The 138,448-nt window shown below is 39.3% G+C and overlaps 1 protein-coding gene and 1 long non-coding RNA gene across 3 annotated transcripts; one reads left to right on the top strand and one right to left on the bottom strand.

The window, feature by feature from the left end:
- Positions 1 to 1,102: 1,102 nt before the first annotated feature.
- On the top strand, positions 1,103 to 114,717 carry CDH2 (cadherin 2). 2 transcript variants are annotated; one of them, XM_015855460.3, is made up of 16 exons: positions 1,103 to 1,361; positions 11,605 to 11,716; positions 76,873 to 77,099; positions 78,970 to 79,116; positions 79,732 to 79,887; positions 81,596 to 81,740; positions 82,792 to 82,964; positions 87,452 to 87,589; positions 87,963 to 88,148; positions 90,338 to 90,594; positions 91,998 to 92,140; positions 93,281 to 93,514; positions 93,831 to 94,064; positions 95,613 to 95,752; positions 106,506 to 106,670; positions 113,257 to 114,717. In XM_015855460.3, exons 1-16 carry the CDS (start codon positions 1,287 to 1,289, stop codon positions 113,461 to 113,463), a joined length of 2,739 nt encoding a protein of 912 aa, XP_015710946.1. In that variant the 5' UTR covers positions 1,103 to 1,286; the 3' UTR covers positions 113,464 to 114,717. The 2 variants fall into 2 exon arrangements, with proteins under 2 accessions (XP_015710946.1, XP_085393605.1); XM_085537479.1 differs by lacking the exon at positions 1,103 to 1,361 and adding an exon at positions 1,627 to 1,919.
- LOC146761785 (uncharacterized) lies at positions 37,348 to 45,339 on the bottom strand. The gene is made up of 2 exons (XR_014942595.1): positions 44,518 to 45,339; positions 37,348 to 38,043 (listed from the first exon to the last, which is right to left on the bottom strand). It is a non-coding gene; the product is annotated as an uncharacterized LOC146761785 (long non-coding RNA).
- Positions 114,718 to 138,448: the final 23,731 nt, after the last annotated feature.

The raw sequence follows: 138,448 nt of genomic DNA on the forward strand, positions 1-138,448 counted from the left end.
GCGTTCCTAGGAATGCCTACAAATCCTCCCCTTATTATGTCCCAGGATGGGAGCTGCGATGCATGGACACAAAACAACTTTGCTCAGTGACCTGTGGGCGAGGGAAGCTCCTTGCCAGCTCCGCCACTGACCCAGCACTGATGGTCGCTGCTGTGACTGGTCGCTCAGCAGCGCTCCCCGTTTCCCGTTAAGCACGCTGATATTTTTTGGACGCGCGGACCGCAGCGCCGGCCAAAGCCTTTGAAAAACATCGGCTGGTAAATTCGGCAGGTAGTTTGGAATAGGAAGGAAGAAGGAAGAAAGAGGAAAAGAGAGGGGAGGAGTAATAGAAATAATAAGCGACCTCCTCAGCAGCAGCACCGGAGCCAAACTTGGGACGCCAGCAGCGCCCCGCAACCCCAGGGAATGACACCCCTGGGTCCTCCCCCTCCGTCCCTCCCCCTTTCCCCCCCAAACAATCGCAGCGAGGCAAGTTAGGAGCGTTTCTGTAATTATTTTTCTCTTTGTTCCCGTATTGCTGGCGCTGCGGGGTGCCCCAGCCCCGTGCCCGCTCCCTGGAGCGAGGCGGGGCAGCTCCATTGGTCGTAGGGAGCGGCAGCGCCCGGCGCGCACACACGCACAGAGGCTGCTCGGTATTGTTATCATCGTGCTTCGGCGGAGGGTTCTGCGTGCAGGGGGAGGGGTGAAGGGAGGGAGGGAAGAAAGAGGCAGAGAGAAAGTGGAGACGGAGCATGCAGCAGGGCTGGGGCCGGGGCAGCGGCGGGGCCGGCACGCCCGGGGCGAGGCGCTGAGCTGAACGGAGCCGGGGAGCGGAGCGGGGAGGAGAGGGGCGGGCACGAGCCGGGCGTGGGGACGGCGCCGAGGACTGCCGAGCCGCCGCCGCACCGGCCTGGCAGCAGCAGCAGCAGCAGCTACTTCTTTCTTATCTCGCAGCCTTTTGTTCGCCCATCCTCCTCCTCCTCCTCCTCTTCCCTGCCCACCCTCTGCACCGCGGAGGGGGCTCGGCAGAGAGAAAAGCAGCCTGACCCGGAGCCGAGTTTCCCCCCCATCCTCCGCCTCTCTCCGTCTCTCTCTTCCCCCGCTGCATCGCTGCCCATGAGCTAGAGCGGCAGGCGGCAGCCAGCGCCGCGGCACCGGCTCGGGCAGGCGGGGACAGAGCGCAGCCCCGGGAGCCGCCGGCGCCCGATCCTCCCTCCGCTCCCGCCGCACCCCTCGCCCCTCTCCGGGGCTCCAGCCGCGCTCCAGGACCGCCGGGGGCCGCCCCGCCGCCGCCCCTCCTCGCCTCCATGTGCCGGATAGCGGGAACGCCGCCACGGATCCTGCCACCGCTGGCGCTGATGCTGCTGGCGGCCCTGCAGCAGGTAAGCACCGGCGGCGGCGGGCGGGGAGCGGGGCCGGGCTGCGGCTCTTTGTTCCCCTGCGGGCGGCGGTGCCCGGGGAGAAAGAAGCCGGCGGGAGGAGCGGCGGGGCGCGGGCGAGGCGGTGGTGCGCTGCCGGCCACCTGCTCGGGGCTGGGGGGGGGGAGAGCAGGTGCGGAGGGATGTGCGTGTGTGTATGGGGAGGGGCAGGGGGGTCCGGTCCTAGTTTTGTGGGCGGAAGAGGGGGTCTCTCGTATGGAGAGTGGGGGAGAAAGTAGCGGAACAGACACGGTGCGGTGTAAGGCACAGAGAGCCCCGCGTCCCTCCAGGGCAGGTGGGGCTTTGTAGCCCGGCCGGCCTCGCCGAGAGGGCACTGCGCTCCGCCGGCTCCGTGCCCGTTAATCCTTTCCCGGGAAGAATTTAATCACTCGCCGCCTCCGTGCGGGCGCCGCTCGCTCACCCACATTGCGTGTAACGGGAATTTCCAGCGGGACGAGACGGGGCTCCCGAAGTCTGTAATGTACGGCCGGAGCCCCTCCGCCCGGCCCGGGAGAGCTCGAGGTGCGGGGCAGCGCTCGGAGGGAAAGCGGGACCCGGGCCGGGGCAGGTGCCGGGCGGCAAGATGGATCCCGCAGAGAATGGATCCCGCTGGGCTGCCCTGAGCGCCGGGGGGACGCGGTAGGAGCGGGTGGTGGCCGCTGTCCCCCGGCTTTGTGCCGGCTGAGCCCAGCGCGGGGGGCGGAGAGGGCGGTAAATCTGAGGGACAGATGGCGCAGATCATCGCCTCTTAATGGTATTTACTGTCGGGGCATTTCTGGCGGGTTAGGGGAGAGGCCGGAGGCCGGGCCGGCGGCGGGGACAGGGCCCCGGGGCGCTGCGGCGGCCTCCGCCTCCCGCACGGGCCGTAGCCGGCGGCCCCTGTCCATGGTGAGCGGCTGGACAGGAGGACCCGCTTGACCCCCCCTGCGATCCTCGGGCGTCCCAGCCGCTCCCGGGGCTGCTGGCTGGAGGCAGGCAGCGAGGTGAGGCGGATTTCAGCTCCGGCCCTCAGAGGGCACAGGGCACGAGGCTGTCTGTCCGTCTATTGCGATGGAGGAGCGTCCTGTAGGGCTTGAGTGACTTCCATGATAGCAGCCACCCTGCTCAGAAACTTGTGATGTGCCACTTTAGCTTTGTTTTATGCTTGTTTTTTGCCAGTGTGGAACACAGACTCCCCAAAACAGTACGGACTGATTTTCAGTGCTGTTTATCGTGCACGCTTTCAGTTCTGTGCAGACTTCCCTTCTCAGTGACTCTTCAAAGCCCACGTTCTGTGCTGAGCCTTTATTCCATCTTTTTTCCTACCCGGGGCAGGTTGGAAATGAAGCGCGAGCTGTGAATTGGGGACAGGAGGGAGCCTCACTGCTTTCATGCATCACTCAGTGTCAGCGGCACGTTACGCTTGGGGAATCCAATTTCCCCCTTGTTTGGGTATCCATTAAATCAGGTTAGGACTGATTTTTAATAGTGTGTAACAAAATTGGAACTTGGGTATGAAATCAGATTTATAGACCTGGGTCTGTACAGCACGTTATTTATTTATTTTTTCCTTTCATGTGTACTGCAAAGAGCCCTCACGAACAGAATGCAGTGGGAACTTTTATTTCCTGCTTTGGTACCTGCTCCGTTTGCTTTGTACAAGGTTATCTGTTAAAGCTTCTTCTGCAGTGTTGAACCTTCCAGCTTTTTCCTGTCTCTTTGCAACACAAGAGCTCTCTGCCTTTATTGTCTGAAGTTATCGATCACTCATTTTTCATCAGTGATGTGGAAAAGCAGTCATGACGGAATGCTTGATCATAACTGGAAGCTTGTTTTAAGTCGGATCTGTGGGTTCTGTGTAACGTTCAAGAAAAAGGGCTTTAGATTTCTGGTGATGTATAATGCACATGGGATGCGAGAGAATGTAAACTGCACTTGATTTTGCTGATCAGCCAGTTCAGTGTGAGGCTGGGAGCACTGTGTAAAGAACCCAGGAGAGGGTAGGATAAAAGAAGCGGTATCTGCTTTTTTGCCCCAAAACATCGTCTGCTTCTGGAACAGGGATAACAACAAAACAGAAGCAGAGGAGGAGATGGTTTGAGTATTGGGTTAATGGGAATAAGACTGAGATGAGTTAAAAATGAACTAGAAAAGGGAATAGAAATGAAGTGCTGAAAAGGGGAATCATTTTTTCCTTAAGTACAAGGTGATGGGACCACTCCATGGGTGTTCTCCATTTCTGAATCAGGACAAATAATAATGCGATTATAGAGCCCTGCGTATGTACAAGTCTGGTTTGAATTCGAATTATGATGACAGGGGACATAAGTTATTACTCCCTGCAGGCAGTTTTGGTCTTATTCCAGGTCTTAGCAAATGTATCCAGGTGATAAAACTGCTGCCCTAAATGACATTCCTGTTAAGCTGCTTCAGCTGTGAATTCAGTGATTGAGTTTCTTGTCAACCAGACCAGTCTTACCTCCAGCACTGGTCTCTGGCAGATTGGGGTGAGACACATGAATGCAGTTTTGCGCAGGAGGAGCACTGGGATCTTTTATTCAGAATGTATCTCATAACACACGTGTCTGAGACATTTTTTTAACCAAACTATTTTCAGTAGGATAGTAGATACGTGATGGTATAAGAACTAAAATGAGTTTGAGGGCGTCTGTCTTAAACAAATCAGACTCGAACATCATTATTCCTTTGAAAGTGAACTGAATGTGTTTTGTAATGCATTTCATAAGCCCTGGAACAGAACACTTAGGTGAGTGGCTCAGCCTTTATGGATCTTTCTGTCCTGTTTTTGCTTCACTTTCAAAGAATCTGAGAAGTTAAATGTGGCAGGATGCTGCAGCAGAGAGCTCTCTGCTCCCTGTCTGTCTGGTCTAGGTGATAGTGGAGCCACTTGATACAGCCTCAAAATTCCAATACCTTCAGAATGGAAGGAAAAAAAAACACAAACATATTTTTGGAAATCCTTCTTAGGATATTAAATTGGATGCATTATTTTAAAACATACAATAATACAGAAAAAAGACTTTTTCTGTAAACTGCTTTTTCTGTCTTATAGGACAGATGTCGCTGAAGTAGGCAATGAATTTTTGGAATGGAAATCACTGGTTGACAAAACAGGAAATACTTTTGTTTTCTTGTTCTCTGAACAGGTATCGTAGCAAGCTCATAAATGTGTGATGCCAATGTAACAGAAGATACATGTTCTCTTGTACTGTCAATTGATGTTTTTCATTTTAATAAATGATGTGTGTTTTCTAGAAAGCCTTCTACTGCTCTCTTCCTTTGCATGTAGTACTGCTACATAAGCATGCAATTTAATGTGCTATAAAGAAAAGTCACTTAAATTTGTGGGGTTTGTTGCACCTGTTTTCAAATATCGCCCTGAGCTGTCATATATTTGAACTACATCTAGTTAAGAAAGTGTAATTCGAAAACTACCATCTATTGTCGTCTTCTGCTTCCAGAAGTTGGAGGAACTCCCAGAAACATCACTGGAAAAACCCTGACATGTCCTATCTTAATTATTTTCAGTGACACTTTTATGTCAGTAATTTCAATTATTGATGTTTTTAATAACTGAACGCATAAGAAAATTTGTTTTTTATAGTAGTATAACCAGTAAATTTTAGTCATATAATATTTAAAAATAGCCTGGGGAAGTTGTGAATCAGGTTATTTTTGCTCACTGCAGACTGTCTTGCGTAAGGGACTTCTTGTCATGTGGCAGCAAGCAGGAACTGTTGAATGGCTTTTCTTGCCTGAATGAGAGGATCATCTACTGGTTAAACTCCTAGTCTCTCACTGTTCTTTTTCTTTTCTGAATGCTTATTGTTTTATTTACAATAATTTGTTAAGTTTAAATAGCATGTGGTTGAGTAGTTCACCAGCTACCAGACATTTGGATAAGAATTTTATACTTTAAACAATATACATGTACAATACATCAATTTGCTCATCTAAGAATCTGAATCTCTAATGTATCATGGTGCTTTATATGTATTTATTTTTAAGCTTTTTTTGCTGTTGTTGTTACAAAGCATAAGAGAAGCCTATAGTGTCATAGTAGATGCACTTCATTTATCTACTACCTCATTCTTTCCAGTTGCATGTGAGGTGGAATGGGGCAAATCCCATAATGAACAATGAAAGTAAAATAAACACTGAGCGTCTTTTGCGGTAGAAATTACCATTTTTTATAGCAATTTTCCTCTCCGTTCACTGAAGTGATGCTTGTTGCTTGGTCACTGGTTGCCCATACCAAGCAAAAGTAAGTTTGTCTAGATCAGAGAATCATTTCAGTTAAGAAGGGACCCTTAAAGGTCAAGTAGTCCAACTCTGTTGCAGTGAGCAGAGGCATCTACAGCTATGTTAGGTTGTTGACTGTCCTGTCCAGCCTGACCTTGTACATCTCCAGAGATGGAATATCCACCATCTCTCTGGGCAGCCTTTTCCAGTGCTTCTCTGCAAGAGAACTTCAGGAAAATAGGTGGTGAGCATTAATTTGGGATGAGTTTGAGGAGGATCTGTGTCTTGCCAGAGAGCTTTTGTAGCTTATGGCTAATGGGAGAAGGTCCTTCCTCGTCTGAGTGGTGGGCTGTGTTCCAGCTCCCTTTCTTGTGGCAGCAGATCAGTGGATGACCTAATCTGCGTGATTCATAATTTGATTTGATCCTGCAGTTCTCACTGAAAGATCATGGGAGCTCTGTCTGAATAAAGAGGGGAAATTAGGCTTTCTATTTTTAAATGACTTATGAAAACAGATACAGCAGCTTCCAAGATGGAAGGTATATCACTGCCAAGTCTTTTCAACGGTTCACTTAAACTATTTGGTTTTAGTCAGTATTCATGTATTTAATTAAATATCATATATCCAAAAGGCGCGTTTATCCTCTCCTCTAGGCACTCCTTGACATATTTAAAAAATATATTTTTACCAACAGACTCGCCTAGGGACTCCTCCATTCCTTATAATTAGCACATAATTATCACCCAGCAGCTGAAGACATAGTTAAAATTTTGTGATCCCCCGAAAGAGTTCTTCCAGATAGGCCATGCAAGGCCTCCCCTGAAGGTCAGAAAAGCCCAGAGCTCTTCTGTTTGTATATCAGCAGCAGTTTTCACGGGCAAAGATGCTGAATGCAGACAACCTTTATCATCAAGTCAGAGTGAGGAAGAAATTGGGATAAGTAGTCAAATATAGGGCTGGTTTTAAATATTTATTTTTTGATTACAGAAATGTGACCTGGACGTATAAAAATTCCATTTAATTGTGGCATTTCAGTTGAAATTTTTAGTCTTTTTCTTTTTTTCTCTGATAGGAACTGTGGCTTGCTTGGAGAGCCATGTGTTAGAAGATGTGAGGCTCCGTGTTTTCCTTGATGGAACAAGAAAGTCCAAGCCAGATCAGAGCTTTGTGTTGTATCACATACGCCCATAAATGTCTCCATATTTAGAAAAGCAAATGAACAGCACTTGTTTCTCAGCTGAGCTTAACAGAGGAGGCTATGAGCATAGTTTGTGAGACTCTGGATTGCAAACAAACCAGTGGTAGTTTAAGGCAATTTGTTTGAGAACAAATGATAGTGTAGAAGTTGTAGATCCCCTTACTCTGTGAAGTATTTGAAAGCTTTGAGTATTGGTCTAAGAAGCTGCACTTTCTGGTTTGAAATTTGGTTCATGAAGTGAAGCACTAATGTGAGTTGAAGGTGCTGTAATGAGAACTGCTTCTGGTGCCGCTGAAATAGAGGTAACTGGATGACATCTGGGAGAATTTGGTCTGGCCCTGGCTTAAGGAACCTGCTGGCTTCCTGAACAGTCTGAGTGAAGGGCACTTTTATTTCTATCTGATTGCAGTCCACAGTTTTAAACAAACTCTACTTGACTGTATTTACTGGAGTACTGCTTGGCTCCCTTTAGTTGTGTGGAGGTATAAACTGCTGTGGCTCTTAGCAGTAAGTCAAAGATTAAGAGAGAAGCTTAACGTTTTCAAGTGTTGCATCTAAAGCATATTAGAGATGATCCTGCAGGATATCTTTCATGTTCCTGTTACTTTATGGTAGTGAGTAGAAGCTTGTCATAAAGTAAGATCCACCTTGTGCAGCATATCGCATTGTGCCAGATGATGTGTTTACCCAAAACTAAAAATGGTTAAAACAATCTCTGGAGTTATGTAAGTTGTGAATGAATGTTGGGTACAATTTTGGCCTTTAAATTAATGAGGAAACACCCAGTCTTTAAACACAGGCACAGATGTTTCTGTGATCTGTGCTTAAGTTTAATATTACTGTCACAATTGAAAATTAATGTTGCTTATTAACGAGGGAGAGCTCAAATACCCAGTTCCTGCTCTGTCGTATGTGTAATTATGTAAGACTTTGTTTTGAGCTTCACACAATAATGCCCTGCGAATTGGCTGGACTTGGCAATTAGCAGCTGTAATACATCCAATTATAAGCGTGTGGTATGGTATTTTCTCCAAGCATACCCCTCCATTTCTCGTTTTACGACAGTCTTATTTTCCTATAGGAATAAGCTATATTCAGCATAAAAGAAGGAAGTCTTTCAGAAACAAGTTCCCTCGCATTTTGTTACAATCAATATTAAGAAATCTAATGTTGTGGTACATACAAATGCAAACAGTGCAAAAGCAGAGACTTTGATATTTCAGATGAAAAGATACCGCTGAACTCCAGTGGTGTATGGCATATGCACAAGGAACAAGACCAACCCTGTTTGAAAGCAGTCTTTAAGAATCCAATTCGGCAAACATAGGATGCGTGTTGCGATATGAAATTGCTTCTACAGTCATGTGGTGAACTTGCATTTTTAAATAGGTGTTTCCTTACAGAACTGCATTTTAAATGTGACTGCGTCTTAGGAAGTATGGAAATTGGAGAGAGCTATTAGTCTAGAACCATCAATGTTAATGAAACAGTCCTGTCTGGTTTTATTCTTATTTCCATTTACAGTCTTTTCTCAAGTGTGAAGCCTACATTGTTGGATTAATGTTACTGGTGGTGTTTTAGAAAAACATCTAAATATGATTCCTCTACTTTAGATGGTCATGGAGGGTATTTAATCAAGTTAGGGTACAACTTTGAATCTAAGCCCCAAATTTCTAGTTGTGAAGCTAAAGTAACTGGAGGGGCAGGGTACAAAAACAGCAGGCTCAGCTGTTACATCAAAATGACCTGTTCTGTTAATTAATTCAATAATAAGTTTTGACAGAGGGCTTCAGAGGTATGTCATTTTGCTTCATGACTGCAGCGTGTCTTTCACATTTAGTCTGAAATGTGTAGTACCAAGTTTTATATGCATGACCTTAACAAGTTTGAGTAGGCCTTAGCGTCTGGTGATAACTGCATAATGTGATGAATGTTATTAAAAATGACTGAATTAGCTATAAGGAGAAGCAAAATAGTTTTACAGTGGTAACTATTTTGCTTTTGCAGAGTCTGCTAGTAATTTAGAGAAGGATTTTCCATGTGCTGATCTTGTTCAAAGTTTTGTAACTCTGTTAAGTACATTCTGTATGAGTACAAGCTGAGGTAATTGCTTTCCATCTTAAAAGATAGCTTTTCAGTAGCGTCCTTCTGTAGATGGATGTACAACTAATATTATCTTGTGTTCAAAATAGCCTTGAGAATTGTACTAATCACAATAAAATCCTGTAAATTACAGTAACGTGCCCCCATAATCTTTGCTAGCTTTCCCCTTTTGCCCTGGATAAGGGGATAAAAATATTCCAGCACTGTTTTTTGCTTCAAGTTAAAATGGTTTAAGTCTTGCAGTGCTTTCAGACTGAACTTGATGTGACCCTCTGTGTCTGAAGCTACAACTCCTACTTAATTCAAAATGCTTAACATAGGGTGATTAAGAAATGCTGGAAATTTAAATTCTCCTTTCCCTTGTGTTTTGATTCTCAAACAGTATTTACAAAGGACTGTTTTTGGAGAGCAGAGTACAGTCTTTTGTCTCCAGATAAAATTGATGGCTGCAAATGAAAGAACAAAGAAGGCTCTCTATTCATGTCCCCGCGTCTTTGTTTCAGTGGGCATTGTTTCAGTTTATAAGAGTTGTTTAGTACATACAGATTGTTGGGAAGGCTGAAAGATTCCCAGGCGCATCAGAGCGGACGTGTTACAGAATCCTGTTATCTCCTCAGCTGCCCACCCAGGACCTTTATTGTTTCAAGGATAACATGAAAGGTTATTATTGTTTTTTAATCACGTTTGCTTGGAGGTTATCTTCTACGCAATAGTTTAAACAAGTCTAAGTACTTTTCTTTCAAATTATTGAAACTTTATAAAGCCTGTGATTTGATTCTAAAGCCGAGGAAATTGGCAGCTGGAATCATAGTTATTTTTTTATTTTTACCATCTTTTTATCTTTTTTAAAAAAAAATCAACATTTGAGTGGGCTGTTGAGGCTTAGCTGCAGACCCAGGTTCCAGCTTTGCAGTTTGCATTGCCTCCTTCTCATTTAGACTTTGTTCCTTTTTATGATTACTTTTTTTCATTGTATTTCATCTTAAGGTCCCCATATTTAAAAAAAAATAAATAAAAAATACATAAAAAGAGTTAAGTCTCAGTGAAACCAGTGCCACAGCTTAACTGGGCTCTTGGTAATTAATATTTCTCTTGCTGGGTGCTTACTTAGACAGCTTACTAATTTGGAGGTAGGTAGCAAATTTTTGTTCTTGTTGCTGATGTGTTGAGCTGCTTAGAAAGGATTGGTAAGCATAAGTGCATCTGGCTGTGTTGCGAATCCCTCCTTGCATTAGCAATAAAATTACTCTAATAGGAGCTGGCATGCTGAGCATGGCCTTTGCATGTCAATGGAGAGCGAGCACTTCTACTGGGTCCTCTTGTGTGGTTCTTGTCACTGCTGTTCCACATCTGTAATGCTCTCATGGACTGCGACTACTGGTTCCGTAGCAGTATCAGCAGGGTGAAAGCCAGCACGTTTTTGGTGCTGTACTTTTGCTCGTCTTCAGTGCAGGTTCAGCTTGCTGCCTTTGCTCTTGAAGTGCCACCAGTGGGCTGTCCACTGACTGCATGCCAGCGCGTGCTGCCTGCTCGCGTTTGCCACCGTAGTGGTTTGGATGAGTGCTCCCTAACCTGCCTCTGTCAGAAAGGGATTTGGTTTACAGATGATAGGCAGTTAAAAGCGTGGAAGCTAATCTCAAAAACTGTGATTGCACTAAGAGACAGAGTGGTGACAGATAGCTGCGTGCTTGAAAAATTCCAGTGGAAAGTGCTGATAAACCTGTAGGCAGACTGTGGGTTATGGCTGCAATCCTCTTGCCAAGCTGAGCTGGACCAGGCACACAGCTGGAACATTTCTGTGCACAACCTCCAGACCTAGTGAAATTTCTCTTCAAACAGGTTGCACAGCCACTGTGCAGTATGGGAATGCTTCTCCTCTGTGCACGTAATGTGTGAGCACAGAGCTTCGGATATAATTGCCTGATGCCCCAAGTCAGTGCTCTGATCCTTGGGAATGTAGTAAACTGGAGTAGCACCATCATCTTCTTATCTATTCCTTCTTTTCTCCGTCTCTCTTTCCTGTTGGGCTTCTGTTACTAAATATGTACTGGTGAATGCTTACATGACTTCAAGTAGTTGCACTTGAGGGAAACCCATTTGAGAAAGTAGAAGAGAAAATCTGTTTAAAGAAAGACGTGATCAGTTGTAGGTAATGAAAGCAGCACAATTGTTCATGATATCAAAGTCCATATACTACTAATTCTGGGCGTTCATGTGGATAGGTCTTAACATAGTGTGTAGAAGCATATCAGATTTATCATGGTGTCTCTGTGTCTTTCCTCAAATATATCTGGCCATGAAGAAGAAGAAGAAGAAAAAAAAGCCATTTGTCTTTGTGTAACATTTATTTCCAGAGGAAGGAATGTTTTTGTTCCCCCTAAGTTTCCACTTCAGTCTCAAAGACTGGTTTAAGTTGAAATGTTCAGTTGTCAGAAGAATCAAGATTGTGTATTATTTAGATCTTACCAGACAAGTGGGACTTGTTCCTTCCATTCCAGTTATCAGAGAGATTAACCCTTTGCCCTCGGACTTCTAATTGCTGTCGTATAGAAACAAAGATGCTGTTTGTACAAGATAGCAGCAAAAAGGAATGTGTGCCAACTGGAATGTTTCTCTGGTGAATAAGGGTTGCGATATTACATAAATTTTGTCTTGCATTTCAGGCACCGATAAAAGCAACTTGCGAAGAAATGTTGTGCAAGATGGGATTTCCTGAAGACGTGCACAGTGCGGTCGTGTCAAGGAGTGTACATGGAGGACAGCCTCTGCTCAATGGTACTGCTTGAAAAGATGTTTTGATTTTTATTGCCTAGAATCTTAATCCTTAATCAGTCTTGAACACTTTCATTCTTAGGACGCAAGTTAAGGAAGGAGTATCAGCTCTCAAGTGATTAATTTTTCCTTCCTGTTTGGTTACTATTGTAGGACCTGGAAAATCAGTTGGTGTTAATGGTAGCACATGCACCTATGTTGATATAAATGCAATGTCTCAAGTTTTCCTGTGATTGACTGATAATTCCCTTTCCTAGAACAGTCTTCCCATTTATACTTCCTATTACAGCCCTTGAAATGGTTTGTCATCTGCCTGTAAGTTGAATCCATGTGTGAATGTTGAGAAGGTAAAGAAAGTTTCCCTTCTGCTTTCTGTCTTCCATGGAAGTACTGCAGTTAGCACCCAGTCTTTATGCACAAATCAACACGGGGGTAGTTCCCTTAGCATGGTGCTGTCCTTGGCAGCACTCTGACTGGGCTGGAAGTCATAGGATAATGGTCTCAGCCCTGCTTCTCCATATCTATTTGTTAGACGAGATGGGAAGCTGTGTGGAAGCATGCTTTTGGCTGTATGTAGAGAATTAAGTGATTATGTTCCTTAAGTACCTGCCAGAAATGGGAAAGAGGTCTCAAGCTTTTGCATACCTACAGGCAGTGTAGCTGGGGAGTGGATAGTTTAATTTAGGCAGCAGCACACGTTGCTTTTTCGTGGTGACCTGAGGAGAGGCACCTATGGAAAGCAAGACATAGGGCAGGGAATCACATTAAGGGCAGCTACCTGGGAGCCCTGGTCAGTGGCCATAGCTCTCAGTGCTCAGAGAGGAGCCTTGCCAGGCAGCACAGCACCATGCCAGTGCTATCTCTTGGATGGTGCACTGCTGCTTTGCCCTGGCACGTATCTGTGTCTGAGTGGCACCATGCCCAGACAAAGGCTAGCCAAGTCCCCAGCTAGCAGCAGGCTCTGCCAGTGTGAGCCCTTGCTTCTGTGTGGGTTGCACTGAAGTCAGTAGGTCTGCCCATGTGCCTGGGAGTCGTCTGGGTGGGGAATTGGGTTCACTGCCCTTCTTGTCTTCTCGTCTCTTAAGGGCTAGAGTAGCCGCCTGTGGAACACAGAGGCACCTGATGTGAGCCTTTACTGGATTTCCCAAGAAGCTAGGTTTCAAGTGTAGAACTTCATAGAAGAATAACATTTAACAAGTGCATTAATTTCACTGTTTTCCGAACTGCGAGCATCAGTGTTGCTTTTATTCAATCTAATTCTGAAACTGTGGAACTAAGAACTTAAGTCTTAGTATCAAATACGTCTTAATAGTTAATTTATTTTTTTTTCTCTTGCATATAAGTACAGTTATACAGATCAAGACTCTTGAATGAAAAGCATTGTAATTACTCTGAAAAACAAAGTGGAAGCTGTAGACTTGATACTGCATGCTGTGTGTACCAGTCTCTCTCCTTAATTATATTTTTGCAGACCTGTGTTGTGCTTTTGAGAAGTATAGTGAAACGTGAATGCAGGAAGAATTGAGGAATCAACCAGCTTTAGTGTGTTTCAGCTTTGGTTATTAAAGCATTTTGAGTTTGGTTTCAAGGAAATATATTTTACCACCACATACTTTTATTTTATTGAAGAATAGCATAGAAATTCATGCATTAAATTAAGCTTTCAGCTGACTGAGAAAATAATACAGAGGAAAGGAATTTCCCTCACTGCTCCACCGGTTTGGAGTTAATATACCGTTCTGCTGTAGAACATTGCAGTAGTCATCAACACTGAGAATTCCTTCCGTAGGTAATGTTGGAAACCTGGAGAAAGCGGTAGAAACAATAACAGAGCTTAGAAGGCAACTGCTTTCCAAAGGTGCTGTCTTGAAACTGTTGTTCAGTAATGGTTAGTTCTAATACTGCTGGTTTCATAAAATGAAAATGGCCTGAATTCTAAGAAATGCCCTGTCCCATGAAAGCTGTCTTCTGTCTTTGTAGAATCAGGACCCTTTCTGAAATCTCTCACTTTTTTTTTTCCCTCTACTGTCTGGGAACTACAGTAAATTGCCTTCTAATTCTGTCTCAGTATTGCTCATACAAATCTGATGATAATGACTGACCATCCCTAATTGTTTCTGAGTAAATAACGTACAGATGGAAAACTGACTTCCTTTTTCATTACTCATCCCGATCACACAGTACCTCCTGTTGCTTTTTGAAACTTTGAAGTGAGTGAGGCATAGTGTTGGTTTGTCCTTGAATGGTATTAAAATGCATAGCGTTTTAGGGAAGTGGGAATAGGAAGAAATGTACAGATCATACAGCGTGCTCTGTATCACATCAACTGGTTATGAAATGACCTGGAGGAGTTTGCTTTCCGCTACCATTTCCTCAGTTGAATTACTGCAATGGTTAATTCTTTTGAAAAATTCTGACATGCTTAAAAGCATATCATTTGCTGGTTACACATAAACATACAGTCCATCGTGGCATAGCTTTGACTTAAATTTAATTATACTGTCATTTTGAAATACTGTTGTTGTCAAAAGCCTATTTTCTGGTTATTGAACTAGATTCAGATGATGCTACAAGTTATGTATAGTTGCATGACATTTGCTTCTTAAGTATAACCATGGGCCTGATTCTGATCTCAGTGGCCTTATTCATATCTAACTGCATGATTATGCTGGTATGAATTCAGAAGTGACACATCTGTAACTATAGGTTTTCTATGTGATTTAGAATTGAAAGCTTTAATTTTCTTTGGGTTTTTGCATTGATACAACAAACATAGAGGCTTTATGATCCTCTCTGTCAGCTGCAGAATAATTTGAACTTTACTTGATGTTTTCTTGGCATGTTGTTTCTTAAAATATTGAACAAAAAAAAGAATGACAAGATGTTTAATATCTGTCATGTTTGTGTGCTTTTATCTTGCCCACTGGGGGGGATAAGCTTCTTCTAAGCCCTTCAATTTCCATCTCTCTCACCAAAATGTAAATAGAAGTAGAATCATCATATGACTTGCTGATCTATGCTTTTCACTTGCTACAGTAATCTGGGATATTTGATTATTAAGTATCCTTATAGGAAATGCTTAGGTTTGAGAGTATGGGGCAGTGTTCCACCACATGCTATGTGGTATTCTTTTTCTATTCCTGTATTCCAGTGGTGTCTCTTTGAGGAAGGGTCAGAGTTATTACATGGTGGGGAAAAAAAAATCTTTAATTGGTAATGACTTTCTCCATTTATTGGTGTGGATAGCATATATTAACTTCCACTGTTTGACCTTCTGTGCATTAGGACATATACTAAGTTGGTATCTCTGTATTCAGTTGTCACGATACGTGGAAAAACTGGTGGAGATATATTTTGAATAAGCATCAGATGCTTCAGTAGAATTACAGTGACTTCACTAGTGATCTGGGAGGAGCTCAGTACTGCCACATTTATTTTTGTCAAGGGAGGGGGGAGAAAAAGAAGAGTCTGTGAAAGAAAGTTAAAAGAAACTTCATGCACCAGAAAAAAAAGTGTTTATCTTACTGATAAAGCTGGGGAGTTATTTGGGCCTTCAGTTCTTCTCTAATTAAATGTATTTGTTAAGTATTTGAAGATTGAAATGTTCCAGTGTTGAATAAAATGATTTTTATACAAATAACTCAGCAGACTTCACCTAGTAGAAGATACCTAACTTGAATTTACAGATACAGTACTTCTTATTTGTTTCTATATCTAAAATATTATTTGTACTTGAAGTGTCATGCATAAAATTCAGTATTTGGAGAAGAAGAGGTTAAGTTGAAGAGGGAGTTCTGTTTAATATATGAAATGCCCTTGCTTGTGCTGGTTTTATCAGTCTTGTAGTTCATCCAGGAAAGAAATACTTTTGGCCACTTGATATGCATGTCCAACCTGTTTATCTAATCTCTATTCTATATCCTGCAAATTCTAAGATAGCAATAATGCATTTCTGCTAAAATTACCCACATAGGAAGGTTACTTGAACAGTTATTGCAGAAAAATATCTTAAACTTTCAGCTATTCAGTCTTAGAATTTAGTTTTGTTGTATTTTTTTTTTAATATTTTTTAATGCTGCACATATTTTAATACTGTCCTGTTACTAAATGCATGATATTTTTGTTCTCTGCTAAGCAAATTTGTTGCCTAGACATGATTCTTAAATGCACTGTTTAAGCACTGTGTAACTGTAAAATAATTCTAAGCTCTTGGAGTTGCACAGTGTGATAGAGGAAGAAAATATCTCAGTGTTGGTCATGGAGATAAGCAGTGATCATGGATGAGTAACACTGCTGCTGCTCCATAAGCTGAAGCAAGCTGACGAGGTTGCTTCCGCTTCCCTTCCTTTTTGAGGTTGGTACCAAGTGGTTGTGAAACCACAAATGGAATGGGGTTGGTCAGTTTATCTGGGGTAAAGCTCATGTTCCCTGTCCCTAGGTTTCTGCAGACAGCTCTTGTATGATTAAACGGAGCTGTGATATCCTTGCTGCTCAAGTATTGAAGCTCTAAGTAAATAACCTTTGTTTTGATGCTTTGATATCTGATGCCAGATTCTGATTTCAGCATTCCCTTTGACTTACTTTGTAGTTTACAACATCGAACGTAACTTGTTCTAAAACAATCCAGAAACACATTGCTGGAATGTGCCACTAGGGTGAGGAATTTCCCCCTTGTTGGCTTTATTTCTTTTCACACAGTTGGTTCCCCTCAGTATTAGGTGTGTCCCCACGTTCTGTCGCCTGAGGTGCCATTTGCAGGTACACCCCATGTACCTCTGTGAGCATAACTTGTTCTCTGATTTGGTGACTATGTAGCTGGAGATAGTAAGCGCTGCTCATGTTTGTTGGCTAATGGGAGGAGCCTGAGCATGGTGGATGGGGATGGTTCTTGAAAACTGTTTGTGGTGAGGGAGGACTGGAGGTTTTGGGGATGGAGAGCTGCTCTTTCAGCTTGCTGTAAAGTTGCATGATGTTAGAGATAAGTTCATTCTCCCAAATTACTCAACTCTCTATGGGACACATTGTTTTCCAAAGAGTCTGGTGGTTCACCAGTAATGATAAGGAAATCTGGAAGCTGGTCTTGCACTGGACAACTGATTTCTAGGTGACCAAAGCTGAGGAAAATCAATCCCAAGGTTAATGTCTAAGATTGTGTGGCATTTAAACGTAAGTAATGCTTTCTTCATTAAGTAGTGCAGGTAATGCATCTTCTGGCTATCCCAGATGCACTCAGCTTTTGGACTTCTTTTTGGTGTTGCTACTGAATCACTCAGTGAACAGCCACATGCTTCAAGTTATGCTTCTTTGTCTTAGCAGGAGTAGGGATGTTGTTTTTGGTTGGGTTGTTTTTTATTCTTTTAAGAAGCTTATGTTGAGAGTATTTGTTTTTCTGACCACTCGTGCTTAACATTTAGTAGGTTTGTTTTTTGTCCTCTTCCCATGTGAAGCAGAGTAAATTTCAGTGCCAGTTCTTGGTGATGCTTTGCCTGTTGACTTAGTTTATGTTACAGTTCTATTCTAGTTCTTACTCTCTTGCCTTTTAATCCTTTTTCTCTTTTCTCAAACAGCCTTCCTGTTTGTCCTTTTTTGCATTCTCTGCTTGTTTATCTACCAGCCTCTTAGCTTATTCTCAGACATTTGTCCCCTGAAAAACAGAGTTTGGTTTTATTAAAGCAAGAGGGTTTTGTTGTTGTTTTCTTTTAAGATTTGTGGTTTCCAACTCCCTTTCCCCCACTCCTCAGTTGAAAATGGAATATATCCTCGAGTATAAATAAAACATGTACTTAACTTAGTGAAGTGATATATACTCCCTTTTCCTTCTGTTTCTGTAAATTTCTATTTCTGATTTGTGATACTTGATCTTACTCACCAGCATTGAGCTACTAATTAATTAATGTTGATGTATGTTAAACTTTATGTATATAAAGAGAGAATAAACTGTGAAATTTGACAGTATTTTGGATGTGCATAGAGGACAAAAATGTAATTTCAAAAACAAGATTCCACAGTTCCCCAGTGGACACTAAAGCTGCTATGGAGTGTAGCATTTGGATCAGTTTGTATATCCAGTAGTCAGAATTTATTGCTTGAGTTCTAGAGAAGCCATTTTGAAAGAAACCTGCGAACACACTAATCAAAATGGTTTCTTTTTATGGAATATTTGAATTGGGGTGAAAGTGTTACATGCATTGTTTTTGAAACAAAGAAAAAACTGTAAATCAGCTATTGGGTCCACTTTTTTTTTCCAGAAGAGGGAACTTGATTTACTTCTATTCTCTACAAAATTCTGCTCATGTTTTCATTGTAGGTCCTTCCAAATATATCTCAATAAAGAGAAAAATACTCTTATGGAGAAATTACACAGATACTGAATGGTTGAGGTGTTTTGGAATGTGTAAATTACTATCTTGGTTAATTAGTCCAGCTCTGATAGCCATTTCTGTTTATGGTGCTTTTACTTGGAATGCAGTGAATTAATTACTACTTATTCTCTTTTCCTATATTCAGATGGTTACTTAAGATGACCTCAAATGCGATGTCCTTTCTCTGTGTAGAAACATGAGTTAAGAGGGCTGAGCCATCAGCTGCCTCAGTAAGGCTCTTGGCATGGCTCAACAGGGGATGGCAAAGTAGGTGTTAGTTTCTGCCTCAGAAGCTAAGTCTGGTTTTATCTGCTTTTTACACCATTTAACGTAGCCTTAGTACTGTTTTAAACTCTGCCATCTGGCCTTGATTCCCAGAGGGGCATTATTTTCCCTGGAATCACTGTAGTTGGAGCTTTCTCCAAGGCTGACCCATGCTCTAGGGGAGTGGAATGGCAGATACAAAGCTCTGCAAAGGGGCCCTCCAGAGCAAACAAAGCTGCCCTTAAGGATGACTAATTGATTCAGTAGTAGGAGACGAGTTTTATCATCACCTGGCAACAGTGGCATTAAGAATTCTATAAAGAGAGGGATCAGTATATGGAACACATGGAGCAAAACCTTGGGTGAGGCTGCCTGTGTTGGCATGATAAGATACACATGGTATACGTAATTATTCTTTCAAGTTCCCACTTTAAGATCTTCTGTTCACTAGTCATCTAGACAAAATTACTGGAGCGTCTTATTGAACTGATATTATGGAAAATATCCTTAATTGCAGAACATACTGCCATACTAAGTAGAAAAAAATTCCAGTAGTATTTAAACATTTGGTAACTACATTAAATCAAATGCTGCTGTGTTGAAGACTGTTATGTCAATCGACAAATTCAAATACATTTTGAACTGCTCTTCTGCTGGTTGAATGCAGTGAGCTGGGCTCATTATTTTTGATTGAATGTGTCATGGTCTGGCACCTAATGTGAGTGTATTTGTTAACCTGGAAACAGTAACTCTTAGAAAAACTCTCTTCCAAACTTTCAGGACATGTCCTAAGCATCAGTCAGCCCCACTGAGCTGAAGCTATAGGAGGGATAGAAAACAGTGCAAGAAACAGCAGCAGGTTGTGGAGAGAAGAAAAAGGGCTGGAGTTGCTATTATCTTCTTATTAAGCTGTAGGAGGAGGAACTGGCCTTTAATGCTCATTAGAGCCTTTCAGTTCAACATGATGCAGCTGGTTTTGCATTATTCTCTGTATGCACAATCTGGGTGACTTTTCCCTCAAAAAGCGAGGAGCAGGATATTGAGAAATGAGTAAGGTTAAACTCTGGAGGGGAAGAGAGAATGAGGCAGAAGAAAAGAGTCTTTTGAAGACAAACTGATCTTGCAGCCAGGACATGAACTCCACTAAAGAAACACTCATAGCCACACACGTGTACTTTCTTCCAGAGACAGCTCTGGGTTTTGAGGTATTGATATCCATCGCTGCCTATAGAGCAGCCTGGAAAAGCATTGCTACTTGCTTGTTACAGGTGAGTTGGTACCAGTAATAGTGGTGGTCTGTTTCGTTGTTTCTCACTATAGTTGTGCAGTTTAAATACATGCAGAAATACAGCTTTTGCTGAGAGGCTGAACTAGGAATGCAGCTTTCTCCCCTTGGGTTGGGAGTAGTTTGTATCCATGTGATTGTTGGGATGAGTGCAAGCTGACCTGACACAAAACTATTCCAGGCCTTTATGATGTGTTGGGTTCTAAATTTTGGACATAACAGCACCAGGCAACCCTACAGGCTTGGGGAGGAATGGCTGGAAAGCTGCCCGATGGAAAGCAGTGTGCCCAGGTGGCCAAGAAGGCCAATGGCTTGTATCAGGAACAGTGTGGTAAGCAGGAATAGGGGAATCCTCCTGCCCTGGTACTCAGCATTTGTGAGGCCTCACTTTGAGTACTTTGTTAAGTAAGTTACTGAGGGCACCTCAGTACAGAAAGGACATTGTAGTGCTGGAGCAGGTCTGGAGAAGGACAACAAGGCTTATGAAGGGCATGGAGAACATGCTCTGTGAGGAGAGACTGAAGGAGCTGGGGCTGTTTAGTGTGGGGAAAAGGAGGCTGAGGGGAGTCTCATTATTGCTTTCTTCCAGTGTCTGAAAGTGCTTACAGTGAGAGCAGGGTCGGTCTCTTCTCAGTGCTGACAGGTGACAGGACAAGGGGAAATGGCCTCAAGTTGCATCAGGGGAGGTTTAGGTTTTATATTGGGAAACATCTCTTTACAGAAAGGGTTGTTAAGCACTGGAATTGGCTCCCCCAGGGAGGTTGTTGAGGTGGTTTTAAACACATCCCTGAATGTGTTTAAAAAAGTTGTTTGGATGTGGTGCTCAGGGACATGATTTAGTGGAGTGTTGTTAGGGTAGTATGGTTAGGTTGTGGTTGGACTTGATCTTTAAGATCCTTTCCAACCTGAGTGATTGTATGATTTTGTGATGTAATTCTGTAATTCCCCCAGGGATTTATTACATGGCTGATGTTGAGTTTGGACACGATAGAAGCAATATTGGACCGTAAGAATGGTGTATGGATTCATAAGCACTCTTCTAGTCTTCCTGCAGAGGGAAATCCCGGGAACAGCTGTTGGTGTTACTTTACAGTTTTCTGGCCATCAAACCCGTTCCTTCTCTGTTCCAAGTGTCTGGTAAGCAACATATTCCAAGCAGCCAAAAGTTAGAAGGTATGAGTGGTGCCCCAGCTGGCCAGCATAGGCACAGGCTGCCATTCCTTCTCTCAATCTCATAACAGTGCAATTAAACCAAGCTGTGGATTTCCTGTGGAGATATCCTTCTGTGTCTGAAAATTCATCAGCAGTTGCAAAGTAGGCAGAAGTAGCAGTGACACTGCACATATTTCCTTTTAGCCTTTTCCAGCATCTATGTTTCTTATTCAGATTTGCATTGCTTGGCACCAGCATGGAGAGGGGAGATGAGAAAGGAGATAAGTTAGTGAGAAAAACTGTCAGCTGAGGGTAATGGAAGAAAAGGAGGTCACAGCTGAATGAGGCTCCACAGCACTGGAGTCTCTGTTAGTGGAAGGTCGTTGCGTTGTATGTTTTTTTTTTTTTTGCTTTTTTCCCTGCAGTGTAACTGAGACCTTTCTTCTGCTGTTTTACTCCAGGGTTGGGCAGCACCCTGATGCCTGCCCTGGCAGCAGCTGTCCCATGGCAGCGCTGCTGCTGGTAGTCTCTGAGAACAGGGCACCAAAGTTGAGTTCTTCCTGCTTCCTTTAACCATCTATGAGGCTTTGGTAGATTTGTGAGCAGTGTTGGAAATTACAGCTTGCCTACAGGAGCAAGTTCTTTTTTGTGTACTGAGTTCTTTCTAGAAGTAGGTTCTGTTTGTTTTTGAAAGTTAATGGCACATAGCTCCCAGGTTGTAGAGAAGAATTATTTGAGCCCCTCTGTGAGTTCCAGTTTACAATTCCCTTAAATAGGAAAGTTACGAATCCCTAAAAGCATAATTTGTAACATAAAAGCTATCAAAATAGCAGTGCAATCTGTTAAAGTGTTTAAAAAATTGATTCTCTGCAGTTTAAAACGTGAAATAAATGTACACTAATTGTTTTGAATGGAGATGAAGATGGTGTTTGAAACCGGTCTTTATAGGAATTAGTTAGATAGCTCTGCAGTTAATGGCGGAGCACTATTTTTCTGTAACTGGCTTTGCGATGTTCTCTAATTAGCTTGCAAATTGATATTCAAATATAAGTAAACCTGCAATCAAAGACAAGCAAAACATCTATGTAAATAGACTTTTGGTTTCTGTGTTTAGCATACCTGTATGAAAAACGTGTGTGCGTGGAGAGTAAGCGCTTGGTTGTCTTTTGGCAGGGGGCTTTATTAATGGTGGCTCACTGGTTGTATTAGGTCAGTGTTTTGATTCAAGCATATGAAAAAAGAGGGGAAAAAAAACCTTCTACAAGTGAATGACTTTTAAACATTTGTAGCGGTTAATGAGTACTGAACATTTTGGGGAGTTTTTTGGTCTTTATTTCTTTTGGGTTGTGTCATCTAGCTTTGCAAATAGGATTTGATGCATAGCTGAGGTCAGTGGGAATTATTCTGACCTTCCTGGATTTGGATTCTGCTTACACTCATTAATATAATAATTGCTGTGCAGTACACTCATTTATGTTTTAACACTTAAGTCTTGTGACAGAAACCGGATGCGTAAAATGTTACTGGTGTTTGTGTCCTGGGGCTTTCTGCTGTGTAGAGAATGCAGGCTCTTAAACTGAACATTTGTCTACATGCCTGGCTTAAAGTAGTTAGTAAATTTGTTTCCTATGGAGAACAGCCATACAGCAAAATCTGTTCATAGGAACCGTTGTTGGGAATAGAAAATAAAGGTCACATTTAAAATGTGTGCTTCAATATTTTTTATAATTCATGAAAGATTGTCACTGACGTGCTGATAATTGCCTGGGTGCCCTCTGTTTTTGTATTGTTTGTTGATCAGGTGAAAGTACGACCGCATCACCTCCACATACTCCGTACATCCTGTCCATACTATTTACTATTTAGCACTGGCTTTTGTACTACCCTTTGTTTGGAACAGATTTCTCTAAACCTCATTCAAATCACGATTCATTCATTAAAACTAATTGTTTTTGTTGCTTAGAATCGGTTTTCAGTGCTGGCCGTAGTTTGTGTTCTTCCCAAGAAGGAAAAAACAAACAAACCTTGTGTTAATTGTTTTCTTTAAAGCAGCTGGTACACTTTTTATACCATAAAAATAACTCCTAATTCAGCCTGTGTTTTCTTTTCACATAACCACACTATTTTACTACGCTTTAGTGCATGTATGTGCTCTTATCAAAAGTCCATTAATTCATCTCTTGGAGGATGGCTAATGGGGAGCGCTTGTCCTTTCTAGGTCACCAGGTCAGATGCAGCCTGTCGTCTATGCCCAGCATCCTCTAATAGCTTGTCTGTAGGCTCTGCAGACATTGCATTGGTTGGTTTGGTTTCTTCTGCAGGAGTTTACCCTAAAAAAGTACTTAATACGTAAGAGTAGAAAAATCACTGAATTAATGGAAAATGTGTGTAGGGAGCATTTATGCAGATGAAAGTAGCAGGAGGTCATTGATGTAGCAATGTTATAAGTCTAGAAGAGCAATGAAATGGAGTGCTTAGATGCAGAGTTAAGTTATGGTAGGAGCTGAGACAGCTTGAAGCAGAACGTGCATCAACTGTTTTTAGGCCTGAAAGTAGTTTTGTACCCCTGGAATTGTTTCAGCATGTTTCCCAAGTCTATATTGCATTGAAATTAAAAACAAAAGAAAACCTTCTTCTTAATCTTGCATGTCACTGGCTGCACTTTGAATGCATTAAGTCTCATTTAATTCAAATCTTGTCATTGACAATGAAATAGTTGACTGTGGTACATGCCACTATTTAGAAAGATGGGTCACTTCATGCTCAGAGAAAGGTAACTCCTTATTGGTTGTAGAAGTGCAAAAGATCTTTTAGTTCTTCCTCCTCTCTTTTTTTTTTGGCAACAAAGATTCCATAACTTACAGAGCAACAAAACCCAAAACAAAAAATTAACACTAAAATATAAAATTTTGCTAGCCTTTAAAGGGTTCATAATTTAAAAGCAGCAAAGACTGGTGGAAATACAGGTGTTCCTGTCCATCAGACCTATTTTGCAAGAGCTGTTCTGTTGTGTGCTCCCTGCAGAGCTTCCTGTGGCTGCTGTGGTCTGTCTGCAGGGGGTTGAAGGTTTGCTTCGGGCAATGGCAGTCTGTGTAGCTGTGGTTTTTATATTCCAGCTGATCTTAAATTAAAAGTGCATTCCTCTTAAATAAGTGATCTGACACAAATCTGCTTCTCAATTTCTGAAGCCACTTTCATAACACAGCTCATCAATAATGGACTGAGTAAGTAAGCTCTAAATGTTTGTGTTCCTTGCATGGACTGTAAACTTCTACTCGTTAACCTTTTTGTAGGGCAGTCAAAGAGTTCAGAAATAGCTGTTTTTTTAAGCCCATGTGCTATCTGCTGAAAGGCTGATGTGTAGGTGCTGTATGAGAGTGTTCTCCTTGGGTTTTTGATCAGGAAGAGAACTGTGTTGCTGGGGATGGTCAAATCTGTCACTCAGTAAAGGACAGGCAAGTGGTTTTGGATTGTTTCATAACGTACCTGCTTAGTTCAGATAAAATTATCAGGGGATCAGTGCTCATTTATACACGGTCTCTTTTAGAACATTTTATAATCAGTGCACATGCAGATGAATGTGGTATTTTTCATCTTTTGAATTTTTGTTTCTACAGAGTGTTTGAAATAGTTTTTCTTCAGTGCAGGAAGTAAAGCCATTAAAGTTTAGCTTGTAAAATGTTTTTTTTTTTTTGCTGCAGGCTGTAGAATTGCATGATTGGGTTGCTCAGGTGTCTTAAGCCCTTTCTGATAAATACTGCAGGTTCCTAGCAATAGTGTGGTTTATGAAACACACTGAAAGACTTAAAGGATGCTGGCATGTGGGCTTACTGAAAAAGACCAAGAAGATAGGAGACCAATTTAGGAGATTGATTGCTCCAAGCTCCCTTACAGTAGAAGTATAATTTCCCCCAAATTAGAGTACATAAGAATTGCAGAAAAGCAGTTGAGAAATCGCGAAGTGTATCTTGCTAGTGAGAGACAAACATGAAATAGATGTGGAGAAACATAATGTGCTTGTGCATCATTCTCTGCGATCCGAATGCACCAAGAAGTTTGGTGCAGAGCTACTTACATGGCTGTGGGTGAGGTGGCTAAATTAAATCTTGGTCTGGTTTGGGGCTGTAAGAGATAACAGGACCGAGGGTTGTGTGGCCTGGGAGGGAGAAGGGGAAAAATGATCTGTGGTGATAAGGGGTTGAATGGTAGCACTTTTCTGATGCGAGTCTCACTTTAGACAAACTTGACAATCCTACCCTCCTTCCATGGTGACAGTGGAACCCTATTAGACTTCTTATATCCAAGGCTGAAGTTACGGTGACCTAAGGGTTAAAAAATAAAAATAGTTGCCACTGAAAACAGTGGTCTCACGCTTCTTCAGCCTTAAAATGAGGTCCTAATGCCTCTCTTGCATGGGATACAGCAGTTGTGCATCCTCAGCTTGGGTCAATGCAGATCAGGCAGGCAATTTGCCTGAAGCAGTACAACTAGTATTCCATTGGATAGGCCAGATGGATTGTTTGTCCTGTGGCTATTCTGCAGTGATTTGGGTGGGAAGGAGGTGGGTTCCTGGACTGCCGGACCACCTCCTCTGTAATTGTAATGCCAAGAACACATCCTAACAGCATCTACTTCCCTCCTCTGTTGGTCTTCATCCTACATCTCTGACTGGCTAACAGTAATGCTTTGCTGTCATCTTAGGTGCAATAGATCTGCAAAACCAGAACGGCTTATTTGATCATCTAGTATGCAAATAGGATGACCTTTCTGCTGTGATTACTTTTTTTTTAATGAATATATAAATCATGGATATTTCGCCATTAAATGAAGCCCTTCTGTGAAATATGAGAATGATGTGCAGCGTTTTAATCTTTCTTCAGTCTGTCCTTTCTCATTCTCGCTGCTGGGTCAATCCAGTAGCAACCCCTTAAACAAGTGGCAGTCTGTTCAGACCAAGAGTTCCATAAGTCTTAGCACTAACACACAAAACGGAGTGAAGTGAGCGAGGCTGACTGCTGTAGCTGGGAGCCCCTTCTGTACGTATCCATCTTGAGCTGCTTCTTCAGCCACCCCCACTCATGTAAAACATGACAGCCTGCCTGGGCTGCTCTGGGGGCTTTCCTTTGTGTCAGGAGCTTTGAAGCAGGCTCTGTTGGAGCCTTCTGCAGCCGCTGAAGGTGCCGCTGTCTCCTGCAGCGTGCTGGCTCTGCTGGAGGCTGCTGTCCTGCAGTGTGAATGATCACAAGCTGCGTGCCCTGCTTCAGCCTCAGTGGGTCAGAGCCTGGTTTGAAATAGCAGTAAAGCTGTGCTGAAGCCAAGACAACGGAATATGAACTAGAATGGCTGAGACAAAATTAGATATCTTTTGTCAGGTCTCACAAGGCATAGTTGTCAGCATGGGGGGAAGACAGGTGGCTGAGGATGTGGCTTTTCTGCCTTTCCCCCTCACTCCGTTTGTTCATAGGGGTATTTTAAGGCAAGCCTTGGGAGTGGTCTCCAGCTGTTTTCTGCAGTGAGTTCTGTGGGTGGCAGGGGTTAGTGCTCTTAAAGCACACAATGGTCAGGACTGAAGTTGAGGGCTTATTGCAAGTGTTTCTACTGTAGCAAGTGGGGTTAAAAAAAGACAACACATACTCTGGAATAATCAGTTTTGATAAAGTTGGAATTGAAAACAACAGAAATGCTTCCATTTAAGCTGAAGACCGTGGCTTGTTTTCAACGTTTTTTAAGTGTTCATTTCGTATTATTTGCTCCTAAGGTCTTTATGTAGCACAGTCTGTTTCTCATCTCAAATTAGTGGTCAGCATAAAAGTAATGTGTCAAAACTGGTGGGATGTGCAAATATAATATAAGATGGGGAAAAGTAGTTGCAGAGTTTCTGACAATGCTTGAAATTCAAGGCAAATGTGATGAGTAGTTTAAAATCAGTGTCAAACTTAGAAGTTTCTGGTATCTAGGTTCTTCCTTTGGTTCTTCCTTTTTCAGAATATCTCAACTGTTGAAAATTGTAGATTCTCCTCTCGGTCTTACGTACTTGGAAAGGCATGCAGGTTATTTTTAAGTTGCATGACTTTTATAGTGAATGTCAGTCGTACTGGTTTCCTGATCAGAGATAAATAGGAATAAAGATGCCTCTGGAGATTAGTAATTAATGCACTGTTCTCTATGGTAATGACCAAACCCTATCTGATGGCATAGGTGTGTTTCTTCAGATAAAGATTTTATGATAGCTGGTTTTATTTAATCTGAACTCGCTCTCAGGAGCTAACCGCTTGCTTTTTCTTATGCCTTGAATGATTTCTCTGTGTGGGTTTTCACTTAATGAAAGCTGGAAGTTAAATTAGGAAAAAATTGTCCTACGAAAATACAATGTAAACTATATAATGTGAGCATCAGAAGTTACATTAGCATTTTGTGCTGATTTCTGTGGAGTTTTTCGTTTGCCCTTGACTTCTAATGAGACTATTAGCTACAAGCGGTATCAGTGCCCTTGGGCAGATCCTGATTCTGAAACTAAAAGCTGACAGCTGTGGCCGGAGGGGGTTGTTCAATGCAATACAGTGTGGCTTTGCCAATAATTTTAATTCCCTAAACAGACTTTAAAAAAAAAGAAAAAAAGAAAGAAAGAAAAAGTGGGGATGGGTAGAGCGCAAGGAACAATTTAAATGCTGAGACCTAAAATTAATGAAAGTAGCATTGTTTTGTTAATTCATTTTCTTTGCAATAGAAATATTTTGTGCTTTGATTTTGAGAACACAGAGAAAATACACCTGCAATATTTAGACAACAGTATTACTGAATAACTTCCTTGTCTGAATTCGGTGACTGCCTGCCCTGCACACGTGAATACTTTTAGTGGACAAAACCTGTGAAGAAGACTGCAGTGGTGGAAAAATAGAGCTGTTTGTAACAGAGTTTTGTTATGCTTGTAACGTAAGGATCCTGTACAAAGAACTGAACCTGACTATTCAAGATGACAGAAAAAATAAAGGTTACAATTTAAAAGAAATATTCAGTGTTGACATCCTCGAGTTTGTGTACCTGTTAAGTGGAGCTCAGTAAGTAGTTCACCGCAGTGCTATTGCTGGTATTCTTGGAGAGGAAGGAAGAAACAGTGAGGAAAACCAGACCTGGGAGGAGAAGTCTCAGTTATTTGCTGGCCTTCACAGTGGATCTTTCCTTTATTCCAAGTGACAAGTTGGGAACTTCTTTGCAAGGCAAAATACAGGAATTTGCCATTTCCTTTGTGCTCATTGGTACTAGTTAGGACCGATAGTGACACATTTAGTTTTTTTTCATGTTTCTGTCAAGCTGCAATAGATCTGGAAACAAGGGAGGTCTTTTTTTTTCCTCAAATGACAACCGCAGTGCCTCAGTGGTAATTAAGTTATATAGGCTTAGCTTTCATTAGGTGTATTGCTTTGGTTTATCTCCCACGTGTTCTTAAAGCAACAGCAAATAGCAAAATTGAGTCAGTTGCAGTCAGAACAGAACTTGCAATCGGAGCTTAAAATGATTTTATTTTGTGGAAATATGTAGTTAACACTGGAAATGAATCATTCAATGCATATGGTTTTTTTTTTCCTTCTCTAATGCTAGGGTAATGCACTGTGTTTCCAGGACTTCCTTCTTCAGAGTGTTACCCAAAGAACAGCCAGATCTGTTGCAGTGTGAATCAAAGTGCCAGTGTTGCTTCAACCTTACATGTGCACTTAAAATTAGAGCTAATGAGAAGGATGAGCATCTCTTCAGACAGATATCAGCAGTTACTCTGATTAAACTTTAGTTTGGTATTGTTGCAGGTTACAAACTGGCATCACTGTGCTTGAAATCTTTATTCCTGTGGAAGCATCATCCTAAAGTAGTCAAACAGTGTGTTGTTTCTAGCTTAAGACAAGCATTATCATACAGTCCCTTTGTAACAGAAGAGTGACGGTGTTGATTGTGGCTTCACCGCTCCTTTACTTGTACGATGAAGCTGCGGCTCTTGACAGAGCAGAGCACAGTGGGAGCCGATCCACTGCAGGAGGAATATAAAACCATAGGGAATGCTACTCTACTCTCAGGTAATCCCTTTCTTTCCCAGAAAGACTGTGTTGTTGTTGCTCTTGAGAGCAAGAGCCTGCGTCTTTGTACGTGTCAGGAGTTTTAAAGAGCTGGAGGTGGTTGGGAGGCAGAGAACTTGCTGTGTTTGCTGTAGGACAGGTGAGCTGGAGAATGGCAGCTGCCAGAAGGTCTGTTGTTCAGCCACTCTGCTCTCTGGAAAGTGCTTCCTTGACAGCTTTCTTGGTGTCCCCCCAAAAGGAGGGCCACAAACTGTCTTTTTTATGCCCGTCTTCTTCATTGCTTCCTGCATAGCACTGTTGGCAGCTCACTGAGCCTAGAAATAATCAGCGGGTTTTATAGGACACATAGGCACTACCACTGTCCTTTTCAGAGGTCATTTGACTATCAAGATGTATGTCATTCATAACTGTGTTTCAAAAAAAGAAATCCCTTGTGCAAGTATTCATATTTTTTCCCCTCTGTCACACAGGTCCAGGACAGCTGTTAATGCTGTGTGTCTCTATACCTGGGTGTGGGCTTGAATTGCTCACTACCTCATTTCTAAAGCAGTACTGTTTTGTACTTGGGAACACGTTTAAAACTGTATGACATTGACCTGGAAGGGAAGAGCAACTTTGAAACACTCAGAAGAGCAGGATTTCTGGTGTTGGAATGACTGGTTTAAAAAATGCAGAGCATTGTTCAGTTTTAGAGCACAGAGCAGTTGTGCTCTGAAAACATCCTATTAAAAATGTTGAGAGGCTGATGGACATTTCAGTAAAGCAAAAAAAGAGTAATCTACAGCATGTGAAAGGCTTTAATTTAAAAACAAGAAAGATCAGCCTTGTTTTTTTCTTAGCCTGCTGTACAGGCTAGTCTGTCTTTTTTTTTTCTAAGCCACCCTTCAGTGAACAGCCCAATATATAAGAACAATTTCTGGACACTTTGCCTTCTCGTCCTCCATAGTGCAGTTAAAAGAATATTATCATGCACACAGGGGATTGCCACATGGATAAAAATATATCACTCAAACACAGTAGGTGTAAGGCTAGTTGGAAGTCAATTTAGTTGCCTTTACAGAAGTACAGTATTTTCTGCTAACTTGTTCTACCTTTTTATTGTACTACGTAGCTTAGTGCTTGTATTGCTGGTCAGGGTAGCTTTTGCCTTATCACTGGTTCTGTATCATATTGGTTTTCTGTTTTATCAGCACTGCGCTACTGCAGCTATAACTGAGGAATAAGATGTGGAAGAAATGTAGGGTCACACTTGAAAACAAACAAATGAGACTAAAACCTCTTGGTTCCATGAAACTGAATTTGTTTCTTCCCCTTTCCTGTTGTAGCATTAGGCAAGCGATGTTGTGGCAGCACTGCCATCTCATTTTACTGGGACTCTGGTAGGCTAATCTAGAAGTGGTGCATTTAAAGAGGAAGGTTCTGAGGTCAGGCAGCTCTGAGCAGTTTTACTAGTTTGGTCTTCCTGCTTGGTGACATGAGTGGGACTGGAGGGAGAGGCACAGTGGCAGTTGTGTGCCTGAGAAGGAAGGGTGGGGGGGACAATGAGCAGCTGGATTTTCTGTGGCATAGCGTGCCACCCTTACTACTAGGCAAGGCTAATCTCTAGCTAAGGAGCTTAGACCCGTGCTCCACCCTTGCATGGGGAACAGAGGCACTGTTGCAGTCTCCAAAGTGTTGGGTGACTTGAAATGCATGGCTGAGATGTGCGTTTAAAAAAGAAAAAAATAAAGGCAAAGTGTCAAAGAAGATAATCTTCCTATTTAAGAAAGGGTCTGGCTATAGAATAAACTCCCAGATACTATCTTTAATAGAATAGCCTTTAGAGGTGGGGGAAAAAAAAAACCCTTTTCAAAGATAGAGACTGCTTCACCTATTGCAGCATAGGGAGACAATGTAAGAAATCTTAATATAAAATCTTCTTATGTTCAGTTGAAACGGTCTTTTATAAAGAAAAAGAAGTGAGAAAAATGGGGAAAGGCCCCTCACCTCATCAGAGACTCAGAGTTGAACTTCTCATAGAACATAGATTTCAGTAACTGCTGACCTTTCACTTTTGGTATTTTAGCATGAAGATAGCTGAGGACTCCCTGCCCTCCCCCCAGTTTTTTAGCCTTTGTTAATCTATTGCTCAGCTTTGGAGAAGAAAGGTTTTTTGTTGCCGTCAGTTAGTGTCTGCAAGTAAGAGAAATCAAGTTATTCTGCTATTTAAACTTCATCCATTCTTTATTTTCTCAATGGCTTAAAAATAATGGGGCAAAATTCAGAGTGAGAAGAGAACAAGCACATGCTTCACAATTCCCTTTAAATGCTACAGGTACCAGGGCTGTTTAAGGAAAATTGGCACAAAACATTTATGCCCATGAATTAATGGCTGTTATCTCCAGCCATCGCTCCAATGTCGGATGTGGTAGAAGCTGCTCACGCATGTGCAGCATTTCCAGCCGCACTGAGGTCAGTCTCTGAATGTGCCTTTGTGCATTTTGTTCGCCGCAGGGAGTTCTTCAGGGCAGGATCACAGACAGCCTCTAGGATGATAACAGCACAGAGTGGCTGTGGCTTATTTTAGTCCAGTGACTTTGTATCTGTTCGCAGAGCAGAGATAGGAAATAAAAGGGGCTGTGTGCAACAGGGAGCCTGTAGTGGGTGTGATTTAGGAAGTTATCTGCAGGTGACAAGGTCTTCAATAAACATCAATGTGCAGGTATCAGTGGCCTTTTCTCTGTTATTAGTTGGTAGCCTTTACTGTTTCATGCATTAAATACAGATGGAATGTAGAAGAGAAATTTTTGGTCAAAAGTGAAGCAAAAATTAAAACACCAATGGAAACAATACAAATATAAATGCTGAATATTTTCCTAACAGTGAGTACTGACTTTTGTCTTGTATGTCTATAGCACCTTTTATATCTAGAAATGTGAGAATTAGTGTCCAATCCTGCCATACTGGGTGGAGAGTTCACTTGTTTCTCTGCTGGCACAGTCTATTTTGCACATCGAGGTTACAGATGAAGCATGCTGACTTGGAGGGGATGGACTATCAAGTTACTTCTTGTAACAGCTTTACAATATGAAATTCTGCAGAACTGTGTATTCTCTGCTGAGAGAAGGCTTGAATCCTCGGTTTTCCAGTTAGTCCCTGAACCATTGGCAAGTGTGTTTGAGGGATCTGATACAGAATTAATACATGAGAGAACGTGTGTGCCATTATATTAAGTCAAGATTGTCTTCTGACATCTTAAGCTCCCTAAGAGTGAAGAGACTTTGTTAGAGTACTTGTCAACTGAAGTCTGAAGAGGGATGAGGCCAGGAACAAAGCTGAGAGGAAGATGTCAGGAGTTTAAATGTTTTTTTTCTGTGTGTGTGTTTTTCCAGGCAAAATTTTGTGGCGACGTCTGGGGCTTTTTTGTTGTTGTTTTTTCTTCTTACTGTTGTTATTTGCAAAGCACTCTGCTAATGAAAAACTCTGTATAGCGCAGGCTGTAATTACTGTTATCCGTGGTCTAACCATTGCACAGTATGCATATTTTTTGATGTCTGTAATTTTCTGACAGGATGGTGCTGGTGAAATGCCACATAAATTCCATCCCATCCTTTTTGCTAGTTAGCTGAATTGTCTTTAAAAAGCTGGGTTTTTTTTGCTTTGTGACAAAGTTTGGAAGACTTTTTCTAGGGTTTTCTGCATGTAATAACTAATGATTATATTACGAGAATAGTCTCAGACTTGTTTGAAAGAACTTCTTTTTTTCTCCACTATTCACTTTGACCTCATGTATTCTTCTTCAGAGCGGTTGCATGTAGGCTAATTGACCTTTTTGATGTAAGTTTGTGCCATGTAAGTGTACTCCCAAGTTAATTGAAGACTTCCAAGTAGATTTTTCTTGTACTCCCACTATATTCCGTACTCCCTAAAAGCAAGATTCAACCCTGCATGTTTTCCTTCTGCTTTCCTAAATACAGACCCCAACATTGTTTTCACCATTCTTGATCTCCTTCACAACTCCCATATCTCCCCCAGCCTGCTAAACCAGAAGAGCCTTACCTTTTCAGTGCATGCCTGAGGATCCACATGCACCATTACTTCAGCATTACAGGAGTTCTGCTTTCCTATGAGAGTGGGTGACCTTAGCAGCTGGCAACCTCATTGTGCATATGCTTAAGCTGTAGCATATCCAGATGGTGGAAAGCTAAAGCTGCCATCCGCTGCTAGCATACACCAAAAAATGTTGCAGGTATGTGTAGGTATTGCTAGTCCTGTTAGCTCTAACTAGATCATACTGCAAATATTTTTTTTTTCTTGTATAGCTATTTTCCTGTACGAGATAGCCCTGTGCAATGACTGGTGTTGAGAGCTGAGACTTAACAGGCCCACCTACAGGATGTGTTCTCAGAACATCTCATAAGGCTACTGAATTCGCACTGTAAAGTGAGAACTGGCTTTTATTCTTTTTGAAAAGGCCCAAGTTAAATGATAAGTTAAATAGTAGTACTGTTTGTGACAGAAGGTGGAGTGCATTCTTGAGAGTGTAATAAAGAGGGCAGAAGTATGGAGGTTACACAACAGAAGCAGAAATAGATCTGAAAGAATGGTGAGAAAAATTATGCTGTAGTTGCCTGTTGCTCTCATGGGATGTGGTGCAAGACCAAAGTTAACTTATTCTGTCATAAAACCCATAATCTGTCAAATTACTTAAATGTTTGTGGTTTTACTGTATAGTAAGCTTTTCCACAAGGTGCTGTACTCAGAAGGCTGTGTTCATTCTCAAAGCAAGATTACAGGGTAGGAAGAGGTATTGTCGGTGCAAAAATAAAAGGGGAGTGAAGATCCCTCCCTGACTTTCTTGGTAGCAGAGTACGGCTAACTAGACTTTGAAGTCAGCCAACATTTTAACTTAGTGAATTGCTGAGGGAAGAAAGTGTTCCTGGTGGTTTTGCTACAGAGATTTCAGAGATGACCAGGATATTACAGGGTTTGCTTGGGTGCATTTTAATCAGAACAAACTCAGTTGGGCTTATTGTGTCTCTGCTAGTTGGCTCGCTCTCCCATGTTTTTGAGGGATGGGTGGAAGGGGTGGTAAGAGCCACTCTGCAGAATTGCAGTGACTTCCTTCTCTCTGCACACAAGAAAGTAACAACGTTGTTTTGGTCATTCCTATTCTTGGTGTGGTTGGTTCTTTTCTGTAATTAAAAACACTGGTGCGCTGAAAAGCCTAGGTGGTATCAGCTGGAAGGCCAAATATATCATCTTTGAGTGCAGATCGTGTCATTTGAAGCGTAGCTCCTGTATCCAGAAGCACTTTGTGACCTCTTTACTCATTTTTTTTTTAATCCCCCGGTTTCCAAATTTTGAGGAGGAGAACAATGACATTCGCTCCCCGAGCTGTTAACAAGAGCACATAAAAGCATTGTATAAATGTAGCTTTAAAAGAAATAGGGCAAGGCCCGTGGAGGAAGAAGTCAGTTGAATGGAACTAGTGCCAGCTCAGACGGGATTTTTGAGAGCATAACAAAGTAATTTGATCCTTTAGAAACAGCTACTGGAAATTCAGAGAGAAGGGAGAGGCTGGTGGGGGTTGTTCTTTGGAAAGCTTTTGTAGCACAGACAAATAAGGTACCTTTTTTGAGTAAAAATTGAAGTGCAGAGAAGTGCTTCAGGCTGCAAGCACCTTTGCCTTCAGAACACACTTGGTACTTGTATTTTTTTTTAGTAACCTTGTGTTTGGCTTTGATGCCAGAGAGGCCTCTGGTGCCAGCTGGGCCGGGTCTGGCATGAGGCAACTAATCTAGGCCTGGCCAGCCCCACGCACCCATCATGGCAGTTCCTGTGCCTGCTCTCAGTGCAGCTGGGCATGCTTAGCTGGGTGCTGTTGGCTTGTCTTTCAGCGGCTGCTAAAAGAAATCCACCAGCTTAGATAGCAGTTGGAAGGAAAAGCTGATGAGGGCGTATGTTAAGAATGAGTAAGTGTCCAGGAGTTTACACTTACTGATGTTTCGAGTGGCTGGTAGCTTACAGTAGTTTATTTTTATTCTGCAGAGGAATCTTCTGGTAAAATGCCAAGCCTAAAGTATTAAAAAAAAGAAGAAGAAGAAGAAGAAGAAGAAAAAAAAGTCTGTTTATCTTTCTACCATTTGTCATACTCAGTGAACATCCAGATTTTTAATTAACAGGCTTGCAAGCCTCCCCCATATTTCTCACTTTTCCAATCTCCCTGGTCTCCCCCAACAGTAGCTGGGTTATTCTTTTGTTAGTCTAGCAAAATGAAACACGAAGATTGTTGAATAGTTTCAATTAAAAACTCTAGATAATTAGCTTTAATTTGTGGCAGAATAATATCTGTACTGTAAACAAGCAGTTATTTGGAGATAAATCTTGTTGGTAGCTACCGGAAGGATACTAAAGGAACAGCAGTCTTTTAAATCCCGAAGTGGGAGGGTTTTCTTCTGGTAGACAACAAAGTGCCAGCTACAGAAGATCTTAATTGTTAGTCTCCCTCTCCTTTCTGGTTGGCAAGCTGGCTGATTTAAAGTGTGTGAAGAAAGCTTTTGTTTATCCTTTCCAGGAAAACATTCCTCAAGAATGAAGCATTTGCAAATACCCTCATTTTTCCTTGGTGCAAGTGGGCTAAAGAGGCAAGGAATAGGCTGTGTGTAGTTTTAGTATCAAAACTGTATGTGTAATTATCCATCTCAGTGTTAAAGATTTACAAACAAACATGATTTCTAGTACAGTAAAAGATCACATTATTAAACTGAATTTCCTTATATTTTTGTGAAGCATACAAAGTGATCCAAATTCAACATTCTTGTTGGGTTTCTTTTCTATTTTTTTTATTATTATTTTCTTTTAACACGTATATTGTTAGTTCTAAGGGAGCTTGTATGCACAAGGTTATTCATGAGTGGTTTTTGGTTTTTAATTGATGTTTCATTTGGATTCTGTGCCTGTTGTTTGGATACTGAACCATGCTTCCCCATCATCTCTATCAATTATTTTGGCATATATTAAAACTTCTTGGTTTCAATAAGGTTTTGAGATGCTGATCATTTTAAGGCAGTAGCTTAGTATTCCAGGAAGGAGGTAGCCAACATGTTGTGGTATGTGATACTAAAATTATTTTTTCACTCCAGCTTTGAAAGAGCAAACTTGGCATACGTAATGTTAGATGAGGAAAGCATGGCTCTTTGACCAAAAACCTTCTACCTTCTCTTCCTTTTTCCATTCTAGCTCAGGTGACCTCATTTCTGATGGCGTTCAGAGTTTGGTAAGGTAATTCTAAGTAGCTAAAATGTGCAGATTTGTGTAATGACTCTCCCATACTTCAGAAATGACTGCATAAATTATATAGGAGGTTTGTCCAGAAAGATATTTAAAAATACTGAGCATCAGTAATTGGGGTTTGTGGATAGAATTCACTGCATACAGATGGCCCACTTAAGACGTCACAACTTTAGCCAAAGGTATGTTTGTGTGATGTGGGAGGGTAAAAGGATGAAATATCATCTCACACAGTGTAAAAGGACAAACTATAAGCAAGCATCTTACTTTGCAGTCTATCCAGAATTTGGGTATCAGATAACTTTGGGAGCATTTCCTTCTGTTATTTTTGTTTGTTTTGGAGGCACGGCTAATAGAAGGAAGAGCAAGAGCGTGGTTTGGGCTTTAAAACTTGATTATTTAAGGGGGCAGGAGACAAACTAAGGAGTAGGCGTCTCAGGACAGTCTGATTGCTATTCCACAAACAGGACGAAATCTAATTGCTATCTGGTGTGTGGAGCCAAGGGACACTATATTGAATAAAGCTTTAAAATTGGACTCTGAGAAGGGAAATGTAAATTCTGTGAACTGCACATAAGTTACAGAGAAATATGGGGAGGAAGAGGCAAGCTGGCAACAGGGCTGCAGTAGGAGCCCGTTGGGGTGAGTGGCACCCAGTTGTAAAAGCAGCAGGCAAAAAATGATCACCTTGCATTGTTAAAATAAAATTGGCCTTAGGTCTTTGAATAAGTGTCACATAAATTTGAGATTATTGAGGGGTTTATAGTTGCATTTACTGCTATTAACAGATAACTATCTCGTTTAAAGGAAAGTAATGATGCTTTACTGATTCTAAGAGGTGATTCCTGTGAGCAGCAAACATCAGAGGTCACTGTTGCAAGAAAACTCTGGGGTATTCTGGCAAACTATTACAAATTAAGAGACTATATCCTTTACCCAAAGAGTGAAGTTTTAAATACTGCTTAAAAATATGGAGGAAAATCTTATACAAGGTATTTCAATGGCATTTTGGTATTGTAGCATTTTATAGAATGGAACTCATTCTGGAAATTCAGTAGCAAGCAGCATTCTCTTCTCATGTGAAAATGTGTGCATTCTGGAGAGAGTGTAAAAGTGGCATTGCATTTTTCAATGTATTTTTTGTCAGTGAGATTTACATCAAATGTGCTTACATTACAACTCTGATTGTGTTTCCTCTAATTGCTAGTCTTGCATTCTCACTCTGGAACTGCATAAGGTTCAACTGCATTTTATTTTATCTTCTTGAGTATTAAAAAAAAATCTGTGGATTCAGCAAAGCTTTAGTTCTGACAAGTTTGTCTATCAGTGTTAATACATCCATACTGTTCACTGGTAGGCCATATAAATTAGTGAAGTCGCTTTCTCCTGGCACATGATCGCCACTCTCTAAAAACAGTTTTACTTGTCCTCTTGGAAGTGTGTTGACTTCTTGTGTTAGGATCACACTTTATAATCTCTGTTCAGGAAAGTGTTTTTTCCTTTTCTGCATATTTGAGCATCTCCATCCCTGAGTTATATTTGGATTTTTGGTTTTCTTGGGTTGTTGGTCTTGTTTATTTGTTTTCCTAAACTACTGATCATTGCTACATACATGTGATAGATTTATTTTTGCATCTCCGTCTCTGATTCAGTAAATTTGAGAACCACAGACCCTTTAGAAGTCTAGATGCAACTTTTATAATTTTCACTCCTCTTGGATGCCATGTTGGCAACCTTGAATCTTGGCAGGTATCCTCCTTGATCCAATGGAGTCATTCATGGACTTTACTAAGTTATGATGCAGCCAAAAAGCTTTTTTCTCATATAATAGTTGCTCAAAACCAGTAGAATTAGAAAACCCTTTTCCTTGATTGCTTGAGAAAGATTCTCTGTAGATTTTGCTTTGCCATTTCCATGTGTGGCTTTTATCTGAAAAAAAAAAAGACAAAAGAACACCTTGGTTTAGTATCACTGCTTATTTGTTTGGCCAGTGATAGTACTGCCTCTAAATCCGTGTCTTACAATTCCTGCCATACCAGCAAAGCCCATGTGGGAAAACAACAGAATTGCAAAGAAGAAAACAAATTCTGCAGGTGAATAACATAGACTGGCTACTGTCACGTTGCTTGCAAAGAGACAAATGATAGTTGATTTTTTTCTTTTCCCCCCCTCTATTTTAGCTATTTCTGTGCAATAGCTTTTTTTATTATCTTTATTTTTAAGCAGGACTGCGTGAAGTAAGTGATTCATATTGAATGCTTTCCTTGATACTCTGCATCCTTATCTAACCAGCCTGGTACTTTCTTTGTACCCTTCTGAGTTATGTTGCTTTACAGAATCCCTCTTCTTCCCTATTCTGTGTCCTTAAAATACTTTGCAGATTGTTATCATGACTCCCTCATTTGTTGCTTAGCCAAAACACACAGTATGCTTAGCTCTTTAATCTTCCAGCGTGAATTGCTCTTGCCAGGCTCCTCCTTATTTGCTTAACTTTCTTTGGTTTGTTTTTATTTTTCTCTTTTTTAGACTTGGAGGAACAAAGGCTCTGAAGGACAAGTAAGAGAAGATAATAGTGTAGCTGTAGCTTTTATCAGTTGTTACGCTGTCTTTAAGCTTCCTGGTTGATGGGGTCACAAACACCGTATGCCACAGTCCTTTTCTCTTATAGGTCATTAGAGAAGGAAAGACATCACAAGTATTATTGCATTGACTTATTGTCAGCATCAAGTAAAAAGATGTAATGAATGCAAGAGTTTTTTTGGTTGAGGGGAAAATGGTTTAAGGAAGCATAGCATCCCGGCAACATTCCAATTACGAGACCCTTAAGGTTTGTAGTCCTTCATAGCTTAATTTCCTTGACCTGCTAATTTGCAGTCACCTTATATATTAAAATTGTGCTTTTTAAGCAAAGGTCAAGGAACAGTTGTCAGGAAGGACTTGTTATGAATGTAAATGATAACAGCTCTTCTTCTAGCAAGAACAAGTGTAATTCTTTTTTTCTTTAGCAAGATACAGGAAAAAGTATGGCTTATTGCCAGACTTTTTATGTCAAACAATTAAAATTGTTTAGGAAAGTTAGGTACCTGAAACAGGATCAGAAAGCAGATCAGTCTGGGGAATTGTTCCGCCTGGCAGCTGTCTGTAAGACAACCCTGCAAGCAAGAATGATCTTTTCTTTCCTCAAAATAATGTATGCTTTTCCAGATTTAACAGCAGCCTTTTAAGAAATATGTGTTTGAGTTTCATTGCCCCACTGGGTGAAAATGAACACCAGTGAGGAAAGAATGATTCCCAGAATTGTCCTAGTTTCAGACTGAACAAATAAAGGATCATTAACTTCCAGAAGTGTTATCTAATAGGTGAAATCCCTCAATCTCCAATTGTTTTTGACATAGCAGACTTTTTGGAAACGTCTTATGTCAAAGTAAAGCATCAAATATCATAGGATTTAAAATGTATTGGGAATGACTTCCTTGCTTGTAATAGAGTGCCAGCTTGCTTTTAATGAAGATAGCTATTTAATTACTGTGTTTTCAGTCTGTTTGTGGATCTTGATCTACTGAAGATACATTGAGTAGTTCTGTTAATACATCTGAACTTGCTAGATTTGGGATCATAGAATCTTATGATATTCCAAGTTTGCTGGAACTCACAAGGATCATAGAGGCCAACTCCTAAGTGCATAGGGTGTATATGTCCATTGGATACTTCAGGCATTCACAGGAAGAAAAAACACTTCCAAAAAGTACATGCTTCTGTTATAATCTAGCTCTTTTTTAATGTGCTGCCAACAGATGAATCTTCCTGTCTTTTCCCCACTGGAAACTCAAGTTTGGAAATAGTCGCCATCCAGGATACTTTTCATGAATTTTAGTTTCCTTCCTGAAATTACTGCACTTTTCTGAATATTGTTTCCTTTTTTTTTTTTTTTTTTTTTTTTTATCTTGAAAGATATGTTTGTGAATATACAATCATTGACAGGTGGGTGCATAAGTGAGTGATATACTTTATAAGCCTTTTGGCAATATGATTTTCAGTGTTGCGTTTATTATGGGTCTCCTGATGTTTTTTAGTGTAGACCACCAAATACCACAGTCTTACCTGAAATACTTTCCCCTATGCTTAGGAAAAACTCCTGGGGGAATCAAATGCTTGGATACTTAATTAGTATTGAAATAATTCTTGCAGTTCAACAAAAACTATTCAGGGTAGCAAAGAATTGTTAGAAAGCACATGCATTTTCTTTGCATGGAAAGAATTTCATATACAGCTCATTTGCCAAGTTTTGGTTTCCTACAGCTTGATTATTTTCTTCTGGAAGTCATCAACATTTTATTGACTACCACATGTAGAACAGAATGATCCCTTACAGCAAGAAGCTGACTGGTTAGATTCGAAATTATTTCAGCCATATATTTTGGCTATTGTATGATTGTGTATGTTCATACCCAAAGGACTTGATTCTTCGGGGAGTAATTTATCTACTAAGATAAAAAAGCTAGAGAAATCCCGACAAGTTCAGTACCACATAAAATCACTTTCTCTGAAAGTTTGTGGTTAAACTTAACTTCAGTTAAGAGTACAGTTTTTCTTTGTTCTTTACTAGAAAAGGTGGTGTCCTGCATAGGGAACTGAAGAATGAAGGTAAAAACCCAACAGATTTTTCTTTGCATTTCAGAGACCAAATTCTTCCGTATCTAACCGGTCTACTTATCATCAAGAGGAATTCACTTCACCTGTTTCCCTTAAAAACCACTTTTAGCAAAATAATTTTGTAAATATTTGTTTATGTTCTGCTCTTGTTTTCATGGTGGTGGAGGTCCCGCTTAATTTTGGCCAAATCTTTTGCATATGAAATAAGCGTCAGACAGGGCCATTCTTTGTACAGGGTATATTCTCAGCCTTGGTTGTAGCACGCAGCATTAAGCCGTGACTTCAGCACGTACTGATGCTGTGTAACTCTAGGTAGCATGAGGAATTTCATCTATTGTGATGAAACTATGGGACACGTTGTTTGTGACCCAGGAATTAAGCTGTGATCCGCAGTGCTGTGAAAATGTTATTCAGTGGAGTCCTGTACTCGTGGATAAATGTGTCCTGGAATGTGAATTCTGCTGAGTTGAATAATACATTGCCTTTCTCAAGACCCATTTCACATCTCTCTGTTCACATAATTATTCATAAATAAAAAGAGAGTAAAAAGGCAGCCTTTCAATTCACCATTTCCCATGGTGCTGAAATAGTGTATTTTTAAATGCCTTCATATAGTGTATTTCAGACTTTTTCCAGTTATAAGTTGGAGCCCTTTTTGAATTAGAGAAAGTTGGTTGGCTCAGTGGTTGTCACTGAGACCTTAATAAAAGCCGGAGAGGAGGACCTTTAAAGTCATTTTGAGTTTAATATTGGCAGAGGGTCTGAGTTTTTCTTTTTAATATAACTGTGATTGCTCAACTACTTTTGACCAGTTTAACGATCCTTTAACTGAGAGGTAATGCTCTCAAGTTGGATCTGATATCCAGCTATGTGTGTTGCTCTTTCTATGACTGTATATTACTCTTTATATGACTTTATAAGGAGCTGCAAGGTATTCTCTGGCTGTTTGTAGGAGGAGCATGTGTTTCCTCATTCCCAGGAATGGGAAAACTGTGTCAGTCATGCAGTTTTACTCTCCAGCCCATCTGCATATTTTCTAGTGAAACTGAATTACGTGAAGATGAACTTCCAGTACTACAAGATGAAAAACAAAACAAAAAAATAACAAAAAAGACAGCCTTTTGTCAAATATTTTAAAGTAATCTACTCAAAGTGACTTTGTTTCATGAGAGAAGCCTTATAAAAGCAAATGCTAGAATTGCAATGTAGACTTGCATCTGGTCATGTCAGGTAGGTGGGAAACCACAGGGATTTTCCACTGCAAGCCCTGACCTCCTGTAATGCTCTGAGAATAGTGAAGCACACTTCTTGCACTGGTATGAAATTTAGATTGTGCAAGTTTGACATCAGTATGACTGCGCTGGTGCATGAACACAAACCAAAAGGAATAGAGTGTCATTAAATGGGCTCCACATAGACAGGGTCCAAACCTAGTTCTTGTCAGTCAGACTTTTGTGTCTGTTTTGGTCCCTGCTTGCTGGTCGCTATGACCAGAGTATGGGAATAGGAACAGTGCAAATGGAGAATAGGCTTTCTAGCAAGGTGGAGCCGATAACAGAGAATTAGGGATCTACTGATTGGAAGTCAGGAAAAGGGGATTCTCACTGGGGAATACATTAACAAAACCAGGCAATGTGTGTACATCAGCCTGCACACAAGTATATTAACCACACTGTGGTGGTCTTTATTCTTGTCTAGAAATCACATTTCCTGCACGTTTGCTGGCTTGGTTTGACAGGCTGTTAAATGGATGGCTGAATTGCCATATAAATTAAATAATTTGAGACTTAAATTGTAGAAATGAATCCTGTCTTGGAGTCTTTGTCTAGCGTTAAAATTTCATTGAGCGCCATTGCTGAGTTTTAGGAGTAAATTCTTATCACACCCACTTAAACTTTAATCTGCATGTGGAAGCAAGCTTTCACGTTGGGTATTTGTAGTGGAAGAGAAGGCAAGAAGCTTTTAGGGCTAAAACAGCATGTGGTAGTGAGGTATTTTGAGCTTTGCACAGCGGCATAATCGGTTGATACATTGTCAGTCAGACATGGTTTTCTTGGTAATGAAGTTTCTTTGTGCAAACTGTGTTAAACAAATTGTTAAAATAGAGGAGTAGAAAATAATGCAAGTAGAATGAGTGCTACGGAAACCAAATTGGTTATTATTGAAGTCCCTTGCAAATATTGAAGTAGAAAATTAGGTATAGCTGTATTTGTTCTTTCAGGGAAAGATTCAGGAAATTGGTGAGGCACCTTTCATTGTGCTCTGTGTGTAGAAACACTTTGTATTCTGGTTTAAAAATCTCTCTTCTAGGGAACCACTGCATGAGCTTTGGAGAAAACGCAGTACGTATCAGTCTGAACCTTCTGCCATCAGCAAACAATATGGTCTCAGCAGCAGATTGCTGGTTCTGTGCTTTAGCTGTGTGCTTGTTCAGATTACTGAGGGAAAAAATGATTATGGAAATAAGTTTTTTTTTTTGTTTTTTTGTTTCTTTTTGTTTTTATGTTTAGTGTATGTTTTTATTAGTAATTGCCCTTGTTTTTTCTATCTGGCCCGTACTCCTCCAGTGAAAATGCATTTTACATGCAACTGATAATAATCAACCTTTGAAAATCCATTTGACTCAGTTCAGAGGAACAAAACTGGACTGATTGTCATGATGCATGGATCTTGATTTGTCTTTTTTCCTATTAACAAAATATATGGGCAGAAATGAAAGCTAAATCTCTTCGGTTGCTGTGCTTGCATTTAAAGAGAATACAGTAATTTTACTAAGTATTTTCACGTTTGATTAACTGATTCTTTAAATGAGTACTTTTTCTTTTGAAAGCAATTCCACTTATGATGTCATTTAATTACCAGTATTGTTTTCAAATGAAGATAAGTTTTAATATAGTGTGATGTACTTGTTTTCTTTATAAGATAAATTTCATTGAAAACTACGTTTAATAAGTCACTATCATAGAAGACTAGAATAGTGCGTTAACAAAATAAATGCTTGACAAAAATGATTTTTAAATATAACATTGTTTTTTCTTTACACATAATTGTAACATTGAAAGTGCTCTTAGTGTAATTAAACTCTAATTACAAATGCTTTTAAGTGTTGAAAACAGTAACTTTTTATAGTGCAATTAAAGTATTTTTTACCAAGCAGCTAGAATATTAGCTTAATGTGAATGAATTATTTTGACCCACGTGGGTGAAAATAATGCTCTGTAGGTTTTAATTTAATGCATTCAGTGTGCTGTTACAAAACAAGCTCAAAGTTTATAAGCTGAATTATATTGCATTTGTGATATAAAAACTGTTGCTGAGAAGTTGGACTAGATGATCTTTAGGAGTCCCTTCCTACTCAGAAGATTCTGTAGTTCTAAGGTAATCCATATATATATCTATACATGTATACATACATAGATATATATATATATATATTGCAAACTATAATCTCAGAGTGCTTCTAAACTAACAGAATTATTAATTATTTTAGTCTGAGGCTTTATTTTGCTGTCAAAAATTCATACTTTCAGTGAACTACCAATAAAAACGAGTAGGTGGTTATGTAACTATTTATGTGTCATTTGACATCAGGCACGATACTTTAACATTAACAAAGGTGCTCTACTTAAAATTAGTTTGGGGAAGAAAATAAGATTTGTAAAATAAATGTTCTGAGTAATGCACAGAATTGCTATAATGCCAAACAAATAAAGATATAGTTCTTGGTCTTTAATGTAATCTGTAGCTCACCAAACAGTCTTCTCATAGAGAGGGCCTGTATTTGTAGCTTTCCTTAAGTTCCAATTGGGAAGCCCAAGCTCACAGTGCAGCACAGGGAACTCTTCTTTGGTGCATCTATATGCAGTGCAGGTGGGAGGTTCTCTTTGGCTGGTTGCGTTCCAGAGCTCTGTGGAAGAATCAAGCTCTGCAAGGCTCTGACTTGCTCATCCTGCTGAGGCTGTTTTTTACCTTCCTTCTTACAGTAACATATTAGTATGGATGTGATATATACCTCTTTGCGATTGCCCGTGTAACTGAAAACGGTGATAGAAATATGATAGGCCAGGTTCTGGTTCTGAACGATCTTTCCGGGTGATTGGTCAATATCTTTGAACGTTTGATGTATTCCTTTTTTATTATTGTAGTTAGATTCACTGGGTCAGCAGGTTTTCTCTTTCCTTGAGTGAGCAGCACAGTTCCTTTCCTTTTGTGCACGCCTTTGTTCCCGCTTCAGTTCATTTGATAGCCTCGACTTACCTCATTACGTCTTGGTCGCTCGTCTTGGATCGGTAGAAGAACCGCTTTGTCACGCTTTTCTTGACACAGATGTGCAGCCCTTTGTGTCCTTCCCTTCTAACTTCCATCTCGCCTTTCGTCTCTCTTGCTGCAAATTGATTGTTCATGAGGAGCCCTGTCAGACACGGTGCCATTTCAGAGCTGGGGGAGAAAACCCACAGAGAGCCTCGATGGATGTGTGAGTCAGCCTGCCTGCCTCAACATGGCTGCTCAGCTACAATGCTAAAGCTGACGGCGAGACCCTTTGTGTTAACCATCTTAAGGCTTTCCCAGTGTGAACAACCTCCGGCCCTCTGACTGTATGCAAAGCAAGGGGGCCTGAATAAGAGCATTGTGCTACAGGAACTTAACGTGGAGCAAGACTAGAAGCCCAGTTTTGCTGGTTATTTTGGAAATTCAGCATTCAAACCATGCCTGAAAGAAAGAAGCTCATTATGACTCAGTTCCGTTAATTAGACGTAAATTACTGTCTTTAGTGCCCCAGCACAAAAGAAGGTAACAGGAGTTCTGCAGGACCAGAGGATGCAGAAATTCTAATGAGCTGAGAGCATGGGTGAGGAAGGGTGGGGGCACAAGGCCCCATTGAGCCCCTCTGTGCACACTGCAGTGTGCATGTGCAAGAAATGCAGTCAGAGTAATTCCTTTTTAACCTCCGATAGTTACGTGTTGCTAGTAATGTGTTTGGTGCAACTGCTTGTGAATGGTGTGGTGAACAGAGGTAGTCTGTTCAGTAATGATTTTTATCTGGAACAGGAAACTTGAAACAGTCTTTCTTTAAAAAAAATAAGAGATCAGCCTCAAATTTTTTGAAGGTCAGAGGAATAACAAAGTACTACCCAACTTCTCGTGGTCGTGGGATTGCCAATTGTCAAGTCTTTGTCGTGTATATGGATAAAATACGCCTTTTACTTATCATCCAGCTTATGTTATCCTTAATGTTCTGTTTTAGAAGCATAAATGTAAAAGCATTAAAGAAATAAATGAGTGTGCCTGTATCTCCGTTCAAGAATGGGTAATAATTCCAGTTTAAGCTAATGATGCTTGTAGTAAATGCTGTTATTTTTTTCCATTGCTTGCAAAATTAATCATGTATAAGATGTATGACTTAAAAGATGCTTAATCCACTAAAAAGGATTTAAAAAAAAACAAAAAACATTTTGCTGTTCTGCTTGTTGACTGCTCCAAGAAAAAGGCTTTTTTCCCCCCATACTTTAAACGTAGAAGCGTTTCTTGTCTGCTTTAATAACGGGTAACAATAGCCACAGTCTTTCTTCTTCACCAGGATTTTGTCGAATGGTAACTCTAACAAGCCTCTGTCTTGTGCAGTAAACAGACTTTGTAGCTTTGTCCCAGTCTTATGCCGAATTTAGAAGTAACGTGTTAGTGTAATCTCTGAATGATCAAAGGCAGGGCATTAGAATAGTTATTTTTGAGAGACTGAAAGAAATAAGAGCATTTAAAGTAGCTTCTGATTTGTTTTTGGATGTTTGTCAGGGATGGTTGTAGAGTAATAATACCAAATAATGGGCAGATTTGCCTACAGAAGATGGATGTGATGAATTTTTTGTTAGTTGCTGTGCTGTTGTCTTCTTGACCTTTCACTTGAGTGCTCTCCAGGACCAAACAGTTATATATTTATTTAATTAATTTTTGTGCCTTCCATGCAGTTTCTCTAAGAACAGTTTAATGTTCTAAGATAGGAAAGCGATTATGTAACGAGGCTGGATGTCTATAGAGGAAATGAGTATTTGTGGTCTCGCCACCCCACTTTCAGATTTAGTCTGTTGAGCAAAAAGCCTCTGAATTATGAATGAAGAAGCAGAAGAGCAAGTTGCTCAGTGCCATCGAAAAGCCAGCATAGTGAGGGGAGGTTAGAGTGGGGCTGAAAATTGTAGATGTTTTTTCTTGGAAGGATGGGGGAGAAAAAGAGAAGGAAAGAAAGAAGGTCTAAAAACATGTAATGAAACTGTGACATTTAGCAATTGACAGCTAATCTAATGCACTATACATTTAAAGAAGAAAAAACAACCTTGCAGTTTTGCATTTCGATTATCATTGTTGGAAATGCAGAAAACACAAGTGTTGTATAGAGGCTGTTATTAAAGCAAAAGTATCATCTGTTCAACTCATAAGTGGGTTTATTTTTAATTGCTGCTCATTTTCTAACCCTTGACTGTACCTAAAGTACAACCTGAAATAGACAGGAATTGTTCCACAAATTTTCATACTCAAGAGGCAAATTGTACCCATAGGCACACACTTGTCTGTAGGCATGTTCGCTACTGGAAGTGTTAAGGCTTACTCTGAACAGCTGTCTTGTATTTTGTTGTTGAAGATCTGTAAAACCTTAACTTGTTCTGAAGTGTTCTAAAAAATGCAAACAAAGTGATTTCTTTGAACAGAGTGAATTATTTTGCTCCTGTCTCAAACTATTTGGGCTTGTAAATCCCATTTTAGCCCTGTCAGTTACTTCAACAAGTTGATAGGGAAGCACTGCATTCTTGTAGCAGGTCTTCTATCAGGACACTCGTCCATGCAAGTGGATGGGCATAACTGAAACTCATTTCTGAATGCAGAAGGAATTGTGAGTATTTGGTTTACTAACACTCTTTGTTTGTTTAGTGTTTCATATATCCAGATAGCAATAATGTTTTGTACAGTTACAAAGTGCAAGTTTCCCTCACTGCAATGTTGCCAAATGAGATTCATGTTATAGATGATACTAATGTGTTTCCTAATGATTATGGAACGCAAAATTCCACGTGGTTTTTACCTGGTCAGTCTATTTACCATGCAGGTTATTCAGTGAAATGCTTTTTAAGTAAGACCTCTTAAAAACTAAATAAGTCATCTGAGAAGCAAATTTTTGAGCAGACCTAGGAGCCTTACTGTAAATGCTCATGTCCCTCAGGTAACACCTTCTGCATGATCTGATTTATTAACTAGCCTTGTGTTTTATGTGCTTCAGTTAGTAGCCTCTTGCTTATTCCAGTACCTGGCGTTTCTCTCCCTGCTAATCGGTGGAAGAATGACTTTTGAAGAGTTTGAGTCAAAGGTATTAAAAATTTGATGAGGGCAGTCATGGAAGGACTCAGAAATGCATGTTTTCTTTCATAATCTTTATACACAAGGAGCAAGGAAGCATCTCTCATATAACTTGAATGGACCTCCTTCCAAGCAGTAGATCTTCCACAGTTAGCAATTTGTTAGGAGCAAGTATGTGATCTCTTCTGCCAGCTTGTCCAAAGGGCTCAGCTTCCAGCTCCCTTATATATATATTTTTTTCCTTCTTCCCCTCCTTTCTGCCTCTGTGTATTTCTTGCCTCAAATTCCAGATATTTTCAAAGGGAACAGAGCCTAGAGAAAGAACTGTCTTTCTCTAACACTGGCTTGAAATATATGCAGGAGATTCTAGGAGTATCACATAGTGTGTCTGTATTAGCCAGTGTTAAATGTTACTACTTCTTTAAACCTTGATAGGTCCTGGTTGGGAAATGCCACATTTTGGTTTACTGTTTGGGCATTGTGAGACAAATGCCATGCTTTCTGTAGCTTCTGTGGGTACTTTTGATCTTACAAATGTTGAGGGAAGAAATCTGGAGGTTCAGAAAACTAGAAGAAAGTTTATTGCATCATTTTTGTATCATCCATGATTACTTGATATATTTTAGTTTTATAGGCTATGCAAAGAGGAAGAAAAGGTAAAGGAGTCAGCCATCTGCATTTGTGCTAAGCTCTACAGATTTGAGCACTGGTTTGTGGGGTGCTTTCATGTGAGGGGGGGCAGGAACAGGTGGCAGAAGGTACTGCCATCTGTTGAGAGTGAGGCAGGGAGCACAATTTAAATTGCAGGGCAGTATTCCTAGATATGCAGTGCTGCTAAATACATCACAGGCTAAGTGCAAACAGAACTAGTAAGGTGTATTTTTATCCGACTCATTACTCAAGAATTGCTTTGTGAGCTCACTTCCCCAGCATTAGTTCCTTCCTGCCTCTGACTGACACATCTTCAAATATATTAGGCCTTATGCCCTTGTTTTGCAGTCTCCGCTATTATTTCTATTGCTGTTTCATACTTAGCTCATCACAGTGTTCTTCAATGGCCTATTAAAGCTTCCCTCCAGATTCTTCCTGCTCAGTTGGGTACCGTTCAACAATTTATGGGAAGCTTTTTGTTTGTGACTGTCAACTGCAACACAAACCAGAGAAGTCATTTCTTCTTGTCAAGTGGCAATGCTAATCGCGACCCACATTGGGAGTATCATTGAGGCTATTTTGGATCTGATGATAGGAGTCTTTGCCAGGTCAGCTGGTACCCATTCAAGGTCAGGAACCGTGTATGAGTCCCTGAGGGGCAAGTACATAGAATTCTAGTTATAGTTCACTGGAAGGGTTATATCAGATCAGAGACTTATGAAAGAACCATCACCCTTAGACGCTAATTCTAATCTAGACTATTTACCTGTAGGCAGTCTCAACCTCAGAACTGTAAACAGAATTTTCAGTAATTTTCCCCTCTGGATATCTGTATGCATAAACTGCTTCTGATCTGTACTGACTCACTCTCTCCTTGTCAGAAATTCTGCCTAAAAACAGGCTCTTGTTTTAGACCATGTAACCTTATTTAGAGTACAAATCTGTTTCAATGCAAGGTTATCATTTTATATATATGCATATATGTATATATGTGTGTGTGTGTGTGTATATATATATATATATATATATATATATATATATCCTTTTTGTTGTTGTTTTTGGATTTTTTTTCCCTCACTGTCTGTTCTGTGAGTGTGAAAATACTTAGATTGATTAGGTGATTTTAAAGACATATGTATAGCATTAGCAGGCAGTGGTTTTTCCTTGTGGCTTGAACTGGTTTCTTTTATCAGCAGGAACCAATGTATTCATTTGGTGGATCACAGTGAAGTACATGTAGGGCACATTGAAACCGTGAAACTACTCTCTTAAGGCAATTTGGCAAGTCTGTTTTTGTTCAGTGCAAGCTCTCCAAATATATTAGAGATGTGATGTTAGCTGGGGAATGAGTCCCCCAAATGTACATCCAGAACTGCTTGATCTTTGATATTAGTTTGCTGTTAGTTTGTGTTGTAGCCCATGGCAAATCTTTTGACTTTGGTTGTCTTTCCTTAGCTGCAAAGTAAGAATACTTGCCCACCTGAGGATAATATAATGTAGATTTTAAATCAGCCCAGAAAAGAGTTTTTGTGACCCAAAACTTGTGTCATTTTTGAAACTATGCAAGTTAGCCTAATGCAAGACGATACATCTTCGTATAAAACTTGTCCTTTATTGCTAGGCATCTGGTGTCAGTCATCTGGGCTTCTGCAGACTTTCTAGAGGAGGGAGAGTTATTTTTATATGGCACTATCTCCAGCTTGCCTTAACCCTTAAGGAAAGCAATTTATCTTTCGTTTGAGTACAGAAAGTGGCCAGATGATCAGGCATTTGGGCTCACTACAGTTGGTTGACATGAATTCCACCATCTTCAGTTAGTCATTGTCATTTATAAGGTGTTCATATTTATTTTTAAAATCGAATAGAAAATAGGTGATAGATAAGCTGGATACTTCCTGGAAACCTGAGGAAGCAAGCCTTTAACATTAATGCTACAAAACTGACAGTGTCCCCATATGAAAAATTTAAATATCCAGCTGTCCTAGGGCTGTTGTAAATACACTTGCTGTCCTAAGGCATTGATAAGTATCAATATGTATTAAATATTGTGGATGTACAGAGAAAGCATGTATATATGTAGAATGCAAGTATCCTAAGATATAGGATAACCTGTTGTTTAACATTCTGAGTACATTCTACATTTTTTCTTAGTCTTCAGATACCATCAGTCTCAATCTTATTAAATGTAACCTGTTATTCTGAAATTGTGTGGTAATAATAGTACTTCTAAATGCATTCCACACATACTCTTAGGTATCTAGTACTTACCTTTGGATAAAGGCCAAAGAATTTTTTTGTGTGTGTGGAAGCAGGTTATTATGAAGATTAATTTGCTGTTGGACCTTCATTAAGTTCTGCTCTCAAAATGGAAATTTTGCTTTTAATATCAATTACAGCAGCAATCTTTTGGAAACAAGTCTTTTTTTTTAACTGTGTTATTAGTAAACTTTGACAGAGAATTTCACATGGAATTTGACAGCTGTGGAATAAAGGTTGTAATAGCCCGTATATTTTGAAGCCTTATGCCCTCAAGTTGCACCAGGGCAAGTTTAGGTTACGTAAGAACTTCTTTACGAAAAGGGTAGTTAGGTACTGGATTAGGCTTCCCAGGGAGGTGGTTGAATCGCCATCCCTGGTTGTGTTTAAGAGCCGTTTGTATGTGGTACTCAGGGATATGATTTAGTGGAGGGTTTTTAGAGTTAGGGTACTGGTTAGGCTGCAGTTGGACTTGATGATCTTCAAGGTCTTTTCCAACCTGGGTAATTCTATGATTCTGTGGTAAGCCTTAAATCTGATATGTTTTTGAAAATAAGATTCACGTCCATCACGAAGATGAATGACTCTCCTCTGAGAGCTGATGTGATTCTGTTTAACAACTTCACCGGCAACCAAATCTCTTCTGTATGTAATGTACCTACCTGTGTCTTTAAGGATAGGGAACTTGTCAGGTTTGATATTATGAATTAAAGAGAGGAACATTTAATTGCTAATCTGGAGTTTATTTGACATTACTGAGTTTGAGCAACAGTTTGTCCCAACTCCGATGAGATACACTCCTGTGATTTAGAACTAAGTGATACTTAGACTGCTGATGGTAGAACTAGCATTCCTGTTGCTTCTGCTTAGCAAACTGTTACACATGCAGTCATAGTGTCTGTACTATGTGTCTGCATATCTAGGAGTATTGTAAGCCATGATAGCCAATTTGCTTTTCTCCTGTCATTCATATCTTCTGTATGCTAGAACTTTACGTCTCTATTACCTCCTGTGCAACGAGTCAGCAAGTGTCAGTGGGAGCAGAGCAGAGCTGACAGTATATAATTCTAGTGAACTTTGCTCTGTTCCCATGGCACAATCCAGCAGCAGGAACATGGGCTCATTTTGCATTATTTTGTTGTTGTTGTTCTTTGTTTCTATCTGCACAGTAAAAGAGGGATTACTGGAGAAAGTGGGGGAGGATTGCAATATGCAGAATGTAAAAGGGAGAGGAAAATTAGCTTGAGAAAACAATGTTCAAATATGGTATTAAGAACCTGTTCTGATAGTTTATAAGTGATTTGTTTTTGATCCGGATAAATTTAATAGACACTATGGTTACAAATACCTTTGTACAAATAACCAAAAGATTTTATCGTACTAGTTTATATGCAGGAGCAACATCGATGTCAATACCTGCTACAGCAGTAGAAGTGATTCAAGCAAGCAGGAGGTGTAAAGCTGCAATATTTCAGCTGCTGTACAAATACAGAGATAGGTATCTCGGACTGCATTTCCACAATGAATTTATTTATGACCAGTTCAAAAAATAGTAGTAATACTGTGCACTTTTACCAGGGATGTATTAATACAAAAACAATTTTTCTGTTTCAGGCTTTGCCTTCCAGTCAATCTGGCAAGTCATACAAATGATTACCTCATGGTGATTTACATTAACTGGAACTGCAACATTTGCTTTTTGTTTGCATGGTGTATTGTGTACATTCACATTACAAACACATCATTCTTTAATGATCTTCTGTTGTTCTTGTGGTTCTGGCTTTGACTGCTGAGGATGAAGATTTGGAAAATTAAAACTGACCTAGATGTGGAATTGTATCCACAAAACATGCAGTGCATAATGTTGATGTCTAAGGAACTGAATTCACATAAAACAATAGTGGAAGCAAGTGGCATCTGCTGTGAAGAACAAGAAAAACCCATTTTACTTACTGTAACTGAGGTTTCAATGTGTTAGTTTGTAAATCTTCCTTCTAGGCATCAGTTCTTATTTTTTACTTTTTTCCTGGTAAAAATTTACAGGAATCATGTAGAGATTTATTATCTAGCTGCTTTTAAATGTACATTTTCTCTTGTGAGAAAAAGAAGGGAGGAAAGTTCTTTGCTGTTTATGGATTGTTGCAGGAGGACTTAGTAGGTGGGTCACTAATAACTTTGACAGTTGGTAGTCAGTGTACAGCAGCTACAGGGAGCATGTAGCTTTACAAAAGACCTGGGAAACTGAGCTGAATGTTCATAAAACACGGTAGGTTTTCATTTGGGGCAGTGGGGAATGCTCTTTGAAAGTAAGCAACATCTAACTTGTTTCCTAGCTTTGCCATGGTGAAACAGTTTTAGTAGACATCTGGTATGGCTTGGGTAAAATGAAACATTTCAGCTGTCAGCAAATATTTGTTATCTCTTTAACTCACCTGACTGTAAAGAGATGTGGCATAAGATCTTAATTACAGTTGTTCCAAAAAGTGGGAGTAGAACTTCAGAACTTTTGTAGGAGTTAATGGCTTTGTGTGTGGTTTGGAAGGTTTTGGATTGGAATCTATGCAAAGATTAAAGGGCTTTCATTACCATGGATTCCAAGGACTGCTCTGAAAATGTCTGCCATTTAAGTCTGTTGTCCCACGATATCAGAGGTGGATGTTGGTGGTATGACAGTAGACAGTAGCCTTACCAGTATTCCAGTACATGTTGTTATCATGTGACAGATGGCAGCAGTGGGGCAGTGTGACAGAATGGCATCTGACAGGGAAGTGTGTGTGAAGTAAAGGTGTGTCATTGAATTCCTCCATGTGGAAAAAATGGCACCCACTAATACTACTGGTGCTTGCTGAATGTTTATGGAGACCAACCAGTGGATATGAGCACAGTGAGGTAGGGGGTGACGCATTTCAGCAACGGCAACAGCAGATCACCTTCACTGGAGCAGGTTTTTACTAGCACTGCAAGCATGCTTTTGTTAATTGCTGGCAAAAATGCTTACTAAATTGTGACTATATTGAAAAACAGTGAGATTTTGCTCTTTCAAATAGCGTTGTACCCATTTTGTTTTCTTTGTACCTGCCTATATACCTCTTTGTACATGTTTTTGTTTGTATGGAAGTAAATAGGAGGCACTACTTTCAGAGCAACCTCTGTATGTTGTAATGTTGTGTAATTGTTTTAGCAGATGTCCATAGTCTTGATGTATAAAAACATCTCTACCCAAATTTTGAGCAACATTTGAGAGCATCCTCCAAAAGCACGAGGTAGGCTGTGAATAGGCATGAAACCTGGAAAGTGATTTTTGATGAAGAAGTATGGAAGTACCTAGCTTGTTAATTCTTTGATGCCCTTCTAACGCAATTGATAGACAAAATTGATGCAATTGCTGTCTTCGTTAATCTTGTAAATAAATGAAGGATATTTCACAAAATAGAATTCATTGAAAAAAATACTTTTGTAGTACATTCTACCTCATGAACCATCATCAGTATTTACTCCTGTGCTTTCCAAGCTTGGTCTTTACCATTGGGTTCAATATCAAAATGGTAATCACACACTTGGGCTATTTATTTACTTTAAACTTTACAGCAGGAATTACAGTATCATTAAATTAAGATTATCATTAAATTCTCCCATTTCCATTTCCATTTTAGAGGACTTGTTCCCCTAATCATTTTGGATAGTTTGTTTTTTTATTTTTACAGCGTTGCCCATAAATCCTACAGAATTGTACTGCTGTGCATGCTTCAGGTACCCAAGGTAGATACACCAAGGAGTAGATCATCTGTACTTGCCATGTATTGATTTACTTATCATCAAAGAAACTGTAAATGATGCATCAAAGACGTGTTTTCGTCCCAGTCTGGCAAACTAACAGAATCTTCAGATTTGTATTTGCACTGTTGAATTCTTGTAAGGCAGTAGTGGCGGATTTGCATTATATGTGATAAGTGTACATAGTACACATCTCTTTCAACTTCTAGTTGATTGACAGGTCTAAGGCTGCACATCAGAAAGAATGACCAAGCACTGGTCTTCAGAATGCTGCAGTCATAAGTGTTCAGTTCAGATTCCTAGGATTTTTGTCTTGTACCTAAGAAAAAGCTGTGATACTGTTTGTTTCAAGTGCAGACGCACAAAAAGGAACTTGTCAGCCTCAATCCGTTAAGTAAACTTGATGCATACTTGTAAAGGGATAGAGCCAATATGGGCAGCAGCATGTCCTATTTATGGTATGCTTTTGCAAGAAGACACTGCTGAAGAATACTGAAGATCTAACAGACAAGCCTGCACTACAGATGGAGTCCTGGAAGGGTCACAGCCACTCAGTGTTACGGGTGGTATCTGAGGTTCGCTTCACACGAGAACACAGAATTTGTGAACTTACTTTAATTAACCTCGCTATAACCACCAACTCTGAAAATTCCATGACATTTGACTTGGTTTGTTCCTGCCTAAGACACTCAGTGCCTGAAATGAGATTCCAGAATCTGTGTTTTGGTGTCTATAATATCATTGTGTTTTTATCAGTCTCAAATGCACGGTTGCTGTCAGCAGTTCAGAAATAAAATGTACTGATTCACATTTAGTGGTAAGACAAATGGAACAAAATTGAGAGATGATCTTAATGCTCTGTGTGACTGTGGCAGGTGTTACTCAGAAACCACCACCAACAGCTGGTCTCGTCAAGTTTGAATGTCTTCTGCATCTTTTGACCCAGGTTTTCTTCTACTGCCAGTCATCACTGTGAGAGAGTAGCAATCAGCTACTATGGTAGTATAGTTCTACTTAAACATATTTAGAGGTAAGGCATGATGTTAGTTGTACTGATTATTCCAATATTCTCCTGTCTATCCATTTTATGACCTTCTGTGACAAAGTAGGAAGGAATTAAACACTTAAGTTTGTGTAGGCTTTTCCATTCCCTACTTTCCGGCTGGCTATCCAGGCAAAGGAGAGGAACTGTATGAAAGGAGGGTATGATATGGAAAATTATCAATTTGCCTGTGTTCATCTCACCTCCTCCTGTCCTACTCAGTTCAGTCAGAACTAGATGTTGATATATCACACAATTTTTGTTGCGCTCACAATTTGAAAATGGGCATGTAGAAGTCAGCAGCCCATGAAATCAGGATATTTATAAACAACTATATATACAACCTGTGGCAGAGTGAGAGTGTCTTATCGGGTTTTTTTTGGTATGAAAAAGATGAAACATTTATGCACTCTTTGGAAATAATTGCCAGTATTACATTGCCATACAAGAGGTTTAGATGTGAAGACAAAGCCAGAGTCCTTGCATTGTGTGTGTGTTTGGGTATGTGCTTTCAGGTTCTCCAGCTAGACCTGGACATTAGTGTAAATTAATCCAAGGAAGGATGAGTGCATGTGACAGTGTGTATCTACAGCCACTAGTAACTGTTGTTGTCATGGCATCCTCTGATGTGGCTCTGAATTACATCAATGAAGAGTACTGCAAATTGAAAAGATCCTCATGCTTGATGCACATATTATATACAGTGCAGAAGAGGCCTGTTCAGGCTGAGTGCTGCTCCCCGATAATAGCCTTCCTTAGCTGAAGTGGACAAAAACGACAAACTTGTCTTACTTTCTTGCAAAGCCAGGATCTGTGAGCTCAGATGGGAAGGCAGGGAGTTACAGGAGTAACTTGTAATTGGAATAGGAAAGATTGGCTGTTGAGTCCATCATCTCTTTAAAAAGAAGGCTTTTGCTGAAATTTCTTCATGAATATCAATGACAGTGAGATAGAAGCTTTTTTTCCTGAGCTACTGCCTAAATGCCACTAGCTGTTCCTTTGCTAGTTGCTGGAAACTCTGTGGCTGTGTATCTCAAAAGTATATTTCTGTCTCTCTATCTGTAGTTTGGAAGGCATCTTTCAGCAAACCACTTGGTTAATTGGAAATAATCCCCAGCGTGGCTCCCGGGCCCTTGCACGAGCTGGGAGACACTGCCTGCTTTATTTCTCTCTCTGGGTCACAGACTGCTTCTGTAAGAGTTCACTTGGCAGCTCTTCGAGCTTTCCATAATTATTTTAAAAGCAGACCTACTGCTCTGCAGTTACTGATCATCAGATTCATAAAAGAATAATTGCAGCTTAATGTCCCCCCCCCAATACCTCCCTTTCTAAGTGTCTGCTGTCACAAAAAGCTCACATGCGGCTCATGAAGTTATAGCCCCCTTTATTATCAAACCACTTGGCATCTGCTGAAGATGGTTTGGTGTGGAAGGGCTTAATTCTGGTGCAGAGCTATGCCTTGCTTGAAGATGAGTAGGCTGCTGTGCCAGGCAACCAGCACAGCTTTCGGCCCCACTGAGCAGTGGGGTTTGCCAGCATTTTTCGCATACCCATCCCAGGGAGGCCCTCCTCCATAAACTCTACATAAAAGAGAGCAGACTAAAAGCCTTAGAAAGTGCATCCAGCTTTTTGTTTTCTTTGTCATCGGCGCAGTGTGTTCTGGTGTCTCCAAGACAACCGTGTCTAAAAGGCTGACTGCATCTTTTGCTGTAACTCCAGACCACGCTTGCAGAGACAGACTCTGAAGGCCAGTCTGCAGCCGTTTGTTATCTGTGTGTTTCTGGGTAGTACGTACTTTACCTGCATGCCTGGGTTTTAGTCTTACTGCTGGAATTGAGCTCTGATTTATCAGTTTGAAAGGTATTATTTTGGGTTGTCCCAGCTCATCTCTCTGAATAGTGCAGCGAACACTTGGGGTGTTCCCAGTAACACTGGCAACAATGCAGGCTTTCTTTGCTTTTCAGGCCCATTCTGCATCTGACAATAGTGCCTTCCTGCCACTGAATAAAGATGTGCTGAGTCTCCTGTTCTGCTTGCTTCTTGTTGCCCCAGTGTGTAATGTATTTTCACATAAGGATTGTTAGTTAAAAATTTAAGTACAGATGGTCAAAATAGTTCTTGAGTTTTCAAATTTCTGTGTAGCTGTCAGTTTGCAAAGGAAAAGCATTTGTGGTACGTATTCTCTGAGCAGCAATGTAATCCTTTTACAGTGCTCTGCTGACCCAGAATTGTGGCCTCTATAGCCCTTTTTGTGTAAGATATTTTTCTGCCACTAGCTTAGGAAAAAAAAAAATAGCAATGAAAAAGCCTTTTCAGTGTCTGCAAGTTGTCTCCTGTTAGGTTAGGGTCTTTGGGAATTACAGGTGCTCATTTTCCTTACAATTATCTAGGATGGGTCCCTGGTAGTTAAAGGGAAGGGTAGATAAAAATATCTGATAATTTCTGTTTTACAGGTTTAACATAGTCACTTAGCTACAATAGCCAAGAACAGCATCCCATCCCTCGAAGTAGTTAGATGGATATCTGTAGGAGTTAAGCAACTGTTTTTCCTACTTCCAGTTTCAGATATGAGATCCATTTGCTGAGATGAAATGGAAGAGAAATAAATTTCTCTTACAGAAAATTTCAGCCTCAGTGGCTGCAGATTGTTCTGTTGGCAACCCCTATGTACTGCAAAAATACACAGATAAATCAAGATTTCCCATCATATAAATAAATACAATATGTTGGGAAGTCTTATTTTGGCATATATAAATATGTTGGGAAATCTTAATTACTGATCTTTTGTCAATTTTGCTTGTTTTATCTACGTGCTTTCAAATCCATCTCATATCCTGAAGATGCTGCATCAGTTAGCTTTTGTTATAGACCATTAATTTTGGAATCCAGCATTTTAAAGATTCATTGACTTCTGTAAGAATTGTTTTGGTGTAATTGAAAGGTAAGTAAGGACTTGCTTAGGGACTGTGGAACTGTAAAAAAGAAAGGACTGACAGTAAGTTGGTATTACTGGAACTGGAGTTTGCAGCAAAGTGGGAGTAATCTGCGATATGTGTGACCATGGCCATAACAACTTGGTAGACACATGTCCCATGTCCCCATGAATGACTGCTGAGACCCAGTTGTGTATTCCCTTGGCAGTCTCTGTTTAGAAACACTTCCTCTGGTTTTCTGCTGACTGCACCAGGTCACCAGGTCTATGCAAAGCAGCCTGATTGTGGGGCAAGTGGATTCAGTAACAGGGGTAGGGCAGTGGAAGGTGCTTAATGCTTTTTCTTTTCTGTTAGTGATGAAAGTTCAGGAACAGCCACTATTTAGTGAAAAAATTCTAGCAGTATAAGGTTGTTGAATCTCCTTTTCATTTCCCTAGAATGTAGTCTTGTAGTTCTCATGCATACCAAACTCCTCCAAATCAATACAAGTGTATAGTACAGATAGGTTTCTGGTATCTACTTGTTTCCCTTCAGCGCTTTCTTTGCAAATACTGTAACTTTGCTCAAGAAAAGCTGGCTGCTGTTTGCTGATGTTTTATTCATTTATTATGTATCGATTTGAGATGCCTGTCCTGTCCTGAAGTGTATTTGTTCAACATTCAAATGAAATCACAAATGAAAATTCATACATTTATTTTTTTCTGCTTGCAATCTCTTAATGTTTTTTTCTTGTGTTACTTAAGCAAGGATAGATAATTTCAAGAATACTTCACTATTTTTTTTTTATAATGAACTCCAGTAGAAGCCATCCAGTAGGTTACATAACAGGCAAGATTGAGTTGATTGGAATTACTCCATTAAGCTATGGCTGGTTGGTTCCATTAGAACAGTCTTTTTAGGCCTTGTCCACATTCACCCAAATATTGTGGCTGCCCAGTTTTAGTTGTATAGTTGCACAATAAATCATTTGTCTGGTGTGTGTAATGTTTTCGGTGAATTGGCTGATAGGAGCACTGAGTTACTTAACGATGAAGACCTTGAAACTATAATTAGTTGTAATCTACTGTGATCAAAACCTAAAAGACACAACAAATATTTTTTCAGAGTCACTGTTGGTAGTTGCATTTAATAGTCACAATTTATAATCTGTTTAATTAATTAATTACTTGTGTTCCAAGTTAAATGAGCACTTTTTGTTTTGAAAGGCTGACTGTTCTTCTCTGTAAATGGATCAGTATTAACCAAAGTCACCTTCTTATTCTTCAAAGACTGTAATATTTTAGAGCTGACTTTAGTTTCAGCAATTTTAACAAAAATTGTACTTTTACCCAAGTAAGAGTTGGAGATAAAATGAATGCTCAAGGTTATTACTGAAATTCCCTGTTGTCCCCAGCTGTGTTGTAATTTCTCATTTTGCATATGATAACATATAAATAAATTCGGAAAACTCTGTTTTTCTGTTGCTGCTGTTGTTAATGCCTGCTAGTGGGTACTCTCACTTCTGCCATGCTGTAAATAAGATTCTTTTTCAGCAGTTTATAGCTTCCTTCCTTCAGGTTCCCATGCAAATTTTTAGCCTCAGAGATTTGCTAACCAGGCATCTATATGGTGTTATGGTTTTCTATGAAGATTAGGGTAAAAGTCTTGTTCAAACAGTAAACCCCTGCAAAAGCAGCTTGCTAGGCAGTGTTGGAGGGATTTGTTTCCCTACTATTTGTTAGGGGTTTTTTCGGTCTGGCATGCTTAATGCTGTTTCTGGATGGGTTACGTGAAACGTGGAGAGGGAGAGAGAAAATCTTAAGTGTGCCACACATATCATAGCACTTGCCAAACTTGATAAGGGAGCAGCCCCAAAGGCCTTGTCTGATTTCCCCAGACACCAGTCAAGTACAAATGCTTTTATAGCTCTCACTGCCCAAGGCAAACTGGAAAGAATTACCGCTCCTCCCAGTCCAAAGCCACTTGCACGCTAAACAAAATAGTGGCTAAACAATTTGCTACCCTTGATATTTTGCTGACCTGCCTGACCCCTTGTCTCACCGATCCTGCAGCAGCTCACTGCAAGACTCATGTTTGAAATATCCCTGTGTCTCTTCGCGTTATCTTCTGGAGCTCTGTTGTTTGTGTCAAAGCGCAGCCTCCTCCTGCTCTGGGGAAACGCTGAGGTCGCTGCTTGTGCCTGGGAAATAGAGGTCTGTGAGGATCACAGGAAAAGTGGGCATTAGTTGTCATTGAGGCTCAGCTCTTGCTCACAGGAGGGAGCTCAGCCTGGTAGAGACAGTCACTGGGGCAGCTCCCATGCTTCCTTCTGCACAAGTTGGAAAAGACATCTTTACTGTGATCAGGAAGGGATGTTCCTAGAGGTCAAGCAGTATTAATATGGGCAACAAGAGATGTCATGTCCAGTTTTCCTTCACTGGATAGTTTCTATTTACTTTAGATCACATTCTCTGGGAGGTTCATTTGAAGATACTGATAGTGTTTTCTCCTCCTTTGGTGAATTTAGCATCAATGGAAAAGATAGGAAATAGATCATTATTACATGCTCACTGTTTATTAGGAGGTGAAAAATGTAGGCTTGGCTATTGATCGAGTAAATATAATGAAGAACTGTTGCAGGAGACATAAAAACACCTTTTTAAAACCATGGTAAATGTAGTTTTGGATGGCAGCAGTATTTTATAGTCTTGCATTAAGCAGTACTGAAACTGTGCTTAGTTTCAGTAAGCTGGTCCTCTGTTTCAGAGTTGTACATTTGTTGACAAGGCCTTGTGAATGTATTTCAGACTCGGATGAAAAAAGTACAGAACAAGGGCTTCTTTCTTACAGGAACAGCAACAACAAAAAAGGCACATCTCAGCCTTCTCCAGTTCATGACCAAAAAAAAGCAGGAAATGCAATTAGTATTTATTTATTTATTTATTTATTTCAAAACTACTACATTATTATTGAAAAGACATTTATTGAAAGAGAAATCTTTCGATTTTCATCTAGAGAAGGGACATGGCTTTCTCTCTGTTAAAAGTTGTTTTCTCTTCAGGTCAATGAGTATTACAGGCTGTACTGTGCTTTTGGCCTGATGAAGCTATAGAGAGACAGTATTGCTGTTTGACAGGAGAGGAAGCATGTTTATAATTCACATTTCCCCTCCCTCCCCCCCCCCCCCCCTTTTTAAGTAGGAAGACAAAGTACTTTAAGTGGTGACTGGTTTTCAGGACAATTGTTTTTGAGAGTAACTTGTTTTTTCCTTTTTCCTCATTCATTCTAAATTACTCAGTTTTACTTTTCATTTTTTCTTACCAAATTTTGCTGATTTTATCCATACGTGGGGAGAAGAATCCAACCAAGATGCACTGGATAAATAGTTGTGTCAAGAGAGATGTGCCTGTAGATCATTCTAGGTTTATTCATCTCAGGTGGATGGAGGACATCACTAAAAATGTTCCCTTTCCTATATCGGCACTCATAATCCAACGTGAATTACTTAGTTATGTTATTGGAAGTGGTGAGGTACTGCTGGTGAGGAAGACTCAGCTGAAGAGCAGTAGAAAGAAGTGCTGTGTCCCTTCTTATTTCCTAAAATACCTAAAATGCAGTAAACCACCTTGGGTGAGGAACATTCATTTCCTAAGGCATCCATCACTTCTTCTCTGCCTCCTAGCACCAAGATTTTGGTTAGACCATCTGAATCTGCTACCTTTGGAGCTGAGATTTTTTTTTTTATTCTTTCCCTGAAGTCTGGGAGGAAAAAATAAACATCTCACTGGCACCTAAGAGACAGGGACCTACGTGGCAGTAGTATTGCCCTAAGCAGCATGAAGACACTTAATGGAAAACACTGCTTGGAGACATCTGGGTAGGAGACGTGAAGGCAGAGAGTCAGGTTCTATCATATGTAGAAGGCAGCTTTAGAAAAGGTATCGTAGAGACAGGGCATGTTAAAGAAAGGGAAATAACACTAAAGCAGCGTAGCATACTTAACAAAAGAACAGAAATCTATCAAATATGAAGGGAAGCAAAAGGAAAAGCAAAACTACACAGCTGTATATAAGACAGTTGAATATGATTTGTAGATGGATTGAATGCAGTTACTGATTTTTATCCTGAGGGCTTTTTGAGTGCCACGGATAAAACACAATTGCATGAGTAAAATATCAGATGTGTCAAGTTACTCTCTTTCCTTGTCTACAAAGAGAAAGTTAAATTGCAGTATTGAAAACATCAAGCAACAAAGGAGTTAAAGCATGCTTGCTTGGAGATTACTGGTAGAAGGCTTTGGAAATTTATTAGTATTGTTTATAATGAGTCAGATGTTAACAGTGGCAGTTTAAGGTGGTGTTTGCGCACTTTAAAAAAGAAAAAAGAATGTTATATTGAACTTAATCAAACTGTTATTTCTATGAAATGGTTGCCATGTTGATGTGCGTGTGAGCCAAAATACTATAAATTCAACCCAAATGCTTTTCTCCATACCCAAGTTACTCTATAATTCATTGGTGGTGTTATTTATATGTTCCTTGGTGATTTGTCTGACGTACAACAGAAGTAATTATGAACCTGTAGAGACCTTCACATTAATATTATTAGTTTATGACATCATAGTCTGTTGTATTTTGTAACATCTTTAAGTTATATACAGAATTACAAAGATTACTGAAAAATGGATGTGATTTCTAAATAGAGTTCAATTTTCAATGGATCTTTGCTTTCCCTTGGCAGCATATCAAAGCAAAGTAATAACGTCTTGGTGCCAGTATTTTAAAATGTAGCTCAGATGTTTTATGTAAGGTCATATCTGTTCAGTTTCACGTGCTGCTTTCTCCTGCTGCCAGAGAGGCTGCTTTTAGTTTTTAGAAACCCCTTTCTCATGAGGGAAGGTGAGCTTTAGATACCATAATGTGAGCCCTGAGAAGTAAATGGAAATAATGCATTCCTCTTTTACTTGTCAGCATTGCCCAAATTAATGAGCATTATTCAAACTCAGAGTTCCCAGCTCAGGTGGCTGCTTGTATAGAAGGTATGTCTTGCTTATCTTCCTGATTACCTTGTTGAAGTGTTACACACCAGCCAGGTGGACTGAAAATAAACCACTGGTCTGAAAATAAACCAGAGGCACCGCACCACATATTCTTGGTAGCACATTACAGACAACTGCTACATGTGTCTGCAGGCCTTCTGTCCTCCTTGGTTGCATCATACTGAGGACAACTGCTTTCACCTTCCAAAATTTTTCTGTATGAAGTGAGGTAGGGTGATGTGGATTTGGATCCATTTCCACAAAATACATATTTTGATACAAAGTAGATAATGCCTACATTGAAGTTACCCAAAGTGAGTAGTTCTCTTTTGGTTTGGCTTCCAGGGTAGGGCTTTTTTTTGTTTGTTTGCTTGCTTTTTACCTGTATAGAACAAAGCCCTAAGGCAGAGTGAAACATATCCAAGCAGTGCTGCAGTCTTTGCCTGTGAGATCTAGACTGGCCAGACCTGCGCACTGATGTCTCTTTATTGCCTCAAACATATGTGGGGAGGAATGGGTGTTTTTCAGCTGCCATTGATGAGAATCAGGCTCTCAACACCTGATGACAGGTTGCTATTTCACGCTCTACAGTTCTGTTTCAACAGAAATTCAGTATGTTGTCTCGCTGAATGACTTTGTCTTCTCCCAGTAGGTGAAACTATTTCATTTATGGACCAAAAGCATTTTCATATGCATATAAAGGCACATCTTGGTTATAGTGTCTGAGATTCACTGGAGAGGAACAGCGCTTCATGCACCAGGAAAAAAAAAAACAACAAATTTTGCCATGAGTAAGTGTAGTCATCATTTAGATAAATCATGAATATGCTTATATTAGCTAACACAATGCAGCCTCTTGGTAATCATTGTACAAGATGTTCCAAATAATGCCTATTCTAAGGAAAAATAACTGCAGCAGAGAGAAGTTGCTCATCAGTGGTCATTACTGTAGAGCACACCGGGCAGTATTTTCCTAAGTACATAGTCACCGTTGCATGGCTCTTTTTATTCCATTTGTGAACTGGCATTGTTTTGGAGGAGAGGAAGTAGAGAGATGTTGTTTGCATGAATGAATACCACAGGTGCCTTTTCTGGGAATTCAAACACTTGAGGAAAATTAAGTGAAATACAGATGGCAGTTGAAATAATCATTGAAATGTTTACAATAATGGGACTTTTCCACTCAGATTCCTTTTCAAACAGAATATTTCATATTCTGGTAAGCAAAATGAGGCATGTCTTCCCATCAGTAAGGACACTTGGTTTCTGCAAGCAAAATTAGTTTCGTTTTTATGACACATAGATTTTGCAATTCAACACTGAATGAATGTTTCCATCATCCAGGTGCATGGACTGCTTTGATTAATATACATATCTGAAATTATTTCTGTTTTCATCTAGTACCAAGGACTGCCAGTCAAAGATCAGTCCCATTATACTGATCACTGTAGGGATTATCCCTGGGGACTTTGCATTCTAGGCATTTGGAGGGTGATGCTGCATAATCTGTACTAAGAAACTTAGGATGTCATGACTAATAATTGAAAAATCAAGGCTGCACAGATAACAATACCTCACTGCTTCTCAGCAAAACAGTCTTGACTCAGGCAGTAATAGGTTAATTGCCACATCCAGAAATGAATTCTAATGACTCCCTTCAGGAACCGTTATCACACGGAGGATTTTCATTGTGATATTTATAACATTAATCTTTGGTCTCAAAGCTCATGTAACTATTCACCCAGCAAAAGGGTTCAGAAAGGTAATATCCTGCTCCAGTCCTTAGGCCTTTCTAAAAGTAGCTTTTTAGTTCTAGTTCAATCAGTCAAGCCCCTGCCATTTTCAGGCATTATTCCAATCTAACACAATTTGAATGTCAAGTATCTTGTGTTTTGCACTCACAGGGCCCACAGGAAAGTCTAGACACAAAAAATTGCTGCATTTATCATAGGAAGCATATCTTCAAATATATCAGAACGTCTGTTCGTTTTCTTTTCTGTTCTTCTGTGTCTGGACTGAAATGATTGTTAAGCGAGAGGCTGTTCAACCAGGTCTGCATTAGCCTGTTCCCCAAGAAGGCTCTTACCTGGAATAAATTGTATAAATTTGGAACAGGATCCTAAAATATGTCTTAATTTTTCTTGGCTGTATTGGAAGTTGCTTCTTGAATGAAGCCTCTCTGTATCCCTCTCATTTGTCTGCTTTTTCTATCAGAGGATTCTGGTTGTGTATGGTTGTTGTTTTTTTTCCCTGGATTATCCCAGGTACCATGTTGTGCTTCTGTCAAGCTTGCGTGCATTCGGAGAAGAAAACAGTTTTTATTTGTGCTTTTTTCCTAGCATAACTCCATTTTTATTCCTGTCAATTTTGTTACTGTCAATTTGAATTTAAGTGGATTATTTGAAGCTTGTAATTTTGTAATCCTTAGAACTCTGTATGCAAAGAATGGTGTTATTGAAAGCATGTAGCTGCACTTGAATTTTGACTTTGTGTCAGCTGTACACAAGTGATCTTACGTTAGTCATTTTAAAGCTTCCACTGTGTAGATATGAAGTGAAAATGCTACTTCTGGCCACAAACAGTATTTCTCTAATTGACTTAGAGCCAGACGAGCTTTCCATTAAATGTTAATTTGAAAAGAGACTCAAATCTGAGGTCTTGAGTATGTGGCTCTTATCCTAAGAAATCAGATTTCTTTACCTTTACCTTTTGGTCAGTTGAGATTCAGTAACGTTGCAGTGATGCCTTACCTCATTGAGGATCTGGTCTAGGTGATCAATCAAGAAGATAAAAGTAATTTAGCACTTCATTCACTGCATTCCAGTCACTGAAGAATATTCCTGCACCAGATTATGTTGTTTTTTTCTCTGATTGTTGTACTTATTTTCGTTTAAGAGGAGGGAAAAAAAAAGTGAAAGTATATACTAATTACTCATTGCTGCTGTGCATAGGGCTGAATGAAACTATAAGGATTCATATTGAACGTTTGAGGTAAACTTCCTTGGTCTGCAGTGTTCAGAGATTTCCTGCATCTTTTCAATTCTAATTGCTGATACTAGTGCTTCTTTTGTTGTTTTTGTTTTGTTTTAAGATATTTAAATACATTTTTGCAGGTAGGGAGAGTGTGATGTGCATTCAAAGGACAATGCTGCATGCATTCAGGGAGGTACCATAGCCAGCTCCTGGAAGCACTTCCAAGTGTATGCAGTTAGGCATTTTCTTGTCAGTTCTCTAGGTATTTTCTCTCTTGAAAGATAAACCAGTCATTTTAACACTACCTTTGCCATCTGAAGACTTGAAAACTCTATGTAGAGGGAGAGGACACCTATTTACATGTGACTTCCACACACGTGTGCACTGCTTTCTGAAAAGAGAGTCACGTTCCCCTTGTTCTTTGTCTTCTACTTTGTTACAGGAAGCTATTCTGCGGCCTGTGTGTGCTAACTGTACCGCTCACCAGATACTTTGTTGATTTTTACAGTCAGATAGCTGTGTTTATTATTAGTAGTAATAATAATAAATCCCCAGGTCTGACTAGGTAACATTAAGCTGCAGTGGCAACTAGTTTTCTCCCTGAGGCCTACTGGACATGATTCAGTGATAGTATAATCCCTGGGATTTGTGATTTTTATTGCTATCTGAAACATCAGTATGTTAGCAGACTGCTAGGCTGTCTCTGCCTTTCTTCCATCCCATTTGGTAACTGTTCAGTTTCCTGCCCTTTTTTTGTTGTTGCAGCAAAGTATTGAAGCAAGTAGGATGCTTTCAAACCATTATGTCCTTGCTAAAGTAGTAGGTAGCCATGTATTATCAAGGAGTCTCAGAATGGCTGAGGCTGACACGGTCCTCTGGGTCCATCTGTAACACCCCCTGCTTCAGCAGGGACACCCAGAGCAGGCCAGGCCCACCTCCAGCTGGCTCTGAGGACAGTGGTGTGTTGTGCTCAGGTGCTCTCCCAGCACTTCTCCATAGAGGGTTCTCCATGGTCCCCACTGGGAAAGCACACAGCCAGAAGAACAAAATATGTCTTTGAGGAAGGATATGGTACTCAGGGCTTCCACTGCAGCTTGAAGATGACTAAGGATCTCTAAATATCATTAAAAATGTTTGCAGCTTTGGAAAGTTAGACCATAATATTCCAAAAGTAGCAACTTGGGAGTGCCAAGTGACAACAGAGCATTGACTGAGTAGACAGAAAGGGAGGAGATGAGAGAAAGGGCAGCTGAAGAGCAGCTTCAGGGAAAACTATCCTACCTTCCACTTGTTGCTTCTCATAGCCCAGTGCATCTGAGAAGTGCATCCATGTAACTTGTGTCTGCCCCTGTGTGCCCTGAGCCACCTGCAAAGAACTGTAAAGTGTGCAGTGAGTGATAGCCAGGGTCTGTGTCAGAGTACCAAATAGTAAATGCCTCCACGTCTTTTTCTAGGAATGTTTTTTGCATTGGAAATGGGAGCACTCTCTGGATCACTGCCGTTTGGTCAGAGCTGAGAATTTTTGTTTGTAGTAATTCTTTGCAAATACAATATTCATTGCTGCTAAGGCAGCCCAGTAATTAAAGGGGAAAAGATTAATTTGATTTTACTTCTTTTCACAGTAGTAGTGAAAAATACCCTAACTGTGATATATGCATAGTTCTCCCTTGTTGGCTTTTAAACCCCTATTAAGTGTGGGGGCTTAAGACAGCTATGAAAACTGCTGACCGGTTGAATGGATGAAACAGATCATCAGCTCGTTTGAAATCATGCGCCTGTTTGATACATCAGCATGTCCTGGTTCTCTGTGAAACCCAGAGCCTGCATTTTTATTTAGTTTATCTTTTTTTAAGGCAGCCCTCGAGTGATGGGCTCTTTCTGCCCTCAGTGTGCTGGAAGGCTGGGCTGCCAGCCTGAAATGAGTAAAGCTTCAGCACCTGTGCACCTCCATGGGGAGCACAGCTGAATGAGGGGGCAGGAAAAAGGAGAGCATCAGGGAACAAAGTAATGATAAGAAAGTGAGTTTCGGAATTCAAGAAAACAACAAGAGACGGGAGGAGGAGGAGTGAAAGAGACAGAAAGAAAGTGAAATTTGAAGCCTAGGAAGAGTTTTGTCCAGGAGCAGCTGGCAAAAAGGACTTTTAAAAGTATCTCTGCTTATTGCTAAAAAGGAGAAAGAAAAAAGTAAAATCTTTTTCTGTGTTTTCTGAAGACAAACTAAAAGTAATGCTGCTTACCTGGTTTTTACTAGATATTTAATATTTAAGTCATTACTGTAGCAATAAAACTGCCCTGTAATTGCTACGCCATAATTGCAGGTATTTATTTCTTACGTTGCTTAAGGTCATATAAAAATGAATAGAAATAAAAATAGGTTTGTGCTAAGTGCCTGAATTTTGAAGCTGTTTTCTTCTAGCTATCTCTAAAGACAGTACTTTCCCTTTAGTCTCCCAGTCTGGCTGTTCAGGAAATATTTTTTAATTACCAAATTGGATTTTAGAAGTTATAGTCAGTTGATGCATTATGGGTATAAGAGATTAGTCTTTAATCCTTCTTTTTATTACTGTGTAGAATGGTATACTTGGGGAAGTATTAAAGGTGCACTGCATACTCCAGAGTACAGGAATGACATTTATTACCAAGTTCTCTTTCAGCTGGAATCCTTTAGGAAGAAGCTGGCGCAGAACTCTGCAGGGGCCCTACAGGCTCGTCTATAGCAAAACTGCATTAAGTAATACAGAGTGTAGGGAAAGAGAAAGAAACCTTTTTGTGCTTTAAAACAAAAGCAGTTGTCGAAGCAGAAGTACTTCCCCTCCCCAAAGATGCTTATCCTCTTTTTCTGCTTTTTTGTTTCCCTCCTAAAATGAGGACAAAAGGGGTGTCAAAACGCAGATGATCTTTGTGTCAGTGAGTGGTAGAGGCAAGAACTGAAAAGAGTCAGTGAATTAGATATAATTTGGACTCTGTTTGAAATACCGGCTCTGTGTTTTGCTGATGGCTGGTATTCCTGTTCTGAAAAGCTTGCGGAGGCATTTCTATGGAATAGAAAGAACATTATCCCTATTTTCATTCTGGTATGCCTGTTACAACTTCGTTCTGTAAACAAAGGATTATGGGAACTGGAAACTGGCTGACATTTTGTTAAAGAGCCGTGCAGGCCTTTCACTGCAAGTGTAAGAATTGGGCAGTTTTGTGACAGCTACCTGTGAAAGAAAATACTTCAAAACCAGACTCTAGTGTTTGAGTTGGTTGGGTTAATGAGGAAGCAGGCCTCTGATGTAGTACTGAGTGTGCTTGAACATTTCCCATTTGCACCTTGCAATGCAAGACTTGCAAAAATAATATTAATAATGCCCTCACAATGCAATTATACAAATCAAGAATGAAAAATAGTGCTGCAGAAATAGGGTTTCCAGAAATCCACCATTGTGTAGACTACCAGATTGCTTTGAAAGTAAATTACTTTAGGAAATATGCATATTCTTCAGTCTAGAAGTACTAGCCTGGGGAGTGGAGCAGGGGAGGGAATTGCCCTGAAAGAACATGTGCTGCAGTGACCAGCACAAATTATTTTTACCAATATATTGTACAGCATCTTGTATAACTTCTCATGCAGCTTTACAGCTTTTCTGCAGTACATGGCTTACTATAAGCACCTTAATGCCATGTATTATGTATACTATATTTATATAACATTATATATATTTATTAGCATATATTATATCCTATAACTTAAAACAAAGTCATTTATTAATAGTAAGCTTTACCTCATGCCTGCCACAGATCACTCTTCTGGAACTGCTTGCAGTTAATGAAATAAGTGTACTGTATGAATTAAACCACAACTCTTGCAAATCGTTTTTCCTTTTAATTATTGTTTTCCTAACTGAATAGGCAGGTGATTAAGCAAACAGTATAACATGAAAATGTGGAAAGTTAAGCTACTAAGAGTCATATCATGAAACATTTAAAGTTGGTAAATTAATTTATTTCCAGTTTCATTTCAGTTGAAACTTCTCACTGTTTGTTTTCTTTCCCTTTTGCAAGTTTCCTAGCAAGGCTTCTACTTGGCACCAGGTTGAAAAGCTTGTGAAGTCAAGTGAAAATAGGAATTAGAAGCATATAGCCCAAATATGGCCCTTAATAAGCAGCAAAACTTTATGTCCTGTCTTCCACAGAAGCAGACTTCTGCTCACTGTGGGTAAAGGTGGCAGAGCATAGTCAGTGTTCAGCACAGAAGTAGAGACTTTCAGAAGCAATTACTGAATTAACAGACTTGCTCTCAAAAAAGTGGTAAGCAGCTGCCTCTTGGCAGGCATGCTTTCTTTGGAAATGTCACAGGCTGGTTACCCCAAAAAGGGGCTCAAAACAAGTCACTCCTTGAGATTTTTCTGGATGATAAGGAGAATAGGATGAAGTACTGTGCATGACTGTAAAGGGACAAAGGAAAAGGGGATTAGAAAACAGACTGGAAGAACATATTAGGAACAGTGCTAGTGAATTGAAGTACCTCTGAGGGATATAATGACAAATTCAATTATAATTCAGTTAGGAAAATGCCGTTGTCTAAAATAACATGATTATATTCCATATTTATTTTGCATCAGTAGCTTCTGTATCTAATTTTCTCAGCTTACAGGTAAAGTCAAGACATTTTGCTGATGGCTACAGACCACGCATGTGTCAAAAAATCAAAAATAATATTTTTAAGCCGAGTTCATGAATGAATAATAATTAGACTTACTTTTGAAGTGCTATCATTGATGGAAGAAGCAAGTTGGCAAGTAGTTCAATTCTTTGCCATTGTAATGGTCCACCAAGATACATTAAAAAAAAAAAACCAAAAAAAAAAACCAAAAAAAAATCTTCTCTGGCTTTATATATACTTGAAGGTTATCTATAATTGTAGTAAAGAGCGTCTCATGGGCATTTCAGATGCCACTTTGGCAAACCATAAACTGAAATATGAGCATCTGCACTCTCTAAGTAGGACTAATAGATCACCTTACAGGTACAGAAGTAGCCAATCTGAATAAATGACTAATTTATGGAGTTGTAATTAAAAATATATGTATATATTTTTACTGTAGTTTTCTTTGATTTCTGTCCTTTCAGAAATGAGAAGGCTTATTAAATAGCCTTCTTGAAGAAGGTAATATGTTAAGCTTGCAGCTGGCTTGATACTTCAAGCAGAATGTTTCTGTACAGTTTTTCATACAGTCAAAAGTGGCATGTATAGCTGTTTTTTCCCCCATTTTATGATGCATACTTTTAACTGTGTTGTTTGAGCACGTTATGAGCACTTAAAATTTATTACAGTTTTCATTATGTCCTCTAAGTAAGCCTTAGTCTTGATGTTGATGACAAGTAATGTTGTTCCAGTATATTATCCAAATGAGATACGTTATTTTTTTGTTGTTGCTTGTATGCATCTGAATCTTATCCAGAAGTGTATTAGATACTTCCAAAGTACAAAAATTCAAATGGCAGACTCAACACAGCTGTCTTGGGATTAATACAAGTAAGAAATGTCTGTATTTGTAGACTGTATGTGAATGTTTTCATGAAAAACTGATGCTAGTAATAACCCATTATATCAGACTGTATTCGGTCCTTGGGTCAAATAATTTTGCTGGTTTTTGCCTAAGATGAGCGGAGAAGAAGGGAATTGCTGAAAGTGTGTAAACCAGTGTGAGTAGCTAAAGAAAGAGTCCTTTCTGAGAGAATAGAAACCTAGGTAATTTAAAGACGACTAATAAAGTACATGAAGTTAGACATGTTTTAACAGATGCCATGAATCATTCATCCCATTAGACAGGAGTAAAAGTGGTGTAACTCTGGCACTTTAAATGAATTTGCATGTTTAGTTCTCAAGACTCTGTATGCTACAAATTTAAGCATTTATTTTAATTGCTTCCATGCAAAAGAGTGTTGACTTGAGGGCTTGTTTTAACACCACAGTGTTGTACATGTTCCTTTAATAATGTTATGGTGACAGGTTCTCTCTCTCTCTATTTTTTTTTAATAATAGAATACTTTTTGTTTTGTACTGGAAATGTTTCCCAGAGTAGTAGGAAACTAATGAAGTAGTAAAAGATATTTGATTACTGTTTGTATTGCAAATAAGGTGACTGTTCTATAGTATATGTGTTTAACCTTTTTTAAAAATTAAAAGGGATCCATATGATTGATTTGTCAACAGAATGGAACTTTTGGAAAACATATCTCTTTTCATATCTCCTGTGAGGAAAGGTTGAGGGAACTGGGCTTGTTTAGCTTGGAGAAGAGAAGGCTCCAGGGAGACCTCATTGCGGCCTTCCAGTACTTACAGGAAGTGTATAAACAGGAAGGAGAACAGCTGTTTATGAGGGTGGATAGTGATAGGACAAAGGCAAATGGTTTCAAACTGAGACAGGGGAGGTTTAGGTTAGATATTAAGAGGAAGTTTTTCACACAGAGGGTGGTGACTCACTGGAACAGGTTGCCCAAGGAGGCTGTGGATGCCCCATCCCTGCAGGCATTCAAGGCCAGGCTGGATGTGGCTCTGGGCAGCCTGGTCTGGTGGTTGGCAACCCTGCACACAGCAGGGGGGTTTAAACTAGATGATCATTGTGGTCCTTTTCAACCCAGGCGATTCTATGTTTCACTGTGGTTGTTAGAACATGATTGGAGTAAATAGTGGTGTTACTCTCATTGAAAAAAGTCCCTGTAGCATTTTGGCAAGAAATCACACCATCCTTAGATTAAAAACCTACGGTCAGCAGTTCCTCTTTGTTCATACCGATTGAATATTGAAAAATGAAGGAGAGGGTTCTAAATCGAATTTAAGAATGATAGCCATACAGTTGTGGAGAGAGTTGCTGCTGTACAACTTGTACTCTGTCAAGGTAATTCAATTATGGATGGTTATAGTTGAGTATAATTTGTTAATGTGTTCCTTGCAAAGGGAGACTAATTCTAACAAAGCACTGACGATTTTATAAATTTTTATAAAGATGCTGTAAAAGGAAAGGGATTTTCTCAGAATCTTACGATATGCATAAAACATTGAATGTATTACATTCCTCTGTGTTGGGAAATAAGTTTTTATAAAATGTCATGATATCTTAGTTTTTCAGATTGTAATGACTGTAACATTCCTTTTAAATTTCCCCCTTTTAAAACTGGTAATGATCAAAGTTTGGATTAATATTAATTTTCTTTTGCACTTGGTAGTTTTTAGAAATGAGTCTTGGGAAGAGCCAGGGGTGAATCGGTCCGTCTTTGGCTTTTTCGGTCAAGGCACTCCTTTGAAGAGCAGGTTCAGAGAGAGCAGTCATAGCTGAGATTAGAGTTCAGCAAAGGCACAGAGCTATGGGTTATATTGCTCGCTCTTCTGTTTTTGTGTTTCGTTTGTCCCCTCTTCCGCCTTCTGTCTCTTAATATGGACTGTTTGTAACTGCAAATTTTGTAAACAGAAATTAAAATTGGAGGAGGCCAAGCTTTCTCCATCTATGCATGGGATGTTGGTGGTCTGTGCCTCTGAACCCATATACAAGCAGTGTGGTTCAGATCTCTAGTCTCAGCCTGAATTAGTGCAATTAACTTCTTAAACATGGGGTGTGGTGACTTGTGAGTAAACTCTTCTTGGACATCTCTTTTTTTTTGCAGATAACAATATAGAATATACAGTTCCTAAGGGTCATCTATCATAGAATCATAGAACGACTTGGGTTATAGGGGACCTCAAGGATTGTTAAGGTCTAGTTCCCCTGCTGTGGACAGAATTGCCAGCTGCTATATCTAGCACTATATCAGGCTGTCTAGGGCCCCATCCAGCCTGGCCTTGAACACCTCCAGGGATGGGGTACCCCTAGTCTTTCTAGGCAGCCTGTTCCAGCACCTCACAACCCTCTCAGTGAAAAACCCCCTGACACATCTCACCTAAATCTCCCCACCTTTAGTTTAAAACCATTCTCCCTTGTCCTGTCACTATTTACCCATGTAGAAAGTTGATTTCCACCGTGCTTATAATCTCCTTGAAATCTTGGAAGCTGCAGTGAGGTCTCCCTGGAGCTTTCTCTTCTCCAGGCTGAACAAGCCCAACTCCTTCAGCCCGTCTTCATAGGAGAGGTGCCCAAGCCCTCTGATCTTCTTTGTGGATTTCCTCTGGACCCACTCCAGAGCTTTCCTGCATTGGGGGTTGCAGAGTGAAGGGCAGTTCCCTCTCTTTCCCTTCTGGCAACTCCTCTTCTTATACAGCCCCGCACACTTGTTGGGGTTTTGGGCTGCAAGCTCACTCTGCTGACACATTTAGTCATAGTTACAGGCTTAGGGCTGCAATAATGATTTTTGGGTACTGGTATGTGTGCTTTAACTAGTGGTTTTATACCTTTGGTTTTGAGTTGTGCATTTTTTTCATTGGCTGGTGCATTTCCACAGACCGTCATGGTGAACTATCTAAAGTCATGACGCTCAGCATTGAAAAGAATGGAATATTCCTGTGATGAGTAACATCTGTGAACTGCATTTTCTGCCTATGAATATTGTCCTCCAACTCGAGCTACAAGCCAGAGGCTCTGTTATGTTTTCCAGGTCTTAGACAGAGGCCGAGTATTTATTAGAATTGCAGTGAAGCGGTCCCACTGCTCATGAAGGCCTGAGGCAGCATGTACAGTGAGCTGCATGAGGAGCCCTAGTGATGAGACCACAGCCTTCATCCAGGGAGATGTGTTCTTCCTGCCTTCCGTGCTTTGTGCTGGGTCTGGTATTCTCCCTCGGATGACACTGGCATTTCCCAAAGGAAGTCTTTCAGCCACATGAGCCATCTGGAAAGGGCACAACCCAACAAGCTTAGTACTGGAAATATTGATGCTTTATCATTTATTTTGAGGAGTGCTGTACTTCATCTCACTTTTATGCATGATAAACCCTTTTAAAGAAGTATTTTGTAAAGTCTTTACTGTCAGGAGAGGGCAAGTGGGAGATTCCAGATAATTGAAAGGGTGAAGTAAAGAAACAAATTTTGAATGTCATCTGAACATCATCTTGGTCCTTGAAGTTTAAATGGGAAAATATATGATTCTTCTTCTCCGTACCTTCCTGTAACCAGTGCATTACAGAAGACAACATATGATGCATGACATTTACTAGTGATTTTTCTTGAGAGAGACCTTTAGGTTTTGAAGCTAAATAGTTTGTGCATGGTTTAGCACAATATAAAACAGTCCAATAACTGAAATGAGGCATAAAGCCTCATTTTATCTTCATCTTCACTATGTGCGTTTCAACACAACCTTCATAATGATGTTTTGAACTTCTGTTGCCTGTACAATCAAAATATTTCACAATTCTTTGGAAGCATTAAAGAGTGATCTTTGGTTTTAAAATCACGCTTTGATTTCTTACCTACTGTTATTTGTGGTAACCCAGAAGATAAGTGGTAGTGAAAGCAATTGGGGAAAGAAAGCAGCAACCTGTTTTGTGCATTTCCCATCTGTACCTTACACAATTGTTTTTACCAAGTTCTTGTTCCAATGAGCATAATTGAGATGGCACAAAATGAATCGAGGCTGAGGGAGAATTAGATGAAAACGGGTTATACTCCTAAGTGGATATGTGGATGCATGCAGTATGTGAAGCAGCTTTAAATAGATATAATACATTATATATAATTATATATATATATATATATATATCATATGTATATAATTGAGTTTTTAACTTCTATTTCTCTATCCAGTAAGTACTTACTCCTAATTCTGTCTTATAGGTGAGGAGTGGGAGAGGAAAATTAAGCCCAGAGCTCATAAGTGACATACTAGAGATAATACAGCTGAACCATGGATTGAGGAAGGCATAGGAGTTAAATTCATAACTGACTTCAGGGTTTTTGATTTACCATCAATAGCAGAGAGGGCATTGTAAGCATAGTTGTGTTCGTGATTATGGTTGTAGCATAGTTAAATTCATTGGGTGTTTCTGAGTGTATTATGATTTTGATTTAACTGGATATTGAAGCCTGAGTTGCAAAGCCCTACAGATATTCCTGTTGTTTTTTTTTTCTTAATGCATTTGATATCACATAGTTTTCAAACTGACTGCTTTTAATTTTTTGTTCTTTATTTTGTCTTTTATAGTGAGGTTTCAAAGCTGCGATGAAAACAGAAAAATATACTTCGGAAGCAGTGAGCCAGAAGATTTTAGAGTAGGTGAAGATGGCGTGGTATACGCAGAGAGAAGCTTTCAACTTTCAGCAGAGCCCACAGAGTTTGTAGTGTCTGCTCAAGACAAGGAAACTCAGGAAGAATGGCAAATGAAGGTGAAGCTAACCCCTGAACCAGCATTCACAGGGGCCTCAGAAAAGGTAAAACAATAACTATAAATGCTGTATGTATCTCTCCAGAAACAAGCTTAAAAGTATGTCTTTGATTCTGGCTGTCATGCATCTCTCCATGGTATTTTACTAAATGGGCAAATAAGTACTGCATGAGTAATTGTAAAGCTGGAGCCTTAGAAAGAGCTTCTCTATTGTTATTCTGTAGCTTTACTACAGCGTGCAAAAGGCATGTCTGTTTAAGTATGTAGGATTCATTTATGTTTGAGCTTTTTTGTTTGTATAGTTTGAGATTTATACCTGAATTTAAGTCGGACATGGTCATTTCTTTATTTTAAATTGCTTGAAACTATTGCGGTATTTATTCAAGCAGTTAAATATAACCACAAAATAAACAAATCTGTGCTAGTATGCATCACTCAAGTTTATTAGATGGGAGCTGTAGTTTTGCAGCAGTAGTAGGAAAGCATTTCTGGCAGGGAATATTGGCTTTGTCTTGTCCCTTCGTAATCAAATTGGAGGCTGTAAATTATTCATGATGCCAACTGTACTTGGTAAGGCAGATAGTCTCCCTCTGCTGGAAGCTGCCGTAGGATAAATCATGTACTGTGCTGTAACAGAAATCACACCTAGCAATATATAAATAACATAACATATTTACTTTAGGAAGTCAGTGTTAGTTCTGCTCTGTTTGCCTGTATTATTACTTGCTGCTTGATGTTTCTTATAAGCTGATTAATTTACAAATGAGGAACAAAATTTATTCCTGGATTAATAAACCTGTTATGGATATGCATTAAAGATTTAAGCATAATTTCAAAATGGATGGTGTGATTATGCAAGATATTTTTGCTGAGAACACTTTGGAAATCAAAGCTCTGTAGCTTTCAGGGTGTTATTTTTTGTAGGGTTATTGTTGGGTTTTATTTTATTTTATTTTTTTTGTCTGTTTGCTGATTGCTTTTAAACCTTCTAAGGCACATTTTTAAACAAGGAGATATTGTTTTGTCTAAAAAAAGTCTGTGAAAGGGCATACATTTAGATATGCAACAGCATGCCCTGTTCCTTCCACAGATGCAGTTCAGGCATCCTTAACATCAGTAGAATATAGAGTAGTGGAACCTTGCCTTCACTTGGGCATCTGTTTTTAGTCTGTGACACATTTGATTAGATTAATGACTAAGGGAAGGGATGGGGAGAGGAGGGAGATTTTTCTCTTAAAGGATTTTGAAAATGTTTTTGTCTCACTGTCTCCACCCTTAAGCAAGGCAGCTTGGCTGTGTGTGTGCTGGAGTCCAAAGGCTGAAATGACTGCAGCTATAGAAGGGAATAGGAAAAGAATGTTGACACCCAGCAGAGATTAATGCCCAACGTGTAAAGTGGGTCATCTACAGCATCCATCATGGCTGACATAGGTTTAAAATAATTACAGCATTAATTCGATGGGATTTAATAGGGTCATAAATATTTGAGACATTCCTTACCAGTATGTATTAAACTTCTCTTGGAACTCAAATTATATTTTAGAACACCCAGATCTAAATTTAATGTACAGTAACACGTTACCTGGACTGAAGTTCCAGCTAATGAGAAATACATAAAGGCATGCTATTAAATTCTGCAAAATATTAACTACTTTCCTGAAAGTGGAGGATAGTTTACACAGTAGTGCTATGTTATAAATGGCTTATGATTTCATTTCTGCTCTGACATGAATAAGGAGGAAAGAAAAGGAGTTTTTCTTGTACAGTTGTAAATAACATTTGGCTATTTTCGTACTCATCTGTTAATGCAAATAACACATTGGAGAGACAGCCTCTCAGTCAATTATGTAATTGTATCCAAAGTATTCTATAATGTCTCCTAACACATGCTTAATTTTATCATGTACCTGGGAAAGGACCAAAAGAAAATTGAAGACATCATATTTCCATGGCAACAATATAAGGACAGCAGCCATCTGAAGAGACAGAAGAGAGACTGGGTTATCCCTCCAATCAACCTACCAGAAAATTCCAGAGGACCTTTTCCTCAAGAATTAGTTCGGGTAAGGAAGTTAATAGAAATATGATTTCATTGTCGCTTAAAGTGTTCTTGGAGATGCTTCGTGTGAACAATGTTTTCTTTGCGATCCATATGTTCATAGAAGTCTTTTGGGTTGATTGCTATTTATTCTTAAATTGTTGATTTATTTTGAAGTTGTCCCCATGCTCTTGTACTGGCGGAAGGTGATTTTGTTTCTGGTGGTAAGTACTGTGACAACTTCCTCCACATTAAGGAGGATCTCTGCAGGTTCAGAATGCTCCAGTTAACCTACAGAAGAGTTCTCCACTGGGAGAACATACACAGGTTTTTTACAGGAGGAGGAGTGTACCAGGAGGCAGGAGGAAAAGGGGTGCGATAGGGGGAAGTATGCTGGCTCCTCTGCAGGACTCTGTAATGTAGTGCCAAGAGACCAGTGCAGGAGACCTTCCATCCGTGATCATGATTGTGATGGGAAGTAATCAGGGATAGTTTTATATTCCTCGAATTTTATTAACTTGCTTTATGACAAGTAAAAGAGTGTGACTGAAAACCTCAGTCTTTATACTAACCATCTCAGCAGCAGTTGCATCTACTGGTTGCATTTAGCTAATGTAAACATTTTCTTTTTGACACACAGATTAGGTCTGATCGTGATAAAAGCCTTTCATTACGGTACAGTGTGACTGGCCCAGGAGCTGACCAACCTCCAACAGGAATCTTCATCATCAACCCCATCTCAGGACAGCTGTCTGTGACAAAGCCTTTAGATCGAGAGCAGATTGCTTCTTTTCATGTAAGAGTTTAATTTACCATAAATCAGATTATCAAATTGAAGATTAACATCTGCTTCAAACATGACTTGAGCAGCCGGCATTTAGTTTTCTATGAGATATGATTTGAAGAGTCTGTAGCAGATTTATATTTATTGTACTTACTGAGGCTAACTCTTACTATGCCTAAGCAGCTTAAATGCATTAACAGACATAAACAGTGATTAAATGTATTTACATAAAGTAATTTTAAAAGATTGAAATATGGATACTCTACTTTATATTTCAAATGCAGGCCATTGATCACAGTCTCCACTGTTGTATATTTTTCAAAAGTTTACTTTTAATTCAACTTAAATTAGGACAAGACTGCTATTAGAACTGCAGCAGCTGTGATTTGAGAAATGGATGGAAAGAATAACTTATCAATTTTCATTCTCGGGGCAAATCTAAGCATTTTAATGGAATTTTAAATCAGTCTGCCAGCTTATAAAAATGATATTCTTTGCTCTAAAGAAATTGACAGAGTAGACCATTGGTTCCAGTTTTAGTCCAAAAGAAAGCTTTGAAGGAAGGAGGGAGACCCAACTTTGGCATAGAATTGTCTCTGCTGTTGAAAGACCAGGTTGAAATTTTTACTACACTCACTCAGCTCTTAGAGAGAGCTTCCAGCATGCTGCTGATGAAAACACTCCTTGTCTGGCTCTCTTGGAATCTATTTGAGTGCTACTCCTGAATGGGAGGACATGGCAGATGGCATTTGTGTGTGGAACCTGGCTCTTGCAAGGGCAAATGGTTCCAGCATCTATGAGATTTTACTGAAAATTTGGCAATTCAAGATTTACTGACTTAGGAATTTACATATATATGAGCCATTTCCAGAGTAGTGAGTTAATCATGGCTGCTTGCTCTTTTCTAGTAGGTTTGCAGCCAGTAGATAGATACATAATGGGCTTTAGTAGGATGGGGTTATTTTTTGCATAGCAATTGCTAGGTTATGGCCTAGATACATAGATTTATATTTTCAAAAACTACCATGTTTCCCCATTTTTGTTTCTGTCCAATTTAAATTTATTTAGGTATGCTCAAGTGTCAAAGGTAGTCACTCAGACTTTTTTGACAACTGGGACATTAAATATAACAGTTTCAGTTTCAAAGATACTTGGTCTGTAAACTTAAGCTTAATTTTAGCCCAGCATTTTGTTGTGTTTGCTGACAGTGATTTATCACGAACTTTGCCTTGGTTACCTTCATCGTGTAACACATACATGTTCTCTACACTTTTTGTATGCATTCATGTCTATTCAGTATCCATAATATCAGCTAAGAGTGTTTAAAAGTGATGCCAGCATTTATTCCCTTTGAATTCTTAATGAGGTCTATCTTTTTAAATTTTTCATCCCTTTAATATAAATATGCATGCTTTTAGAGGCTGATTTCTAATGATCATTATTAAAAAGAGAATTAGATTTGACAGCTGGCATTGGTATTAATCAAAATTAATATGATTCAAATGAATTTTCAACTAGTCAAAGTAGTATTTAACTTCTGAGTAGTGTAGATACCAGCTATCAATCTGAAAACTTAAACCATCAGCATGGGGGAGCAGTGGAAGCTGACAGACTACACTGAGCTAAATATGTCTGACCTGAATCTTTGTGTCACCATTATTAGTATCTGTTCATGTCTCCGTGTTTTACAAATTCTAATATTTTATTATAATTTTTGTAGCTGAGAGCACATGCAGTGGATGTTAATGGAAACCAGGTGGAAAATCCTATTGATATTGTGATTAACGTCATTGATATGAATGATAACAGGCCTGAGTTCTTGCATCAGGTTTGGAATGGAACAGTCCCTGAAGGATCAAAGCCAGGTAAGACGTGGCTTTCTGAGTGGAGAGGGGGGTGGAGGAAGGAGAAGGTTACACAACTGCGTTCTGAATAGACAGTGAAGGGGTGTATCTTCACACCTTCTAACATTTTCAAAAGTGTCTAATAAATGTAATGAGTGAAATCTCAGATACTGTCTTACTCTTTCACCTCATTTTTAACTCTCTTTTTAGCATGTCAAAGAAGGTAAACTATGACATATATGAGCTAAAACAGAGAAGGATTTAAGATTACTATTTTTGAAAATCCTATTTAAAATGTCACAGTTCTTCCAGTTAGGTTCATAATAGCAGTTGCCGTTCATTTACTTGACAACTGAGGATGTAAGAGACATCACACACACCAGCAGATTCAGTTCCAGCTCTGATTCTCAGAGGCTTGGAAACTGGGATTTGAAATCAAACACTTGCGTTTGAAATCTTGAGAAAACTCTAAATGTTGTTTTCATCTCATTAAAAGTCTAATCAGCTTGTGTTTACATTTGCACTATGGCTGAGCTGGCTTCCTTAATTTGTCCATAGTGCAAAATGAAATTTTAAAAAGGCTAGCATAAGAAATAGATTTTCTCACTTTGCAGTGTTGACTTGGCATTTAAGATGGAAAGAACGTGCATCTCAAAGACCTTTGAAAAAGTATTACTTACATTCATTTTCAATCACTATCACTATGTGCACCAATTCTGAAAATCAAGTATATTTTCTTTGGCCTAATTAATAATATTTTTATCTAAACATTGGGAAACTATGTTGTTACAGAAATGTTATTTATGGCAGAGCTGTAGGTTTTCACTGTTTATGGAGCTTCTTCAATTCTAAGCAAACCCGATATTTTATAAACAGAAAGTATTTTTATCTCCTGTTTTGTATTTTAATTACTGTGTTGGTGAATCTTGGGTTTAATCGGTTTGTTTTAAGTAAGAGAAGGAATGTGTAGAGTTTACCAAAAGAAATATATACTTTGACCGTTGCTTGTAAGTGATCTTGGGTAAGCTGAGTAAACTGTTTATATAACATCAATTATTTATCCTGCTGCTAGGAACCTATGTGATGACTGTTACTGCCATTGATGCTGATGATCCCAATGCACAGAATGGGATGCTGAGATACAGAATCTTGTCACAGGCACCAAGCAGTCCCTCTCCCAATATGTTTACAATCAACAATGAGACTGGTGACATTATTACCGTAGCAGCTGGACTTGACAGAGAGGTATGGCAGATCTTAGTTCTGTAGACTGGTTGTGATGAGTGTTGCGAAAAAGCACAATTTTTGTGAGTAATTGCAAGTATTTCACCCCTTTCCCACTCTTTTTTCCTTTCATCACGCTGTTGACACTGGTCATTATTCTAGACCCAGAGTATACAAAGTTAAAGAAAGAGAAAATGATTACATGGATGAAAATTAACCTCAGACAATTTCTGTGTGCTTTTAAGGAATGGGTACACTCTAAATCAGGGTGATGCAGACAAGGCTTCAGGTGCTCAACCTGAGTGCTGAAATGGAAGACTTTCCTCAGCTCCATCCCTCTTGCTGAATTCTGTAAGCAGAGAGTGGATGGAAAATAGGATTGGCTTTGTGTTTTATTAATCTTGGAAGCTCAGGAGAGGAACTTCTATCCTCCCTCCTCTTCTTCCTTGCTCTTCACAGAGAGGTGGTAAATATTTTAAATCTCCTAGATGCTGTATTGCTAAATTGCAGTAATGCCCTGATCTGAACTTTGCTGATTAAAATAAACCAGGAAAAGCATGACTGATTGTAAAATTTGAATTGTACATGTCTCTAAGAAATAAAGAAGTCTGTTCTGGAAACAGTATGGAGAAAGATAGGTCTTAAAAGTCTGATCACGTATTTGGGAACTTAAGAAAAAAATTTAATTGTCAGCAAGTAGCTACCTGCCACATCTTAGACAAATGCCATTCTGGAGGGCTCTGTGTTGAGCCCTCCACTGCAGAGTGAAGGTGCCAAGTCCTTAACTACATTTTTGAACCACCTCAAACTACACAAGAGGCGACTGTTATTTAATAAAGAAACTATAAAATCCAACCAGATTTTAATTGAGCACATCTTTGGTTCTCAGTTTTGTTTTACTAACCTGATTTTAGCGTATTGAATCTGAAGTATTTTTTTTTTAATTGAATGTGAAGTTCAGCTTTTAGCTGTTTGCTGATACTTATTCAAAAATGGAGACCAAAAGGGTGCTCTTGATTGGCTATTAATATTCTACTGCACTTGGCAGTTTGAAAGTGGCTATCAGAAGTTTTGTAAAGCTAGACAAACAAACAGATACTGTTTTTTTATGAGGCTGGAATTAAGGAAAGGAAAACCCTGAACTTTATAGTATTGCAGTGCTAAAAGAAAGATGGGTGACTCTGCGGTTGTTTTTAAAATTCCCTGGTCATCTTTGACAGGTAAACTTTTTACCTTTTGACAGGTAAACACATAGTGGTAACTCAGAATTTTATTGCTTTATGACTAGCCTCACTGTGATTTAGCTCAGAAGAAACCAGCATTCTTTGCAGCTTAGACACTTACATTAATATTGGAAGAAGACTTGTCATTTGCTGTCAGTTTTCCCAATGGATCACTGTACTGATACCCAAATGCATATTTATAAACATTTATTGCACATGCTGAATATTAATGATTAATTTTAAAGCATTGAAATATTGAATTAGACTAATATGAGATAAATTGCTTTCCTTCCCAAGCTATTGCTTTGCTTCCTTCGTTTCCTGAGTTTCATGAGAGTCAATTTAATTAAAACAACCAGGATTCTCAGAAGCCAGATTTGAATCAAGCAGGGCTTCTGATAGTGCTCTGGGGAATGCTGTGTTGTACTCGGACTTCACTGCAGAGGTGGTATCCATGAGCCTCCTCTGGGCTACTGCTCTTCTGTTTTCTCTGAGTCTTGACACCCTTTGTGAAATTCTAATTGGGCTCACTAAATACTGAGTACAGTTTTAAACCTTTATGTGAGCAGAAGTGATGAAGGCATTAAAAAAAAAAAAAAAAGAAAAAAAATGTGGTCCCCCTGATAGCATTCCTAATAGAATAGTTCAGTTGAAAGGGACCTTGAAAAATCAGGTAGTCCAACTGTCTGAACTCTCCAAGGCTAACCAAAAGTGGCAGCATATTAACTTTGAATAACCTGCTGGTATTTTAGGTTAAATACACACAATGCATTGTCCACATGAACGTGCACAGGAAGGGAGAATTGCTTAAGTACTCAGCTGAAGGCATAAGGAATCCTTCACTCGTTTCCCAGAAGATGCTTTTTCATGAGCTCCAGCTGTTCTCGTTTCTTCCATTGTTGCTGTGGAAGAATCTGCTTCAGCATTAAAACATCTGCCTTTCTGCTGCTGGTGGTACAGAAGTCAGGCAGGATAGTTAAATTTACACACAGGCATTCCTATCTCACGTGAGGTTAATTCAGTGAAGTGCTCTTTTTTATTTGACCTGTGTCGAAGTGGAAAGATTTGACCTGATGAGGTCTGTGTTCTTTCTTGAAGCTGCCAGTACATTTTCAGATGTGTTGCTGCAAAGTTTCTGTGCTGGCTGCTGACACATGCTGAACAGCTTACTCCTGGCTGCTTCTCAACTCCCAGTAAAACAAGAAGAGCAACCTCCCCGATTTATCCCGTGCTTGTAAAAGTTGTGAGCATGCTGATTTTCCTGAAGTTTCATTCCCCAGCACTTGATTTTACGTATTGAGTGCTGGAAAAGGGTAGGAGGATAGACAGGAAAAGAACTCACATAACTGCTGACTTTAGGGGCATTTTGAGGAGAATTTCCCATGTGCTTCTTCTGTTGGAATTAAATAAAAAGATTGTGTGAAAGTTGAGTCTCCGTGTAATAATAATGGAGTTTCCTTAATGAAATTTGCTGCTTGGGATCAATGCGCTAAGACCCAGATGAATCTGAAGCACCTGCCGTTTCAATAACTCAGAATCATCTGACTGCAAGATTTACTTCAATACTGCTCTAGATTTTATTGCTTCACTATAAGTAAAGTATATTTTTTCCTGGATGAAAGCACTAAAAGTATTTCTTTTATTCCCTTCTGACTGTTTCTTATGTTGGTGTCGTGAATGAAACCTTTAGGATGTTTTTTTAAAACTTATGAAGGTCACTTTGCAAGTGTATTTTCCAAAGCAGAATGTGTATACATATGTGTGTGTTATTGAATGTATATTTATTACGTTCCTCTGTAAATAAGGTTAGTATTGCTTTTGTTTAAAAAAGACCCATGGGATGCTTATGCAATAATACACAGTGTCTTGTAGGAGTTCCTTTGTGAAAGAGGACATCAGCATAAATTATCTTCAATGTCAGATAAAGATGATTAAGTTTCTGTTTAAAACTTTATATTCTATAGCTTGTATTTGCGGAATAGAAGTGTGCGTGTCCATTGCATCTTTGACAGCAACGTATTGCCAAAAAAAAGATATCATCAGTGTCATTGTCCTTACTCATTTTTGTGTCAATAATTCTATTTCCTAAGCTATTTACATGAGAAATAATTTGTCATAAAGCTCAGTTTTTAAGTAATAGGCAAATTTATGTTACCAAGCGGAAAATTGATGCTTTTTAAAAGTATTTTTATTTTGCTAGAAAGATTTAGGCTGTGTTGGCAAACTATTAATGAAATTAATGTTTCAAAGTAACTGCAACTTATGTTCAGGTTTTCTTTGTGAAAGAACTAAATTTATGATGATAGCACCTAGCTTGCTCTCTCTGAACTAAATTTGAAACAGAAAAGCAATAAAGTATACACAGCATTTTCATTTCATAGTAGAAACTATGGATGAGTTAAAAGCAACTTCCAAGCACCGTTGTGTCAGAGTTTCTAATTTTATTTCTTTATTCTTATTTTTAACTACAACCTTGTCAACTGCGTGTTACGAAGCCAACCAGTCAGAGGCCAGCTCCCAGCAGGGCATTTCTTTTACAAAGAAAAGAGGCTGTGCTTGGGAACACTGGCCTCCCTCCAGGCCTGCCGGAGAGCGTGGCTCCCTGGCTCACAGAATCCAATTAACACCGTGCAAGGGAGGAGGCAGCAGCCATCTTCTCTTGAATGTTTAACATTTATGGAAGTAGTCCGCTGGGTAGCTCCCTCCCCCTTCTTCCTGCTGCCCCAACTGGTCTCAGTTAGCCCTGACACCTTTTGTTTCCATAGCAATGGGAAGAAGTTGCAGCTATCCTTGTATACTTAGGCCTGGCTAAGACAAATCCTTTGCCATTATGGTGGCTTGGCCAATGGATGTAGTTTGGCTCAGTCCTCCCAAATGCTTTTGAGGACTTAACTGTGTTGTGGTGTAAACTGTACAGTGTTGTTTCTTCTTTGTTTTTTTCTTATTTAAAAAAAAAAAAAAAGAAAGAAAAAAACCCCGTTTGTAAACCTGCGATAGTAGCATTAGCTGCCTGAAGTATTTTGAATTTTGAACATAGGAAGCAGGCAGTCTGTGGTTATCTCGGTGTTAATTGAAAAGTCAAGTGGTGGTTCAACAGAGTTGAATGCAACCTGGTGCGTTATTTCTGTGGTACAAACTTTGCTTCTGTCATTTGAAATGATGCTAACTAGAATAAACAGTACGATGAGCTCAATGCTTAGCGACGTGTAATTTTGGAAACACCTGCTGTCCTACAGTGATGTTAGTTTTGTCTAAAACTTATGTTGATGTCATTTTGTGTTTTAGAAAGTACAACAATATACATTAATAATTCAAGCTACGGACATGGAAGGAAACCCAACATATGGTCTTTCAAACACAGCAACTGCTGTCATCACTGTGACAGATGTCAATGACAATCCTCCAGAGTTCACTGCTATGACTGTAAGTACAGGGTAGGACTAATGGAAGGATATGCATATTTATAACTATTCCCCACTTTTCTCCTCATGCTCACAGATGGTAAATGTTTATTACTTATTAAATAGCTTATCGGCAGGTAGGACTTAAATACATGCAGAATATAATATATACCTTAGGTATGGTATTCTTCTTAGACCCAAAGCAAAAGTTGATTAGGGAATCAAACCATTCGTTTTCTCGTTGGTCTCAGGTGAGCGTTGTTAGATAAGTTATCAAGGCTCCAGTGATGTGAGAGATGCTCCAATGCCAGGCAAAGTGGATGCCAGCCTGTGGAGTACAGTACAACTCTTGCGTGCTTTTGCCAGTATGGTGAAAGTCTTTGTTTTTTTTACAGTTCTACGGTGAAGTACCAGAAAACAGAGTGGATGTTATAGTAGCTAACCTAACAGTAACAGATAAAGATCAGCCACACACGCCTGCGTGGAATGCGAGGTACCAAATGACGGGGGGAGACCCAACAGGCCAATTTACTATCCTGACCGATCCAAATAGCAATGATGGGTTGGTAACTGTTGTCAAGGTAAGAGATGCCTGCAATTCAGTGAATTAAAGAGAGATGGAATAAGTGGGAGAACACTGAGAATAAATGTGAACTCCTGAGGCCAGCACAAGTCTTGAAAGTAAAATGAATGTGCACTGTCTGTCTTGTGGAAGTAAGCTATTCATCTTCTGGAATGTTTCTTGCTTATGCTCTAAGTGGTATTCTAAGTGATCAATTTTAAAAAGCAGGTAAGATAGTTGAAAATGACAGATTTTGAAGCTTTATTTACCAAAATATAGGAATTAGTCTGGGAAAAAGTGTTTGCTTAGCATTCATTGCTAGTCTCGTGGAACAGCTTCCTACCTCCTGGCATCCATTAGTAGTAATGCTTGTTGTCTGCTGGTATTATGTCAACATGTTCCCGTTAAGGAACAGGTACAATTTAAACAGTCAAGTCACAATCAGAGAGGAAAAAGTGATGGGTGGGAGGCTACTTCTACAAGAGACTTTTAAAGACTGGCTATTTTTAAAACCTCATTTAAATACCTTTTATGGAATAACCTGTCTATCTTCATTCCGTAGCCAACACTGCTCTGTGTTGAGGGTTGACTTACTTAAAGTGATAATAACAGTGTGATTCTATAATTAAGCCTGACAAGCAGTAGCCACCTTTCCTCATGACTCTCTGATAAGTGTAACATCTCTGAGCTGGCCTGTTACTGCTTTTGGCCCATCCACTTATAAAATCAAGTGTAAGATGCCAGTGTTCCCATTTGGAAATTAAAACATTCATTTTCTTTTCTAATTCCTTTCCCTTTTTTAATCATCTCAGTATCTAGGTGAGAAAAAGATAGCACTCTAGCTGTACAAAACTTCACACTAGGGTAGTGGTTTTTTGTGGCTTTTTTTTTTTTTCAACACTCTCTCTGTTCTATAACTGTACTTTCCCAGAGGTACCAATTGTTATATTACAGTCTTCAAGCAAGAATTACATGTCTGTGCTTTGTAATTAGATACATGCGTATCTTTCTCAGATCTAGAAATAGCATAAAACTAGAAACCTCTGGAAAAGTGAATCTGAAAAATTACTTAGATTAAACTAAAGTGACAAAAGAGAAGCAACCCTGAGCATCCAAGTCTATAATGTGTTTGACATAGCTTTGCTCACTGAGAGTTTGTTAAAAATAAATTTCTATCCCCTCTATTGCTGGTGTCTCAGTGCTTTGCCATGTTTGACCTGGTTTAACAACAAAATAGCAGCATGGGGGAGCTTCATTTGGAAAAAGAACTTGTTTCTACAATTGAAAGGGAATGATGGGTCTGTTCAGAAGGGGGTCAGATGTATCATCTGAAATCAGAAGCTCTCAAACAGCATAGAAAAATCAACTTAAAGTGGTGAATTGCAGTTCTGCAGTCTGACCAGCAGCTTCTGGAACCACCCAGACACAGGGTTGTTTGCAGTGCATTGAATTGATCCGTCAACTTGTAATGAAGATTGGGTTGTCTCTGGAGTGACTTCACGCTGTCAGGAGCCAGTTGCATTAGAAAGTCTAGAGTTAGTGCAGGCAAGTCAGTGCATAGCACTAGTGAAAACCTAGTGAATCTAGTGAAAAGCCATGTGCAGCACAACAAAGGAACTCTAGCTTTAGACTGTCTCCACTCCTACTTAAACAGTGAGGAAGTCCCCGTACTGTAGGGGATCTGAACTCTGAGAATGGGAGCAGTAAGGATACCAGCAGTGGGGTTAGCGGGGATTGCAGAGTCTTTCTAGTAAAATACAAGGACATAGGAATTCATGATTTAGGGGGGCAGGTATGGTTGTGATCTTGTTTATAGGACACCTGCCTTTCTGTGTTATGGTAGTGAAAGACTACACTGGAAAGCTCCTCTCTGGGCTCATCTGCTTAAATGAGTGCCACAAAGCTGGGACTCTTTGTGTCATCTTCTGATGAAACTATTGTTAAGTAATGGCAGTACTCAAGCAAGTTAAATAAAAGAAATGTTGAGGTTTCAAGCTGTTCTAACCTTACAAGTGCTACTGCTGATGAGCAAAACCCTAACCCAGCAATGTGTTGATGTATTACGTTGTTTATGTTCATTTTCAGCTTTTTCCTCCTTTTTAGAAAACCAGTATAAGTATTGCTTTGAAAATGTGCTTTAAAGTAAAAATGTTTTTCATGTTGAACACTGTTATGAGTAAATGTTAACATTTCCCTCTCTTTTCCCAGCCCATCGACTTTGAGACCAACAGGATGTTTGTACTTACTGTAGCTGCGGAAAATCAAGTGCCTTTGGCTAAGGGGATTCAGCATCCTCCTCAGTCAACAGCAACCGTGTCCATTACAGTCATTGATGTGAATGAGAGTCCATATTTTGTTCCAAACCCCAAGCTTGTACGTCAAGAAGAAGGGCTACTTGCTGGTAGCATGTTGACGACTTTCACTGCTCGGGACCCAGATCGTTACATGCAACAAACCTCTCTAAGGTCTATATAAGCATTTTACAGTTACTTAACAATTACAATGAAGTGTCTATTTTTTAGAGCATGTGAGGAGCATAGAGACTGTGAAGTAATTCTATTTACTGCAACATGTAGCTATAGCAGTACCTTCTGTAGCTCTTTCGCAGCACTGTCTACATGGATTTTCCGTTGTGGAGAAAAAATAACCTGACTAGTGTTCATAGGTCTGTAAATAGTATCAAATTCTAATGCTACGTTAATAAAGATAGAGTGAAGATATGCACCTGTGTTAAAGTATATTTGGCATCCCAGTGAGTTCAGACAGAACAGTCACATGCTTGTATGAACTAAGGCTTTTGCAATTTAAATTAACTAGCGGTTTTGATGCTGTATCAAAACCACATTAGATTGTGAACCAAATCTTAAGGAGTTTTAGTCTTATTTGTTCACCAACAATTTGCAGTACTGTTGTCGCCTATCTGTAAATTCTTATGCTGATAGCTATGACTGTAATTTGTTCGCAGTTCATTTGAAGTCTAAAAGATGTTCTAGATTAGAAAAGTTGGAAGTATGAGGTTAAATCATGGAAATTTAAGCATACTTGCACATGTCGCATTCAGAAAGTGATCAGTAACTACAAAACTAAGGCTAAATGATTAGCCTTGGGTCTCTTTCTGAATTTAGCCAACAGCTTTTTTAGTTTGGAAACTCCAAGAGAGCTTCCAAGGTTTTTAAAATGTTATTTTGAAATTTATTTATTTTAAACTGCTTAATGTTGGTTAGCAGTAACTGGTAGGATGCTTTTTTCTGAACGTAAGCATTGTGGACGTGATGATATGACTCTCAGGATATATATATTTTTAACAGGTTAAGATAGCATTCACTTGATCAGTGTCAAAGATAGACTTGAAAGATTTGATAGATTGAAGGATGGTTTTGAAAGATGGTATTTTTTTAAGTGAATGTGAGAAACATTAATTAAAACCAGTGCCTCTTTAGAAAATTAAGTTTGAGTGATACTGAAAGCATGAGAATAATTTATTGCTGTTAACAGTTCTTTGTACATTGTTACTTCTCTCCGTCTTTCCTACTTTCAAAACTGTGATAACGTAAAAGTTAGTATCATCAATGCTGTAGGTATAGAACAGGCAAGAGGGATCCTTAGTGAAGTGTTTTGAGTCTGAAGTACTATGTAGTTTATGGTAACTGGCATGGCAGGGCACTTCAGAACAGTCCTGTGTTGAGATTCTTGAATGTGTCTTCATGAATTTTAATGACAAAGCTTAACAAATAGAAATATAGTAAAATGTTGGCTCTGAATTTTAAAAAAAAATGTGTTCAGAATACAAATTCAAGTATCTATGTTACCTTTAAGGTCAGTATTTATGTTGGCAAATAACTAACGAATCTTGTGTTAAAATACACAGGTACTCAAAACTTTCAGATCCTGCAAATTGGCTAAAAATTGACCCTGTTAATGGACAAATAACAACTACAGCTGTTTTGGACAGAGAATCGATATATGTTCAAAACAATATGTATAATGCAACTTTTCTTGCCTCTGATAATGGTATGTACCAACATTGTATATTTTTTCAAGACGCTTTCTTCTGTGCAATTCTATTTTACTGGGGCAGAAAACAAGATATGCTTAGAATATACCCAATTAGAAGCCTGTATTAGTATCAGGCTTCATATAGTTTCCAGCTACTTGTGACTGAAAAAGTATGCACAAGACTACATGAGACTGAGTTGGATTTGCAGCAAGAGTAGCTGATGACTTTGTAGGGAGTAGCTTGTTGAAGAGGGTCATGGATTGTATTTTTCCATGTTCCGAATGCAGTACTGCAGTGGGAAAAGTGTTTTTTTCTTTGGCAGTTTGTTAATGAAGATCTCTGCTCAGAAATTAGCCCTGTGAGAGTGGCTAGGATGCTGTGCTGTTTATAGTCAGTATTGGAAAGATGGACAGGTGTATTTACTAGTATTCTTACATTAGAGGGGAAAGCTGAGGCTGTTTACTTTGGAGAGAAGACAAATGGTAAAATTATGCAAACTGGCACAGTAGTATAACAGAGCTAGGTCAGCTATTTCTATCCTTTTGGCCCTGTTCTGGAGAGTAAAATTAAATGGAATTGGAAGGAGGTTTTATTGGGTACAGCAGGAAGAACTATTGCTAATTATACTGAGAAATTCAGTGCTACATGTTCTCATAAATGTGTGACTTTAACAAGGTTTAAGGAAGCATCACACGTTCAATATAGATAACAAAAATCTCTGGAAGTATGAATCCACATGCTGAAAGTAAGTATTAGAAAGAATTTAAATATCATGCATTGGATGAAGGATGATAGTAACTCTTCCAAGTTCATAAAGAAATTCTCCATCAAATTCTGCACATTTTTCTCTAAGGCGTTTGATATGGACTTCTCTGAAAACGGAACACAGCTATTTGTTTAAATAAAGTGATGGAGTCCCCCTAACCTATGAATCAGCAGTTGTGTTGAATTTTGCTGGGTAGGACAGTTATTCAAAAGGCAGACTACCTGATTATGTGTGTGTTTGCAGGAACACTGACAGCGTTAGGCTAGCTTGATGTTTTTGATACCAAAACGTGTAAATGGTAATTGGAAAGTGTTGTTACAATTTCATTTTAAGTAATTTTACAACTGTAAACAGGTATTAACCTGGTTCTTTTCCTTCTTTCTCCAAGGAATTCCTCCAATGAGTGGAACTGGCACACTTCAGATATACTTGCTGGACATCAATGATAATGCTCCCCAAGTGAACCCAAAAGAAGCCACCACTTGTGAAACACTGCAGCCTAATGCCATTAACATCACTGCTGTAGACCCTGACATTGATCCAAATGCGGGCCCATTTGCCTTTGAGCTGCCTGATTCACCTCCTAGTATTAAGAGGAACTGGACCATTGTTCGAATTAGTGGTAATTAACATTACAGAAATTTAAATTGTGCTAAAGGAACTATTGCATATTCTTTTCTGTCTTCTGCTATGGTGTTATCTCATAATACGTACTGATCTGCTTAACATGAGTAGGAAATAACCTTGGCACCATTTCCCCAGAGAAAAATAAATTTTAAGGAAGTTTACACTAAGGAAGTGTATCGTTCTGAATGCCATGCACTTAATGGGTCTAATACCCAATTATACAATATGCAGAGCCAATTTGGCCCTTTGTTTTTTTAAAACAACATGAGCAATACACTGCCTTGTAACAAGTGCCTTGTTTTCACCCACAGGTGATCATGCCCAGCTCTCTTTAAGGATCAGGTTCCTGGAGGCTGGTATCTATGATGTGCCCATAGTAATTACAGATTCTGGAAATCCACATGCATCTAGCACTTCTGTGCTGAAAGTGAAAGTCTGCCAGTGTGACATAAATGGGGACTGTACTGATGTTGACCGGATTGTTGGTGCAGGACTGGGCACTGGTGCCATCATTGCAATTCTGCTTTGTATCATCATCTTGCTCAGTAAGTAGATGGATCTCTCAATCCTGACTCTTCTACTCTTGTATTATAACTGTCATTTTATGTTTCAGTCTCATGTACCTTGACAAAGACCAGGAAAGGGTTAAAGACTCAAAAATAAACTGAACAATTATGAAAACTTCCGGATGGATTTTAGGAAGGAATTTATGAGAAAGATCATAATTAGCACTTGCATGAATACTTGGCAGTCAAGTTCACAGTCCCCACACTGAGCTTAGGAAGGAGGTTTTCCATTTGTGCCCAAGGGCATATGTTATGTTACATCAATGAGTGACCAAGATGATGAGATTAGCTCTCAGACGTTTGGTCTGTGGTCCTATTAGTACTGTGTAATTTGGCACCATCCACAGTAGGTTACACAGCCTCTGAGGAATGCTCTGGTGTTACTGCTATTGTGTGTCAGATTAATGTAAGTAGGCTATTTTATGATTTTGGAAAGTAATGTATCACTGCACTTCATATAAGGCCTGACAAGCTGGCAGCCATGCAGGAAAAAGAGATGTGTATTTGTTCAAGTACTACATAAAGCTGTGCCAGTATTTTATTTTTGTGTTGAGTGCATTCAGTAAGGGAAATGACTAAACGTCATGACTAAGTATCTGTCCAGTGTAGTAAATTAGATGCCAGCTCTCCTACACACTATGGTTAACTGATTTCTGATTGTGGTAGAACAGGAGAAAAAGATTGACCTGTTTAGAGTATACTGTGCACTAGTCCAGAACATAGAAAATGATGGAAAGGAATTGTGGGGGTGGAGTGTGTGAGGGAGAGTCTCTGAGCCAGGCAAAGCCAATGGCAGAACACAAGCACAGCACAATGATTTTCTTGGTACAAAGCACTCTTAAAATGTCAAATATTGGTTTGACAGACACTTAATGAAACTGCTACATTTTATAAGGTATTCTTTGCATTTTTTTAAGGTATTGTTTATATTTTTACATTTGAGACACAACTATCTTCATGGAAAGAAGAGTCAATGTAATTAGATATTCACCTAGTATATTGGAAAATCATGTATTTATTTGGTTTTCTTTCTTATTTTGTTTTCTTTGTCATTCTGCTTTCTTTAACAGCTTTAGATTGTAAACAATCAGTAAAACAGAAAAATGATTGGTAGTGAATGATTAAAAATGTATGCCGCTGTGTAAAGTGCCATATGTTTTTTGGTTGTCATAGGGGAAAATGCAGGTAGTATAACTTAGAATTCTTATTACTACTGGAAGGATTTCTTTCCATCTGAATTCAGTGATTCACGATACTTGTTTTTTCCTACTTTATGACAAGTTTATTTTGTAGATACAGATTTGTGACTTAAGAAAGTAATGTGTGATTGATTTCTAAATCAAGTTGCTTATAGTATCCTAAGTTTAAACTTCTTCAGCTTAAGCTACCTTCTTTTAAATTTGAACGTAGATTACTGAAATGTCTCATCCAGAACAAAAGTTAACAGTAGTATTGTGGTTTGAATTTGCACAATTTTCCATGCTTTAGAATCAAGATGCATGTTTGTCTTCTCTTTTTGCCATGTAGTTTTAGTTTTGATGTTCGTGGTATGGATGAAGCGCCGTGATAAGGAGCGTCAGGCCAAGCAGCTCTTAATTGATCCTGAAGATGATGTAAGGGACAACATTCTGAAATACGATGAAGAAGGTGGTGGAGAAGAAGATCAGGTGAGAAATTATGAATACTTTTTATGTACGGGCTCATAATTCGCCCTGAACTTCATTTTGTTTCTATTGACAGATCGTAATAAGTAGCTAATTTGTGCATAACACACTGAAGACAGTGAGTACTATTTTTAAAACCTGGAAAAAGAAATTGCCATCTCCGGTTGCTTTTGCAGTTACAGAGACAGAAATTTTCTGCCTCTTGGCTGCAAAGCCAATAGCATGCTGACTTGCACCATTAAAAATTCGTGGTATTCTTGCCATATTCCAACCAAGGCAGTTATATTTAAATAAATCCCTCTCACTGTTATCTGTAAACCTTCCACTCCTTGTCTGGGATCCTGTTGTATGGTATCGCTAGTACAGAGTGGCTAATACAGACTGTTCCAATTACAACCCTTGTTTAGTGGTAGGTGAATGCTTTTTTGGATGTACAGTAATGTGGGCTATTGACAGATTGGCCTCTACTGGGATTTCAGCTTGGAAAGTATTTATGTTTCAAGTAGCTGTCAGGGCACATCTGTGTTTATTCAGATACCTTTCTAGGCAGGTGCCATATGCATTTACTCTCACATCACCTCTGGTTGAACCACTGTTGATATGTCAGAGGACTAGGAGTGATGTGTATATGCTAAGAATAGCTACTTTTTCCCTCTTTCTCTTCCCCCCCAACCTCTCTCAAAGTTATTGAATTTCTAAGCAGCATGGTTTCCTTCCTTCAGAGGAGGTTTGTTAAGTGCTTTAATGAGCATGACAAACAGTAGACTAATGCACATTATTACTGGTAGAAGTGAGTGTAATAATTATGAAGGGAACAGTGCATATAATATAGCCTGAGACATTTTCCGGTAAAAAGCCTTGAAAAATCAAGTATAATTTTTCCACACATCCCCAGTCATGTTCATCTGGCACTTGAGTTATCTGAAAAGTGTCTCCCTTCACTAGTACAGACACCTGTGGCTTCCCTTTGCTGTTCTGTTGGTTTGTCTGAATTTTTTGTTATCCTTAGTAACTTCCAGGCTTCCTGCATTTCCCCAGGTCCTGTTCCTACTGCCTGGGTTTTCTGCATAACTTTGTTTTTAAGCAGTTTGCAAAGGAAACTTCAGCTTATGCAGTTCTGGAAAAATCATTTATGTTAATAAATTGAAGGCAACCCTTTGAGACTACATATATTCCAGTTGATTGTACAGACTGAGTACAAGAACTGTATCCTGCTTGTGCGTGTTATTGCACAGAAGATAACAAGAAAAGTCTGTCCTATGAGGACTAATTTTCCAGTTCGTGTATCCCCAGCTCTTGTCCACCCATCATTCCCCAGAGATCTGCTTGGCAATTTTTTTGTTGTTTCGGTTTTAATTATTGATGACACAGTCCTCAGGATAGAGTCAGTAAAGTTTTCAGCCTTAATATTGTTAGCTAGAAAATTGTAGGTGATACTATTAGAGTGTTGGGAGAGGTTGTGCCTGCAGATCAAAAACCTGAAGTTTTGTAGTAACAGCATAGGAAAGAGTAAAATAATCATTTGAAAAGAGTGCTGAAGTCTTTCCTCTGTCCATTGTACACGGTGCTCCTCAGCAGGGAATGTGCTGTTTTTATCAGAGAGATAGTCAGGGGAGCGCAGCAGGACGTAACGTTTTGTGAACACAGTTAAAGATTAGCAGGATGTAAACCATCCAGAAACTCAGCCTTTCACCACCTATGAATGAGTGTAGTGCAGTGAGTGAAAGGAGGAACTGTCGGTGCAGTAGTAAATTGGTAAGAAATGGGAATGAGGATCAGTTCTTCTTACAGCGAGTCGAGGAAGCACCAAGATACAGGGAAGTTCAAGAGCTTCATTAAAAAAAAAGAAAGATTTTTAGCCCCGAAAATTCTGCTTTCTTTCTTAAGGTACATTTTGAGGACATGGTTGGAAATTAATTATTATAATTACCAGCCATGTTGTTGTGGTACACTGGTCACTCTCTTGATCCCTTGAGCAGTGGACTGTGACGTCTGCAGATTTATATCTTTATACACTTCAGACATACCAAATGTCACAGAAAGGATAAGTAAAAGCTCCCACAAAATGTAACAAGCTTTTATAACCACTTCTGTAGTCAGTTTTAGTTAATTGTAAAGACAGGAAAAAAGGGGAATAGCTTCTTCCACAGCTCCAAAATCAGGAATTTGATCATGTGTCTGAACAGAGATTACAAACTTTTGTGTTGGCACCTAATTTTCTATCTACATCAGATGGTTGCAATAACTTCTGTCTTGCTTTTCATGGAAATTCCTCAAAAACTCGTTTTCAGAATGATGCCTCATAAGGCCACTGTTCTGTTAAAATCAGGAAAAAATGTTTAATTTCAGCCTTGGATCTGCAAATCATAAAGGGAAATATTCTGTGTCGATATTAATGTTTGTTGCTGCCTTATCCTGAACAAGATCAGCGCCAATTGACCAAGCATCCTAGGTGAAAGATGGTGTCAAAAAAAGGCTCACGAACACAGAGCCATTGAAGCCTGGATGCCTCTCATGCAGAAAAAGAAAGGGGAATGCTCAAAGCTTCTCACGAGTTTCAGTGAAAGCATAAAATATTTTAAGAGTTCAAGTATTTTCATAGTCTTTACCTTTTAAAATTCCTTTTCCTATTAATAACAAGTGAATTATTTACACCTTTTTAAAATCATCTGCTCTTCTGAATGAATACTTGAAGATTTGCATAGTGTGGCCTCATCATCATCTTGTTTATGCAGATATTTAGGTGACCAGAAGATTTGGTTGGTAACATAAACATAAGTGATAAGATTCTTTGGATCCTAAACCAAACTACTTTCAGATTTCTGGTTTGTTCTTGGAAGGTCGTTTATTTATTTACAAGGTGGATTTTTTTGTTTGTTTGCTTATTTTAAGTGCTATTCAGTTAGGTTTCCAAGCTGTCACAGTAAAGCATGCTCAGCATGTTGCTTTCAAATTCTTTGTCCATGCAATCAGAGTAATGTATCCAGTAACAAATTTGATTAGTTCCAAATTCCAGCTCCTTCATCTAAGACGTAGCTGCTGTCAAACACGAAAGCGGAATTACTGCTTGGTCGTCTTTTGTGTTTGTGTGTGTTCTCCCCCTTCCCAAACTAGAATTTGGAATTAATTGTGATGTGAAGATTGTCGTCAAAGAGCAGTTTATTGTGTCTCCTGTTAATCCACTCTGAGGCCTTCTTGACCTGCTTTGCTCACTGGCAGACTGAATGGTTGTAAAGAAAATTGAGGTTGTGGAATGATTCGTCGTCTTTCTCTAGCCTGGAATGATCTACACGCAATTGTGTGATCTTCACAGTGGAGAAATAATGCATTTAATTCCCTAAGCCAGAAAAGCTCTATATCTGTCAGTCATAACTGATGTCAGCCTGCTCCCACTGCAGAGCGTTGTCAACACGAGAAGTGTTCTGGCCTTTTTTCACCTGAAATTCTGTTTTTTGGAAATAGAGTTTAAAACCCAGCTCTGAAAGCTCTACAGTACTTGTATTGTCCAGGCAGGAATGTTTTCTCTATTCTTTTTCTTTTTATTTTCTTCTTTCTCCCCACTGTTCTGGCTGCTGAAGTGAGTGTTAAGAGAGAAAAGAGATGCTCCAGGTAGAAAGTCTGTTATTCTTCCCACGATTTCATTTAATATTTTCTAGTTCTAACATTTTGGCTACCTGTTTGAGCCACACAATGAGTTACTTTGGGTCGCCACCATCCCACAGGAGTTAGTGGGACTGTTGGGAAGAGGATTTTGGTTTTTGTTCCCTCTGAATGTTTAACCCAGCTATTTGCAGCAGGGGCATTATGGTTTGCCCTATTCTCAAATAAATCTTACCATGTATACGGACAAATATTGAAGCTGGGAGCAACGGTCTTGGTTAATAATGAACTGCCGCATGAGATGGAGCTCATAGTTGTTAGCAAGTGGGAGGTGTGAGAGATGAAGGACTGGCATAGTCCTGGTGGCATGATGTGTACTCAGCTTGTACCACTGTTGTCAATTCTAAATGCAAAAACCTTATGTTGGCTGAGTGTTAAAGCACTTAGCACGTCTGCCACATAGTTTGCATGTATGGCAGATCACAACCCATAAACATCACTAATGCGCTCTACCACGTGTCTCAAGCCATTTATGTGATTTACATTGAGGCAGTGGGTGCTCAGCTGGGATTCTTGCTGCATACATCAGCTTGATAACAGTGATACGTATTGTTTACTATTTAATTGTTTTTTCATGAGTCTTCTAAAGTACATTACAGAAGATGCTCCTCACGTCTCCTTCCTGAATTTTAATAGTGCATAGTTATGCAAGTGGTCTTGTTGAAGCAAATTAGACCAGCAAGTGGTACATCTTAAAACTATTTATTTTCAGCTGTCCTGAATGTATTTTACCCTGACTGTCACACTCGAAGGCAATAGCTTCTAAAGCAGTGATTTTGCTACCATTGGAACTATTTTTCTTACTAAGAACTCTGATTGTTCCTTCCTAAATCGCTGTTCCTTACAGTCTGTTCAGACGTTAGTTGATAGTTTGCTTTTTCTCCTGTTTTACTACACGCTAATATAGAGAAATAAAATAGCAATTATTTTATAGATGATAAAAACATAATAGTCTAATTTTAGGTGTGAATGGATCTAAATTCTAAACAGGAGTTTCTCATTTGTGAAAAAGGATAGCTTTTTATTCCAGCATTTGTGTATCATTGATAAAAATGTATTGAGTAATTGTTTGTATTTTAATAGTTTGTTTCTTTTTCTTAATGCCATAACTTCCTGGATATTGGTGTCTTAAGATTACATCAGTTTTATATGCTGAATCTTACCGTAAGCTCTGTTATAAAAACATTTTTGAGCTACTTTATCAACAGTATAAATCCATATGATTATATTTTACCATCCTGAACGTTCAGATCATTTACTCTCACTTCTTATCCTTTATTCTGTATTGCATTTAAGACTGTAGAATATTTCATTTAAAAACTTAAACGATAATGAATAAAATAACTGCTGTTAAGGTATCCCTAGGCATCTGTAACATTATAAGCAGGAGGAAGTTATTTTTTGAATAGTGATTGCTTACTTAGACCTTGTTTTTTGAGTGAGTGACTCATGCAGTGCTCCTGTGGAGGAATTATTATCATTCTTAGGTGAATCTTTATCTCATCATGGAAAAGTAATGTTTCCATAATTCCATTACAGAATCGTTTTGTATTTTATTTTATCCTGTCTAGAACCTACGTCAGTGTTACTGTGTTTTATCTGCAGCTGGAGTTTAACTTGCACCTTTTTATTTAAAAAGATAAGTGAGCTTCTTAGTTGTCTTAAAAATGATTGACTTGGATTGCTCCAGATTTATCTACAATAAAAACAAAAGGGAAAAGGAATATGGTAAAAAGTAATCAAAAATGAATCACAAATAAAGACCAACTGTTAGTGCAGACACTGTAACTAGGCTCCCACCTGCAATCTGCATCTAGTCAGACCCACGTGGTTTTCCTTTTTGGGACTCCTATCATTTCAGCAAATGAATGATTTAAAGGGTTTGGAGCATTTTGCAGAACTCGAGCAATATTTTATGTGCGAGTTTCTCAGCATTATTTATGATTGCGTGCAGTGGGTTCTGGGGTACCATGCTTAGAGGGTTGGTTTTCACTTCCTTTTTATTGTTTGTAAAAGTCTTCTAAGATTGTGAAGTTTCACCTAAGTTTTTCTTCCACTGCTCCAATTCTATGTTGTAATAGACAGTAGTTATCTTAGCAACATGGAAGAGAAGCAGGCCATGCATTTTATCCATGACCATTTATGAGTATTCAAGTCACAGTTTGCTCTGCTCTCTTAACGCTGAAATAAAATTGGGTTTATACCATCCTGTAAAACGGATGTGTGAAATGCAGACTTCAGCCAGTACTGCTTTACATGCTCTTAGACCACTGCGTCTGGTTTTATCCGGTGAATGACACTTACAGCTGTCATAATCAAATTAAGTGAACAAATGACAATTAAATTGATCTCTTCCATGAGAATAGATCAGAACTTCTGTATGTATGTCTTCATAAAGGCCATATGCTTTGAAAATGAGAAACAGGTGTTGTATTTTTGTTATATGAGTCATATGTCCAGGCCTGTATATATATGTAGCCAAAGCTTGCTTTCTGTGACAAGTTTTTTTAAAAAAACAAAATAAAACAAAAACAAGTGTTTGCTTTTAAGGTCAACCCATCTGTGCATAAAAATATATGGGTTTATTAACTTGTGGTTTCAATCTGGTATTTGGAATTCTGCTTTGTTTCAATATGCATTCATATTGAGCAGGTCTAGTTAGTGTAACACGCTTTCAATTTAAGCTGTTGCCAACAACTTCTGAAATTCAAGAACTCCTAATCCAGAAGGAAAATTTAACTTCAAGTAGAAGCTTCTGGGAAATTCCATCTCCTAGATAGTCTTTCTTTCTTTCTTTCTTTCTTTTTTTTTTTAAGCTTCCAAAGATTGGTTGCAGCCAGAAAGTGAGGTACTTTAGAAACATCTCTCTCCCACTGCCGCAGCTGATGGCTGCTGTGTGAGGGATTATTACTCAAAGAGCCATTAAATGAATGGCTGCTTTGCACAAGAGGAAGTTGTTTAAGGGGAAAGCATTTTCTTTTTCTTTGTAAATCAGTGATTACTAGGGAGTATAAAATGGCATTTTCTTCTGTTCTGGCCATTTCTTCTATTCAAGTTGAGATATGTGAACTATGCTTCCAACTACTGCATAAAGGTTCTTAAAGAAAAGCTTTTAGGAGTTTTGGTCTCTTCTGTCTGCACAGCTGGTAAGGTGGTTAATCTGTATGGCTCGGGTAGCTGGTTTTGACATTTAGTAGTATTGTTGCCTTGGATCTGACATTTCAGGAATGTGAGGTCAGAGCAACTAATGGTGCAAGTCTTTGCTTAAAGCTGTCTAAAACTAAAAGAGGTAATATTGTTAATATTTGTAATTGGGCTGACACAAAGTTGGCTTCTTTTGCAGTAAGGGAGCTTCAGGGTAGCTTAATTTGACAAGATGCAGCTCCTGGTGAAATACATTTTTGGGAGATTGCGACTTTATTTCCTTTCTTAAAATAAATCAAAAACAGAAGTTCTTCTATTTCAGTACAGGTGATAGTGGGGTTTTGGTTGCTTGTTTTCTTTTTTTCACTATTTTTCCCCCCAATAAGAGTAAATAGTGATATCAAAGAGGCTAACTAAGGAAACAGAAATGTTTGTGGTTACCTCAGGTTGTACTGATAAAACGTTAAGCTAGTCATCTCATTAGCTACCAGTTATCTGAAAGGTAGCTGTATTGTTTCACATAGTTCTGTAAGATCCCCTTATAAGCAAGAGGTCATTCAACTTGCTTTGCTTAGTTCCCTGTAATTGAATTGGAGGCTTTTGTTTTCCTGTAGAATTGGACAACCAGATCAGTGTAATTTTCTGGTTTCTCAAGGGCCCGAGTTTGCTAGATAAATAAAAGCTAATGTTTTAGCTGTTTTTCAATAGGAAAAAATAAATAGATGCAACAGTGTTTGATTCTTCTTTACATTAACCATCTAAGCTTATCCAGAAGTCTAAAGAAAAAGAATTTCAAACCTTCTGAAGGAATATGCTCAAATCCAAACTTAAGGAAGGGAAAAAAATTACCGGAATTAGGGCTTAGTAACAGAAATTAGTAAATTAATGCCTCTGACAAAAGCTAACAGTCGTATGAATTAAATGCCACTGCTCAAGTATGTTTTCAGCAGAGGGCCTATTCTTGTTCATCATTAATCCCTCAGCAGCTTGAAGTAATGAGCAGATGACATGGAAAAAGGCTGAAGCTAGGACAAAACTTTTGACTTCTGGTTCTGAATTAGAGTAGAAATAATGATCCTGAACATCGCTCTAAGCTGGCTGTCCCAACCTACCTCAGCGTGTTTTTTTCTCTCTCTGATACGACAGTTTTCCTTTTAGCTTTTACTTTTGCATTTAACTATGTTAAACTCCGCTTGAGAATAACCTTTAAGTCTGTTCAGGAGCTTTAGATAATACAGCAAAAGTTTTTCCATTTATCTAGCAGTGAATGCAACATTGAGCAAAGAGATGGAATTTCTACAGCCCTAAACAGCTTACACTCTGAGTCTTTGATTTTTTCTTTTATTATTATTTATTTTTTGACTTTGCAATAATGGAGTAGTGCTGGCTTCAGACAGAATGTTGAAACAGCTTGGAGACACTGTGTGACTTTGTGTTTGCACAACATTAAGCCAGTTGCAGGAGATGGTGGATGACTTGCTATACTTGACTGATGTACAGTTGGTATTGATTTTAATGATAACAGAGAATTGGGAGTCTGTGGTAATAAGCACAATGGATCTCCTTTTTTCCTGTCCAGACATTTAATAGACCTGCAAAATAAATTTCCTCTGATAGAAGTTTGGAAGACAGTGTCATAAATTATCGTAGAAAAGAAATCCAAAGTGGGAGTCCACGTAAAGAGACATTCTGCCCTGCTGTTGCCTTGAGGATGGCAATCATTGCTGTCTTTGTAGCTATAAAGCTCAGAGTGTCTCATACTATGCAGTATGTGTCTCATACTATACACAGGAGAATAGCCTTAAATATGAAGACTCTGTCTGACTTGTTTAACATGGTATTTCTGTATGACCACTAATCAGGAAATGAGCTTTTGCATACAGGAATGAGTGAACGGATTTTAAACAAAAAGAGGAGAGATTTAGATTAGGTATTAGGAAATTTTTTATTCAGGGGGTGGTCAGACACTGGAACAGGTTGCCTGGAGAAGCTGTGAATGCTCCATCCCTGGAGGTATTCAGTGGGGCACCAGGCAGCTTGAAACTGCTTGTTCTTTTTAAGATCCCTTCCAACCCAAACCCTTTTATTATCTATTTGTGTACATATAAATAAAGAAATGTTTATAACAGAATAAATATATATTTATATATAAATTCTCTGTGTGTGTGTATATATATATATATATATATATATATATATAGCATTATAAAACTGAAATGACTAGAGAGATTTTCCTGATTTTAATATTTTTTCTTTTCATTTAACCCTACCTATTTGAATTCCTCCATGTGAAAATATTATTAAAATTAAGTATATGAAGAGCACTATTAAAACATATTCATAAATAACAAAAACTACATTCTACTCTCATACACTTTTCTGATAGTGTGCCTCTAAAGTGTTTTTATTTTACATAATAAAAAGGGAAAGGATAAAGTGTTTGGTTTACTTTTACTTTCTTTACTTTTACTTTTTCCTGTCCATATGATTTCATCAAAACAACTGATTCCGTTTTGTTCTTGATGAACCAAAGGATTAAAGTTACAGCTTTGCCCCAAGGAACTTGTAGCTTAATTAAAACATACAAAACTACATTCTAAGAGATCAGTGAAGCTGTTGCACATTTTTGACTATGTATTTGTGTGCAGTCTGTTGTGGACCCAAGAAACAAATTAGAAAATGTAATGATCTGATAGACAGTAAAGTTCTCCCAGTGAGAGCTGCCTTCGCTGCAGGCAACAGACCTCCCTTCCTGTTGAAAGGTCTGTGCTGGGGGGCCACAGTTGGTAAAGTGATATTCTCAAAAGGCCCCCCATGTTCCATGAAGTGATAGCATGTATTTCTTTCTCAGGAATCAGTTAGGAACAAATTAAAATGTAATTCTCTGTACAGACAGCTCCCAGCAAATTGAGATTGCAAATAAGATTTTTACTAGAAAAACACTATTGAAAAATAGATACCGATTATAGAAGAACTTATTTTAGGATGCTCCTCAGCTGCTTGGACTATTTGTGGGGTAGGGCATCTGGCATACAGTAGAGTTGGCATTAAGCCCCAGTCTGCTGGTAGCTCATGGATGATTGGCTTTAGTTTAAGCCTTTAAGTTCTGTTCTTTGTTCTGCATTTTTACCAGTGCCTTTTTCAAAGGCATCTTTGAGCATGACTACCTTCTAGACATGACTACAGCGTGGTGAATGACAGTGCTGAAATGCATCACACAGTGCAAATAGCATTCAGACATATCTATCTTAAATGCATAAATATTCATCTAATTAAAAATTTAATATACATATATACTGCTTATTGAAATTCATAGTGCTATGCTAGCTTCATCAGTCTGCCAGAGTTGGAAACTGTGGCATCAGGTACTTAATGAACAGATTCACAAGTAATCTTTAGAAAATGCTTAGAATTAAGGCCAAATCTGAAGAGCTTTGTACTTCTTATGACATTTTTCCCCCTTTGGCTTTCATATTATGGAAGCCACATGAAATCAGCAGGAAGTCTTAAACTCCATTCTTGAATGTATTATAAAATACTGCAGAGCGGTGCACTTGCTTCTTTCTCAGAATGAGAATGTCTGGAGTTTATTTCCCTAGAAAAATGAGAGTTTGATTTGGTATCTTTGCTCTATGCAGTAGATCATTACTAGGGAAAGTGTTTAGTCTCTTAGTAGTACTGCACAAATCCTTTCTTCTCAATGGAAAACTTATGAGGAGCACTACAAATCTGGTAGAACAGAATCAAAACAGTAGGTTAAAGGAGTATAAGTGAAATGATGTCCTGTAAGTAACTATGTTTTGGACTTATTCTCAGTATGTGTTACAATCCTGAAAATAGGAGTTGTGGTGAAATGATTCCTTGTACTTCCCTGTTTTCTTTCCTCCCGTTTCTGCTGGCAGATAACATTTAAAATTCTCCTAACGTACTCTCTCTGCTTCACATGTTGCAGGATTATGACTTGAGCCAGCTCCAGCAGCCTGACACTATAGAACCAGACGCCATCAAACCTGTTGGAATCAGACGTCTTGATGAAAGGCCAATCCATGCAGAACCTCAGTATCCAGTCAGATCAGCTGCTCCTCATCCTGGGGACATTGGGGACTTCATTAATGAGGTAAAAGAGAGAAAGAGTTTCCTCCTCTGATCTGTAAGCTTTTATGTTTTCTTAATTGTACTCTGCTTGAGTAGCTGTTAAATTTGAACGTTTTAACTTTTAAAAACTTACTTAAACAATTAAAGTTGTCTTGCTAAATTGAACTAAGTATGTTCTTTCAAAGTGCAGACAAATTTAATTAACTCATCCAAACAGAAAGAGAAGATATATCAATTAACTTCTGCACATTTGTATTAATTACATTCATAATACGTTATCAGCCGCAACCACAGTATCTCCAAGCAGGATTATTCTTTGGATTCCAAGTAATAAATAGACTAACAAAATTATAGTTTAGCCTAAATTCATTTATTAATTCAGAGTAATTTAATAATAGAAGTAGTTCATATTAATTTTCCTCATACATTTCCCTTTGAATCCAGATAGTAGTGAAAATTCTGTATGTTCAGTAAGGCCAAAAGAATTCCATCAAATACGATTAGCGAGCAGGGCAGCTAAATTAAATGTTATGTAAGTGCTTTTAATACTTGTCATAGAGCTTTAAAAGTCTTTGCATTATCTTTGATTCTTCAAATTAATTACGATAAATATAAGTAAGATTCAGACTGTAGCCAGATTATTCACACTTCTGAAAGTAATAACATTACAAATATTTGTTTCATTATTTTATTCACTTGTCAGTTTTAAATCATTGATTTTTATGTAACTTAGGATAGTAGAATGCATTTCTTGTGCTCACTGATTACAAAAAAACAAATACTTAGCTTATTTTTAAGTTGTAAATTGTGGTTTAGTAATTCAGTATTCTGTAGATTATTAGAAGTAAATTATATTCGCCAATTTCTTGTATCTCTGGCATTTACTAGCTGGGTAAGTATTGAAGAGAATGGTTTTTGGAGATATGTTTCTTGGTGTTGTTTTTTTTTTAAGGAAAAAAGCAGACTAATACACTTAAGTCTCTTCTGTGTTAGCAAGCTGTATAAAATGAAGTTTGATCTTAATAAGATGCACAGCAATGCTATACAAAGGGAGGTGACTAGCTGCAAGATATTCCAATTAGGTGTTATGTTATAGGTGATATTTCTCGTCTTTGCAGCAGTGTTGACACTCGTGTGGATCTTAGATGAGAAATGAGGGATTGATTCTAGAAAACTGGAAAAGGGTCGGAGTTTGTCCAGACTTATTTAATTTTAAATTACTCAGCAAACTGTTTTAGCAGAACTGTTTTGCAGTACGTTGTTACTACTGAATAATCTGTTGTAAATGGGTAGAAAACAGTAGGTACTATCTTTGTTTAACCCCGTATGTTTATATCTTAGTACCAAGCTAGGAGTCATTCTCTTACTGATTTCAGTTCTATTAGCTCAGCATCTTCCTGTATACTTCCCTCTCCTCTTCACCTAAATGGGAAAGGTTCTTCCATCTAGTTTTATATTGTAAAATGGTAGTAATAATATAATTCACTCAAAAACAAAATTAACCTTAGATTTATATGCAAAATTAAAAACATGGCAATTTTATCTGCAAGCTAACTGGTAATCAATTGCCTTCTCAGATTGAAAGGAACTGCATGATGTAGATTCTATGTTTCAAATGTTATATATTTAGTTGCTTTCTGTTTTAAGGTGTTTCTTTCATAGGCTTTTGATTTTGTTTTAGCGTGGAACATTTCACCTAACTCTCTCTGAAGTGCACAGCTATTGCCAAGGATTCTTTATGCTTTACCGGAACAGTGAGCAAAGTGAAGCTTTTATTTCTCCACAGCAGTTTTAGTTTAATTTGAATTATGTCAAAATTTCCTATGGCAAACATGATTCTAAGAAGTTTATTAGAACAAAAAGAAATCAGTTGTTTGTAGTAGTCACTATTACAGTTAATATTCCAAATAATCAGTATCCAGTGCATAACCATTGAGGCTCCACAGGCTTTCAAATTTGCTTCAAATAACATCCTTTACAGCATGTTATAATCAACCCCAGCAAGATTATGCATGAAAAAATTGGTAAGTTTCTTTTAGTTTTATGTGGAATAAATGGAGGAAATATCTTTGCTAAACATGCCAGTTTCTACATTAGGACGACAGTTCAGACAAAAGGTATGATAAGCTGTGAAAAAGACATAGCAAGATAAGAAAGGGTAAAGTTCATATTTCTTTGCATCCAAATTTGGCATGGTTAGGCAAAATCTTTCTTTCCACTGTGACAAACCACTCCATAACTTCGCTCTTGGTCAGCCCTAACCCAGAGCACTTCCCGAACTAACCAAGTTGCTGGCTGAACAAAGAGGGGTTGCCTTTCAGTTGTCAGTACCTCTGCAACTAAGTTTGCATTTACTCTGTTGGCATAAAAACACACAACGCTTTTTGGAGATCAGTCCTGTATTTTGGAGGATTTGGCCCTGTTCCCAGAGATGCTGATCACTGTCTGAACCTTTGGGATGCTAGCCCATGTATGGGAATTAATTCAGCCTGTTGAATGCTCACCAGTACCTCAGACACTCAGACACAGTGCCAGTATTGTTCAAACTGGCTACTGAATTACTCCAACTTCCTGGCGAAAAAATGACTATACATAGTTTGTTTCAGATACTGGAGGACTTAGCTACCACCACCTGAGAAAGCATGGGGTATTTTTTTCCTCTTGATCCTATTACAAAGGCACAAAAGGTGAAAAAGACCTAGTGGATCATCTTGTTTGGTTGTTTGGGTTTTTTTTTTCTCTTTGGCATTACTTTGTTTCTTGCGGTGTCTTATTTTTTCCAGCTGTCATCGGTTGTGTTAAATCTACCTAATTCAGTGAAACATGTGTAAGTGTGGGTATTTTGTAGTGTTCTAATAACTTCTCATTTGAAAAAACAAGTCAGAAGACTTGTTCAGATTTCGTGAAAATAAGAAGGTTCCAGACGTACCTTCTAGTCAAAACGTGTTTTTCAGGGATAAGCTAAATGATCTCGGGGACTTTCTTCTTTTGTCTGTTTCAATGGATAGATGAAGCTCTAATTCAAGGGAGGGATGGACAAGGGAAAAACTTACTCTTCCAGTTCAGTGTACAAACAAGTCAGGGAAATAAGTCATGTGTTACTAAGAATCCTCTGTAGACACTGTTTTCCATTTTGAGCTTTTTAAAACATAACCTACAGAAGCTGGAGCATAATTAATGCTAAGAGTAGACAGGATTTGCAAGCAGTATAAATCAGACCTGTTTGAAGATGCTTTGTTAAGCTCATTTTCAAGAATCACCTATGCTGTTCCTAGAAATCTTAAAGAAATTACTGTGGTGGAGGGTTTGTGAATAAGAATATATATCTAATCAATAGAGGACATAGCCTGAGGTAAATTAAATCATAAATGGAAGGTCTCATTCCATGAGAACATGAAGGACCCTTGATTCATTCTTAGTAAATGGTTACTGATACAGTACATCTCTGAGCAGAACATGGTCCCTCAGTGGTTTCTGTTTTGTCTTGTCAAGTGAAAAAAACAAGTTGAAACCACCTTTCATACTTGCTTGTAGGGCTCTATTCTTTCTTTCTCATCACAAGTTTGTTGAATCTGATTAAGTAGTAGGATTAATGAGAACGAAAGCATTAGATCAGATTTTGTAAAGTTTCATCTTCTTTTGAGATCTTGTGGATTTCATTTTCACTCAATTTGGGACCAAACAAGTATATACAAGACCAAGCAAGTTATACAACTGTAACTTAAGGTTGCCGTCCCTGTTCTGTTAAGGCACTGTAGTCTTTCCTCTTTGTCCTCTTTATCTCCTGATCACTGAAAGAACCTGCAACACAGAAGGAGGAGAGGAGTAAGTGAGGTTGCTAGTCAGTCTATCCTAGATCTCAAGTTCACTTTTGTATTAACATGACCTTATTGGCTGTCACATCAGCTTCTCTTCAGTGACTGCTTGTTGTGCATTGCTTGTGTAGCAAATGTAAAGAAGTGCATCTTAGTTCTCCATCTTTCAGGGGGATAATCTGCTCTCAAGTACACACCCCCTCAATTTATCTGTTGAATTACTTCTAACTAGTGGAAACTGCAGATTTTCAGACCAGGAATCTGTAATCAAAACAACAGAAAATCCACTGTTGTGGAGTTCTTGAGCACCTCTGGGAAGTACTAACGAATCTTTTGAGGAGTGGTTGACAATACTACTCCAACAAAAGCAGTGTAAGCAGTCACTGGCAATCATTTTTACCTTCTCAGTCATGCCAATACAGCACTTTGTGGTACTGGAAGGAATGGCACAGTAAGCAAAAAGATGACAATACTAAAACCAAGGGGAGCTTCATATAAGCCAGTTTCATTGCCAGAGATGACATCAAGCGTCTCCAGCTTTAGACATGCTGTAGAACCCAGCAGTTCAGAGAATATGCTTAGCAGAAGGGATGTAAAAAGTTGTGCTATTTCTTAATCATCTTAACATGCCATACAATTATGACAGGGAACTTGGTTGTCTTAAAGCTAGAAACTATGTTCAGTCATTATATCGAGAGTCTGAGGAATTGCTAATTGTAATAATTCAGTATCCTGTGTTTGGCTGTTCCCAGGCAGAACTGCAGGGAAATAACATTTCCTCTTCAAACCTCCTCTGTAAATGACTTTCACATTTAGCACCTGAGATTCCTACCTCAGCACTCCTTAAGTACTCACCTTCCTTGTCACCTCTGTCCAAAAAGCATGGGAGTACATCACCCCAAGCAGGCTTAAGTGAAGGTGCAAATATTGTAGAGAGAGCTACTGCTTAAGACATAAATTTAGATTTCTGCTTCAGCAGCAGAAATAAAGAGAAAGCCTTAGAACTATTTGAAGCTCTGAAGCTGGACGAAGGAAGTCTTCCAACATGTACTTGCTGTTGCCTTTTAGGAATCTTGAATCAGTTGCCCTTATTGTGGCTGTCAGGATGGAAAACTCCAAAGAGAAAGATAACAAGCATCACCAATTACTCTTATCAGATAATTCAAAATTATGCTTCTAATACTGGCTATTAATAGCATGCTTGGTGTTGTTGTACTACGCGAAACGATCACTTTAAATCCAAAATATCTTCTTGATTGGAGGTCATTAGTTTTATAATTTTGCTGGGCATTTCCATCATTGATTTGCAAAATTTTTTTAGGCACATATTGCACACTTATGGATGATTTTAGGTGCTAATAATCAGGGTTCTTTTATTGATACCATATGCTTTAATGAACGGGTTCAGGTATATACATATTGATAGGGAAAAAAAATCAGACACTTCTGTTACATCACATTCTTATCATGCATGCACTGTTTGGTTTAAGGCATACATTTGTTAAAATGGCATCTTAAATAATTCAAAGGAGGCACAATCAATCCTTCAAAAAAAGAGTAGAAGAAAGCAATTTTTCAAAGAAATAAATGAGCATCAAAAATTAACAAGAAAATTGGCACAAATTGCACTGGTTAAAATTAATCTAGCAGTGAGCAACTTGAAGCCTTAGCTAAGGCTGAAAGAACCTTGGCAGTCACATTATTCCTCATCAATAGCTGCCAGCATAGATCCATCCTGAAAGTGGAAGATCTTGAAAAATCATTGCTAATCCTGTGGAAGAAACCATGGGGTTGAAAAATCCAAAACACAAGAGAGCTTGCATTTACTTATAACTTCAGGCCATAGCCTGTTATATTCAAGCTGTAAGTCTTCCCAGGCTAAATGTGGCCTGCCACAGAGCAATTACTTTATATTCTTTAAATTTACTGTTTAGACTTATGTTAGGAAGCAGAGGAGAGTCGCTCCTCTGGGAGAAGTGTGGTTCTTGCTCTACTTTTCCCTTTTTCAGTTTGCTTTGGTTTTAGTTTGGGGTTATTTAGCTGTAGAGGGTAGAAGTTTAAAATTACTGAAGACCTAATGTTTGTGTGCTTATAGCTTGAATATTTTCAAGCAAGGAAGCAAAAATGGTTATCTAATGCATTTAGCTTTCATGTCTCTTTTTGTGTGTGTTTTATGAGGAGCAGGTGGAATCTTATGGGTGGTAATGGCAAAACACACGCGGCTTAAGCCAACATATTGTACCTTTATCTCACAGCGGCCTACAGAGGCACATGAATTTTGCAGATCTAACTAAATACAGCTTTTGGCACACACAGATGGACTGCAGGCCAGCAGTGTCAGTGGATATGTTATTGGCCATGTGAGATAGCTGTTAAAGCAAATCTTTGCAAACATGCCTATTTTTCCTTCCCCATCTGTCTATTTAACCAGTCCCATATTGCTCATGCCTCAGGTTGTGAGCTGTGCAGCTCGGAAACTGTATATTTATTAGCATCGTTCCAAGTTCAGTGATGTTCTCTTAAGATTTTGTTAGAACAGTGTGTGCAGTTATTCCAAAACTTCCAGCTTTAAATGCTGGAAATGTGTCCATTCTAAAGGAAATAGAAATATGTTTTTACTGGAGTTACAGGGATGTGAACCGTGCCTTCCTGGTTGCTATGAACTGCAGAAGAACAAGAATGGTATTTTCTCCAGTGGTGGCAGGTAGATGACAGCACTACAATGTTCCAGTTACGTGTTACCTCACTCTGATACAGAACTTAATCTTTTTTTCCTCTCTCTTGTTATTACAGGGACTCAAAGCAGCCGACAATGACCCAACAGCCCCACCATATGATTCCCTCTTAGTCTTTGACTATGAAGGAAGTGGTTCCACTGCTGGATCCTTGAGCTCTCTTAATTCCTCAAGTAGTGGTGGTGAGCAAGACTATGACTACCTAAATGACTGGGGCCCACGTTTCAAGAAACTTGCTGACATGTATGGTGGAGGTGATGACTGAACTTCAGAATGAACTTTGTTTTTGGACAAGTACAAACATTTCAACTGATATTCCCCAAAAGCATACAGAAGCTAGGCTTTAACTTTGTAGTCTACTAGCACAAGTGCTTGCTGAAGGCTTTGGCATAGGCTGCAAACCAATTCGGGCTCCGTGGAATATCAGTGATCCAATGCTGTTTGGAAAAAAATATTGAGCTCAGTTACACTTGAATTTTACAGTACAGAAGCACTGGGATTTTATGTGCCTTTTTGTACCTTTTTCAGATCGGAATTAGTTTTATGTTTAAGGCTTTAATGGTACTGATTTATGAAATGATGCATTAAAGAGACAAGATATGTTGGGGTGGGGAGGAGTAAGGTGAATCACAATAGGCTTCAATATGCTTTTGTTACATCGCATCGCTTTTATTAAAATAAGGAGACTGAAAATTAAAAAAAAAATAAGAAAAAAATCCTCATGGAACAATTTTATTATGTGGAAGAGAAGACCGTGAGGTGGAACGATGTACATTACTTCTAGTTTTAGATGTTAGGGGATTTTTTTTTTTTTCACTAAAATTCTAAAACTTATGCAGCTGGTTGCAAATAAAGGGAGTTTTCATATCACCAGTTTGTAGCAGAATTGGTTTGTTTTTTCCTTAAGGTAGAATGTTAGACACATTTTGGTCTCAATCCATGTACACTTCTTTTTTTTCTTTTCTCTTTTTTTTTTTACTTTCTAGTACTTTTTTTCCCACTTCACTGTAAAAAACGATATGTGTACATAATGTTTTATTGGCATAGTCTGTGGAGAAGTGCAGAAACTTCAGAACATGTGTATGTATTATTTGGACTATGGATTCAGGTTTTTGCATGTTTATATCTTTCGTTATGGATAAAGTATTTACAAAACAGGTTGCAAACAAGTGACATTGAATCAATTGTTGAACTGTAGTTAGAGTACTCAATATAATTTTTTTTTTTAATTTTAATTTTTATTATTTTTTTGTTTGTTTGTTTGGGGAGGGAAAAAAAGTTCTTAGCACAAGAGTTTTACATAATTTGTACCAAAAAAAAAGGGAGGGTGGGGAGGGAAGTTGGCCTAATACTGGTGGCACGAGTAAATATACAGTATGTTTCGGGGGTGGGGAGGGAAGGGGGAAGGAGCTTTCAAACTGGAGAGACTTCTGAGAACAGCTTTGCCTCTGTATTGTGTACCAGAATATGAATGATACACCTCTGACCCCAACGTTCTGAATAAAATGCTAATTTTGGATCTGGTGCTTGGTTTGGCTGTTTTTTTTTCCCGCTTGGGTGAGCCCTGAGCGGAGTAAATAAAACATACACAAGGCACGTTTGAATTGTGTGCAGTGTGCACTTCTGCACTGCTGGACTGAAAATCAGCTGCGTAGAGGAGAAACTTCAACAGGGATTGGGAAGCTGAGTAGTTCTCAGGTGAAGCAGAGTGATTGTGCCATTGCTGGGAATTCAGAACTTCCAGTTCCATGAAGGTGACAAACTCTGGTTTAATGTCCGTTATCTAAATAATACATCTTCCACCATTTTTTGGCTCGTTTCTAGATTGGTTTTGTGGTAATGATGCTGGTTGTGTAAGCAAGCTGATGACTGTCTGCTGCCTGAACTCTGAGGTAAAAGACAAGGCCGCCAGCTCAGGTCCCTCAAGGAGAATGCTGACAGTCATGGAAAACAAGTCCTTTTAGGGGATTAGTCATTACCAGACTTGTTTCTAACCTGTTAGAGTGATTTATTTGCAAACAAAGCAAGCGCAGTAGGTGCAGTAATTCTGCCTTCCATTCACTTGCAACAGTCTGTTTTGCCTTAAAGTCTACATTTACACTCATTAAGAGCCTAATTGTGAGCAGTGTGAAGCCCGTACTCAGCAGAAACACTGCATTTCCATAGCCTGTCAAGAGAATTGGAGCTGCAGGAGGGGACCCAGGCGGGGTAGTGCAGCAGCCTCATCATTGGGAAAGCTTGGGAAGCTCTGGGTGATGCTCTTCAGCGTGGTGCCACTTCAGCGCTTCCTCAGCACTCCGACTGCAATTTACATAATGCCATTGTGTTTTCCAGAGGTGAAGCCTGAAATCAGAGCCAGGGAGTGTTATGTGCTGCATATGACTCTAGATTACAAAGTGTGGTATCTCTTCCTCACTGAAGCTTTTCAGTGTCTCCTTTCTTTCTCAATCCTGATGATGCTGTGAATTCCCCTCAGGTTTGGATAGATCCCTTTCGAGTCTGCATACCTAACTTCTATTTATCTCGTGAGCTGGTAACTATGGCTTGATACTGTAATTTTTCAGCAATGTGTCAGAACTATCAATGAGATTTTTAAGCTATTTCCATGTTAATGAGCAGGGTGGGGAAAAAAGAAAAATCTGGCCGTGCATAATTAAGTAAGGAACCCTTTATAAAAGGCAATACTGAAACTGCAGAAGGGTGTTAAGTAAGCAAAAGGCAAGTTGATTTTTTTCCAACTTCTGTGACTTATGCACAAATACAATAATCTTGTAGTTTCTGCTGCTTGGAACCAAAGGAGTTGGAAATGCTAGATTATATTAATTGATACTGAATGCTAAAAGATAAGGAGAGATGTGTGAGATTTCCAGGTTTGACTGTAGCCCATTATGTTGTTTAAATGCGGTAGGTGTTGATAGAACTAGAGGGAATGGTTTTAAGCTGTGCCAGGGGAGATTCAGGCTGAACATTAGGAAGTATTACTTCTCGGAAAGGGAGTCAGGCATTGGAATGCACTGCCCAGGGAGGTGGTGGAGTCACCGACCATGGAAGTGTTCAAGAAGCGTCTGGATGTTGTGTTGATGAATATGATTTAGCCAGGAAGTATTGGTAATGGTTGGACTAGATGATCTTCTAGGTCTTTTCCAACCTTGATAATTCTGTGATTCTGTGTGTTGTCTTTTATGAACACTCAGCTCTCTTGGGCAGCAACAGGAGCTCGTGCTTTTTGAGTATTAATATATCCATTTATCTCTGTCTTGATCAGACAGTCTTACAGCACTGTCTACAGCTGCTTTGCAGTTCTACCAATGGTTCTCAAACCACCCTCTGTGAAAAACTTTCTCCTAATATCTAACCTGAGTCTCCCCTTAGTTTAAAACCATTCCCCCTTGTTCTGCGACTGTCCACCCTTTTGAAGGATGTTACTACTCAGAACATAACAGGTTAAAACCAATTCTTAGGCTTCCTCTACATAACTAAATGATAGTAGAGTTCTCAACTGGTGACTTCATTGCCATTGATTCTGTAGCTGTAGTGTTGTAGCACTGTTACAGTCTATGTGTAAAGCTCACTGTGATCTTTCTGAATTACAAAAGACCCACATAAATCAGTTTGATAAGGCAGGCAGTAAGCACTGTCTTCTGCTCCAAATTATTTTGTCTTCCTTGACTCTGCTTTATAAAATGTTTATAAATTCATGTAAATTTTAAATGAAAGATGTTTAATTTAGTGTCTGAATTTGCATACAGAAGATGTTTCACAGTTGCAAACAAAAACACTTTAGACAGCCATTTGCCTCCTTTTGGTGCCAAAGTAGCGAAGTTTGTTCTGATGCTAAAAGCCATATAAAGTCTGCTTCTTGGGAGTTCTGTTTCTTGCCATATAGTATTTCTGTAACCCCATCAAGTTCCTAACCTTGAAGAAAGTTTTTATTTACTGCAACTTGGCCCCATTCACCTTATGTGTTAAGGGTGACTTCCCATAGCAATTAAGCGCAAATTACCGAAAGGCTCTTTCCAACATGTCTCAGGATGTCCAGATAAGCCACTGCCTATTCTTACCTTAGAAAACTACTTGCAGCATCCTAAGGAGGTGTCTTCCTAGCAGGAGTAGCATCATATTTATTTTTCTGGGTCAGGAGTATGAAAGCAGAGTACCTGACTGCTGATACCTTGGTCAATATTAATAATTCAAATAAAAGGCAGCAAAATGCATTGTTACACAACGCACAACGGTGTGTTTTATACATGTTGTTTTCTTCATTCAGCCAGAGATGATGTACTGCACATGGTGTCCATCCTTTCTACATCTTTTTTACACAAGTTTTACTTCTTTTAACTTGCTGTGGGCAAAGGTCATAGAATTGTAGAATGACCTGGGTTGAAAAGGACCACAATGATCATCTGATTTCAACCCCCTGCTGTGTGCAGGATCACCAACCACCAGACCAAGCTGCCCAGAGCCACATCCAGCCTGGCCTTGAATGCCTCCAGGGATGGAGCTTCCACAGCCTCCTTGGGCAACCTATTCCAGTGGATCTTTCCCAGGAGTTTCCCTAAAGCATAACATTAACTGTTCTTTGCTTAGTGTGTGCTGCAGAAGTGGGAATAATGAGGAAGTTTCAGGATAATGAGGAGCTTTCCCCTCAACAACAAAGCCCAGATGAGAAACAAGATAACAAACAAGAAATGCTGAGTACTTCAGGGATTCAAGGTACTTCCCATCATACAGGCAGGGAAAGAGTGTCGCTCCTCTGTTTGGGTCCCTTTGATTAACCATCACAAGGTCCTCCTCAGCTGACCTGCTGCTTCTGGTATGGGCAAACTGCTTTTGTCAGCATAATGGAGAACCTGAAGATGCCTCTTCCCTTCTGTTGTAATGACAATGCCTTTCACTTTGGGTAAGTTTCAATATATTTTATCCAGTGTTTTCGGGTTTCAGTTTTGAACAGTGTGAAAACTCAAAACAGGCTACATGTTCTTCAACTGGCAGCCTCGCAGAATCAAGCCCTTTGTCTTGTTTTGGTTTGGTAGTTTTGCTTTAGAGATGAGAATGTGTTCTCAACATAGCGATAGCTGGAAGGACTTGGCTTTGTTTTAAATGTTAGTATCCAAAAGAGTATTTTTTCCCCTGAAGCCTCTGTGGATTTCTAAGATCTAAAAATGCAGCAATTGCCAGAAATATTGTAGCTATGTGCATTTGTATGCTCTTTTAATTTTTCTCTCACAGAAGGGCATGAACTAATGTGGTGACTGTGGGAAGTTGCAGCCCCCAGAGACCTTTTTGGTAAGATTAATTAGGAGGAGGAAGTGGGCACGTGTTCTCTGTAGTGCTTTCTGTGTAGCTCTGGCTGTAGAGTCAGCATATACATGTGTGTTTGTATTGAACTTCTGATACTCAAAAGGAATCATGGAAAAGCTTAGGTTGGAAGGGACCTCAAAGCCCATCCAGTCCCACCCCGTGCCATGGGTAGGACTGACCCTCAGCAGCTCAGCTGCCCAGGGCCCCATCCAACCTGGCCTTAAGCGCCTCTAGGGATGGGGCATCACAACTTCTATGGGCAGCTGTGCCAGCAACTCACTAACCTCTGAGTGAAGAATTTCCACCTAACAACTTACCTAAATCTCCTCTCTTTTAGAATAAAACCATTCTCCCTTGTCCTTTCACTATTAGACTGTGTAAAAAGCCAGCCTCTCTCCTGAGAATAACCTCCTTTCAAGTACTGGAAAGATGTAGATGCAATCACAGCTCTATCAGCCCTGTTCTCTGCACACATGAGCCACCAACATACAAGCCCTGGAACATAGCTGGATGGAGCTCGAGGTCACTCACTCTCTTTGCTCTCCAGTGCTCTCTTATCACCTTTATAATCAGATGCTACCTGGACAAGATGGCCTCTGTGTTGTCATTGCATTTATCATTCTTTTCTTCCCCATGCCCTGTAAGAGAGTGGTTTTTGCAAAGTATTTAGAAACATGTTTAATGTTTACAAACATTAATCTGGTTTACAAATTATTGCTGCTATTTTTCCCCCTGCTTGTATATTTATGAAGCCCTTTTGGTCTTCATTAACTAATTCTGTCCTCCTAGATCTCTTGACAAGCCTGAGAGAATATTTCTGTATTCCCCTTTCCAGTTTTGTTTGCTGCTGTTTTCAGACCTTTGATTCAACTCTTGTATGTAAACTAAATGGTTAACATCTTCCTTGAATAAGCTGATATTTTTTTCCCTTTCCAATGGGAAATGTTGCGTTGACTTCATGTTTTCCTGCATTGGCACCAGAAATAAATTTAAAAAATAAAAGATTTTACAGTCTTTACTTGACTTATATTTATTATTGTTTCTTAAAATATATTTCTTTTTATTTCTTCTGAGAGGCTTTATTATTTTTCCTTTTTTTTTTTTTTTTTTTTTTCCTTTTAATACGTGGATGCATTTGTAAACCTCTCAGTGGCACGCATTTATACAATTTACTGAAACCACCTCCAAGTTGTTCACCCCCTCCTGCAGAGCCTAAATACAAGTTCTGAAAGCAACACATTTAGCTCTGGGTATGAATAATGAATAGTAGCATTGTGTGAATTACTTTTATACTTCTGCTTCTGAAGATAAAATTTGTTGATGTGGTTTTGGTGTATAAAGATAGACAGATCTGTGAGCCCTCCCCTTCTGTGTTCCATGTTACAGAAGTTTGATTATTACATTACGTTTGTTATCTGCAGTACTGCAGGGCGAGCTTATAAAAACCCAGCTGTCTCTGTGCTCTATAAATCAAAAGTAATGGCCAGATAATCAAAATTATGTTCCAATTCTAGAACATTCATTACTGGTGGCATTGTATGAGGCAGATATAAAAACAAGCAGAGTTTTTGTGCTAGGATGATTAGAGGGAATTACATTAAAAACGTAGAATCGTTACTGGTATGTTTTGACTCGAAGTTAATAAAGAGCAGTTTGCTCAGCACGGTTATTTTAGGATAAACAGATAAATAAAAATGAGTCCTGACCTACTCAGGAAGCAATATTTGGTGCCCCATCTTTTCTGAGAACTGTTTTTTTCCTCATTGGGGCAGAATGAAGGAAATCAAGAAAAATGACCAAAAGAAGTAAATCTGACCCTTAAAAACTAATCACGGGCTGGGAGAGGCAACTTCAAAGACCTGCTCTACTGTTGTGTCTCATAACAGAAGAATTCCAGGCTATTGCCTCGCTTTTTGATCTTCCCATTTTTTATGTGAAAAGAACTCACGCTGACTAGAGCCTGAATAATCTGACTGCAGAGCATCTGAGTCCAAGCTCTAAATCTGAATTAGTTGCTTTGGTGTTTCCTATTGTTCCCTGTTGGTGTGACTAATTAAATATTTGCTGTTCTTTATAAAGGACTTTAAAGCCTAAATCACTATTTGGGGAGTAAAAAGTACTGGTTCCTACTCAAGAATGAAGAATTTTCCCTTGGTAGTTTATTTACTGAGTGAATGCTCTGATCATTATTCTGAAAATTGCCATGAAAATCTCTGGAAAGTTCTAGATTTTATTCTGAAGGACACAAATCACAAATTCTTTATGTTTATTAATAAATAAATAAATTGTTTTCTCAAAAACACTAGGCCAGAGTTTTTATAATCCATTGCTACTTGCCCTGCAACTTCTCAGTCAAAAGAAAGATTGCAATATGGCTTTCATACAAGACAAGTACCACAAATAAATGTTTTGAGAGCCACCTTCAATTGAATGAAGGACAATGCTGACCTTTAAATCAACTTTTCCAACCCCACTGTTATAGACAGGGATACTTCTCACTATACCAGTTTGCTCAAAGCCCCATCCAGCCTGGCCTTACATATCTCCAGTGAGGGAGCACCCACAGCCCCTGAGGGCAACCTGTTCCAGTGTGTCTCCACCCTCACAGTAAAGAATTTCTTCCTAATATCTAAATCTAGTATCTTCTTAAGATCTAACTTATCCCTATATATCTAAATCTACCCTCTTTCAATTTAAAGCCATTCTCGTCCTTCTAAAAAGTCCCTCCCCAGCTTTCTGACAGGACCCCTTCAGGTACTAGAAGGCTGCTAGAAGGTCTCCTCAGATCCTTCTCCTCTCCATGCTGAAGAGCCCCATCTCTCTCAGCCTGTCCCTGTAGGGGAAGTGCTCCAGCTTTCTGATCATCTTTGTGGCCTTCCTCTGGACCTGCTCCAACAACTCCATGCCCTTCTTGTTATGGGGCCCAGAACTGAATGCAGTACTCCAGATGGGGTCTCGCAGAAGCAGAATAGAGGGGCAGAATCACCTCCCTGGACCTCCTGGTCACACTTCTCTTGGTACAGCCCCGTATATAGCTGGCCTTCTGGGCTGCAAGCACACACTGCTGGCTCATGTTGAGTGTTTCATCAACTGACCCACCCCCAAATCCTCCTCAGGGCTGCTCTCAAGCCGTTCTCTGCCTGTCCTCTATGTGTGCTTGGGATTGCTCCTACCTAGGTACAGGACCTTGCAGTTGGCCTTGTTGAACTTCATGAGGTTGGTGTGGGCCCACTTTCTCAAGCCTGTCCAGGTTCCTCTGGATGGCTTCCCTTCCCTCTAAGTTGTCCATCAGGCCAAGTTCTTATGAAAGATTGTACCACTCAATAGAGTCAACATATCCACTAGAGTAATACAATACAAAATATGAGAGTAGCAAAATAAAGACCTTCAGAAGTAGGTTCACATATGAAGCTCCTGAGTCAATAGAGATGTACCCATGATTATTGTGTATGCCCTCAAAGCAGCATTCAGTTCAGAGAAAACATTTATGCCTGTAATATCCCTGCAGCCATGTACGGTATTATAAAAAGCAAAATGGCCTTGAATAACCAGTAATATAACCTTGAATACATTTGTTTTGGAAAATATAGACTGACATAACAATTCCAAGTTGTTACGACTTGTCAATTCACTTCTTTTTGAAAAATGTCCTTTAATAACTTTGTTTATTACTGCTCATGTTTGGTGAGGTGCTATGTTTGCTGAGCTCTGACACATGCTGAGATGCCAGGTGACCCTGCTTAAATGAGCTTTCACAGAAATCTATTTCAGAACTGAATTTTTGAAAGAGAATTTTGATGGCAATATTGTTGGTCGATGGTCTTAAAGAGCACTAGATGCTCAGACATTTAGTAGGTCGCAGGAACACATGATCTGCTGCCGTTCTAGAGGAGATGGCAAAGACTGCTCCATGAAATTGGATTGCAGCACTGCTCCAGCCACATATACAGTAGTAAAAAAAACTGTGGTAAAACAGGGCTGTATTTACCATTGGTCTGTGAGCCACAATCCTTCATCACAGCTGCACAGTGGTGGTGATTTTTACATGGGCAAGATTCATAATCAGAATCAAATACAACATCAGGCTTCCCTGAAGATCAACAGGAAGTTACTTGTCCCTCTCAATTCACATTAATTGACTGCATGTACATTTGTACACCTTACTATTGAGATATTCTTCACTACTGAAAATTCTTGCGAGTCTTGCATGTGCAGATTGATTGTTGTCATTTTGATGTAACACGATGTGGGGACCCTCCCTCCCCAAAGAAAATTTCTTGTGAATGTGCACGTAGAAGATAATATAATTAAATTAGAGTAGGGAGGGGCAGATTATAATGGTACCCCCTTGATAATAACAGTATTTAAGTTTTCCCATTGTAGAAAATCAAAGAGATGCTTCATGACAGCAACAACTTACTGTGACCTTATATTATTTATTATTTATTCTAAATATTCAACAAAAGGGTGCCATTTTGGAACTGGAGGAGCAGGGGAGGAATGGGTACTTTCACATTCATGAAGATTTGGGACTTGTGACCCCCCTCAGTGAAAACGAAATTGCTAATGTCAACTCATCTCTGACAGACAGAGCCTTGCACTGATTTTATACATAATTCAGTGCAATTGACGGCCATTTCAGGACAAGCTGGAGACTGATGTGTTACGGAGACTAAATTGCTTCTCCCTTCTGCAAAAGAGGGTCCCTTGAGGCCATGATTTATGTCTAATGGTGTGACAGCTGGGACTGTGAAGAAGCAGGACTATGTTATGTCTGATGCAAGAATGCTCTCCATGCAGTAGTAGCACAGTAAAATAACCTCTTCCACTGAAAATGCTTTAGTTATGAGATGCCCTTAAACCTTGCTTTCTCCCTTTGTCTTGTCCCAAACTGTAGTAAAGGAAATTTGAGTACCTTACCCATATTCAGTTTTGCATACAGAGTACCCAGTGTGTTGCCTGTGCAATTGACTGCAGAATCAGCTTGAAAAGAAAAGCAGGTGGGAGTAGTAGCGCAGCTTCCTTGTTGCTAATTTACACCCTCACACACATCACAGGAATCTCTGCATTGGCTCCTTCCCTCCTCTGAAAGGCTCCTGCAGGGAGAGGCAAACATGAATTTGTTTGGGAACAAGAATTGTTGAAACCCAGTGTTCTATTTTATTTTTGCTTGAGTTGTGTTTATGTGAGTCACAGATGAACACAGTCTGTATTCACTGATGGTATGCAAAATTCAGGATATGTGAGGAACAATTCTTGCAGTGTAATCAGATAATTAGATGTTTTGTCACTGTCTTACACTGTTTAGTACAAAGTACTTTGAATGACAATATGGCAGCTCTTTCCAGCAAACTTTACAGGCTGCTTGCAAGCTGCAAGTTAACTTTAATTGGGCGCCCTGAGATTTACTACAAGGAAGGTAATGATTTCAGAACAGTACAAAGAGGCTGCATCTTTTCACTGTCGTCGGTGTTGTAAATAAAAGCTGGTTTTCCAGTGGGCCCACTCTTTCTTCAGTGATCAGGTCTACCAAATGAGGTATAAATGGATCCCATAATTTCTGCAGGCTTGGTGATGTGCAAACACATAAGTGACCTGGAGCAGCATTGTCAATGTATGTAGGGGGATGGGGGCTGTGAAAGGAGAACTACATTTGCAAATAACAACATGAATTTTATTGAAACAGCAATGAGTTGTTTGCCCTTTTATTTAGCCTTTATGATAGCAAATAGAAATGATGTGTCTTGCCAGTCTGAACTAGAAATAGGGAAGAAAAAAACAACAACCTGAGTGTAATTTTGAATCGAATGATGTTTGGATCAAGCTCAATACAATTTATTTTTATATACTGTCCTCCATACAGAGTATTACAAAGCAGGGAATTTACAGGGAAAGTCAATCATCAGCAGCTAAAGGGAAAAAAGAAGGTTTTAAAAGCAAGAATAATTCCCTAGCTAGGAGGAATCATGTATTTTTATTGGAGTTTTAAGAGAAATGAGAAAAGTTCTGGATGAAATTCCACCTTTTCTGTCTTTTGGTACCCAAAGTACTGTACTCAACTTGCACCAGAAAATGCCACTTTGTTTTCATGGCATCACCGCTGAACCTCTGGTCAGAAGCATGCCCTGCTGTCCTCAGAACTCATCCTGTCCAGCTCTGAATAGCAGCTGCATGGACTTCTTGACTTAAATAGCAAGCAGTAGTGCTGCAGTTTAGTATCTTGCATTGACTAAAAGGTTCTACCTGTTAGTGTTTTTTAACACCTGGAATATGATCAATCTGGACCATTCTGAGGTAGTTTTAAAAGATTGTAACATATCTCTATGATTGTATTCTGGTTATGTGGATGTGTGCACGCATATATACTATTTAATGTTTCATATATTGGAGCAGATTCTCTTGTTTGAGTTTTGCTAAGTAATGAGACAATTCAGGCTGGGCTAATTTAAACTAGCTGAGTTGTTTATTTATTTCAATTGCTTTCTCTTTGCAGGTATTAATTTTTAGTCCTGAGTGTGTGGTTTTAGTGACACAGGTTGCCACGATAGTAACTGAATCCAGCCCCAGAGTGGTGGTGCCCATGTAGGCCATACTGCCAAGGCTGAGTGTCCTTCCAGAATCCAGTGGGAACCCTAAGTCACAAAGTGCTTTCCAGAACTTCAAAACACTACAGGAAAATACAGGATTTTCTCCTGTTAGCTCCCCTTCTTTAATGTCCCAGCTGAGGGTGATCTTTAATGAAGCATAGGAATCCCTACCTCACCATATTGCATACCTCCAAAAAGTCTTTGTCTTACTGTCTCACACTGACAGCTCAGCCTGGAATATACCTCAAGATACTGGGAAACAAATGTGAGTCCTCTTTTTTCTTCTGGCTGGCAGTGGTCATGACATAGCCCCAAAGCTCGCATGCACCACATTAATGAACCACAATACCTGGCTTAAAAGCTTAAGCTAACCAATCATCTGTTGCTGTTCAAATTCTTCAAATTCTTCCAACATGTGTGTGTGAAGTGTCTGTCAAAGACTGCAATGCACAAGTGGGGATTCCAGTATCTCCCTAGTAGGGAAACAGCCCCACCAGAGCCTGGAAGCTGTTAAGTGACTTTCAGGAGGGCAAAGATGTTTGGAGCAATGGGGATCAATTACAGCCCCAATGTAAACAGAAAAGGAAAGGGATAAGTCATAAAGCTGCAGACCCCGATAGGCCTATAGCAAGGCTGAGTGCTGCCTCTTAGGCAGTACTTGTTTAGAGAGAATCATAAAATCAGAAAAAACAGAAAGACCACTAAGATTGCCTAATCCAACTATCAACCCATCACCACCATACCACTAATCCATGTCCCTCAGTGCCACATCTCCACATTTCTTGAATGCCTCCAGAGACAGTGACTCTGCCACCAACACGGACAGCCTGCTGTAATACCTCACCACTCTTTCTGAGAAGAAATATTGCCTAATCCAACCTGAACCTTTCCTGGCACAACTTGAGTCTGTTCCTTCTCATCCTATTGCTGTCACGTGGGAGAAGAGGCTGATCACAACAACAACCTCCTGTCAGGAAGTTGTAGAGAGCAATCAGGTCTCCCCTGAGCCTCCTCTTCTCAAGGAAGAAGCAGCTCTCCACACTCCACCCTGTGAGGAGCTCTGCTTCAGTAGAGAAATTGGATCATGCTCAGTTCTCACTGATGAGAAGTACATGGTAGAATATTGTGACAGAAAAATGCTGGTTTTGTTCATGAAAGGCATGAGAAGATGCAAAATGCCTCTTACTTTGGCATGGGTTGATATAGAATGCCTTTGTCATCTACTCATTAAGAGAATCATTTTAGCAAGCACTGACTTTATGAGATGCTATGCCTTAAGCTCCATTCAAGAATCATTTTAGAGATTACAGTCAGTCCATTCATCACTTTCTAAATGGAAACCTATGGTCACACAGTTTTTACACAAGTGTAACTTGTGAAAACAACTTCTTGACTCACAGGAGCAGGCCCCAGGCTGGAACTGCCATCCAGAAGCCCACAGAGCTGGAGCTGCAGACCATGGAGAGGAGCCCAGGGTGGGGCAGGAGGGCTGGGGGAGCTGCCACCTGTGAGGACCCATGCTGGAACAGTGCCTGAAGGATGGGCCCAGTGGTAATAGAGCTGTGCTGGAGCAGCTCTGCAGCCTGTGGAAGCCCATGCATGATCAGTTTGGGAAGGATGGCATCCATGGGAGGGAGCCCATGTGGAGCAGAGGAGCGGAGGCACCAGGAAGGAGTGACAGAGATGGAGCACTATGGCCTGATCACAGCCCCCATCTCCCATTCCCCTGTGCCATGTGGGGAAGGGACATACATAGGATAGTCAGGAATGAAGAAGTGAAGTTGAGCCTAAGAGGGAGGAGGAAGACTGAGCTTGTTGGAGATTTGTCTTTGTTTCTCATGATCCTGTTCTATTTCTATTTGACAGTACACCAATTTTTCCCCAAGTAAGACCTGTTCTGCCCATGATGGTAACTGGTAAGTCATCTCCCTGTCCATATCTTGATTCATGAGATTATTTTTATCTTGTTTTCTCTCCCTGTATCACTGAGGAGGGGGAAAGAGAGAGAGCAGCTGTGTGGGGAGCCTGGCAGCCAGCCCAGGTAAGCCCACCATAACAACATGGAACAAACAATATGTGAGCGGCAGCATCACTGCATTGCAAAATTTCCAAAGCATGCATAGAAATGTACACACTCGCCCCTTCATTTCTTCATTTATATGCAGCATGAATAGTGAAATATCCTAGGAATTTTGCAACCTCAAGGATCTGAGAGAAGCCAAATGAAGAAAGAAGAAAAGAAAAAAGAAAAGAAAAAAGAAAAGAAAAAAAAAACAAACCAAAAAAACCCCAAAAAAACAACTGGGAAGCTGATGAAACAGAACCAGAGGATTGAACAGGTTTAAAAACCAGCAAGTCATTTAGAGCTGTAACGAGGAAAACAAGCTTCTGGTTCACAAGCAACTGCTTTCTTGTCCATTTACAGGATAATCAATATCTCATCCTAAAACATCTGTGAGCAGATATAAAACAGAGAATACAGAGAAGATTTGCTGACCCAAGTTCCACCAGAAATGGCAGCACCAGTAACTACAGAATATTGATAATGATTCTTAGGGAAAAAGTGCTGAATAAACGGCACTGAATAAAATGTGAAATTGCATGTTTTTTCTTTCTGTTTTCTTGTAAACCTCGATGCTAGCAGGCATGAGCAGTGCCTGCCTTTAGCACTCGATCAGAATTCCTTCTCAGTCAGCCCTTTCTTGTTTCCCTCTCCTATTTTAGGCATAATTATCAGATTGATAAATATGTGCGTCAAGCATAACAGTAGCAGAGCCTGTATTCTGAGTTACTGTGGGACTGGTGCTTTTAGGGAGCAGAAACAATTTGAGACCAGAAAATGAATACGTTTCACTCAACAGATTATCTTTTTTTTCAGCTAATAATAGTTCATATCAAATACCATTTCATGCAAGATAGAGACCAACTTGCACACTCTCCATAGAACAGAGTGGAAATATTCCCTACAGCACTCATGTATTATGAAATCATTTTTGCCTTAAAGGACACTTTTCAGAGTAGTTTCAATCCTAAAGCAATACATTGCTGTGCTTCTTATATATTCACATCACAGTGAGCAGTACAAGGATCCAATGGTATTCTGATTTCAAGCTCTATATAAATGAGGATTAAACTCTCAGTAGTGATAAAGTAGTTGATTGTTCAGATCTGGAGAATTTTTGTTTTGAAAGTCCTGCTTGGACCTTGTAATAGAAGCACAAGCTCAAACCAAGCATCTAGCTCTTTCAGCAGGTTGAGATACCCTCTCTGTGCAGCAGAGTGTTTGTCAGCCTGTTTTTCTCCTCCATGAGACACGGCTCACTTTCCACATCAGCACTCCTAAAAACTACATTCTACTCAGTACCACAGATGTTCTTATAGGAACTTGGACTGGCAGGGACAGCAACTGCACAGCAGTGCCTTACAGAATCACAGGGTGGCTGAGGCTGGCAGTGCCCTCAGGGTACATCAGGCCCAACCACCATTCCAGCAGGGTCACCAGAGCAGAGTCCCAGGCCCACATTCAGGTGGCTACTGAAGGTCCCCAAGAAGGAGACCCCACAGCCTCCGGGCAACCTGTGCCCATTGGTGTCTGCAGCACAGGGCTGGAAACAGAGCTGGAATCAGAGCTGAAGGTGGCATAGGCCACAGACAAGGTGCTCTTAGGTGGTGAGAGCTCAGAGGCAGTGTTCATCAGACAGCTTCCTTTTGAAGGAGCTTTATGCTCAAGTATTTTAGTCAGAGGATTTAAATGGTCCAGCTGGGCCTTGGACAAGCCTGATCTGCAAGACTGGAAAATATATGTACTTTGGCTTTGCTAAATTCATATGCAGAATTAATTTTTAGAAGATTTCCATTTCACCCTGGGGTAGGAAGCTAAGGAGATATTTTAGCAAAAGGGATATTGTGTATACTTAGCCACTGAGAAAATGGTCTACAAACTCGTACACCTGATTTAAAGCTTTATATTGTGTTACAGAAACAAGCAGTATATACAACAGTGCTGTCCCCACTCGAAAAAAAAAGATGCTTTTGAACTACATACGTTACATTTAGAAGTTGTACCAACTTTTTTGCCTGTGAAAACATACAGACAACGTCACTGCACATTTTCCAGTCATCCAGCTTCTTTGGGAACAGAAGGTCAGCAGACCATTCTAGATAAATATTTTTGTCACCTCGTGCCTGATAACTAAGCTTGCCAAAGGGTAAACAGCCATGAATTCATCATCAGTCTCAGGATGACAAGGTTCTCAAGTGCATGGAGTTCATGGCATTCTGCTTCAATGACTGATGCAGAAGAAGACCATTGACAGCGGAAAGGTTGATATTTTGATTGATTGTTTCCACTGGAGCTTTTTGATGAGTCCAGAAAACTTTCTGGCTTGAGCTGAGGTTCTTGTACTCCTGCAGTCCCAGTGCCATGGGATTGTTTAAAGATGCAGAATTTGAACTGAAACATTTATGTTTCTGCTGCAACTGAAGGGAGAAATGAAGATGGAGGAGAGTTTTTAACAGAAAGATTTTAAAGTCCCTTCAAATGGAAACATTTTAAATGCAACAGTAAACTAATTAAGTGTCATTAAAAATAACAGTGAAACCATCACTGAACTCTGCCTTCCACAGACAACCCATTGCCTTAAATAAGTGCTTAAATAATCCCCATGCCTGTGTCTTTTGATACAGTTTTGTCCAACCTTTATTTAAAGACCACTTACAGGGCGATTGATTATGGTTAGTCAACCTATGTGAACTGGCTCTAGCCTTGAGTCAGTTCCCTATTTCTCTGAGTACTTTCCTCCTTTTCATTTTTAAATATGCTTGTTCATTTAGCTTTTTTTTCCCTCCTTTATCAATATCTGCTGCATATTTCTACTGTGGCTATTAGCCTCTTGTTCTGTTCTTCACAAAGCTTTTGTAGCCAGCACCTGATATTTCATTGTTGGTATTTTTGTTGCTTTATTTTCTCGTCTTGTTTACCCCTCTGTATGAACCAGCTTCTAAATAGAAAATCTTTTGCTCCCCTAAAAATCAGACCAATACCTACTCAGAAAATGCAGGTCTGGAATCAGTCCCTGTATTGAAACAGCCACATATACTGGGGGAAGAATTTCTTTTCATACTCTCTTCCTCTATCACTGCCTCCCTGTCTGGGCTAAGAGATGAGTATTTGTATCAAGATTGATAGAGATAAGTGATTTCATCCTTGAATGCCAAGCTATGCCTGTTAAGAGTCTGCAAGATCCATGAATAAGGGGTACGAGATCAGATGAGCCGGAATGAAAAGTACACATAGCTGTGCATGACTTACACAATCATCCCCTGCCTGGGTTTACCCATCCTTTAAGAAAAGAAAAGATGGACTTTCCCACTAATATCAGTTCTTTGTGAGATCCTTCACAAAGAACTGCTAACAGCCATAGCCACCACACACTTAGAAAGATCTGTCAAATTCTATGAGGTTTAGGAGTAGTATTTCTTTGGTTCTAATTTGTACCACTGAAGAACAGAGATATATACAGCTGCTTTGCTGTCAAAGAACATGAAGGGAAGATTTGGAAGGTGCTTTTTTTCCCTCCCACATTTAGCATATGCTTTAACCATACATAAGACTTTTCCAGAGTGGATGGAACAAGAGAGGAGGAGGAGGGGCAGGGAGGAAGCAAAATTATCTTCCTTTTTAAGGTGTAATCTGAAATGATTATAGAAATAGTCATGTTAGCTGTTCATATTTTTGAAGAGGAAGCTTGTTCATACCAATCCAAATAGAGCAGCAGTAACACAGTGTATTTGCTTCAAGCACTTCTGCTTCTCAGAATCTGCTGGAACACTTTGCTAACTTCATTCAGTGGTAGAAGGGCCCCAATGTCACAGACTCAGCTGGTTTCCCACACAGCCATCACACACAGCAGCAAGGAGCTCTCCTCCAAAGCAGGTGCTTCAGACATCACAGGAGGGGTCTTCTGAAGGCCACAGCTCTTCTCTGGGCTCATGGCCTCTCCTGTTTTACCTTTGTTATACTGAACTGGTAAATAAGTCAACCAGACTTTTTCCACTGGTGCCAATGTAACAATCCCATTGCTGAGCACATTTAAAAATCTTGCCCCAGCACATAACATTTTGAAACATTGGGAATTTTTGTTTGTTTATTTTTTATTGTTTACTTGTTTGAATTGTGGATAAACAGCTATTATTTACATCTGTTTGAGTCTGGAACTATCTACAGCTGAAGCAGCGCTAGTTTCACATGTGAGAGTCATGACTACTTTCTTTTCAGGTTAATCACAAAACATCCAGGGAATTTTGGCATTCTTCTCCAGTAAAACAGAGAATGTAGAAACTGAAGAGTATTTTTAAAATTGCCTCTTTTAAAATTTTATTTTAAGGCCATGGTTATTGCAGGCTTAGAGGAGTAAGATTTGGCAAGTTCTGGCTATATATGGATGGTTTTTCACTTCTTTCTGTAGTGTAATAAATGAAGGCATGGCCATACATAACTTTCATATACAGCTATTGATGATGAGCAGTCAGTAGCTACCATAGACAGCTCAAAGCAAGGTCTTCAGACACAAGAAGGACAATAGGGTCTCTTTTGCAAAAGGTATCATAAACTCTACAGATACAGTGTGGCATCACCATCAACTAGGCAGATCTAAGAGGGTGTTCAGTGCCAAATTTAGCAAAAGAAACTTCTGCATGCCATGCAGCCCCGCTCTGACAGACGGCTCCTACCTTCCCACCTAAAGCTGCTCTTTGGAGTGTTGTTTTATCACTTCCTCCAAGCAGCTGTGTAAATCCTGCAGGCTTCTATTCCAGCAGGCACAAGGACCCAAAGAAGAGGCGGTGTGGAGCGCATCATTCAATGGATAAATGTGTCAGCAGCAAAGTGCGTTGAAAGTTCTCTGTCTGGAAAAAGTCCCAAGAAAAATAGAGCTACTCAGGTGGTCTGCAGCTCCTCACGAAGCTCTTTGGCAAGGCAGAGAAGCTGCATCTTTGGGTGACAGGCTTGGGAATGAAGCACACTCAGCACAAAAGGTTACAAAGCCAGAGCAGTTGTTCCTGGTCTCAATGTGAAATACATCACTGGGTTTCAGCAGGGAGACAGACAAAGCTAGTTTGTAACAGCCCTTTCCTGACACTCAGAGATAGACCCCAGATTGTGGCTGCTGTTCTAAGATGCTGCAGCACAAGGTAATAAATCTTAAATACAGCAAAACTGCAGTGGTCCATAATGTTTCTGTCTTCCACACAATGGACACTTGCAAGGCCACAGAAACAGCAGTAAGCATGACAGGTTTGTCAAGTTGTTCAGGAATAGAGTCCACCTGTTTTTAAATCTCAGACATAGACAAAAACACCACATATGCTAACAAGCAAATACGATGCACCACAAAGTGTTTGTCAGTCTATGTACTGGCAATCCAGGCTAAATCCAGGATTCAGGCGGCAGATTCTTTACTAAGGTCAACAGTGGCATTTGCTAGATATGGTAAACTTCTTTGTATTCCTATGTTTATGGGAATTCTTATTACAGTAAGAGAAGGATCAAACCCTTCAAAAATAACAAAGAAATGTGTTTTAGAATGAAAATCGCACATTATTTGCGGTGATCACCTAATTACCCAGCAGTCAGGATGGGAATATCTGCGAAGAAGATAATTTGCTCAGACGAGATAGACTGCTAGAAAGGTTTGTCAGTGGCAAGGGGACCTTGCTGCCTGTCCTTGCTTTGGTAAGTTTAGAATAAGAGAGATGTATTAGGTCACAGAACTTATCACATGCTGTTAATGTCATTGCAGCAAAAATGAAGACAGAAGGAAATGCAGGCTTTACATCACTTTCTCAGACACCTTCCCAATTAAAACTGGAGTAGTTATAAAATCATCAGGCATTCATCCTAACAGCTGTAGACACTTGGAAAAAAATTCATTGTGATCTTAGTACTTTAATCATACTATTGATCTCTCTTTATCTATGTCATTATTGTATTTTGGAGTCCGTCTGTGTTTTTTTTAACTCAGCCTGCTAAGTTATCTCATTCAGCCTTTGCATGAAAGACAGAAGGCCAAGTCTGTGCCCTTTTGTACAGCTACATGCTGCCCAGGCAGCTCTAAAACAGACATCATTCTCCTGGTCGTGTCATGTGTGGGCAGGAGGATGCAGAGATGTCCCCTGACTTGAAGGGTATCCTGTCTAAGTTAACACAGGACAGAAGATCAGAATACATCAATAAATCCTATCAAACATTTCTGAGGGAACAATAATAATAATTTACAATCACAAAAATAAAGATGGCAAATGAATAACTGGAAGAAATTGTTTTAATGCAACAGATTTATCTTTCTACCTAAGAACTATTTCACATTTTTTGCATAAAGAGGCTTTTCTTAAACATCCAGATTATCTACCATCTGGTTAGGATAAGGGGAAATGGTCTCAAATTAAAAGAGAAGAGATTTTGATTGGATACTAGGAAGTGGTGTTTTACAGTAGGAGTGGTGAGGCACTGGAACAGGTTGTCCAGAGAAGCAGTGGACACCCCATCATTGGAGACACTCAAGGTCAGGCTGGATGGGACTTTGGGCACCTGATGTAGCTGTATGCGTCCCTGTTCATTTCAAGGGAGTTGGACTAGATGACCTTTAAGGGTCCCTTCCAACTCAACTGATTCTATGATTTCTGCAATTAAGATCTGAGGCCCAGCAGCACATATTTGTGGAAGTTATTTCTAATAAATTCTTCAGCATAACAAAAAAAAAAAAGATCAAAACAAACTTATAGGGTAGTTTTACAAGGAGACTGTTCTGGCATTCATACCTCACGTAGAAGACACCAGAAAACAAAGCCAATTTAAGAACAGTTCCACTAATGAACCAAACAGGGCTTGAAATGATTCCCTTCAAGTTATGTTTTCTAAAAAAATAGCCCCGTTAGCTCTGATAAGTTGCATCAAGTTCCCACCGTGGTAGTCACTGAAATGTCAATATTTACAGTTGCCACCAAGAAGCATCAAACTTTCACAGCACTTTCCTTTTGATAAAACAGAATGAGACCTCCTCCTTTAGCACCACGTGGTAAGAGCAAGGAACAGCAGTCACAGCAGGGATAACACAACATCTGATGAAACCCAGGCTCTGAAACACACTGTGCCTTTTTTCTTTGGAGGCACTCAAAATGCAATAGGCCTACAGTGGCTCAGTAAGCAACTCCCACATCAACCTCCATTAGACAAAATAATTAAGTCTGCATCAATGATTTGGAATAACAGACCATTTTCACAAGATCACCATTGTGTGCTTTGAAGAAGAAAGAGTCAGAGTTGCACCGTGCCATTTATTTTCCATAAATGCTTTGGCTTTGCTGCGCTCTTCTTGCATCTGCAGGAGCCCATTATTGTGGAGAATATTCTGTTCCATTGACAATCATGTCTTAATTATTTCTATCCTTTAAATAGCCGCTACTTTGAGGATTTTTCATTATGTGGTGCAATTTTCATCACTGAGACTCCTTTAACTTTCACTGACAGGAGCGGCTTTCTGTATTAACCCTTGCAAACCTCCCAACAATACCATCGAGGAGTGCACAATCTGGTACGGTGCTGATGACTGCAATAGGATGATCACTGTGCAGAGCCACTGCTTGGGAACCAAAGGATTTGTATTTAAGCAGTCAGCAGGGACAATAGAAATCCCAGAGCTCAGGAGAAATGAGTCAAGTTAGGCTGTTCCCACATGCTGTGTTCTCAATAATGTGAGCTTTCACTAAATAAAATAAATAATAATAAAAAAAACTTCTGGCCTTTCCAATTGCAAAAATGCTCTTCACTATGTAAATCCCACCACCGCTGTTCTGTTGGGTCTGCAACCAGCCAGATTGAAACAGTGGCACCCAAAGAGCCTGAGCTCCCCGGTTGCATCCTAATGGGCTGTTTGTTAACTTCATAGCTGACCATTTAAATGCTAACATTATTAGGCAAGTAATCTCAAACATAAGCACCCAGCTTGAATCATTAGCATTTAATTACCCAACATTTTCTCTTGTTTAATCTACAGTGCTGTACAAACTGGTCTTAATTTTTGTTCTAAACAGAGGAGTGCTCCAGTTTATGTCTCTCCATGTGGAGAATCACAGTCTCACAAAGAAAAAATATATATTTGTGTTTGCAAATGCATGGGTCTTTTTGTGCCATGAACAATGCAGTTGTACTCTAAAGTTGCCTCAGAAATTTGCTAGACTTAGGTTTCTCTTATTGACTGAGATCCATGTTACCTGCTTGGAGGTGCTGTTAAGAAGTGAAGATTTAGCTGCTAATGAAAGAATTTGGAGTCATTCCCTCTCCTCATTCCTTAAACAACTGGCAAAACAAACAAACAAACAAAACAAAACAAAAAACAACTAAACCAAACCAAACCAAAACAAAACAAAACAAAAAAAAAAAAAGAAATTTCTGAGGTTTATTCAAGGCAGCTTAAAGGTCACTGGCAATAGTTCCCCTATAGATGCCGATGTGTGACATTTTCCCTGGATAGAATAGAAGCATGATAAGCTAAGAAAAATTCAAATTCCTCTCCAGATAAAGCTGTTTATCAGACGTGACTTATCCTTAAAATAAATACAGCATTTAACTCTTATCTTCTGCATCTAAACCGAAGCTTAGAGCACATCTCCTGAATGAAAAAAAAAAACAAAAAAAACAAAAAAAAAAACAAAAAAAACAACTGCAGAAAGATGAAATAACGCTGCTCGAGAAAAATACATACAACGAGATGTGGAAGAGAATGCCTGTAAATTGAGGATTAAAGAAAATAGATGATTCAGAGTTGCACTTTTCAACAGCTGAGTTCAAGTCTGGGATACTGGCCTGGATATTCCACGCAAGCCCACAGACAGCAAACCCGTCACCACAGAATAATCCCTAAATTCCTTTTTTATTACTGAGAGACTCCTTGTTGTGCATGTGGAGGCAGTGATAAGCCCCCAACAGTGCTGTGAGCTCCTGCACTAATGCCAGGAGCAGAGGCACCTGCAGAGAAGAGCCCCAAACAATAATTCTGTTTTTCTGGAAGAAAGATGCACATTGAAGGCACTGCTACTAACAAGTGTTCTTATTTCTTATGTTGTTTAAAACACAGAACCTAGAGCTCTGTAATTCAGTTATACTTCAAAGATTTAAACGTGAACAAGCACTGCCAGGAGCCCAGGCAATTAGCGGCTTTGTAAACAAGCAAAAAAAAAGAAAGAAGACAAAGATACAAAGAAAGGAGGTGGTAGGACAGATGAAATAGGGGATGCTGAGAAAGGTGGCAAAACCAAGCAGTTGTGCTGTATTTTTAATATTTTGTTCCTTCAAAGTTCAGTTTGGCTATTATTTTCTATTTTCAGTTCTTCTCTGAGGTAGGCACTGCTAAGCAAGTGGTGTTTTTTATCTTGAGCTTAAGAGGCATCATCTCTACCAAAGATTGAGCATAATGAAACAGCATACTAAAGTTTCAGGGTAATTTCACCTACATCAATGCCATTCCTCAGTTGAAGTTAAGCTTTGGAATAAGTGTAACTGGAGGGAAATATAACACAACTTGTCCTCCCTGTATTTTTTCCTCAGAGTAGCTCATTTCTATTTGTTTCCCTGCAGTTAGAAATGCTGCCTTTCTGGCTATGAAGCCCCGAAGTAGATGGATTTATCAAACCTATGCATGCAGCAGAGCAAAGCTGCCATGAGGCATTTTTAGCAAGACTATTGCATGCAGTGAGTTGAGAGCTATGTAGTATATTTCTCACCCTCATGTAAGATACTGTCCAGCATTTTAAAAGTGTTTACTTATCCCTGTCCAGAGTATTGACAAGTTTAGCTTGCTATGTGTGTATATATATTTCCAATGCTATATAATACTATACAATAATAAATAGATCAGATACAGACACATACATTACAGTTTTCATCATCCTGTTCCTCTCTCCATACATTTTGTCTGTATGGTCATTTCCTTTATTCTGATCACTTTCAAACCACTGCTCTTCTTTTTTATCTATCCACCCCAATAACAAAGCAGTTTGTTCATGCAGAGACTCTCTTTATGGCAGACATTTTATAAAGCCTGTAGATCTCCAAGTATCTACCATTATATGCATGCATTTGTCATTACAGGAGTTGGAGTTGATGTTCCATACAGATTTCCTCCAACTGGGTATATTTTGTGATTCTAAGACAATAAAGTGTTAATATGTGAGCTCTACATGGATTCATTGTGAAGAATTGGGTAAAGGACTCATTTCTGGACAAGGAAAATACTACTAGACAGATTTAATGTCAAAATGAGTTATAAGGTGGAACTGCAAACTATCCTTCACCAAGGATATCTCCAAATCTCCACCCCAAAAAGTAGATCATTGTATTAAAAACAAACAAACAAACAAGCAAAAAACAAATGGAAAAAAATGATCCCCACACTGAAACTTGACAACTGGAGGAATGGAATTCAGACATGAACACAGGCATGCAGAAATAAGACAAAAAGAATGGGAAGGCACTAATCAAGATCCTAAGGACTGGACAAAGTGCTACTTCATCGCTGGCTGCCTGTAAAGCATTTCTTTTTCTCCTTGCTCTGTAAGTCCCTACCTGTGCAGGGTTGGACCACGTGGACCAAGAGGTGCCTTCCAGTCTCAGCCATTCTATGGTTCTAGGATTTCTCTCTTTCCTAACAACAGAACCAGTCCTTCTACTGTCTCCCATCAAGTCAGTCCAGGTGGCAATCTTTTTGCATGTTCCCAAGCGTGACTCCTAGGAACCACTTGACTGGTTCTGCAGATAAAACCTGGTCTGAGCTTTCCTCAGACTCTGGTGGTTTAACAAGGGTTTGGCCATGTCCATTACAATGACACCTCCAATGCACTCTTTTCTAAGCAGAATAATGGGAATTTTGTAAAAAATGTTATTGAAGTTATGGAGTAATATAATGCGTACCACAGTGATGGAGGAAACCAGCAGATGGTGACATATGTAAATTTCTGTAAGGATTACGAACAACAAAAGACATTTTAGAAGGTACAGACACTCTACATCATTCTGTTCCCAGTTTAATAATGCCTTGGAAAAAAAAAAACCAAAAAACCCTCCTTTTCATTATTTCCAGCTTGGCCTGCTACAGCTGGTGGCAGCTGTTTGGGGACTTTTTCTACCACTCAGATAATTTTGTTTGGCATTGATGCCTGAGTGGCTGCTGCAAACCATCTTGGAAACTCCTACAGAGTGTGTCCACATTGTGCTTTTTTGTTGAGTACTATATTTTTTTCCTTTGGATAAGTTATTACCAAGTGCACTGTTTACTGTTTATTGTCAATACCACAGGGGAAACAGAATGC

Source organism: Coturnix japonica, chromosome 2, assembly GCF_054131305.1.
Source record: "Coturnix japonica strain WE chromosome 2, WE-NBRP24, whole genome shotgun sequence".
Taxonomy (NCBI): domain Eukaryota; kingdom Metazoa; phylum Chordata; class Aves; order Galliformes; family Phasianidae; genus Coturnix; species Coturnix japonica.

Coding starts and splice junctions, on each gene's coding strand:
- CDH2 (XM_015855460.3), top strand. CDS start 1,287: ATGTGCCGGATAGCGGGAACGCCGCCACGGATCCTGCCACCGCTGGCG. Junction 79,888..81,595: donor AGCAGATTGCTTCTTTTCAT/GTAAGAGTTTAA, acceptor TAATTTTTGTAG/CTGAGAGCACATGCAGTGGA. Junction 95,753..106,505: donor GTGGTGGAGAAGAAGATCAG/GTGAGAAATTAT, acceptor CACATGTTGCAG/GATTATGACTTGAGCCAGCT.